General features: G+C 38.3%; 3 protein-coding genes across 5 annotated transcripts; all 3 read left to right on the top strand.

The window, feature by feature from the left end:
- Window positions 1-5,273: 5,273 nt before the first annotated feature.
- rbm24a (RNA binding motif protein 24a) lies at window positions 5,274-13,326 on the top strand. 2 transcript variants are annotated; one of them, XM_034058392.3, is made up of 4 exons: window positions 5,274-5,764; window positions 7,069-7,123; window positions 10,042-10,087; window positions 11,054-13,326. In XM_034058392.3, the coding sequence occupies exons 1-4, from the start codon at window positions 5,597-5,599 to the stop codon at window positions 11,397-11,399; spliced, it is 615 nt and encodes a 204-aa protein (XP_033914283.1). In that variant the 5' UTR covers window positions 5,274-5,596; the 3' UTR covers window positions 11,400-13,326. The 2 variants fall into 2 exon arrangements, with proteins under 2 accessions (XP_033914283.1, XP_033914282.1); XM_034058391.3 differs by lacking the exon at window positions 10,042-10,087 and adding an exon at window positions 6,557-6,680 and having other exon boundaries at window positions 5,286-5,764.
- A 10,467-nt stretch (window positions 13,327-23,793) lies between these two features.
- On the top strand, window positions 23,794-100,684 carry cap2 (cyclase associated actin cytoskeleton regulatory protein 2). Its single transcript, XM_034058594.3, has 13 exons — window positions 23,794-24,216; window positions 37,783-37,916; window positions 43,316-43,416; window positions 62,004-62,081; window positions 81,619-81,762; window positions 83,606-83,691; window positions 85,681-85,786; window positions 93,669-93,843; window positions 94,601-94,776; window positions 96,447-96,570; window positions 97,048-97,130; window positions 97,590-97,730; window positions 98,993-100,684. Exons 2-13 carry the CDS (start codon window positions 37,793-37,795, stop codon window positions 99,074-99,076), a joined length of 1,422 nt encoding a protein of 473 aa, XP_033914485.2. The 5' UTR covers window positions 23,794-24,216; window positions 37,783-37,792; the 3' UTR covers window positions 99,077-100,684.
- A 10,830-nt stretch (window positions 100,685-111,514) lies between these two features.
- LOC117394843 (protein FAM8A1-like) lies at window positions 111,515-120,426 on the top strand. Of its 2 annotated transcripts, XM_059012760.1 has the most exons (6): window positions 111,515-111,611; window positions 112,029-112,459; window positions 113,130-113,250; window positions 113,593-113,716; window positions 114,297-114,436; window positions 117,578-120,426. In XM_059012760.1, exons 2-6 carry the CDS (start codon window positions 112,042-112,044, stop codon window positions 117,720-117,722), a joined length of 948 nt encoding a protein of 315 aa, XP_058868743.1. In that variant the 5' UTR covers window positions 111,515-111,611; window positions 112,029-112,041; the 3' UTR covers window positions 117,723-120,426. The 2 variants fall into 2 exon arrangements, with proteins under 2 accessions (XP_058868743.1, XP_033849373.2); XM_033993482.3 differs by lacking the exon at window positions 111,515-111,611 and having other exon boundaries at window positions 111,627-112,459.
- Window positions 120,427-123,921: the final 3,495 nt, after the last annotated feature.

The raw sequence follows: 123,921 nt of genomic DNA on the forward strand, positions 1-123,921 counted from the left end.
GTTTGGGGTACTACTGCACTGGACTAATTGCATTTTGCATATATTTTAGGAGGGTGCAATTATCTATTCAGTGATAAAATGTTTAGTTTACAAAGAGTCTTAATGGGATAAAACTACCTTAAACGACGTACCTCTAGTCATTCTAAAATCAATAGTTTATTCTAATGTTATATGGAAGATAGGTTAATCTAGATCCCAGCCATGGTTTCAAATAGAACAGGACCAATTCATGCAACTCCTGAAGACAACACACAATTCAAATGTCCATGTTATAGCACTATGCCTCATTCCAGGGATCATTGTTCTAAACGCACAACAAACATGAAACGTACAGCTAAGGGATTGTGAGAACCAAACACGTTATTGGATATGCACCTGCGAAACAGCACTATACAACTCAGCATGTGACCAACATTTTTTACTTTCTGTATCATGCTGATGTGTCCAAAATTCTTTTTCATAAATACAGGCTATTTAATTAGTATTCGCGGTGTCATTTAGAAGTTTGGACAGATCAATCGGAGTTCAGCTGGTCTGGAATTGGGCATGTCTGGACACGACACATTGTAAGATGAATATCATTTTAATAACTTTTGGCCTCAGTTTTATTGATTTATTTATGTATTTATTTGACAGGGACAATGTACAATTTTTGACATTTTTGACATCTCCTCAAACATAAAGCAATTATTCCCTCCAAACAAATACATAGTTATAATAATAAAAAGAAAACAGCTAAAATGTATAGTACCAAAATAATTACCCTCCCACCCCTGATTTTAATAATCGCAGTACAACAATTTGCCAAAATATACTGATGTACCACAGTTAATAAAATACTAAAGTGCCAAAATAGTACAATTAGTGATCACAGATTTGGTTTTGTTTTAACCATTCTTGTAGTTTATAAGTAAAATATTTAAATTCATGAGTACCTTTAATGTAGTCTGGTAAAGAATTCCAGAAACTTACAGATAACAGCTGCCCCTGGTAATTCTGTTATTAGAATCTGAACAGAGTTTTATAAATTCAGTTAACGAGGAAGGGGCAAGCTCATGTAAAGATTTAAAAAACTGAACTCCATAAGAATAATATATATATATATATAATTATCAAAACTTAGCAAATTATATTTTTTGAGAATTCTGCAATGGTGGATTCTGACTGTTTTTCTTTTATCTAAAATTTTTAAGCTTTGTTTATAAAGGTAGTAAATTGGCTGAATGATAGATTTCCCAGCTTGTGACCAAGTGGTTATACAGTATGATAAGTGGCATAAAATCATAGAATGCTAATATAATTTAGCAGCATCAGTGGATAGAGTATTTCTAATATACCTAAATTTGACTGATTAAATCTCACAGTTTTGATCACTTTTTTTTTTTTTTTTTTTTTTTTTTAAATTTAGTCGTTGCCAATTATTCTTTTTACTATTTTCTCCCCAATTTGGAATGGCCAATTATTTTTAGGCTCAGCTCACTGCTACCACCCCTGCGCTGACTCGGGAGGGCGAAGACGAACACACGCTGTCCTCTGAAGCGTGTGCCATTAGCCGACCGCTTTTTTTCACGCTGCGGACTCACCATGCAGCCACCCAAGAGCTACAGCGTCGGAGGACAACGCAGCTCTCAGGCTGCTTACAGGCAAGCCCGCAGGTGCCCGGCCAGACTACAGGGGACGCTGGTGCGCGGTGAGCCGAGGACACCCTGGCCGACCTAACCCTCCCTCCCCCCAGGTGGCGCTCGGCCAATTGAGCGCCGCCCCCTGGAAGCTCCTGTCCTCGGTCAGCAAGGGAATAGTCCGGACTAGAACTTGCGACGTCCAGACTATAGGGCATATCCTGCACTCCATGCGGAGCGCCTTTACTGGATGCGCCACTCGGGAGCCCCTTGATCACTTTTTAATATGTTTTTTGAATGTTAATTGGTGATCCATTATTATTCCTAAGTATTTAAAATAGAGAAAACATCCACAGAAAAAGGATAGCTGTTTTTTTTTTAAATGTAGTACTAGAGGCGCAAAACAATTACATCCCAAAAGTAGACAAATCTAAATCAAAAACAAAATGGCCAAAATGGTTTAATAGATCAATTAAAAAAAATATTCAGGGAAAAAAGGCACTTTACAGAGCATTTAAAAGGGACTAAAAACAAAGTCCACAGAAAGAGTACTTGGAACTGCAAACACAAGTCAAAAAGGAAGTTAGAAAGGCCAAGAGAGAGATAGAAATCAATATTGCTAAGGGGGCTAAAACCAATTCCAAAATGTTTTTCCAATATTATAACAGCAAGAGAACATTCAAAGAGGAGGTTAAATATCTAAGAGACACAAATGGCAAAATCATAGATGAAGAAAAAAAATAGCCAATATATATTATATGATTACTTTTCACAGGTTTTTACAAAGGAGGACACGGACAACATGCCCCACATGTCGACCTGTTCCTATCCAGTTTTAAATAACTTTAGCATAACAGAGGCAGAAGTGTTAAAGAGACTAGGAGCTCTTAAAATAAACAAATCCCCTGGGCCGGATGAAATCCTCCCAATAGTACTCAAAGAAATGAAAGAAGTTATTTACAAACCGCTAAACAAGATCATGCAACAGTCTCTTGACACAGGGGTTGTACCGACAGACTGGAAAATTGCAAACATAATACCGATCCACAAAAAGGGAGACAAAACCTTACCAGGTAACTACAGACCAATAAGCCTGACTTTTATTATATGTAGACTTATGGAAACTATAATAAGATCTAAAATGGAAAATTACCTATATGGTAACAATATCCTGGGAGATAGTCAGCATGGTTTTAGGAAAGGGAGATCGTGTCTAACTAACCTGCTTGATTTTTCTGAGGATGCAACATCGACAATGGATAATTGCAAAGCATACGACATGGTTTATTTAGATTTCCAGAAAGCTTTTGACAAATTCCTGCATAAAAGATTAATTCTCAAACTGAATGCAGTAGGGATTCAAGGAAATGCATGCACATGGATTAGGGAGTGGTTAACATGTAGAAAACAGAAAGTACTGATTAGAGGAGAAACCTCAAAATGGAGCGAGGTAACCAGTGGTGTACCACAGGGATCAGTATTAGGTCCTCTGCTATTCCTAATCTACATTAATGATTTAGATTCTGGTATAGTAAGCAAACTTGTTAAATTTGCAGACAACACAAAAATAGGAGGAGTGGCAAACACTGTTGCAGCAGCAAAGGTCATTCAAAATGATCTAGACAGCATTCAGAACTGGGCAGACACATGGCAAATGACATTTAATAGAGAAAAATGTAAAGTACTGCACGCAGGCAATAGAAATGTGCATTATAAATATCATATTGGGGATACTGAAATTGAAGAAGGGAACTATGAAAAAGACCTAGGAGTTTATGTTGACTCAGAAATGTCTTCATCTAGACAATGTGGGGAAGCTATAAAAAAAAGGCCAACAAGATGCTCGGATATATTGTGAGAAGTGTTGAATTTAAATCAAGGGAAGTAATGTTAAAACTTTGCAATGCATTAGTAAGACCTCACCTAGAATATTGTGTTCAGTTCTGGTCACCTCGTTACAAAAATATTGCTGCTCTAGAAAGAGTGCAAAGAAGAGCAACCAGAATTATCCCAGGTTTAAAAGGCATGTCGTATGCGGACAGGCTAAAAGAATTGAATCTATTCAGTCTTGGAACAAAGAAGACTACGCGTTGTTCTGATTCAAACATTCAGAATCCTAAAAGGTATTGACAATGTCGACCCAGGGGACTTTTTTGAACTGAAAAAAGAAACAAAGACCAGGGGTCACAAATGGAGATTAGATAAAGGGGCATTCAGAACAGAAAATAGGAGGCACTTTTTTACAAAAAGAATTGTGAGGGTATGGAACCAACTCCCCAGTAATGTTGTTGAAGCTGACACCCTGGGATCCTTCAAGAAGCTGCTTGATGAGATTCTGGGATCAATAAGCTACTAACAACCAAACGAGCAAGATGGGCTGAATGGCCTCCTCTCGTTTGTAAACTTTCTTATGTTCTTATGAAACTATATTATCCCATTTAATTAAAATATAAAACATGATTTTTTGTTGAATTTTGTTTGACAGAAAAACACATTCTCACACTCTCAATGTTAGTCAGGAGTAATTCAGCCAATCTGTCACCTCTGTCATAACATTTGTTATCTTATAAGCAGCCTCTTGACTAGTTTTGGCAGAGACATAAACAACTGTATCATCAACGTACATCTGGAGGTCAACTCCAGGACAAGCACCCGGTAGCTCATTGATACACAGACTGAATAATAATGGCCCAAATACAAAACCCTGGGGATCCCCGCTGTGCAATTCCTAAAGGGAGATTTAATATTACTAACTCTAACATCCAACACTTTCTATCCAACAAATAAGACTCAAATCATTTCAATGCCTTAGAAATTTTTGTTTTGATCATTTAGAAAGTAGAATGTCATGATTAACTGTGTCAAATGCTTTCTTTGGCTCTGGCATTGACATCCCTGGTGGTCATGCCTTTCTAAAGCAGGTCTCGCTCAGTCATAATTGCTCAAGTGTCTAACTTCTAGGCTATCAGTGAATGACATGTATCATTATGTATATCATCCGTGCTGATATCTATTTATTGTGCAAATTTGTACACTACAGATGCAGGGATTCCTTGTTTAATCAAAGAAAATGTCACTGTAAAATGTTCTTTTCAATGTTAATAATTCCCTCTAATGTTTAAAAGTAAAAGCTTACTAAAATAAAACAAAACAAAATAAAATGTTACCTTAGCGACTCCACTAAGAAGTTGTAACTGACACACCGGCCTAACTGGTGCCTATTTAACTTACATTGTATACAGTATAAAGTTACTGCATTTCTAAGCCCTGGTGATTTGGACTTGTAGAAAAATGTCTACAAGTCAGCACAAAGAGGTTGTAAGTATATTGAAAGGATGTAACAAAAAATAGTGTGTTGCAAAAAGTGTTTATACCAGTTAATTATGAAAATTGATTTCTTTAGATTCCGTTTTAAAAATTTTTTTTTTTTTTAAATGTGTTTATGCAACAAACAATGTGTGTCAAGTTTTTTTATGACCCGAAAGTAGCTCATCATATATACGTTTAATATTTCACTGAGTAGTGTGATGGAAAAAAAAAAAAACTACATGCCCTATCTATTATTAAAAAGTTGCCATGAAGTGTTGCCAGTGGGAGCTTTATCAAAGCAAGCGGTGACCTACCAAACAAAGAACTAACCTCACATTTGCCCGCAACAGCAGCTGTCTGCTGAAGTGTGTTGTGGGTGGGGAGGAATTTGGCAGAAATCCCTCCTCCGTTCTAAACGGGGTGGAGTTTGTGTAGAGTACATTAGAGGCATGGGTTTGTGAACTGAGTTAGTTGCAAAAGAAACAAGCAGAAGGTGAAATATTTTCATTTGTTTGGACAATCCATTTTTCCCCAGTGTTGAAACTACATCTACCTCGATTTTTTGGCTGTGTTTGCAACTGTTTTGTAATAATTATAATTTAACTTAAGTACAAATTTGCACTATTTCCCCCCTCCCGTCAACTGTTTTGCACTAGTATTTGGTGAAGATGCACACTACCCAGAAGGATACCACCTACACGAAGATTTTTGTTGGGGGTCTGCCCTACCATACCACAGATTCGAGTCTCAGGAAATACTTTGAAGTGTTCGGTGAAATAGAAGAAGCTGTGGTGATTACTGACAGACAGACTGGGAAATCCAGAGGCTATGGATTCGTAAGTATTTACAATGAATATTAGTAGCTTTTTTTTTTTTTTTTTTTTTACAATCGCTTATACAAACAAAAAAAAAAAAAACTAAGCTGCATGGACTGAAATGCGAAAGCAGGGTCATTTTATGTGCGGAGATCGCAAAATAAGTTTTCGACTATTTGAGGCCAAATAAACTATTAAAGAAGTTAAAAGTAAAAAGCTAAAGACAGTAAAAACCCCAAACAAACGCGGCGAAGAGGTGGCTTTGTAAACCGCGACATAATGAAGGATCGAAAGTACACAACCCCTGTATATGCGTAAATAAAATGGAAACATATTTAGGTTGGAATACATACATAAACAACTATATTAAGGTCATTAATTTGAATAAAATAGCACAAATAAATAAAAAGAGAAGCTGAACATCAGAAAGGGGTAGTCGGTAACAAGGTAAAGATACGAGTCCATGCCAACGTAGTTGTCAACAATGCGGAGGGGTACAGTACTTGTCTGTCTTGTTTTTGTGCAATATCATGTCTTGGGGACTTTATAAACAGGTTTGTTTTTTTTTCTAGAAAAAAATGGATTGTTGGCAAAATTAATTTTAATTTAAAAAGTGCACTTGAGTTGCATTAAAATAAGGAATAGTTGTTGTTGTTCTTTACCGAAACCAAAGACTGTTGTGCGTTGATATACTGCAGAGACAAAATAAAACCATCTTGCCGCTTTTTTGACTCGACTGTAAACCTCAGGCATTACAATGTGTATGTATTGCTCTAGCGAACTTGGTTCTAATAAAATGTTTGTATTTTTGAGGTCACCATGGCTGACAGGGCAGCTGCAGAAAGGGCCTGTAAGGATCCCAATCCCATCATAGATGGCAGGAAAGCCAATGTAAACCTTGCGTACCTGGGAGCAAAGCCGAGAGTAATGCAACCAGGTGAGGGGAACAAAAAAAAAAAGAAAAAATAGTTTTTTGTTTGACAACCGGGGGAGTAAGATTACACTACAATGACCCTGACTCCATGGTTTGCTTTGCAATAACATAATATCTTTGAACAGGTGCATTAGTAATGAGTATAGAAATACTGTCATTTTTAGAGCAGGTATAGCTTCTGTTTGTGATTTCTGTACCTAGACAGGTGAACGTTTTGAATTTTTACATTGCATGCAAAAGTCGACTTGCATGTTTCACAGTGACTGTAATCCTGTAAGGGGGAATGTGTTGGTTATTGAACTGTTTTCACATTGCTTACAAATGCCATTGCAATTAATTTATATAAATGGCCTACTGTAGTTAATTGGGTTCTGGTACCTTTCATCATCAGGTTTTGCCTTCGGAGTTCAGCAAATCCACCCTGCATTCATACAGAGGCCTTATGGGTATGTCATTCTCCTTGAAACTAAATACACTCAATGTGCAGCTTTATTAATAATATTATGTAGTTCTGTACAGTATATCATGTAGTTCTGTCTGTGGAAACACATCGCTGTACTACTATTAACCCTTAGGTATTTTCTATTTTCCTTCCAGATAACTTCATTTTTTTTTCCAATGTTGTATTTTGAGTTTAAAAAAAGGCTACAAAAGAAGCAAAGACATGTTTTGATCGAGTCAAGTGTGTTTTTAGTACCTACCAGTCTGCTAAAAATAAGAACCTAGTCACTGTCTATCAAACAAGGTGTGTTGTATACAAGACCTCTGTGTCCCTTTTTTTATTTTTTTATTTTTTCCCTCCCCCTAAGCTTGACTCAATTTTATTTATTTCTTTCTGATCTGACAGGGTCGTTTACAGTAAGCTAACTGGTGTCATGAGAAGGATATGATGATATGAGGTGGAATAGTTCTGTTCTGAGTTGAGCAGAGCTTAAACTGTAACCAGTAGACTCAAACACACACAAACAAGCTAAAATGGTGATTAACAATGCATGTATGTTAATTTTGTTGTTTTAAATAGTCAATAGAGCTGTGTGTGCTTTTTTTATTTATTTTTTATTTTTTACCGTAATGAAGTGGTGTTGATAGCTAAACTGTGTGCTTTTATTTAATGAAAAAAAAGCTGTAGTGAGGATTTGGTGTTTTTCCTTGTGTTGAGGAGTGTTGACTTTGCCATGGGGAGCAAAGGGTCTTTCATGCTTTCATGCTGTAGCCTGTGGTTTTCTTTTTTTTTTGTTAACAAAATACATTTTTGTTGGAGTGAGTGCGTGCAACATTTCTGTGTGAATTTTATGACAAATCAACTCGTTGCTTGCATGTTGCGGTTTTCTCTTTCCATTTGTTGGTGTTGGTTTTGTTTCTTTCAATTAACTACATGCTTCCAACTCTCTACCTCCTTAGAAGGGCTGTTTCCCTTCACAAGCCTCACTGTATTATTTTGTTTAACTGCTTAAGTATGCTTCTTTAAATCCCTGTATGGTAGACTTTTAAGAACACAATGCTGCAGTGAAGAGATAGCTCTGTTGTTTATCAGGCACGGTTATGAGGTGTAAAACCGCTAGAATAGGCCGTCAATTCCAGCACCCCAGCTGTGTTCAGTCCCACACTGATGTTTAGCCTTAAATATACAACCAACTTTTCTGTACCGAATACTGCAGTCCAGCAGACCAATTTGACAACTGTTAGTCTAGATTTGGAGCAGGATTACTGTAATTGAGGAAATGGGGAACTGCAAATATTACTGAACAAGGCAGTCAGGAACAAATACAATATATACTATCGGGGGAAGGCTGTTAACACCTAATTTAGGTTTTAAAAATGTAGTTTTGCCTCCCACCTCAAGCTCGTTTGGCAAATGATAGCTTTTGACAAAAGCCTTGGTAAATAATGTATGAGACTTTTATCCAGGTGGAAAATAACAGGTGGGCTCAAAGCCTTTTTAAAATGTCAGAATCATTATTTCATTGTGCTCTGGAGTCCATTCAACCCATTAAAAAAAAAAACTGCAAACAAAAAACGCATCTACAACTGAGCCCTAAAGACTGTGCACCTGTTTAGGCTAGCCTGGTCTGAATTAGTTTTGCAGACTCTTCAGGCAAAATCGGGTTTATATTCTGTGACTGTTGAAGTGTAATTTACTTCAGTGACGTTGCTGACTATTTTATCATCGCACCTAACAAACAAGTTCCAGTGCCTGATTTGTATACTTCCTTGTCTTGCTTCTCTACTTATTGGTCCACAAAGAGACAGTATATAATATGCCATGTTTTAAAAGTACTAGAAAAACAGCCACAGCCCGCAGCTGTTCCGAAAACAAAGGAACAGACAAAGAACAAGATGTGAACACGAGGGGTTTAAAAGACGGCACAGAAGGGGTTAATGACAGACAGAATTCTGACACTTACAGACCTTATCTTGTGGAGGGGAACTTGTTCCCTTTGACCTTATACAGCCATTGGATGACACGGCAACAAAAATAGCCCTGCTGCAGCCCTTGCTGTCAATCAGTGGGTGTGTAAAGAAAAGATGCCAGGGAGTGCACTGAGTTCCAGTGTAAGTTAGGCTGACAGATAAGGTTGCACACCCCGACACCTGTTCCTCAAGCTCCCAGAGGTTGAACACAGTCTGTCCCCATTTTTTTTTTTTTTTAATTTTCAATTCTTTTAATTTAATTTCTTTTTTAACCACCTCAAAGAGGGCGGGGTAAATCGGGACACCTGCATCCATCCATCTTACACTCCCGATCAGTGAATACAATACCGTCTAAACCAATATAAATCCAACATTTTATACTTTTGTTTAAAAACAAAATGCTGCAAAGCAGTATTTTTGTTGGCCAATAAATGTTTTTAGGGTAACTTTTTTTGTTTTACAGATTAGCAACATGTACCGCAGAGTAAGACAATAATTTTAAAAAGCACCAAAATAGAATATACATTGTTCCTGACTCTTTTAATGTAATTTTTTTTAATGTTTTATATATACAAGAACTGTATACCTCTTTTGCAAGTACAGTAATGTGTTTTTTTTTTCCTATTGAATAGAACATTAGAATAATAACACAAAAAAATCAATCAACATGATTATGTACTGTTGCTATTTTGGGATTTGTAATATGTTTTAGTAGAATTTCCAGTTGAAGTAAATAACAATAAAATAAAAAAAAATACTTACTTGCTTTTAAACCTGATACAAGAAGTTGAAGAACACCACAAATACATGCACTTTAATAAGACAGAAGTGTATCATGCAATTCACAGGTGTACGTATGTTTCCTCGAGTCTAGCATGCTTTGACTTATTAGACTTTGTATTCTCCCTATTTGTCTACTGAAGTCTCTCTTTAACCCTCTTTTGCATGTAAGCTGAGACAAGCAATCGAGACACAGAGGGCCTGCAATATAAACCTAGGTTTGACCGGAATGTCCTTGTGACCTTTTAGTGGGGTGTGATGCACACATACTGAGATTCACTGCTGTGTTTTTAATAGCATTTGTGTAGCTGCCACAGGAGCCACTTTAAACAAACACGAGTGAGAGCTGCACTGGAGTTTTTTTTTTTTTTTAAAGAGTGATTCTGCTGTGTTTATGACACTTGTGGACTTTGTTTTGAAATCCTTTTGTCGCCTGCCTTTTTTATTTTTATTATAATTTTTTTTAATAAGGGTGACTGGGGTTGTGGAGATTTGATTATATAATTGAGTGCTGAGTCTGCATAGCAAACTAAATAGGGTTGCCATAATAGACTTTGAATAACTTGGAAAAAATCTGCAGTATCAATGATGGTTCAAAGTCTATTTTTGTATTTGCAATCAGTGGCATTATTATTTATTTATGATGTCAGTACGAAATAGGTAGTTTTTAAAAACAGTATCATTCTAAATAAGTGGAGCCATACTTTTTATGTCGGTCTAGTTCCCAAAAGCTTATTTTTCTTGTTTTCGAGACTTCATAACAGTGTAGAGGAGAGCGAGCCATTTCTGAAAATGGTCCATCTATCAAAATGGCTAATGCCAAAGTTCTTTCATCCCTCAGTTTTAATGCAGCATGCATTGCAACAAGAAAAATGCGACCTGAAATATCTGCAGCATGAAATGCTAATAAAATGCAGCCCACTTTTTTTTTTCTTTCTTTTCTCTATAAGGACTCTAAGTAAAATATGAAGAGGCAATGTCCAGTTGTTTTACTATTTCATAGTCCCCTATTGTGGCAACCCTATGTCCCTAATAACAACTAGATGGAGTTTTCTTGGTGTTTTTTTTGTTTTGTTTTGTTTTTTTTTTTGTATTGAATGGAGCATTTGAAACATTTTGGTGTTTTTTTTATTAATTTTTTAATTTTTTTCCTCACTGCTAACGCATGTTGTTCTGCCCCACAGGATCCCAGCTCACTATGTCTATCCTCAGGCATTTATGCAGCCGGGAGTCATGATCCCACATGTGCAGCAAACTGCAGCCACAGCAGCAGCCACCTCTCCGTACATCGACTACACTGGAGCCGCATACGCACAGTATTCCGCAGCCGCCACTGCTGCAGCCGCCGCAGCTTATGAACAGTACCCCTATGCAGCTTCCCCGGCCGCAGCAGGCTATGTCACTGCTGCCGGCTACGGCTACGCGGTCCAGCAGCCTCTCGCCGCCACTGCCCCTGGCTCAGCTGCAGCAGCGGCCGCAGCCTTCGGCCAGTACCAGCCTCAGCAGCTGCAGACAGACCGCATGCAATAACAGAACATTGGATGAGACAGGAAAACAAAATAATGATACAGAATTATAAATATTATATTCCATGGCCTTACAACTTGCAGTGATGATAAAGCAAAACTGTATGAAATAACAGCTGACTGTTATTTTTTGTTTATTTTATTATTTAAAGAGAAAAAGCGGTGTTTAAAAGCAAAATATCTTAATCCCACTGTCTTTTTTATAAATACAGTAATGATCTAGAATTGTTATGACTGTTAGAAGTCTCACCATGTTATACATGTATACATAATGAGACTGGAGGCCCTGTGTCTTTAAAAAAAAAAAAAATGAGGGCTTTTAAGTACAGTCTACACAAGTGCATCTACCTTTTCTGGTTATCAGGGAAATGCAGTATTTTCCAGCACTTAACAACTCTGTTTTCAAAAGTGCAAATCAGGGAATGATAGAAGTAAGGAAAAAAACAAAAAACTGTAGCTGTGTCAGAACTACCTTTCAACTTCCAAATGCTGAATATCCTTTCTGACTTTCACTTTGACCTATGCAAAGGTTTATTATTATAATTATTATTATTATTATTATTATTATTATTATTATTATTATTATTTTCTTTGAGGGCAAAAACAATATTTTGATATCTTTTAAGGGCATCGAACAATTTAAGGCACACAGCCATTCAGATATATATATATATTTTTTTTTAAATGGACAGGCACCAAAGTTGTTTTCTTTCCTCATCTCTGCATGAGTGCAACTCTGGATCCGGTGATGCGGGGAAAAATGGGTGCAACAGCTGTCTGGACAATCAGTAGCACAGACAGCTCTGGAAAGAACGCATCACTTGTGCTTGTTTGATGAGCTATCGCATTTTTAATCCCTCTCCCCGTCCTTTTGGGAAACTTTAACTGCTGGTGTCAGCTATTCCAATTCTGAAATAGGATCAGCCCTTGACGACATCAGACCTTCTCTTTCTATTTATTGCACCTGTCCATGGCTCTGAATGAAATACAGGGAAAATGTGAAACTTAACCCTTTAAAACCTGCTATTTTGGTCAACATGAACAGCAGACACCTTTTGCATGTTTTGTATATTTTCTTGTAATGATTGGTACAACAACGCGATTGAAATGAATGTCTACCTGCCAATATGAAATATCTTATGCAAATCGTGCTTTGTTCAAAAAAGCAACACTGTAGTTTTAAGGGTTTAATATTAATATGTGGCTCTTACTGTGCCTTATAATATTTGTAATGCTATTTAAGAAAAAGAAAATATTTATTTTGAAAGTTTGACTTGCGCACTAAAGAAGGGAACTTTAGGTGCGGTATTGTATACATTTAATATTATGTATTCATCTCATGACATATAAGTTATTAAGTAGGTTTTAGTTATAGAATATTAATGAACATATTCAACCAAAAATGTTGACTAGGGTTTATTTAAGATATGATACAAATCTGTATGTGCACTGTATAATGATATATTTTAGAATATGACATTAAATATTTACTGGTTTAATGCCTTTTCTATGAAAGATATTTTAAATGCAGGCCTGTTACCTAGAAAATACTCCTTAGAAATGTTAAGCTATGATAATTACGTTTGCTAGGAAGGAGAAAAAGGCAAAAGCTGCTTGTATATTAGAATGTATTGTCCTGTAAAGCTTTAATACTTGTGCTTTTAATTGTTGAGATCTTCATCAAATGGACTATTTTACACTGTTGGGAATTTTTTTTACTTGAACAATTTCTTACAAGGGAAAACATGACAAAAAAATAAGCTTTTTAAGGAAACTTTTCAACGTCACTGGATTATGTAAAGTATTTGGGGGGAAAAGCCAGTGTTATACAATTTAAATGCAACAGTCCTGTTGGTATTAAATTTATGATTTCAGATCTTATATACTATTTACACTTACTTAGAAAATTTAATAAAAAAATATAATACAAACCCAGATATTGTTGTATTTATTCAGAAAAAAATGACATAAATAACAGCTATTTTCTCTCCCTGAAATGCATGCAAAGTGAAAAAATACGGCATTTAAACACTAACAGGACAATAACAGTCAATTGAACCCAGTATCCAAATAAAAGCTATCATTTGCTTTTCTGTACAAAGGCCAACAACTGTATGTCCTTAAACCATATGAATTAGATCCAGATAAATGTTTGGGCTGCACTTGTAAAATAACTTACCACAGTCAGATTACAATTGCCCTCATCTAAAACCAAATGTTATATTTCTTTCATGGCATCGGGGATGGTTCCTCTGGCTCCTGCTGCTATTTCATTTCATACAATGTAAGCTTTTGATCTGCTGTGAACTGCGAGACAGTTGACCCAACGCAGACAGTTATCAGCTATGTACCCTATATACAGCTGTGTTCAGCTGTGTACCCGTACAGTCCAGTCTGCATTACTATCAAAGTCGTTTTGGTAGTTGAAAATCTCACTCTTGCATCCTACATACAGTCCAGATGGTGATTTACTTAACTTCTTTTTAGAATAAAATCACTGAAATTCAGATTTCTGGAATTCTTGCCCCCCTGCATAAAGAAGAACGGCTGATCTGTTTATTTTTAATATATAAATTAAACCATAAATCTACTGTAAATGTTACTGCAGAAAAGACAACAAACCAAAGCAAGACAAATTAATGTATGTAACCTTTACTGAGTCTTAAATTACCTACAACATTTCACCATATTAATTGATACAGATTTCAGTTGTTGCATATACATACATGTACTGCATTATTTGTCTATTTCGATGCTTCACTCATGCATTTGTTCTGGATAAATGAACTAATAATGCATGCTTTTTAATTTCCTAACAAAAACATCAGGTTTAAAAAATAAATAAATAAATAAATTGTCCCTTGAAGGTATCTACACAGCCAGTTTTATATTCAAGTGACAGCTAACAAGCAGTCTGTCGCCAGTGGTACAAGAATGATCTTTTTTACTTCTGCTTGGAGAAGCCTTTATTATTCCATTTCTGTTTTTAAACCCTGAACCCTTGTTTGAACCTAACAAGGCAGATTTACTGTGTACCCTATAGCAGTTATCACTAACAGTAAATACATTTGTTGGGAGGTTGAAATCAGCAGTCCTTGCTTAAGTAAGACAGAATGTGTGTGTATGAAAGGCAATCAGAAAGCATGAAGGAATGTGCTTTAAATGCACTATTAAAAATGATTTCCTTAATTAGCCTTAATGGAGAAAGTAACTTACATTTTGTTTTAAAGCTCTGCAGGCAGAAGACACTGCCAACGTAAATGCCATTAAAGGTCATCTTTCCAGCATGTTTCATCTTGCAATTGTTAGCACACAAAACACAAAACAGATCCCCTCAAACACACATACACAGAAGCCTTGATAACTTCCTGAAAACCATCTAAAAGAGTGTGAAAATGCACATGCATTACTAAAACCAACTGTTTTTAGCAGGTTGGGTTTCAAAACCATTTCTTGAACAGAACTGTTCAGTTTCCCATGTTACATGCTGTTTTTGAGTTAAGAATCTACTGGAATGGGGAACAGGCCTCCAAAATACGTTTATACTGATGTATGTGGGAAAGGAGGACTGACATGGGAAGTTCATGAGGATTCTAGATACTGCAGTACTTTTGTCCTAAAATCGTCATAGTGAGCTTTACTTTTTTTCTTTACAAAATGCTGCCACATTGTGCAAAAATTTATTTTTTCAAACGTTTGCAAAAAAAAAATAAAAAAAAAATCTCAGAAGAGGAAAGCCATGCTGTTTTAAAAATATATTTGATATCTCAATGTCAATTTCTGAAAGTATGAATACAATGAATTAAGAGTCAGCCAGAAGGTCAAAGCTCAGCATATAAGGTTCAGCAACTTTGGTTTTTTTAATATGTCTTTCCATTCAAAGCACTTGTATGGATTTTGACATAGAGATGATTCACATTGCTAATACTAATAGTTATTTGAAGTAGGATTCAAAGGCTGCAAGGGGTCAATATGAAGGTAAAAGGTCAAACAAATACGTAAAAAAATGAATTTTGTGTAAATTATGAACATATTATACTATGTTAGATGGACCAACTCATTCCATTCATAATTAAGCAGTCAGTCATTCTGCAACTGAATTAATAACATATTCGTTAATTAGTGATGAAACCAATGATCCTGGTGAGCCTAGTCATATGAACCAGACCAGGAGAGAAAATAACCTTAATGGGTGCAAACCAAGGGTTAAGTGGCCTCTGAGAAAATGACTTGAACTCATATTTACTGGTCTTGCTCGGCTATTGATTAGTTCATTTACGTTAAGGTTATTAGAGTTTTTAAGAACTAAAACAAGGGGAGAATATTAATAACCCAGTGCCTTCTAATGAATAAGAAATGCCAAACAGCAGGTGACTGAGACGTGCTGTCCTATTTCTGCCTGTGTAACAGAATACGCTCAGCTGAGCTGTCTTGCTCCATGACACAGCATTCCAAACTTTCCACATTACATCAGACATTGAGTGTGACCAGACAGATTACCAATACCCAGGAATATTTTTAAATTACTGACTGCATGACAAGTACAGCATTTGTATGCAGAGCTATCAAACTACTTCTTTGTGAATCCCAGTTGGGCTGCTATATAACAGTGGTGGCAGCAGGAGCAGCTCGACAGTCAGAATTGATTAAAGGGGCAATACAATTCTAATCTCTCCTGCTAGAATTGAATGGAAGACAGTGTTTAAGCACAATTAATTAAATTGCATAAATAGAAGCTAAATAGATTACATGCGGATGGTAAAGGCTAGGTGGAGTAAACATGTCCTATTTAGCAGGATCATCTCCTAAAACACAATAATCTCTGTTATCTCTTTAAACAATGATAGAAAAATCCAGAATGTGAGTGGGAAAAAATCTTTCTAGGAAAAGCTGGGTACCCTCTTTCATTGATTCAGGGGTGGCCTAGATAATGATATGGGTTGACACAGACTGATAAGATTAAATTAGCCTGATAACAATAAATGCCCCTATCAGGGAAACACTACTGAAAGTTGGAATGGTCTGGCCCCCTGGGTATTGAAATAGCATTATGTCACAGGGTGAAGTGTCCAAATTCTAGAAAGGGGGGGGGGGGGGGGGTTGACCTAGAAGTTTACTTGTTTATTTATTCTGTGTTATGAATTGTAACAGCTAATTATCCCCAATACTATTCATTTTAAGTGGTGAAAAATCTGTAATGTTTATTTTAACTACATAAAATAATAATTCACCATTGTTACGAAAAATAAAATGTCCTTGAACAATAAAAACATACAGGCCAAATTAAGTTGAACATATAAATACAAATATTTAAAAAGTGCACATTCATTATTTATTATTATTTATTTATTTGGCAGACGCCTTAATCCAAGGAGACTTACAGGTGTTACAGGGCAGTACCGGGTTGTAATGCAAGATTAATATTTAAATACTGTGTAGTTTACAGTAAGTGCAAATAATACTACTAAAATACAATATGAACTACGATGCAACAAGTAAGGTTACATCTACAATTATATATTAGCAGTGCAATAGTGCATTAGCTGAGGGTCCAGTAACATGGTGCGTAGGTCAGGCAAGTCTGCACAGAGGAGGGGTAGATCAAGAGCTCTACAAGTGCAGTCTAACCAGGTAGGTTTTGAGGAGGTGGCTGAAGGCAGTGAGAGACGGAGCAGTCCTGAAGTTCTCCAGTAGCTAGTTCCACCACAGAGGGGCCAAGGAAGAGAAGGAGCAGGCATGGGAAGATGAAACGTGGAGGTAAGGGATAAGCAGTCAGCCAGTAGAGGAGGAGCGGAGAGGGTGAGAGGGGGTGTAGGGAGACACGAGGGATTGGAGACAGGAGGGGGCAGTGTGGTGAAGAGAGCAGTAGACAAGAACAACGGTCTTGAATTGAATGCAAGCAGAGATAGGTAGCCAGTGGAGGGTGTGAAGCAGAGGGGTAGCACGAGAATAGTGAGGTTGGGAGAATACAAGATGAGCAGCAGAATTTTGAATGAGCTGAAGGGGGGAGACTAGCAAGGAGAGTTACAGTAGTCCAATCTGTAGAGTACAAAAGATTGGACCAGGAGTTGGGTGGAATAACTAGTGAGAAAAGCAGGGATTCGGTAGATGATGCTAAGAAAGAAGCAGGAAGTATATGCCAGGGAAGAGATGTGCTGAGAGGAGAGGGAGGGGTAAAAAATAAAGCCTAGGTTTTTAACAAAAGGAGATGGAGAGAGAGTGATAGAGTCAAGGGATACTGAGATGGAAAGGTCAGAGGAGGGAGAGGAAGCAGAAGGAAAGTAGAGGTCAGATTTAGAGAGGTTGTTTGAGGTGATGAGAATGTGTCCAAGTTGAGATGGCCGAGAGGCATTCTGAGACGCGGGAGGAGATGTGGGAGGGAAAGGAGAGGAAGATTGGGACATCATCAGAGTAAAGGTGTAGAGTGTAGAGTGAGAAGATGAGGGGTCCCAGGACAGACACTTTGAGGTACACCTGTAGGTGAGGAGAAGAAAGAGCCATGCCAGCAAACCTAGAAGGAACGGTTAGAGAGATAGGAAGAAAACCAGGCAAGAGCAGTGCCTCAGACCCCCTGGTCAAAGAGAGAGAAGAGGAGAATAGCATGGTCAACAGTGTCAAGGCAGAGGAGAGGTCAAGGAGAATTAGAATGGAGGAGAGGAAGGCAGCCTGAGCAGAGCGGAGAGAGAGTTACAGGGCAGTTCTTGTGGAGTGTGCAGGACAAGAACCTGGATTGAAGAGGGTGGACAGCTTGCTCGAGAGTTTTAGAGAGGAACAGGAGGAGACAGGGCGATAGAGGAAGGGTCAAGAGGTTTCTTAAAAATGGGGGTCATGGAAGCATTTTTGAAGGCTGAGGGAAAGGAGCTGGAGAACAGAAAGATGTTAATGAGGGAGGAGATAAAAGGAAGAAGAGTGGGAGCAATGGATTGAAAGAAGCGAATAGGAGGAGGATCCAGGCACAAGTAGTTGGCTTGGAATTCAGGGGTAAGGAGCAAAGAGTCATATTTTTAATTTCAACTTTTACAAACAACAAGGCCCAAACAATTTAAAAGGCCAGATTAAAAAAAGCAAAAACCTACACGATAAAGTATTATTCTACACAAGCTCAAACAGCTGTTTGCAGGAAAGTCTTGGAAAACTCAGCAATCTACAATAAAAATAAAAACAAACCTACACAATAACATTTAATACACAGTTCATTTTTAGGACTGAATTCCTAATATGTTTTTAGTTTAGGTGCACAGCTTGAAAAGGTGTTCAGTGGAAACTGTCTCAGACAAGATTGGGATTTGATTTTTCCAGTGGCCGTTGCAACTGCCAATATAAGCCAATTAGATATATTGCTTGGTGGGATTTATACATTCAAAATCTTTGGTTCAAAATCTTACTACTAATGAAACCTGTGGTGTTTTCCTGTGGTATTTTCCTCACCACTCCTAATAAATATTTTAGGTAATTACACAGCTGCAGGTATGTCCTGAAGTCAGTTTTGAGAAGATATACTTTTTTTTTATTATTTCAATGTGTCAAAGTTTCCTTCGTTGTATATGTCTTTAATTTAATGTGTACCCCTTGTTTGCCAACTTCCCCAGTTCACAATTTTACCACAATTTTAATGCATTCCTGTTGACTCTTTGAGCAATACATGCGTCTGTGCCCAGACTAAGGTTGTATGAGGTAGGACAGGATTAGAACGCATCTGCTCTGTCTGCAATCAACTGATAAAAGGGTTTTTAAATCTTTGCTTCCATATTTACCCAGTCTGGTCTTTCATTCTCTTTCAGTCTCAGAAGCTATGTGGGTAAAAGAAATGACAAAATTAAGTTTGGCATTTCAAGGCCCCCAATATTGACTGATCCCCCAGATTGAAAGAGTCTACCGTTTTTTCCAGCCGAGGGTTAATCAGAATTCCCAAGTACTTTAGTTTATCTTTTAAATATTTCAATTTCCATTTAGCAAAAAGGAAATTGGGGCAATATGTGGATACTGGTAGGACTTTTGACTTACCTAGCTATCACAGAGAACGATTCCACCAGGCCCAGCTGTGATGTAACTGACCTCTGGGGGTCAGAGACCAGCATCAATACATCATCCGGTATGCAGTAGCATTATTTTGTATTCCTGACAAAGAGGGCCAAATCCACCCAGTGTGATGGAGATACCTCCATTCAACCCTGTCGATTGCCTTTTCTGCATCCAAAGACATTGCTGTTACTGGAACATCTAAGTCTCTCACCCTCCATGCCAAAAGTGCTAGCCTTCACAAACTGTCTGAATTAATTAACCCATGACAAAGCCTACTTGGTCTTATTTAACTAACATATGAACATTTTTATTGCATTTTATAGCATTGACCTTGGTTACAATTTTATAATCTACATTTAGCAGAGAGATGACCTGTAGTTTCCACATTCTTTAATGTCTCTTCGAGGTTTTGATTTACATGTTATAATTACATTATTCATGCTGGTGGGTAACATAAATCTATCCCATGCTTCATTGTAAATCTCACACAGGACCGAGGTAAGAATGTCTCGGAACCGCTTGTAAAATGGCAGAACATCTTCCCCAGGCACCTTCGCTGATGACATTGATTTTATTTTTATTGTCTCTGCAAATGTAGAACAAATCTTTTTTTTTCATACAGAAATCTTTCTGTATGTAACTGTCCTGTCTCATCTGTAATTTCTGGAATAATGGCTTCATTGTATAGCGCATATTAAGCTTTTTTTATAAAAAATGGAATTTGTCTCAAATTTAGCTTTTGTGATTTTTTTTTTTTCTGCAGTAGGACTGCTTCTGTGTGTTGTCTCTAAAGCCTTAATTTCACTTTCAAGTTTATTTATCTTCTCTATATCTTAAATTTAAATGTACGTGTGGAAGTCATTTTAATCAGTACACCCTTTATATATACACTGCTGTGCAAAAGTCTTACACATTCAGGAGTTACAATATATATCGATGTTATGAGCATCAACAATTTACTCAAAGCCTCACTACTGTTTTCCACTATTGATTCTATGGTAGTATAACCCCCCACACACACCAAAATGTCTAAGACTTTTGCACAGCAGTATGTGTGTGTGTGTGTGTGTGTGTATATATATATATATATATATATATATATATATACACACACACACACACACACATATATATATATATATATATATATATATATATATATATATACTTCACATACCACTGTTGAACCTTTATTTATTTTAAAAAAGGATTCAATCTATTCTAAAGTTTGTCTGTTAGTGCTAAATCAAGCCATATACTAATATTTAAATCGCCATTTCTGTGATTGTTCTGACTTCCTTCCCACATTCTAGATGACACTGTGGGCTGAGGAATAGAATGTATCATCCCTTTGTGTGGGATGCATTAATCGCCATATATCTGTCAGGCCCAGCTGTCTACTCACTTCTGCCATAGACTTGCTATTAATGGGATTCTTAGTATTCCCTGGTGCTGATTTATCCAGAAACAAGTCTTGAGGCTGGTTAAAATCTACCCCTATAACTACATTTCATCAAATTACTGTAAAAACCTAATTTCTGCTTTTTTATGTTTAAGGCAGGTTAGTACTTTTTTCCTTTTAATATATGTATTAAGACTGTTAAATTCCAGGTTACTATTTTAATTGTACTGCATAACATTTCTGTCTTAAATTTAAATAGATTGTACGTCTCCTGTGGGCAGTTCACCAGAGCACAACATATAGAATGAGCAGCTCTGAAATATAGAAGGAGCAAGACCATGTGCCATCCAGCACTGGTTTTAATTAAAATACAAACTGATCTGAACAAGCTGCAGCCTACTCATAAGTCCATTAGACAGGCCAATGAAAAGAGCATCAGCATCAGCATCAGCCAAAGTCAAGCACAGTCTAATTTTTGCTATATTTCTAACATAAGAGTGATGCTCTAATAATATTGCAAACATGACCAGTAAAGGTAAACTCTGTATGGGGTATATTGAGTTTTCACCATAGTATAAAGGACAACTTTATGAACCTTCTTAGGTTACACAGATGACCTCTCTCCCCTAATTTCTGAACACCCCCTAGTGTAAATATTTTAGTTTGTATTCTGGTTTGGCAAGCTCTCTGGCTTAAGCAACCCATATTGATGCCGTCCAACAGGAATTACTTTACCTTGGTCCTTGATGGGTTGGACATGTTACATTCATCATGAATAAATAAATTATGCCACTTTCCCATAGACAGGAATGGACAATTTAAATGGGAACACCCTATAATCTTTTTACATTAAAATATATCAATAGTATGATCAAAAAAAGCAAAGATCAATGAAATAATCATATTTCCATAGGCAGGTGTACAAAAAAAAGATGGTTTTGGCAGATAAAATGACAAATCTAAAAATATGTGCATGGATACCTGCATTCTGTATTTTTTTTTCCTGCCCTCTAATACTTTTCATGCATTTTTCATTATTTTTTTTCATTTTCCTATAGACAATGATGGAAAATAAAATGCTCTATTTTGAAAACAACCATGATATTTTTGCTTATTTTTTACAGTAATGAAAAATGAAATATCCTCACAATAAAATATAGACATTTCCATGGATATCAAAACTGTAGCAAACTACCTTAAACTCAAAAGACATACCCAGAGCACTGTTTGGTACTGCAGTCAAGTAGGACAGGTTTGTTAGTTGCGTTTAGATGTGCATGCTATACAGTGGCTAAATCTCATTATGCAGGGTCTTGTTCAATTTATTCACTTTCATTAATCTGAAAAGCATAAATGTCTTTATTTTTTGCTCTGTGAAGTTTTTTTTTCTTAAGTAAAAATGTGTGTTTATTTTTTAGTCCTGAGTTTTAATGTCAGAGATTTTCTTAAAGTAACCACGCTTTTAAAATCAGGCATAATTCTGACCAGTATATTGGCTACGTGCAAATATGGTATTAAAAGGTAAAGTTCACTTACTGGTGACTATTGTCTACTGTGTTTCAGGAACCCATGTTTCAGGAAACAAAAACATTTTGGGTGCCTAACATTTACAAAAATAAAAGAACCAAACTGTGCAAAACTGTGCTGGAACCCAAGCCTCCTGAAGAAATCTACAGTTTAACCTGCTGGGCTAATTAGCCCCCTTGTAGCTGTTTAACAAAACATGTTGGAAACACTGTAGGGATACACTTAAAGTATGTGGGTGGGCGACACAGCAGGATCCTTCACCAGCCTTTCATTCTGGAAACCTGGGTTCCAAACTGGTTCAGGTCACCTGTGACTGTAGCTAGTGCTATTGCTCCTCACATTTCTAATACCAAAAGGGGGAAAACAAGTTTTATATGAAGCATAGTTTACACAACTAAGGGTTAAAATTACCAAACAAACTGGCAGTTCATCCCAAACTTGCATAACTCATGGCATGTTTTTATATCTGGATAATTTCATAATTAATTTCAGAGGGATAGGAAATATAAGCAAGACTTACAAATGCACAAACTATGTTGACAAAATCTTACCATGGCAAATCTCACTGTCACTCAGGTTTTTAGGGGTGTATTTGGTTGAAAATCTGTACCATTTCAATTGCCCATCAATACAAAGCAGTATACAAGTGACACGGATATATATGATGGAAACTTTAACTTCAGTACAAAAATAAGATATTCACTATGGATTTTTCACTTTATTACTATAGGCCATATTTTCAGAAATGAACTCGTTCCATTAAAAGTAAAACAACTTCGACAGTACATTTAATTTTTAGCTGTCACTTTTAGGCAAAAAGGCAAAAGATGTTCAGGTGATAAAAGCCTCACAAGCATTCATAGAAACAAACATTCAAAACATCTAAACAACAAATGTAAAACGGTCTGTTTCACATCTGCTTTATTTACTTTCACATTTAAGACTCCAACAAGATGGCAAAGGGTTAGAGAGACTCAAGAGACTGTAGCTGTGGGTTTAAGCGCTGGGGTGCGCATTTATTAAACAAAACCAAAAACACTACTCACAGAGCAAAATAAAAAGGTTAAACAAAAACAAAACAATACTTATGGCCAGCTGGGCATCCACCTTCACAAGCTAAAAACAAAATTATACACAACCCAGCAAGACTCACTGACACCTCACTCTTTACCCAATATACTCTCAAATAAAATATTTTCTCCCCTTATATCCCATGTGGCTGGAGCCTAATTAATCATCAATTATTCAATATTCAATAAAGGTTCCAGCCACATTCTCACATGTCTGGCAGGTATAGGAATTAACCCCGTCCCTGCCAAACACCACCAACACACAAGCCAAACATTATTTACAAGCAGGGCTCTGCCCTGCCACAACGACATTAGCTTGATTATGTATAGATCTTCTGATTTCCGGTTTTAACTGATAACAACCGATAAAACTGCTGCAGTAGGCTACTAAGAAGTAACAGAATGTATCTATTCATTGTATTATCGCAGACAGTCGGACACATTTAAGTTGTCGCTTGCAACATCAGCACCAGCAAAACAAGTAACTGCTCTTCACAGAATCTTAACTTCTTAAGTCATCTTTGCTCCACATTAGCCTGCAAGCGCACTCACTTTCCTAATTTGGAGCCGCTTGCGGAAGCAGCGCAGTGGTGCAAGTAAGCGAACAGGGAGCTGTCCATCGGGCTTTTCTATCGCTTTCTCAGGTTCACCAATGTTGCTTTATTTGGAAATCCCGGAAGCTGCGGGTCTTCTGTTTCATTGACTGACAGGAGTAGCGAGCAAGCTGCAGCACTCCTTTACCAACGCTGGGACCAGTGTACTGGAAAAAAACAGGGCAAACAATAGAGAAACAAATCCAGGTAATTCTTTTTCACAGTTACTTTGTAATGCATCGCGCTACGGTAACGGGCGCCCACATTAATGATTTAAAATGAGGCGTGTCTGTGAAAGGTATTAAAAAAAAATGCAGGTTTATTTCTAAGAGGACATCTTGCTGTTTAGCAGGAAACACTGGAAGTAGCGCACGGAAGTGGGAGAAATAATTTATCATAGTGCTACATTATGATTTGTTTTGTAACGGTATTTCATACGCTGCGACATTAAACGGCCTTATGTGTTTATGGTATGCGCATATTATTGCCGACATTTAATTTTGTATAATTATAAATAAAAGTGAGTTTAATACTCTTCCAAAGGGTCAGATAATTAAAGAAAAATGAGATGCATAGCTAAAATGCTTACATGGATGTATGGATATAAAAAATACTGTAAATATAATTAGTGTTGAATTTGTTATCGGAAGCAACGACATACTTGGACAGTTGTACGTTTTTTTTTTTTACAAGATGCTGTTTTTCACTTATTTCAACACAAAGCAATATGTTATTAATACGATTATGTTGGTGTTGCAATAAGAACATGGGCTAAACTGGTGCAGTAGTGTACTGTGTAATGTAGCCTTCAGTATCTGGTGCATAAACGCTTTGCAGAAAAAGAAACGGTGGACACAGTGTCTCATCTTTTTTTTTTTTTATAATCGAAGCTTTATATGTGCTTCATAAAAGGGCAACGGTTATTCAAGTAAATCGTTTTTATCCTTTCATTGGCATAACATAGTTATCCATTGTCTCCTTTAGGAGGTTCCAGACATTCCAACATAGAATGATGTGTAGAATAGTATTTATTTCCACTTACATTTTAGTATTTGAATGTACAGGATCCACCTTATTGGAAATCAATTTGATCAAGCAAGTCATTTTGTTATTGATAGCAGGTATATGCACATGAAGATAATCCATTGAATATACATATGGTCTCAGTCTCCTGACAAACTAAAGTAACACATATTATTATTATTATTTATTTATTTCTTAGCAGACGCCCTTATCCAGGGCGACTTACAATCATAAGCAAATACATTTCAAAGTATCACAGTACAAGTAATAATACAATTAAGAGCAAGATAAATACAATGACTTTGGTTCAAGCAAGTACAAGTGTGACAAAATACAATTCAATAATACAGCAGATAAGTGTCAGTGATAGTTACATCAGGATATGATTAAATACAAAATACTACAGATTAAACACTTGGCAGATTACAGTACTCTGAAGTACAGGATTAAATGCAGTAAAATAGGGGGCAGATAAGAGCAAGTAAAGCGCATTTAAGGAAGGGTGATAAGTGTCCCAGGGGAAAACAGGGAGTTCTACAGGTGCTGTCTGAAGAGGTGAGTCTTAAGGAGGCGCCGGAATGTGGTCAGGGACTGGGCAGTCCTGACATCTGTAGGAAGGTCATTCCACCACTGCGGAGCGAGGGTGGAGAAGGAGCGGGCTCTGGAGGCAAGGGAGCATAGAGGAGGTAGAGCCAGTCTTCTAGTGCAGGCGGAGCGGAGAGGTCGAGTGGGGGTGTAGGGAGAGATGAGGGTCTGGAGGTAGCTGGGTGCAGTCTGGTCAAGGCATCTGTAGGCTAGTACAAGAGTCTTGAACTGGATTCGAGCGGTGATCGGGAGCCAGTGGAGTGAGCGGAGTAGTGGAGTTCCGTGGGCGAAGCGAGGCAGAGAGAACACCAGGCGGGCAGCAGAGTTCTGGATGAGCTGGAGCGGACGGGTGGCGGACGCAGGGAGGCCAGCCAGGAGGGAGTTGCAGTAGTCTAGGCGGGAGAGTACCAGGGCCTGGACCAGGAGCTGGGTAGCGTAGTTTGTGAGGAAGGGTCGGATTCTTCGGATGTTGCTCAGGAGGAATCGGCAAGTGCGTTCCAGAGTGGAGATGTGCTGGGAATAAGAGAGGCAGGGGTCCAGGGTGACTCCAAGGTTCTTAGTGGAGGAAGAGGGAGAGAGTGTGGTAGATTCCAGAGGAACAGAGATAGAGAGATCAGAGGAGGGGAAGGAGGAGGAGGGAAAGAAAAGGAGGTCAGATTTAGAGAGGTTGAGTTTGAGGTGATGCGAGTGCATCCAGGAGGAAATAGCAGACAGACAGGTAGAGATACGGGAGGGGATGGTGGAGTCAGAGGTGGGGAAGGAGAGGAAAATCTGAGCATCATCAGCATAGAAATGGTATGAGAAACCATAGGATGCGATGAGGGGGCCCAGGGAGCGGGTGTAGAGAGAGAACAGGAGAGGACCCAAGACTGACCCTTGGGGGACTCCTGTTAAGAGAGGGCAAGGTGTGAAGGTTGCTCCACGCCAGGTTACCTGGTAAGTGCGGTTGGAGAGGTAGGAGGAGAACCAGGCCAGAGCAGTGCCAGAGATCCCCAGGTCAGCAAGAGATGATAGTAGAACAGAGTGATCAACAGTGTCAAAGGCAGCAGAGAGGTCGAGGAGAATTAGGACAGAGGAGAGCAAGGCAGCTCGGGCAGACTTTAATGAGTTGGTGACAGACAGGAGGGCGGTTTCAGTGGAGTGAGCAGAGCGGAAGCCAGATTGGAGAGGGTCGAGCAGAGAGTGGTTGGACAGGAAAGCAGAGAGCTGGCGGTGTACAGTCCGCTCGAGGGTTTTGGAGAGGAAGGGTAGGAGGGAGACAGGACGGTAGCTCTGGAGGGAGGTGGGGTCGAGGGTAGGTTTTTTGAGGAGGGGAGTGATAGAGGCTTTTTTGAAGGCAGAGGGAAAGAGACCAGAAAGGAGAGAGGTGTTGAGAAGGGAGGAGATGAAGGGAAGTAGAGCAGGAGCAGCAGCTTGAAAGAGGTGAGTGGGGAGGGGGTCCAGGGCACACGTGGTGGGTTTGTGACCCTGGAGCAGGGAGGAGAGGTCAGAGTCTGAGAGGGGTGAGAAGGTGGAGAAGGAGGGCGAGTTAGTAGGGGATGTAGTGGGTGTAGGGGTTGGAGCAGGAGGGGGTGCGGGGGAGGGAGAGGTGTTAAAGAGTTTGCGGATATCTGAGTATTACATAGTATTAAAAGGGTGCTTTTTAAGTGATCAATTTTTGTATTATTTGATGCACTCTCAAATCATCTATTTTCTGATATTTAGATTAACTTGACTCTGCGCTCTCAGTCACACCTGAGGACAATAGATATGAGGACTGGCCTGTTAAGGCACTGATACCAGTCTGAAACAATTGTGTCTGGAATATGTCAGGTACTTGGAGGGCAAAAGACCAATCAGGTTCAGCTGTTCCTTAGTTAACTGAGCTCTTTGTTCACTATCCATGAATCGTAGGGTTAGTTCAGCTGGACCATTCAGATAAATGTAGTTGTTTAAAAATTAGATCAAAGGGTATTGTCTTCCAGGTAAGGTTGCAGATGGCCATACTTGTGTATAACGCCTGGCATGTTTTAAATTCCATCCTTTGATTAGTTTTGTGGAAGTGGTCTTACTGAGAGCTGTAGGGGGTTTCTTGCTGGCTGAAATAGCCTGCGACTCAGCCTCTCTGGTATTTTGCACTTCATATAGAATTCTCTAGCCAGATTATGATAGCTCTTGTCTTGTCTTTAATGATAAATGTATTCATGAAAAGCAGTCCATGTGCAATATAATCCCTCTGGCAACAAGAACATGCTAATTGTTTATGTAATTTACATATGAGGTAAGGTTATGAGAGGTCTGAGAATTCCACATCATATAATATACATATTTATCATTGTGAACATTGACAAGAACAACAGGGCGTGGCCACAGTTTTAGGAAGTTGGTTCCTAAAAGGGTGGACACAGCTCCAGTACTAGTCCAGTTTTTTCCTGCGTCAGTTTTTGGGTTATTGTTTGTATTGGCTGACACATTTCAAATGCAATCTCAAGTTTATATAAGGATATCCTAAGGCTATATTCTGTTTATACCACATATATATATTTTTAAAATAAACAGAAATCAAATTTGTAAATTTTTTTATATTAAATCATGTAGTTCAGTGATTACACCGTGTAACAATTTTTTTTTTTTTTTTGTTCCTGGGTAGTAAGTGTTATTTCCTAATTGCTTATGCCTCAAAAGTATAGAAAATGGCTATTATTCCCCACAAACTTTGCTTTTGTGACCAGGACAGTGATATTTTGAAATCTACCTATTTCCAATGAGAAAACGGGCGAATTTGTGTCTTTTCGTTCACATAAAGTCAGAAAAAAACATATGAATCCAAATTAACATGTATTTACACTAAAGTAATACAAAAACGACTACAAAAGATTTAGAAGTGAGTAGTTTTTCGAGATTTACGATTATACTGTAAATCACTTTCACGAATCAGCCCCCAAATGTAGTCTCCCATCATGTTCTCGTTATACTGTCCTTCACTGACGGCTCATCCAGGAGCCTCAAAGCCGTGCTGCTCCATAATGGTAACAAGTACCCGTCTCTTCCCCTGGCTCACTCGGTGCACCTCAAAGAGGATTACAACAGCATCAAGACCTTGCTGGATGCCTAGAAGTATGATGAGTACGGCTGGGACCCCCGGAAGGTGCTGATGCCACCACTGCACATCAAATTGGGCCTTATGAAACAATTTGTCCGAGCTCTAGATAAGGAGTCGGCAGCCTTCAAGTACCTTCAAGACTTCTTCCCTAAGCTGTCTGAGGCAAAGGTCAAAGCCGGTGTCTTCGTCGGACCACAGATAAAGAAGATCCTGGAGTGCAATGAATTCCCCAAGAAGCTCACTAGTAAGGAGAAAGCGGCTTGGAACAGCTTTGTCGTAGTGGTTCGGGGCTTCCTGGGCAATCACAAGGCCGAAAACTATGTGGAGCTGGTTGAGACTCTGGTGAAGAACTACGGCACAATGGGCTGTAGGATGTCCCTCAAAGTCCATACCCTTGATGCTCATCTTGATAAATTCAAGGAGAACATGGGAGCGTACTCGGAGGAGCAAGGCGAGCGCTTCCACCAGGATATACTGGACTTTGAACGCCGCTACCAAGGACAGTATAACGAGAACATGATGGGAGACTACATTTGGGGGCTGATTCGTGAAAGTGATTTACAGTATAATCGTAAATCTCGAAAAACTACTCGCTTCTAAATCTTTTGTAGTCATTTTTGTATTACTTTAGTATAATTTGGATTCATATGTTGTTTTTTCTGACTTTATGTGAACGAAAAGACACAAATTCGCCCGTTTTCTCATTGGAAATAGGTAAATTTCAAAATATCACTGTCCTGGTCACAAAAGCAAAGTTTGTGGGGATTAATAGCCATTTTCTATACTTTTGAGGCATAAGCAATTAGGAAATAACACTTACTACCCAGGAACAAAAATTGTGTTACATAGTGTTATTTTACCTGGCAGATCTCAACTTTCGTTTTCAATTGATTATGCTGTCTTGTATAAAATCAATAAGAATTTTTCATTTAGATAGAACCTTGAGATCGGTCTGCCAATTTCAGCAGTACACATACAATGGAAGCAAAGACACACTCGAGTTTACCCTGGTTCGCCAAGTTTATTAATATGCTGTACTATACCTTGCTATTCTTTGCAATGCTTACCTGTGTTTTTTCATACTTTCACTATGCTTTATTACACTTTGTTATGCTTTTACTTTGGGAAATGTTTATAAGGGATCGGCAACTTCGGTTTAGAAAGATCATTCAGTATTCTGTTTATACCACAAGTATAGTTTAAAAATAAATCAATTAATTCAGGGATTGTTTTACCTGCCTGGTCTTTACTTTCATTTAACAGACAGGCCATAAACAGGCTTCAAAGCAGATTCATTTTGAACCCTGTTTATGGCCTCTTCTCAACTGTCTTTTTAGATAGAACTTTGAGCCTGTCAATTTCAGCAGCACACCACTGGATTAGTATGGAAGCAAAGACACATTCTTTTTGTGTCATAATATACTTTACACACCATTTGTCATAAATAATGAACTTGTTGTTTACAAAATAATGTTTACTAATGTTTGTATAACAGGGATGGGTGAGCATTTATTTTTAAAAAAAATTGAGCGCCTGGTTTTTTGGGATAAAATGGGCCTCTGAGATGCCTCCGACCCCTGCCAACAAACAACGTATGTTCAAGTATTTAATATCTGTCTCAAGACTAAATAGCTATTTATAATTAGTTGACACTGTCATACGTTGCAAGCATTTTGTTTTCTGAATATGTTGTAAAAATAACATGATGATTCATGTTTTATATGGGGGCAGATTAAATCCTAAAGGAGGTAGGAACAAAAAGTGAAGTAGCAGCCACCGAGTCACGCTATCTCTTATGTTATCATTAATGGCCCTCGGCACATTTGTGTTCTAAGAAGTGTTACCAGATGCACAGAGAATAGATTCTGTTTACCATGTAAGGTGCTCTATGACTGGGAGGCCATTGACAACCCCCTTGCCTTTATTTCACCGCCAACTGCAATTATTATTATTATTATTTATTTCTTAGCAGACGCCCTCCCAGGGCGACTTACAATTGTTACATGATATCACATTATTTTTACATACAATTACCCATTTATACAGTTGGGTTTTTGCTGGAGCTATTTTAGGTAAAGTACCTTGCTCAAGGGTACAGCAGCAGTGTCCCCTACCAGGGATTGAACCCACAACCCTCCGGTCAAGAGTCCAGAGCCCTAACCACTACTCCACACTGCTGCCCAATTCTGGTCAATAACAGAGACATCCATTACTTGAAAACTTACAGAAATCTGGGCTGACAATATGGTTAATTTCAGATCTGATTTGATCACTTTTCTGACAAATACACCTCTTTCTAAAATAGAACAAAACTGTATATTTCACAGTAAAAGTCTGGCAATTCATAGAAGCCTATCCAGCAGCTTCAGAGTTAATTATCCTCGTCACATGGGAAGAAGCCAGCTGAGGAGCTGGGATGATGTAAGCTTCAGGGAGCCCTACTTTATGGTGGCACTGAGGTTTTTTTCTTTATGCTTTGAGTGTGCATGTGAGATGCACCAATGTAGGAATAAGCCAATGATTTATATCAGCCTCACTGTGGGAATTAGCCTAGCTGATGGCCATATACAGGGCGTGGACACTTTTTAGTAACTACTAGCAATTGTCCCATAATGAGGCTTGATATACAGTCCAAAGAAGATGAACTATGGAGGCTGTGTGGTCCAGTGGTTAAAGAAAAGGGCTTGTAACTAGGAGGTGCCCGGTTCAAATCCCAGCTCAGCCACTGACTCATTGTGTGACCATGAGCAAGTCACTTAACCTCCTTGTGCTCCGTCTATCGGGTGAGACGTAATTGTAAGTGACTCTGCAGCTGATGCATAGTTCACACACCTTAGTCTCTGTAAGTCGCATTAGATAAAGGCGTCTGCTAAATAAACAAATAATAATAATAATATGTGACGTGTTTGTCTGACCGTAAAATAGATGGAATGAAATGTATTGCTTTGAAATTGACATGTAATGGATGCCCAGCTAGTTAGAATAACTGTACCACTGTATTGCACATCTTTACAGAGGTTATAGTTTATAAAATAAGTTCATAAAATCATACCTGTATTTTACTGTCAGGTCTTACAAGCTCATCATTTCCATGCCTTACTTTCATTCTGTTGTACTTCCTAGGTCATTACACCCTTCAATGACCTTCTATCCTGTCAATAACAAAGTAGCTACCCCCTGCATTACCATGCTTTAACTCCAACGACATTGCTGAGGTGAAATGATCAAGGACACATTGGGATATGCTTTAGCAAGAGAGTTATCATCTCTTAAGTAGAAATCCTGCCTTTCAATAAGAGGCGTGCTGTTCAGACATTGGTAGAGATGTGTATTGATTGACAGCTGTATTAGCACTTGACTTTAAACCAGACTTAGAAAATTATGCCAACTAAACTGAAGGCAGCAGATAGTGTTTGTCTGCTTGACAAATACGAATACGTTAGCTCGCAAGTGGGGACAAGTTTTGTTTATTGGTGGTTGCATGGAAAATAACTTCTGAGCTCAATTGCATAATGTATTCATAACTGTTAGAAAGCCACACTAGTCAAGCACCAGGTCGGGAGCCTGGAGTTTGAACAGTCATACATTTTCCCTCACCTATAGCTGCATGAGCAGCTAAAAACTACAGGATTGCCATTCACAGCCATGGTTTCAAAGCGCAGTGGTTGTGCATTGCTTAGGTACTGTTGTATGAATAGGGTATTAGTCATGCTGTGATAACTGCAATCAGTTCAGAGTCGATTTAGCAGGCCTCTGGTGTAGGGTTGGACGATGATGACATTTTCAGCTATCGAGTATCGTCTGTAAATTATCACAATAATCGTGATTGTCGGCCGAATAAATTACATATTTAAAATTCTTGTAATTTATCAAATTTATACTTTAGCAGCATGACAACCACCAGTCTTGCATCTTACATTTCACTGAGTTTAGAAGAAAAAAAAAAACTAGACAGTATAAGCGCCAAATCTGAATTTCTGTTGGGTGCCCAGAACAAACGTGAGTATAAAAATACACCTATTGTAATTTGTATATTAATAAATTATGTAGTTTTCCTATAAAATAATACATATATTTTTCTTATTTAAACAATGATGTTAATTTGAGAATGTTTACTTTCATAAAAGAAAGTGCCACCAAATGTATTAATATAACCCAACAAAACTGCTAACGTTAACCTGGAAACATTTGTTTTCTTTATTTGTGTGGCGAATCTGCCATTAAGAGAATCAAACTATGTTTTTTTTTTTTATTATGAACTTACTGAGTTTTGCACATCGCTGCTTGTATGCAGACAGTTGAATAAAATAAACCGCCTATCCTTCCATTAAAAGGTAACTCTCTTCTATTTATGCAGCTATCCTTTTTTACAATAGCAATGCCATGGGAACATATACATATATATATATATATATATATATACAGTACTGTGCAAAAGTTTTAGGCAGGTGTGAAAAAATGCTGTAAAGTAAGAATGCTTTCAAAAATAGACATGTTAATAGTTTATATTTATCAATTAACAAAATGCAAAGTGAGTGAACAGAAGAAAAATCTACATCAAATCAATATTTGGTGTGACCACCCTTTGCCTTCAAAACAGCATCAATTCTTCTAGGTACACTTGCACACAGTTTTTGAAGGAACTCGGCAGGTAGGTTGGCCCAAAATATCTTGGAGAACTAACCACAGTTCTTCTGTGGATCTAGGCAGCCTCAGTTGCTTCTCTCTCTTCATGTAATCCCAGACAGACTCGATGATGTTGAGATCAGGGCTCTGTGGGGGCCATACCATCACTTCCAGGACTCCTTGTTGTTCTTTACACTGAAGATAGTTCTTAATGACTTTCGCTGTATGTTTGGGGTCGTTGTCATGCTGCAGAATAAATTTGGGGCCAATCAGATGCCTCCCTGATGGTATTGCATGATGGATAAGTATCTGCCTGTACTTCTCAGCAAGGAACCTCCACCATGCTTCACTGTTGCCTGCAGACACTCATTTGTGTACCGCTCTCCAGCCCTTCGGCAAACAAACTGCCTTCTGCTACAGCCAAATATTTCAAATTTTGACTCATCAGTCCAGAGCACCTGCTGCCATTTTTCTGCACCCCAGTTCCTGTGTTTTCGTGCATAGTTGAGTCGCTTGGCCTTGTTTCCACGTCGGAGGTATGGCTTTTTGGCCGCAAGTCTTCCATGAAGGCCACTTCTGACCAGAATTCTCTGGACAGTAGATGGGTGTACCAGGGTCCCACTGTTTTCTGAAAAATTCTGAGCTGATGGCACTGCTGGACATCTTCCGATTGCGAAGGGAAGTAAGCATGATGTGTCTTTCATCTGCTGCAGTAAGTTTCCTTGGCCGACCACTGCGTCTACGGTCCTCAACGTTGCCCGTTTCTTTGTGCTTCTTCAAAAGAGCTTGGACAGCACATCTGGAAACCCCTGTCTGCCTTGAAATTTCTGCCTGGGAGAGACCTTGCTGATGCAGTATAACTACCTTGTGTCTTGTTGCTGTGCTCAGTCTTGCCATGGTGTATGACTTTTGACAGTAAACTGTCTTCAGCAACCTCACCTTGTTAGCTGAGTTTGGCTGTTCCTCACCCAGTTTTATTCCTCCTACACAGCTGTTTCTGTTTCAGTTAATGATTGTGTTACAACCTACATATTGAATTGATGATCATTAGCACCTGTTTGGTATAATTGTTTAATCCAACACCTGACTATACGCCTACAAAACCCCTGACTTTGTGCAAGTGTACCTAGAAGAATTGATGCTGTTTTGAAGGCAAAGGGTGGTCACACCAAATATGGATTTGATTTAGATTTTTCTTCTGTTCACTCACTTTGCATTTAGTTAATTGATAAATATAATCTATTAACATGTCTATTTTTGAAAGCATTCTTACTTTACAGCATTTTTTCACACCTGCCTAAAACTTTTGCACAGTACTGTATATATATATATATATATATATATATATATATATATATATATACACACACACACACACAAGGGTTCTGAGCACCCGCTTATTTTTCCCCATGCTGTGCATAGGCTGCAGTATAGTACTCATCTATTTACTGTAGTTTAAAATAAAGAAGCAACAGAAGCAACACAGTTGTTCAGGCTATATTACACGTGTGCCATATGGTTGTGTTTTTTATTTATTTATTTATTTTGTTTCAATTTACGTTTTATTTTACAAACAACAATATTTGTGTTTTTATGTTATAAAACCAGTCATGCTTTGCCAGTGTACAAATTATTATCAAAATGAAACCATGACGTAAAGTTAAAAGCATATTGTTTAAAATCAATACTTAACTTCCCAATGTACGCAGTGCTCACACAGATCATGTTTTACGCCTCACGCAGACACTTCAGTGCCACTGAATGCAGAGCCGCTTCCTGCTTCATTGGGTCACGGACGATAATTATGATTATCGACAATAATTTTTCAAAGCGATAACATTATCGCTGCAAAAAAATGATCGTGCTCATCGATATTATCAATTTATTGTTCCTACCCTACGCTGGTGGCTCAGATTGCCCCTGACACCTAGTCTATTCAGTAATGTACCTGAAAACCAGGACTAACCCAGTTTAACCCACACCTCCTGTGTTACATCACCATGGAAGGCATAAAGACAGTGCTGTGACAGGAGTTTCTAAGTCTTTGTCCAACCCCTGAACGTTGTGGTACAGAAATTTCTGGGCAGTATGTTTCGCTCCAGAATGCCTTGATAGTCTTGAGATTTCATTGTGCCCTGCACAGATTCAAGGCACCCTGTGCCAGGCGCAGCAAAGCAGCCCCAAAACATAACCGAGCCTCCTCCATGTTTCACTGTAGGTATGGCGTTCTTTTCTTTGAAAGCTTCATTTTTTCGTCTGTGAACATAGAGCTGATGTGACTTGCCAAAAAGCTCCAGTTTTGACTCATCTGTCCAAAGGACATTCTCCCAGAAGGATTGTGGCTTGTCAATATGCATTTTAGCAAATTCCAGTCTGGCTTTTTTATGTTTTTCTGTCAAAAGTGGAGTCCTCCTGGGTCTTCTTCCATTGAGCCCACTTTCGCTCAAAAAGCGACGGCTGGTGCGATCAGAAACTGACGTACCTTCACCTTGGAGTTCAGCTTGTATCTCTGTGGCAGTTATCCTTGGTTGTTTTTCTACCATTCGCACTATCCTTCTGTTCAATCTGGGGTCGATTTTCCTCTTGCGGCTGCGCCCAGGGAGGTTGGCTACAGTTCCATGGACCTTAAACTTCTTAATAATATTTGCAACTGTTGTCACAGGAACATCAAGCTGCTTGGAGATGGTCTTGTAGCCTTTACCTTTACCATGCTTGTCTATTATTTTCTTTCTGATCTCCTCAGACAACTCTCTCCTTTCTCTGGTCCACGTTCAGTGTGGTGCACACAATGATACCAAACAGCACAGTGACTACTTTTCTCCATTTAAATAGGCTGAATGACTGATTACAAGATTGGAGACATGTGTGATACTAATTAAAGAAACTAATTAGTTTGAAATATCACTATAATCCAATTATTTATTATCTTTTCTAAGGGGTACCAACAAATGTGTCCAGGCCATTTTAGAATATCTTTGTAGAATAAGCAATAATTCATCTCTTTTCACAGCTTCTTTGCTTTATTCTATGACATACCAAAGGCATGCAAGTATACATGATAAAATAGCTTTTAATTTCATCACTTTTCAGGAGGAATGAAGCATTATTTCAATGAGCTGTAAGGGTACCAACAAATTTGAGCATGTCTGTAGTTATATATAGAGAGTATTAGGTACAACACTGTATTTTCTCTCTCTGTAGTTGGATCAAAATAATACAACAACACATGCAGCAATTGTGAAACTGAAGTAGGCCGGCATGAACAAAACTAGGTGTCAACTGGAAATGCAAAAAATAAAATGAATATTTGAACAAGGTCACCTTTTAGTGTCCAGTCTGTTTTTTCCATCTGCTTTTTATTCACCCAACACCATGCATTGCCAGTGAGATATATGGTGAGATTAATAAGGTCTGAACAGACTATACTAGAAGAAATTTGTTATAGAATCTAAAGTGACTGAAACGACACTCTTCTTTTAAGGTTATGTAAAGTTTATGTGACTGAAGTCTGGTGTCTGTTTTAAGATTGCATCAAGGACATGTATCAGTGAGTTGTGATACTTCCTGTACATGTTTTATTATATAGTGGTGTATGTCAAAAAGCTATATGTACTGTCATTACTTGTAATTCACCTTATGCTTCATGAATGATGAATACATTTTATTTGTTGCTGGGAAATACATGCTCCTGTCATTTAAGTTTTTTGTTTTTAACACAATATTCCATAATTAATCGGAAATGTATTACACATCATACAAATGATCCCACCGGAATCATAACATGTGACCTTGAATAAAAGACTGTATTACACATGGAGGTAAACTAGTTTGATGCTGCATCAATACCAAGGTAACTGCCAATAAACTACCCCCCAAGCTTCACGGATCTGTACATTTGTATTTCAGTGAGTTATTGTGAGTGGAGGTGCTCAAGCATTTATTTATTTATTTATTTATTTTTTTAAGAAAATAGAATATCCAAAAATAGACATTTTAGCAACTCTAAGCTAGCCTGCATCACAGCATTCAGTCTAAACACCCACCCCATTCAAATGCGCTTGGACGCAGCTTGAAGATGTGGATCACTCCCACTTAGGTGATGCAATGCAAATGACAACTGCAGTGAGGCCTGTAATGTCCATCCATAACTTTAAACATTCAGTCATAAAAAAGTAATCCTTTTTTGTTTGTTTGTTTGTTTCAGTGTCATCATTATGTACCACCTCAATAGAAAGGTTGCGGTGAAAATGTTGGTTTCTGATTCATTGCAGGCCTACTTACTGGGAGTTAACTGTATATTAAAATACTGTTACAACGTGTTTTTTTTTTTTACTGTAGTGCATTTCGTTCTGTTTCATGCTGCTGTTTGTGTTTGTGTACGTGTGTGAGAGAGTTACAATTTGATGTTTCACTTTGATGGAAAATGTACTGAATTTTGTCTCCGATCTTTGTTGCAGTGTAGCCAGCATGGCAGAGATTGAGAGCTTGGTGGAACGCCTCGAAATGGCTGTAGTGCGACTTGAGACAGTATCTTCTAAATTACATGAGTCAGCACTGCCAGGTGGTGATATAGTGAATGGGGTAAATGAAGGTACAGTATACAATAAATGTGTTTGTTCTCTTTGGCATGTTGCTTGCGTTAGGCATTTTTTGGTTTGACCATGCTTACATTTTAAGCTTTTCACTGTGGTGACCCCGAACCCCAAACCCTGAACCCTGAACCCTGGTTCATTAAGCTATCCCTATAGACAAGTTATTATACAGGTAAGTGGAAGTAATTTTGTCACAACACCTTTGACACCTTGACCTCTGACCTGGATTATGGATGCCATATTGGAATCATGTGGCTTTTTGGTATGCGATATGCTTTGAGATACTGGGGTCTGTACTATTGATCTTAACTGTGGCGAATAGAAATCCTGCCACTGTTTAGATATTTGAAATGTGGGGATTTGTATTTTATTGTCCTTTTTACTAATTGCAAAAATAGTAGAAGTACAACGTTAGAAAGATGAAAGCACACCACATATTGTACTATGTGTTGGACTTACAGTATTGACAATGTTATGGTTAAGAAAACACCTCTTGATTACAAACAAATTGTAAGTGTAAGATCCCTTAGTAGAAAAATATTTGCATTTGTAGACTTTTATAGTAAATTATATATAAATTATAATTAAATATACCATCAATGTAATGCTTTCTAAGTTTGACCAGGTATTTAGAAATAAATTAATTGCAAAAAAAATACGGTAAGATAACGTTAGTGACACAAACCCACAAAACTAGGGACATTTGGATAAAGTTTTTACAATAGAGCAATCTCAAGAGACATTTCTACCTAGGCAAATCATAATACATTTTTGGTCTCACGATATTTTTTCTACTGAATTCCCCAAATTAACTCACTTGCTTATTCAGTATCACAAACTGTGCATGCTGTGCTCAGTGCCAGAACATTAAGCTCTAGGAAAGTGGGAAGTGAAGTCGGTTTTTATTAATTTCATTTTTCTGTGCTTATTTTCAGCTGTTTTCGAGTTACATGTAAATTGTTTTTTTTATATACTGTATGAAATTATTGTTTTCAGTTACTTTCCTTTTTTTTTGTCACACTATGTATAGTAACTTGACAGTACTTGCACACTTCAGTTGTAGCTTCATTTTTTCCTTTGTTGTCTTCTACAATGAAATTATGATCACAGGCATATTCTGTTTTGGATTTCACGAGCGTGTAAATACCCCCTATCGAACTGTCCTCAGTTTCTTGTAATCTCATTTTAAATCTTGCAAGTGTGTTACAATCCTCAGTAGTTAGGGTGGGTTTCAGTATTCAGAACAAATCAATGTGAGATACAAGTCAGGAAGGAGGGACATTGCCCACTGCACTGGAAAAGTGTTTTTTTTTTGGTGGGGGGGGGTTTATTTATTTAAGTTTTTTTGCATCTGGTGTTTTATCTGTTTTTATCGGTTAAAACCAAAAACAGAAGCCCTATGTATATACTTTGAACTGTACTTTGTGGCAGTTTATGGAATTCAAATAACTGATACTTTAAAAAGGATAATTTAGCACTAAATTACCCAGCAAGAACATGGACATGGATATTACTGACATTCTTACTGGTCAGTTTAAAGACCCTATGAAAGCTGTTTTGTCTGCTAATGCATCCTGTGACATAGTGAAAATGCGTTTCTTAATTTACAGACTGTTGGCAGATTTGTCTGCTTCCAGATGATTTTGTAGCAGTATTTTGACAGAATATTTGTCTTATTATAACCACCCTCTACTGACACACAGACACACACACACGCACACACACACACACACATAATCTGTTAAATTGGGTAGCCTTTACTGACAAAGGGTTCATTGGCAAAATGTTGGATTGAATTTGATTCCTTGCATCTTTAAGCAGCTGGTTTCATAAAACAATAAGCAGTACTCAGAAGCCTCTGTTGCTCCCATCTGCCCCCAGTGAAGTCATTGAGTGCCAAAGCCAGATGTCACACAGCTCCACTCGTCTCAATCTGAATGCTGTGTCTTTTCTGCATCTGAACAGCTGGCAGTAAACCAAAAATATTTAACATGCATTGATGCAGTGTTTATACAGCCAACACTACAGCTCTTCTGTTAATCCTTAAGAAATTAGATCTACAGTACTAGGGCCTTTCTGTATGCATTGTTTGCTAATCTGAATTGTATATAGTTAAATCAAACATCAAGCTATGAAATGACATTTACCCTTTTGACACTAATAACTTTTCGATACAAAAACAATGAACTGGAAAAAAAAAAAATCATACACAACTAACATGACTTTTACCTTCAAGATTTTAACATGCTGTGGAAGGGTGGTGGGTAATTCACTGACTCAGAGACAGGCAGGTGTATTTGGAGCCACCACACAGGTGCCCAGTTTTATTTTCGTTTTAATGGTGTAGTTTTCTTTAGCCCGCAGATGGCGCTGTGTGTCCGTGGTCTGCTTACCAACGATGGTAAACAGAACCACGGAGAATACCAGAAGTCTGGTGAACCAGTTATCGGGCAGTAGCACTCGCAGGTGCTTCAAACAAAAACAATGAAAACAGAAGGCGAAAGAAAAAGAGAAAATAAAACACATTAATAAACCTACAAAGAAAAAGGTGCTGCCCTTGGCAACGATATCCCGGTCGCCGCTACCCGCACGACCCGGATCTCCGTCCTACTCTCCCGGCTCGCTATGCTTGCCTATTCAATACTTGGGGTTCTGCCCAAATGTTCCCCACTCTCCCTTTTTCTCTCTATCAGGAAGCTTCTTTCTCTCCGCTGATCCTCGCTCCCGACCAGCACTTTCCGCACATCCAGCGCGTCTAAAAAGGCAGACCTGAGGAAACAGCAGAGCATTATCTTATAAGGCCAACAATCTCCCCAAGACCCACCTCCCAGCCATTCAGAGAGAGGGAAAGTCCACACACCCACTCTCCCACCTCCCCGTGTCACGGCCATGACTGACAGGCGGTTGTTGGATGACTGCCGCCCCCCTCCTGCAGCACTGTGAACACGCCAGCAGAGTCAGCACAGATCTCTCCCCTATCACACATACATTTGTACAAACTGATTTTCCTTGAACAATCAAAAGCCTTCTTTCTTTATTCTAAGATTCTGCTGGTCAAGTTTGGTCATGGGTAAGGCTGTATTTTTTCACACTTATCACAGATTTCACAATTTATGTGAAATGTGCCCATTGCCGTGAAATACCATATTCCTTTGAATTTAAGACTCCCTCAAATTTAAGATGCAGCCCAAATTTCTCAAAAAATACAAAATCAAATAAAGATGCATTTACAAAGATGCATTAACTCATATAAGAAAATGACATATGGAGGCAGTTTGCAGCCATCTGCTGTCACATTACAATTATGCGCTACTTCTAATTTTCAGTTGTAATTACTTGCACATGTTTTTCTCCCTTTTTGTGAACTGGTATTGCTTCGCAAGTAGCAAAATACGAGGGTCTGATTAGAACTGAGCCTAACAATGTAACGCTGCTGCTGTGGTAAACAGGAAGGGTTGCCTGGAGCTGAGCTGATCTGGAGGTCCTGATTGGCTGGTGGGAGTGCCCAGGGGGTTTACACCTGCTTAACGCAGCAGAGCCAGTTCGAGGCTTCTGCACCACGGCCACAGCTACATAGGCGGGCCCTGAACGAAAGCTGGATTTGTTCACATCGTGGAGGAGAGCGGCCGCTCCGCAGGATAACTACTAGGAACCCTTCAACTGCCAGTCAGTCACGTTGCTGTTTGTGTACTCAGGCAGTCACATCTTGTGTTGGCAATTTTAAAACACATATCACTATACTGTACTCGAATTTAAGACGCAGAATTCCCACTGCTGAAAGAATAGTGTAAATATACATTTATCACTTAAAAATAAATACAGCAAACATTTGCCTTATTGACACACTACCTGCTAAACACTGCATTGATTTAGGAACCTGGCAGCCGGTTTAGTTTGCTTCCACCTGGTAAATTATTGAACACACTGCATAGAGTTGCACGATTTCTTTACAATGTCTTCAACAAAAAAGACACCAGGTGCATCAAAGATCAGAAATATAGCTGCTAAAAATCGATCTGTTCAGTACAAGAATTATTATAATTTTTTTTACATATATTTGTTTTTATTTTGTTTGATATTTCACTGGTAATGAAAATAGAATCTCTCTAAAAGGTGGGCATATATTAAATATTCTACAATATTTAGCATTTACTGCTTTTCAAGTAAGCATTTAAATATTTAAGAACATTTGCTGTATAGTAACTCGAGACAATTATCAATTTTGAATGTGACCGCTATTTTTTCTGCATTAATAAATATTAGGTTTAATTGTGAAATGTCTTGAAGTACCTATTTTTAGACTGTGAAATAAGCATTTTTATACAGTGAAAATAATACAGCCCTAATTATAGCTATCTTACAAGTAAACTGAACTCTTTCATGTCAGTAATTTTACAAACATGCCATCACCAGTGTCTCATACCTTAGACTTCATATTACTAAACGTGTTGATTACCTTAAGATTGACATTGAAGTGTCATGGCTATAGAGTAAAAACTATTGGCTGTTGTATATTATCTGCAATTTTCTCATTCAAGTCCCATTACTGATGATAAGTCAAAAATAACCCTTTCACTGACCCATTGTTTCAACTTCTGGCCAGAACAATGATATAGGCCAGCCACTTTGAGAGAGTTCAATTACATTTGGTACACAGTTGTGTTCTACGATTCTCTCAAAGTTTAATTACTGGTGGTATCTAGTAATAATTAACCATTTCAGTGCCACATTGTTTTAACGTCTGGCCATATCAAAGATACAGATCTTTCACATAATTATGTTTACAAATCATAGATATGCAATTCTCCTTGCATAATGCCCCCAACACTTCTAATTTTTGTTATAATTGTAAAAACATAATAAATGTGTCAATCAATTATATAGGAAATAATGTACACCCAACTATACAAAAAACAATGCTGCAGTAAAGGACAGAATTATTTTTAAACTGAAGTAATTTTAAGTTTTTTGTATTTGTACTTCCAATATTTTTTTCCTAAGACACAAATATAAATCCAAAGGCTTATGTTTGTTTGTCAATTTCTGTAAAATAATTTGATTTTGAAAATTGAATGTCAGAAAACTAAACGTTTACAGTGTGATAAGAACAATAAGAATGGTAAAATGCCCAATTCATAGAAAGTTAAATGTCACCCTGTATTATATCCTCATAATACCACAACATAAAAACCTATGCCTAGAATTATTATTATATATATTACATTGATGCTTGAATTGAAAAGAAATACAAAACCCGAGGGAGGAAATATAGAGTAGATATAAGAAGATATAATACCAATAACAAGCAAGCTAACAGTCCACTTATTCTCCAGTGTTTTTGTTCATTTATAAAGTGACATTGTGTTGAGCACATTTAAAAAGTCCTGTCTGTTCACAGATCTTTCTCCTTGTTTGGAAGACTATGATGCGTTGCTGAGCGTTGCTGTGGCTGAGTATCTAAAGAACAGCAAGGCTATCGGTGAAGACGTGGAGAAACATGTGAGTACTCTGCTGGATAGCACTGTCTTGTCTCAGTAAGAGAGAGATTTCATGAGAAAAACAGGATGTTCTTGCTTAATGCCTTTGTTTTCCCTGTGTCTAGAGCATGGACAATGCAGACTAATGTGAAGCACATTTATTCATTCAATATCTTTCCCCATGCCCTACATATTGAAAAAGCTTTCCAAGGTGTATTTGGTCATTTTGAAAGGAAGGGTTACATTTAGGGTTATATTTCATAGATTATCCTGACAAATTCCTTTTTTAAAAGAGCATTGCACAAATGTCCTTCCATATTAAATAGTGGTATCATCCGAAATACTCACAATACATCCACACTCGTGGTATAAATATCATCCGTCTGCATTGTGGAGCTCAGAAGGAGTACAATATATGCCTCTGACAGCAGGTTTGTGTAATAGTTCACCTTTTACACGAGGTTGTGTAATTCGGCATTCTGACCGTTGGCGAAGTGAGAGGCTGATTGCCAGAAATCTTGGACTATCGAATGGGAGTGTGCATAACATTATTGTGACGTCTCGTCAGGGAGAGTCTGACTGCTGCATGACATCAGCCTGGCCACCCATCAGCAGTCACAAACTGCACCCCCTGCTCACTTATGTAGATGTCCAGCGCAGAAAGCACTAGGTCCGGCAGATGATGGACAGAGCTCTACAGTTTTTTTAGGACCGTTCTGATCTCAGATGAGTCCCACTTAAACAATTCAATTCAAATAGACACATTTGGGAAGCAGGGCTGGGGAGGAATTGTGGAACGATTGCTTAATGGCAATGGTAAAACATGCTGGCTGCAACTTCATGGTCTGGGGTGAGATTTGGTTCAGTGGAAAGACCGATGTTCATCGAGGGATGTCTCAATTCGGCACATTACGTTGGTATGCTTCAGGACCATCTCATACGTTTGTTCCACAAAGGGATTTAGCAGTTTACATCGCACCATCTGCAAGGAAGACGGCATCACATGCCATATGTCCAGACCCATCTCTACCTTCCAGAGACAAGAAGGGCTGCAGCTTCTTCCCTGGACTCCTCAGAGTCCCCATATGAACCTTATCAAAGATGTCTGGGAACACCTTGATAGACAATTGTGGAAAACTCGACCACTACCTCCCAGTGACAATGAATTGCAGTCAAAATGTATCAAACTCTGGCAAATATTGGACCAGAGTTCGGGCCCTGCATGATGTAAAAAGCCTAGCTACCAGATACTGATCTGTTTGTTTCTGCTCATTTTTGTGCTTATGTTGTGTTGCAGTTTGGTATGATAAATGTCACCTCTGTTTGAAGACTGCTTATTTTAATATGGCAGGGCACTTAATAGTACTAGGATGTTTGTCATATTATCATACAACATTGATAGATTGATTGAGTCAAAATCATCCAATTCCGTTGTTACTGTACATGCAAAAGCAACCAGTGATATTCACTGTAGGCACACACTTGACCATGAAATAGTATAGTGTTTAAAGCAGTAATTTTGGTGAGACAAGTATGCTAATGCATCTGGTGTAAAATGGCAAAACCAGGACAGGGGGCAACAACACCAAAAACACTTTAGAATAGTGGTACAAAACCAGTAAGGCTGTTTTAGGGGTATGTAACAGTTAATTTGTGGAGATTGTCAGGTTTTACATGGACAGCAACTGGAGAGTCCAACAAAAGCAACACTGATGCTTTTCATCTGCGCACATGTGCCCCATTTGTTTTAGAGGGTGAACTGTCTGCAGCTGCTATCCCATTCACATGCAAAGCAACTAAATTTAGTTCAGTAAACACCTGTTGTAAAGAAATCATTATTATTTTGGGTGGGTCAACTGAAACTGGAGATATGCAAGGGTTTTTTTAACCACCTTTAGTGTACTTTAGCTGGAATGGTCAAAATGGCTTATTCTTATGTGAGTTTAAGAGCACAGGCACAGTTCATTCCTGTTTTGTTTTTTTATATGAAGTATAAACAGATTGTGTCCTGACTCAAACTGAAATAAGAATTTAATGTTTTTTTAGACCCCACCAAGACACAATGTGAACTAAAATAAGTGCCAGAAATGCATTTTTTATTATCAGTTTTTGCCATGCTCACTTCAGGTCCAAATTTGTAGCCCCAAGCCCTCTGCACACCTATTAATTTTGATGTTGATATCCCAAAGGAAAACGACTGGACTTTGTGTGGCAAAACAGGAGACTCAATGGAAAGGCTAGGTTAGGCTAGAGCATCATTTTTGTTTACATAAACAACTCTTCCAGTTTAATACATTCTTCTTATTATAAATAGGAATTGTATTATTGTATTAGTTTAATTTATTTACTTTGTGCCCACAGGGCCAGCACAGGTACATCTCAATAGTGCAGCACTAGTACAAAGATATACCTAAGTATACCAAACTCAATAATAAACAATACAACAATTATTATATATCCAAGTAATATCAATAACATACAATACACAAATATATAAAAAATAAATAAATATATATTGCTACTGCAGCCCTAAATCAGCTCAGGTGCAAATGATTTGTTTGAAAGGTCACAAAATTAGTGAAATTAGTGAAGGTTTCAGCCTGTGTGTACTCAAAGTGGTTTAACATGTAGATAATTTTCCTCCGGTATATAAAGACTTTCAAGCTGCAACTCACATAGTGGTCCAACAAAGCAACCATGAAGACCAAGGAGCTTTCGAAACAAGTCAGGGATAAAGTGGTAGAGAGGCACAGAGCAGGAGATGGGTACAAGAAAATTTCAAAGGCGCTGATTATCCCTCTCAGCACAGTGGTCCATCATTAAGAAGTGGAAGATGCATCATACCACCCAGATACTACCCAGTTCAGGTCGCCCTCCCAAACTGTGCGCCGGGCAAGCAGGAAACTGTTCGGGATGTCACTCTGAAGCCAACAATGACCTTGAGGAGATCTGCAAAGTTCTGTGTCTGAGATGGGAGTCAGTGTTCACACATCAACAATAAGCCGGTCCCTACACAAAACTGGCCTGTATGGACGGGTGGCAAGAAATAAGCTGTTACTCAAAAAGCCTCATCTTAAAGCACGTATGGAGTTTGCGAAAAAGCATGTAGATGATACTGCAGATATGTGGAAAAAGGTTTTGTGGTCAGATGAGACAAAAATTGAACTTTTCGGTCTAAATTCCAAGTGTTACGTTTGGCGCAAGCCCAACACTGCACATCACCCAGTCAACACCACCCCAACTATCAAGCATGGTGGTGGCAGCATCATGTTATGGGGATGCTTCTCTTCAGCAGGGACTGGGAAGCTTGTCAGGATACAGGGGAGAATGGATGGTGCAAAGTACAGGCGAATCCTTGAGGAAAACCTGTTGGTAAACCAAGACCCTGAAACTGGGGAGGAAATTGACATTTCAGCAGGACAATGACCCGAAGCACAACCCCAAAGCCACACTGGAGTGGTTGAACAAGAAGAGAGTTAATGTTCTTGAGTGGCCCAGTCAAAGTCCTGACTTGAATCCAATCAAAAATTTATGGCAAGACTTGAAGTTTGCAGTCCATCAACGATCCTCAACAAACTTATCAGAACTGGAGCAATTTTCCTGTGAAGAATGGTCACAAATTTCACCATCCTACTGTGCAAAGCTAGTAGAGACATATCCAAAAAGACTCATAGCAGTAATTGCTGCAAAAGGTGCTTCTACCAAGTACTGACTTAAGGGGCTGAATACTTATGCAACCAGTAAATTTCATTTTGTATATTTTCTTTGCAAGTTTTGCTGACATTTAACCTCCTCCTCATATAACAATGTTCAGTTTAACCACTACAGCTTTGAATAAAAAAAGTTGGTTTGAAAAACTGCACACATTATTTGTAATTCAAATAAAACAAGTTTACCTCAAATGTAGATAACGCTGAATGTTGAACAGAGAGGCCTGACAATGACTAAATGGAATGCGGCATACGACATGCCTTTTAAACCCGGGATAATTCTGGTTGCTCTTCTTTGCACTCTTTCTACAGCAGCAATTTACTTTTTGTAACGAGGTGACCAGAACTGAACACAATATTCTAGATGAGTCAACATAATACTGGTACATTGCCATCTGGGCTAGTAGCTGAGTGACTCTTACTTTTAAATAATATGTCCATAACCTGGACTGGGGAGCAGTGTATATCCTCTAATAAAGATTTTGGCAGGGGTGGTCCAGAATCAAACGGAGTAGCAACTGGATTAAATCAAGAAGCAAAAAACCTAATGAAAAGATCGTCTGTGTCAGTTGGAGTGTCTGTGAGACTTGCCCGTTTGACATACAACAAGGCGCTGTCCCCTTTCCAAAACTGGCCTTTATACATAAACAATTATTCTCGTTTAATACATTCTTCTTCTTATAAATAGGAATTGTATTATTGTATTGTAGGCTTACTTCTGCAGTCAGACGTCTGGATACTTAAATGAGATTCTAAATCTCAGAATGCAAAACTTTTATTTAAAATTTATAAATATATGAAGTTTTAAAGGGTTTCTGTTCCTCTAATCTGTTGACTTTAACAGGGGGCTTATTTATAGTAACATCAAAAGTAAGATGAAGTACATGCAGGCACATAATCTAAACTCAATTTAAGGAAAGAGGTGTGTTTTTTTTTTTTTTTAACAAAGAAAAAAAAGAAAATATTTTGAATGGCTCCAACAAGGTCAGCTAAAAAAAAATGAAAAAATCCCATTGTTATCCTGACCTATTTTCTGGGCAGTGTAAACCAGCTGGTCAGCAAATCTACATTCTAAAAAGTGGAGTGCACAGAAACTAAATAATTAAAGAATGAAATAAACAAACACCAATGAATGCTATTTTAGTGTAAAACTGAACAAGATAGTGAGACACTGCAGATTTAAGCGTTCAGTGTGAGAACAAGTTTGAGTTACCCAAGTCAAGCTAGTACCGTATGTGGAAATACCATCCACATTTTCCAATTAAATATCCTAAAATGTGTATTCTATGCAATTGTCTATTGCTATTTCTGCTTTAGTCATTTTATACCAGGCCTACTAACTAATGCCTTTCAGGGGGGGCTGCTATTTCTGTATCTATTCAGAGCAAGAACCTGTTAACTCCTATTACAACACAGTCTCTTAAAAAAGTAGGTCTTGATGGCTTCAATTGTTACAGGTTAGTTTTTATAAGCCATGTATTTCCCATTCCAAATGTTCCTTTACTTTGCATGCACTGCTAGAAAGGCCTTCATGTTTGATAGGTGTGGTCATTTGTTTTTACAAACTATCAGTTGGCTTGTTTCATCTGTTTGGAACAGTGTGGCTCCCACAAGCCACATGCCCCTCTAAGTTGCTATAGCGATCGAAACTGAAGAATAGCTGTTTTTCAAATCCAGCAGTTTTCTAATTGCAGTCAGCAAAAAAGCAAACAATGAGCTCAGGATCTGACTATTCAGTTGGTCGCTTGGTGAAAGCAGGCCAAACTGATTAGCTTAGAAAACAGCATAAAACAAAAACCATAGTCAAGCACAAAGTAAAGCTGAACCTCACTTTGTGAACGTGATCACAGGTAATCCCTCAACTCAAGCAAAAAAGTTAGTTGTTCTGTAACTGTTAAAAAAAAGATAAATCCTTAATGGTTTTCTTCTGTCACTGTTTTTATTTTAATTCTTTCTAACTTTCAAACAGCATACAAAAATAATATGTATACTGTGTATTTAATGCACCTATAATCACCTATCTGTTCTATTGTCATTTCATGAAATCAATTTTTAAGCACTTTGAAGACCTGGGTAACCTAATTTCGGGTATGACTGACTTCTGTTAGTTAATACTGTATTAACCCGGCCCTAAAACTAGTAAATCTCCCTTATCGGACTCTTTTTTTGACCGTATAGTTTTTGTATTTAGTATAAGGGGATTATAATACATTTTGCCAGAAAAAAAAAAAAAAAAACTTTTTAGAGAAGCTGTGGTTTGGATCATTAAAATTGACCCATTTTTCTTTTAATCAGTAAATGTATCTTTTTTTGTGAGTCACAACAAAGAGCTTTTTTAGTATAATACCTTAATTTTTGGACTGATTAAAGGAGTGCTAACCAATGCTTTAAAGCCCATGTCCTTGCCTCTTTTTAGCTTTGGAGGGGGAAATAGTAGAGGTGGTCAAATTTATCATAAGTTATTGAGAGTATCAGATTGTGGGGATATACTGTATGTAGATGTCTGTCTAGCCGTTTATCCATCTGTCTCTATGTCACACTTACATTTCTGCATATATCCAGAGAATCACTTATTAAATTGAGATTAAACATTTCATTGCTAATTTTTATTCTATACATACAACTTTTTCATCATACTGCTAGCACTTATTTTAAATTTACAGCCGTGGCGAGGAGTGTATGTTACCGACATATTTGTTAACAGTATCAACTGATCCCCTATTTATTGTGATAAGAATCCTTTGGTTCTTTACAATGCTACAGAGAAGCTGCTGCATCCTGGTACCTTTTGCTGTAAAGCACATGGTCTGACTGCAGTTAGACCATTGGAGTGAGATTGAACTACAACAGGTGCAGTGATTAGGTTCCAGTTACACTATTTTATTATTATTATTATTATTATTATTATTATTTATCTCTTAGCAGACACCCTTATCCAGGGCAACTGACAATTGTTACAAGATATCACATTATTTTTACATACAATTACCCTTTTATACAGTTGGGTTTTTACTGGAGCAATCTAGGTAAAGTACCTTGCTCAAGGGTACAGCAGCAGTGTCCCCCCACCTGGGATTGAACCCACGACCCTCAGGTCAAGAGTCCAGAGCCCTAACCACTACTCCACACTGCCCGTGCACTATAACTACAGGATTTGACATTATCAAATGCATTATGGAAAATTCACTAACTTTTTTTTTTTCCTCTCAATTTACTGTGGGGTGTAGCGAACAGTGTAAAGATACTATATAAAAAGAGCTTTATAGTAAAATTTGAGTTTTATTTAAACGTTCATTAGAGGCAATTCACCAGCAAATGAGCAACTCAAGGTTACACAAAGCCCAGAGGCTGTTACACACAGTGTCATTTCCAGGTAAGAATGAATGCATTTTGGACATTTGTTAACTTGTATTTTCTTATACTTTTTATGGTTACGTGTTTGAAGTTATGGATGAACGATACGTTTAATACAGCATAGTTTATGCAGGTATGTGACAGTCTGGCTCGCAGTGGTGACGTCACGGACCAGGAAGTAGAAACCAAAACAGTGGATGGGCGGTTGAAGCTGAGTGCTGGTGCACTCAGCGTATTTAATAAACAAACCAAAAACAAAAGATTTAACAAAACACCAAAACACAAAACAAAAGGGCACGAGGGCCAAACGAATGAACAAACAAACAAGTAAGTGATGTGCTGGGAAATCCAGCACGTCTTAGCAATTGTTTTTCTAAATATGGCTTTCGCTCTCCGCTCTCCCGTACTCTCCTCTACACTCTCAACCCCGAGTGCAGAGTGCTGCTGGTTTATATACTCTGGCCGAGGGATTAACTAGTTGGTAATTATCTTATTATCCCTCGGCCAGAGTCTGCACGCGTTTGGTAAGGATGCATGACTGTCAGCTAGTTAAATAATCAGTAGCTGATCAGCCATGCATCCTCACGGGGTTTTTAAATATAATAACAAAAGACGCGGCGCTTTTACCCGCGCCGCAAACAAAAATACAAATAATAATAAATAGGGGCGGGACACTCCGCCACACATGCCCCCCCTTGTGCGCAGCACACATGGCCTTTTCGGCCACCTCCCCCCTTAGTCCCCAAAGTCCCGGTCAGCAGTCCCGGCGCAGGAACAGGGGCAGCAACGGGCCAAAGGTGGCGGCCACGGTGGGATGTCCTCCTCCCACCCAAACAGCCGTAGTGTTCCAATGGCCCGCGCACCGGCCAGCTCCTCTGGCCAAAAAATTTTTGGGGGTGGTCTCCAGACCTGCCCCCCCTTCTTCATGGCCGACAGCTCCCCTCCGTGGGGCTCTGGCCACCCTTTCTCCTGCAGCGAAATTGCTGCGGGGGAAGCTGGTCTCCTGACCTCCCCCCCCTTCTTCATGGCTGACAGCTGCCCTTCACGGGGCTCCAGCCACAGTATTTCCTGCCGCGAAAGTGCGGCTGGGGGAGCTGGTCTCCTGACCTCCCCCCCCTTTTCCATGGCTGGCAGCTCCCCTTCGTGGGGCTCTGACCACATGATCTCCGGCCGCGAAAGTGCGGCTGGGGGAGCTGGTCTCCTGACCTCCCCCCCTTTCTTCATGGCCGGCAGCTCCCCTCCGTGGGGCTCCGACCACAGTGTAGTGACCCCAGGCGAAGCAGGATCCCTGGCGACCCCAGGCAAAGCAGGATCCCTGGCGACCCCAGGCAAAGCAGGATCCCTGGCGACCCCAGGCGAAGCAGGATCCCTGGCGACCCCAGGCGAAGCAGGATCCCTGGCGACCCCAGGCGAAGCAGGATCCCTGGCGACCCCAGGCGAAGCAGGATCCCTGGCGACCCCAGGCGATGTGGAACAGGCAGCCCCAGGCGATGCGAGGCAGGCATCCCTGGGTGGTGCGAGGCAGGGCAGGAGCAGTCCTTCCCATGACGGTGGATGTGGAACCAGCAGGTATTCACCCTCTGCTGGTGGAGGTGGGAGGGGAAAGCAGTCCTCCCACAGCGGCTGAGGCGGAACCAGCAGGTATTCATCCTCTGCTGGTGGAGGTGGGAGGGGCAAGCAGTCCTCCCACGACGGTTGAGGCAGAACCAGCAGGCATTCATCCTCTGCTGGTGGAGGTGGGAGGGGCAAGCAGTCCTCCCACGACGGTGGAGGCGGAACCAGCAGGCATTCACCCTCTGCTGGTGGAGGTGGGAGGGGCAAGCAGTCCTCCCACGACGGTGGATGTGGAACCAGCAGGCATTCACCCTCTGCTGGTGGAGGTGGCGGAGGCAGAGGCAGCTCTTGCTGCTCTGCTCCTGGTGATGGTGGAGACAGAAGCAGCTCCTGCTGCCCTGCTCCTGGTGGTGGTGGAGACAGAGGCAGCTCCTGCTGCTCTGCTCCTGGTGGTGGTGGAGGCAGAGGCGATGGGGCGGATGCTGGCCACTCAGAGGGAGGCTGTGGCGGTGCTGGCTCCCTCTGCTGTGGCGGCTGGGCTGGTGTGTGCCGTGCTCCCTTCAGCAGCATAAATAGAGGCTGCTGGGGAACACCAGCATCCTGCCCTTCTCCCCCCCAGAAAAATTCAGGGGGTTGAGCCTGTAACTCCTCCCCTTCTGGCTCTTGGGACTGCAGCTTGGGTCCTAAGGCTGTGGAAGCGCAGACTTCCACCTCTTGGGCTATGGACGCACCGACTCCCCCCTCTTTGGGCTGTGGACGCACCGACTCCTCCCTCTTGGGCTGTGGACGCACCGACTCCTCCCTCTTGGGCTGTGGACGCACCGACTCCCCCCTCTTGGGCGTAGGACGTTCGGGCTCCTCCCACTCGGGCGTAGGACGTTCGGGCTCCTCCCACTCGGGCGTAGGACGTTCGGGCTCCTCCCACTCGGGCGTAGGACGTTCGGGCTCCTCCCACTCGGGCGTAGGACGTTCGGGCTCCTCCCACTCGGGCGTAGGACGTTCGGGCTCCTCCCCAGGCTGTGGAGGCGAAACCAGCAGGCATTCTCCCTCTGCTGGTGGAGACAGTAGCGATGGCTCCTCTCCCTCTGATGCTGGAGACGGTAGCGATGGCTCCTCTCCCTCTGATGCTGGAGACGGCAGCGATGGCTCCTCTCCCTCTGATGCTGGAGACGGTAGCGATGGCTCCTCTCCCTCTGACGCTGGAGACGGTAGCGATGGCTCCTCTCCCTCTGACGCTGGAGACGGCAGCGATGGCTCCTCTCCCTCTGGCGCTGGAGACGGCAGCGATGGCTCCTCTCCCTCTGGCGCTGGAGACGGCAGCGATGGCTCCTCTCCCTCTGGCGCTGGAGACGGCAGCGATGGCTCCTCTCCCTCTGGCGCTGGAGACGGCAGCGATGGCTCCTCTCCCTCTGGCGCTGGAGACGGCAGCGATGGCTCCTCTCCCTCTGGCGCTGGAGACGGCAGCGATGGCTCCTCTCCCTCTGGCGCTGGAGACGGCAGCGATGGCTCCTCTCCCTCTGATGCTGGAGATGGCAGCAGCAGAGTCTCTCCCATATCCGCAGCCAGGTAGTTGAACACCATGGCTGCGATGTCTGGGAGGGAAGCTGGGTGGTGTTGCTGTTCCCAGGCCTCCCAGCGCTCCCCATCTCTTGCCCACAGGAGGTTGATCACTGCAGGGAGGGCTTCCTCATAATCCCTCCCCGGCTCCACCAGCCAGTCCCAGACTCCCTCAGAGGAGAGTGCATTCGTCCTCTTTGGAGGATGCAGGTCCTCCCTCACTGGACGCTCTGGCTCCTCTTTCTCCTGCCATGGAGGGGGTTGGTCTGGTGCCACGTGCCCAACCTCACCAACCGCGAAGCACCACTCCTCACCCTTCAGGCAGGTGAGGCAGATATCCAGTGTGGCAAGGTAAGGCTGATGTTGCTGCGCCTCCTGCTGCTGTTGTTGCTGCTGCTGCTGCTTTCTCCTCCGGCTACTTTTCCCCATTTTTAATTTGAAAAAAAAAACACGAACAAACAAAAAAAAACGCACTTTTCAATCCTGGTCCGGCTGTTGGAGGCGTTGTTTGTCCCACGCAGGACACCATATGTGACAGTCTGGCTCGCAGTGGTGACGTCACGGACCAGGAAGTAGAAACCAAAACAGTGGATGGGCGGTTGAAGCTGAGTGCTGGTGCACTCAGCGTATTTAATAAACAAACCAAAAACAAAAGATTTAACAAAACACCAAAACACAAAACAAAAGGGCACGAGGGCCAAACGAATGAACAAACAAACAAGTAAGTGATGTGCTGGGAAATCCAGCACGTCTTAGCAATTGTTTTTCTAAATATGGCTTTCGCTCTCCGCTCTCCCGTACTCTCCTCTACACTCTCAACCCCGAGTGCAGAGTGCTGCTGGTTTATATACTCTGGCCGAGGGATTAACTAGTTGGTAATTATCTTATTATCCCTCGGCCAGAGTCTGCACGCGTTTGGTAAGGATGCATGACTGTCAGCTAGTTAAATAATCAGTAGCTGATCAGCCATGCATCCTCACGGGGTTTTTAAATATAATAACAAAAGACGCGGCGCTTTTACCCGCGCCGCAAACAAAAATACAAATAATAATAAATAGGGGCGGGACACTCCGCCACAAGGTACTACAGATAGTGCTAGCTAACTTATGTTTAAATGGTAGTCTAATACAAATAATAATGTGACATTAATAAAGGCATTCATGTTTTGTGAATAGGAAAGGGCTAGATTCTCAAAGCATCATTAGCATTATTTTTGTCTGATGGGGGAGAAAACACCATTTACAATTCTACAATGAATAAGAAACCACTCAAGACTACTCACAAGCCTCGGCATCAAATGTCTAAGATGTATTTTTTTCTGGTTTGGTAACATTATTGGGTGTGTTATTACTTCGCAAAAATATAATAGTAATGACGCAGTGGAGTAAATAGCTTTGAGAATCTTGCTGTAAAGGATTAAAAGTAAAGTCTCAAATAATATCCGTTTTAAGGAATAACAGCATTGTGAATTGCAGCATTTGCAAACGCGAAAATTAAGACCGAGCCCTTTGTCTTTTCAACTGAAGAAATAAATCTTACTTGAGATTGGGTTTGAGCGCGGTTTTGCTTCGTTAGTTCAGTTTTTTGTTTTTTATTGGGGGGGGGGGGGGGCGGTCAAGGCCCCACCAGGTTTTCAAGCCACGAGTCATCACTGAATGCAACCTCTGTGTGTCTCTCCAGTCTCTCACAGCCACACCCCTATTACAGTGGTCATTTACTTTTTTGTCACCATGTTTTTGCAGTTTCACATAAAACTCCTCTTCTTGCTGTTTGTTTGAACAGCACCCTTTGTAAACTAAAATAATTGGTGATTCACAGGTCATAGCTATTCTTTTCTTCTTCTATGGGTTGTATGTACGTATGTCACTCTTCACATTTTACCATATATATTCCTGTTACAAGGTGTGGGGCTGCAGAAACAAAACACAAAAGCGTCAAGTTTTTTAATTCAAATATAAGAAACTGTTATTTATTGTGGACACACAGTGCAGTATAAACAGAGAGGCGATAAACACGGTGAAGGCTGGTGCTTTTGTGAAAAAGGCCACTCTCCACAAGTATGGTCCTTTATCCTTTCTAATGTCGAACAGGCTCCTCATTTTGTGTGTAAAACACAAGGCCGGGTGCACACACAGTACACAATCATCACAGCACCCTTTTTCACCCTCCACCTGTTGCCTCTTTATGTCCTCACTTTTCTAACAACAGCTGCAAGACAACACACTCCCCTTTGTACCCAGAGCTCCACCCATATAATCAACCAAACCTCAATCCCTTGGAGCACAGGTGTTTTTAATGATGGCTGACGAGAGTTGCAGAGACCTGAGCACTTATGCTGCCTTCCTTCACCAAGGTGACAGACATCACGGCCCTACAGATCCCGGGGAAGGAGAACTCATTGCTCATATCGGAAGGCCGAATTTCAGATCAGACCCTCGTCAACCCATCACAATTCCATATGGTATTAACATTACTTATCACAAGTTATTGAGAATGGCAGATTCTGGGAAATAAGGAACTTTTGTCTGTCCCTACACTTGTCCAGATGTATGTCACACTTACATTTTTCTATATATCTGTAGGTCTGCATACTCAATAAACATGAAACTTGGTATAAATCTTATTTAGCTGAAGTTATCAGATTCTGGGAATATAGGGGCTGTCTGTATGTCACACTTATGCATATATCTGGAGAACCGCTTATCAAATTGTGAATAAATATTTAATTGCTATTATACTGATAGCTGTAATTTTGAATTTATAGCCGTGGCAGGGCATGTTGATTACTGACAAACTTGTTCATTTAGTTTCATGCTGCATCACCCCATTATAACATATATTGATGATTTGGCTAGATGGTTAAGGGATTTTTTTAAATGCAATTATCAAAATTTTGGAATATTGTTTAGAAGTTAAAAACAGCAGAACCTGTCATTTTAGGTTTTTTAGCTTTTGTTAATTAAAGAACACACAATGTCGCTCACCTTTAAAGATCAATGTATGTATTTTTAGCCGACTTGTACTTCTTTGAAACATCATTAAAACCTATTAATTGTGTAAGAGTTTGCTGAGGGTTTTCTCCTTGATGTCAAGGTGATTTTATACAGTTAAAACACCACCTGTGTGGTTGGGGAAGAGAAAAGGAAGATCTACAAACAAAAGGATGTCAGTCCTATCTCACACTCCTTTTGTGTGACTCTTTTTCCGTACAAATCAGAATAAACTGTTGAAATCTTGCTTTGTTTGTGATTGCCATGACCAAGCATGAAGCCACCTTGAAGTTAAAAAAGTGGTTTAAGATGCTTGTGGCAAAGTGGTTTGTAGTGTGCAGGTGTAGAGGTGATGCAGCGCTCCAACAATAACACACAGACAGCGTTCACGGTGCAAACAGTTCTTTTATTTTTCTTTTTCCTGGTTTTGCATTGTTCAATAATAGCACTGGCAACTACACAGCAATGTGTAGTTTACACAGCGAAATAATACTGGGTTTCAATCCTGAAACAATAATACACAAAGGCAATGTCCAGGGACGGCTCTGCGTCCTTTTGCGGTGTCCTGTGCTGGTGGTGAATACACAGTGATTAGTGACTTGGTGCAGTAGTTTTAATCCAGGTCTTAATGCTGGCTTGACAGCGACAGCTCCCGGGTGTTTAGCCGCCTAATAATTACAAATAAACAGTTATAAACACAAACAAAATACAACACTCATGGTTATCTTATCTCCATACTCATTTTACAGGTCGGTCCGTAACCATAACAAAGGAACAGATTGCTTGGCCACATCCCCTGAAATACCCTCAGTCACGCCCCCTTTGATGGCGTGTCCAATCACGTATCCTCCAATCCGTGACTGACACATCACCTACTGCATTAAGGCGATGACTTCTGGTATTGTGGCTCTGCCCCTTTCCTGGATGACCGACTTCCAACTGACCCTGTAATAAACTGTCAAACCATCCAGTCTGGGGCACAATGTTCCCTTTACACATCGCCCTCACAGGTCGGGAGGGAGATTGTTGACTAGGATGCATTCGCTCTCTGTCACAAGATGCATGAAAGATGTTAAATCTAAAAAATTACAATATGCTACACCTACATTTGACAGTTGAGGGCTTAAAGTCATTTATTTTTGTGTTCATTACCTCAATATCTCTGCCCATTTGTGACCAGGATGGCTTCATGGTGACAGGGCTTCATCAGACCAGGAAATAGACAGACACAGTACTGCGAGTGAAGCGCTGGTGTGCATATGTATTATAAAATAGACAGTCTGAACATAAAACACTTTTCCAAAGTAAACGGCACAGTGGCCAAAACAGACAGACAAAACAAAGCCAGCATGAGTAGCAATTGTTATATTTCTCTAAAAATGCACATCTCGCTTTCTCGTTCCACCTCTGAACACCCAACCATGATGAGTGGCTGATCAGGTCTTTTATACAGCTGTGCCGGGGCTCGGTTGCTTGTTAATAATGCAATCGAGCCCAGGCTCATTCTGCGCGTGAAGTGATTTGGCAGGGAAGACCGTTAACTCTTCCCTGCCGACCTTAAACACCCGTGCACAACAAACATTCATTTTAAATAATAACAACAGAAACACGAAATAATCAAAATAATCAAAATACGCACAGGGGCGGGGTGTACCCCAAACTTATTTAAAGTTATACACTTCACTGATCAAGGGCAGGCTTTTAGTTAACATTGTTCTCTGGAAGAGGAAAGCCAGTTAATTTAATTCTTCCTATTCACCATCTCTTGTCAGGTAGAATTTACAAGTGAAATGAAAGACCCCTCTCTTTTTATACTGTATGGATTAATTAATAGTACAGTATATTGAGAGATTTGCATACACTTTTCCCAGCAGATGTTCCATATTCATGTGTACATCTGAACATAAAACACTTTTCCAAAGTAAACGGCACAGTGGCCAAAACAGACAGACAAAACAAAGCCAGCATGAGTAGCAATTGTTATATTTCTCTAAAAATGCACATCTCACTTTCTCGTTCCACCTCTGAACAGAGAGATTTGCATACACTTTTCCCAGCAGATGTTCCATATTCATGTGTACATCTTGCAAATATAATGAAAGGTATTTGTATATCCCATGCTGACATACGTAAGCAATAAGGCATGACAGGGTGTGTGAGCCAAGTGGCTTCAACTGCCCGGTGCTTGGTGATATTAAAGTATATCACACACCCTGAAGTGCCTTATTGCGCTTGTAAAATGGGTTAACTAACTAATTCAAAAAAAGTTTTTTTTTTATTACATATCCTTCCGCCTAAAACTGAGCTAAGAAAAAATAGTTCAATATACAGTAACTTTAAAAAAAAAAAAAAAGAAAAATGCATTAATTTTAAAAAATAAATAAATAAAAGCAATTTATAGATGTTGAATTGAACATTGCCATTGAAAGTGCAGTTTTCTGTATTTCATTATTTATACTTCTTGTAATTCTTGGTTTGTTCATTAGATTTTAAAGTAAGTAAAATATTACTGCCCACTTTCATCATGACACAGCACACATTATTCTGCCTTTAGTCACTCAGACCCTTCTTCACAAGATCTTCGAAAGTATCAGGTGACAGTGCTATTATTTATTTATTTATTTATTTATTTATTTATTTTAAATCATCCTTTGTTTTCCATGAAAGTGACAGGGATGTCCATACCCATACCAGATTAGCGATACCGCTTCACAGTGGAAAGAAAGACTATATGCATTATGGAATACCCGGTCACTTATCAAACTGACTTTGTGGTTTATGGCTGGACAACGTGGAGAACTACTGAATGCAGGGCACAGCAGAAGAGATGATACCGTCGTACCTGGAATAATGTATGAGGAGAGAAAGGAGTCTGTAAAACCAGAGAAAAGAAAAAGCATCTCATAGTCACTGATGCATCCACTACCACTATCATATGAACTTACTTACTGTATATTCAGAATACAGTCAATAACTCAATTGACAGATTGACAGTGGTGTAGTGCCTTCCCAGGTAAAGGAAATGCTAAAAGTGAAAAAGCTCATGTGGAAATCCAAAGTGAGAGGGGAAGAGGATATTGCTGCACTCCCTCACCCCTAAACCCTACACCAGCTACCGATGAGCTTATGTATACAACAAATCAACATTACACATGAAAAAAAAAGCTTTGCTGAAGCCGTTTTTGTTTTGTTTTTTTTGTTTTTTTTTGCAGTAACATTTATGCTGATCTTGATGCATGCCAGTCCTATAACATTACATTGACTGCCTGGGTACCAAAGCAGACTAATAATCTCATTTGAAAACCAGTGGAAAGCTGTTACTTAAAATAAGTCAAACGCTGCTATCTTGAGATTTACAGTATCAACAAATCCTTTAAATTGTTACTTAATTGCGAGATTAAAGTGTTACTGAACAGGTTATGGGGTTTACAACGAAACACAATGCGATACGTAGCTGTTGTCTATGTTGTACTTATTCTTGCAAAAATCTTTCTCACACGATTGTTTTGATATTTTTATTCACTTATCCTTGGTCAGTTATTTTTGTTTGACGTCAGGCTGAGCATCAGGTCGTCCACTGAGAACGTTGTGAGCCTCACAACATCTGCTGCTTGCATCTATTTAGAAACATGCCACCGGCTCCCAACTCACAGTATAAAAAAGGACATGACCAAGGATATATGAGCAAACTTTTTGAAAAATAATTAGAAAATGACAAAAATGAACTTAATTGTTACAACACACCTGTTTGACAAATATATATATATATATATATATATATATATATATATATATATATATATATATATATATATATATATATAATATATATATATATATATATATACTAAGTTATTGCCCTTTTTTAACTATATAACAGGATAATCATGACCACACTCCATTTCCAGCCATGCTTTTTTTGGTTAGGTACTTACAACATGCCTTAGTATTTATGCCTCTTAAAATGACCAACCAAAGCATGAAATTATAAACTTTCATAAGTCTACTGATCTACACTTAACAAGGATTTACCATGCTGTTACAATATAGGTTAATAAAACTCATACTTACTGTAAACTTACCATGAACCTTTAAAGTATCCCTGATCCTATCTACAGCATTAACACTATCTCAACATTATAATAAGGAAGACTTGTCGAAAATATTCCCAGAACCACTTATATTATGGAACAAACTCTTTTAAATCATGAATTTCTTTGAACCATAATTTCTTGAGTCAAATTATCTTTCTTTGCTTGTATGATAATAAACAGCCCAATGCAATGCCAGGTCCTTTTATGGGAAAATAAAGCCTTGTTGAGAAAATCCAGGAGTATGCTTGTCCTTATAAGGAACTGCATTGAACTGATTTTTTTTTTCAGATGTATGTTTCCATATGACAATGCTAAAGACAGCTCAGTCTGTAGTTGCCAGTGTTGGTTGAGGTACTGTACTGTAAAAGCATTTGTTTACCATGTGACATTACTATGAAATATGATTGGCTGTATTGAGTTTTTTGCTGTCATATTGCCAGCAAAATAGAACAGATTCCTAAACTGGTCAAAACATTGCCGGCTTGTCGCCAGTATGTTGACCAGCCTGGTCACACAAGTCTCCCTTTTGTTGTCATCAGAAAAAGTTGCTTGTGTGACCAGGCCTTTAGTTAGCACTTCTTTAACAGGTCGTTAGGCGCATAGTATAAGCATGGGAAAAGCATGGTCAACTGTAAAAGTGTTGTGCAAATGTACCTTGGTGAACTTGTATAATAGACTGGTTTGGGTTGGTGTTTTTTATGTTCTCAATCTCAGATAAGCATCAAACATTAATCTGGAGGACCCTGTGATGACTATAAGACATATCATTCATGTTACTGTGCAGTATGCATGATCTTGTAACATTTTCTTTCTTTATTTTAAATTCTTCAATATCAAGTCATTGTCTGGATATATGATTGGGGCAGCCAAAATATATATTTTTTTCTGAGAACTGTTTATTCCTCTTTTAGTTATTTATGGTACAGACATAATGTATCTCTAATCAACTGGGAAGAAACTACATGACCATTCTGGCAAAAGTGATACATTTAATCTAACATGGGCCTCAGTTAAATATCTTGTGACCATCCCTGGGATTGATAGGAAATATAGTTAAAATATTTTAATAAATATAGTAGGAGGTCCTCGGATGCAAATAGGGCGTGGGGAGTCGACAATAAAGTCAAACTTTTACTTAACAATAACAATCCGTTTTATATAGTTATTATATTTAATCAATTACATTAGTAATTACATTCAACTTGGTATTCTGTAATACTGTTTTCTACTTATGTATTGTTTGATTAAATAAATAAATACAAATAAGGGAACATATTGACAGAGTGTGCTGGGTGATAGAATTAAATTTATTTCAGATTCAAATTGGATGGTATTCTCCTCTTATTTCAGGCTGAAATGGTCAATGCTGCTTTGCTGGCACAGAGGGGTTTTGTGAAGTTAGCATCTACACACCAGCAGCCACCTGAGGTGAGTGATCGTTTATTTACATTTAAATAACAGCCGAAGCTGCAGACCATACCTTCCTTTTGTTTACACTTCCAGGAGTTATTATGCAAATTGCAGAGTACAGGGCCTAGTCATTGACAATGTCTTTCTAATTAATCACTGGGGTTCTCATTTACATCAAGGTCAACAAACAGAGCTGACTCCATTATAAAATATCATGTTTGGTTGCTTTTCTTTAATGGCTGTTACTTTAAATCTAGAAGCTCCTACTTCTGAATTTGTATTGGGTATAGCTAAAACAAGGATTCATGGCTTAGAATTCAACCTCCTGGTATGTTTTATAAAGTGTGCAGGCTATAGAAAGGAAGCATGATGATGTCTAGATAGAAGGTGCAACCAATGCTTTAAAATCAATCACTTTTAGCACTTTCTGTTTTTACTTGAATTGTGGTTCATTTTACTTCCTGGTACCTTATCATCGCCTGTGAAGCATTTAAGTTGCTTGGTCAGGCTTCATGGTCCCATCTTCACTCTGGTAATCCATTTAGGGCAGCAGTGTGGAGTAGTGGTTAGGGCTCTGGACTCTTGACCGGAGGGTTGTGGGTCCAATTCCAGGAGGGGGACACTGCTGCTATACCCTTTAGCAAGGTACTTTACCTAGATTGCTCCAGTAAAAACTCAACTGTATAAATGGGTAGTTGTATGTAAAAAAGAATGTAATTGTATGTAAAAAATAATGTGATATCTTGTAAATATTGTAAGTCGCCCTGGATAAGGACGTCTGCTAAGAAATAAAAAATAATAATAATAATAATAATTTAGGTCAACACCTAGTGTTGTGAATAGGGTCCAATGTTGCTAATGTTAATAGGGATAAGAACATTTTAAAGCCTGATTTGCACTTTATTAGAAAACAATTCAGTGCCATCAGCCAATCAGCTTCCAGCTTTAGGGGGCTTCTATCAGATGATAGATGCCCACTGCTACAATCAATCCGCACAAGTACCGGCTTTTTCATTTTGACTTTCCATAATGAAAACTCAGTTCACATTGCAAATACTGATAACCACATGTATTGTACTATCCACTGGATCATCCAATCAGTGCTCTGCCTCAAAACCAGCCAATCAATTTTGTACCTGCCACTGCTGCATCAGCTAATCCACAGTCAGCTGGACTAGAGCGCAGCATTTTTCAACAACAAACAGAGACTTGGAAAAATCAGCAGTATTGCTCCAATCTGGCAGATAAACTATAGGCAACTCTGACAAGTAAAAAGTTATTAGTTTTTTTTTCTCTCAATATGTATGCCATCCTTATTTTTTTTTAATTATAAATGTCTGGACTATTTTCCTCAAACTTTGCTCAGCGGAAGGGTACCCGACGAATCACTACAAGTTCAAGGTAAATCTAGGTTTTAAAATGTTGTTTTAAAGAAAATAAGAACAATGGTTATCTAATCACGCCCTCTCAATAAAGGCTCTACTTTTGTTTGCCCCCTCACCTTCGACTCGTGATGAACTACCACACGGTAGAGCCTCCATCGACAGGCACTGTCGCTTAAATAATACTGCATTCCTTAAATATACTGATATCACATCAACGATGCACTGAAAACATCTTTTGGTGTAACGTTTCACCTGGAGTTCTTCTGTTTTTGAGTGGGCATTTTTGTTCACATCAAAACTAGTGAATACATGTTTTACATCTACAAAAAAAAATAAAAAATCTGCATGCTGAGCACATGACTGACACCCAAGCCAGCAGTCTGTAATGTATTACCCTGTAATGTAATCTGTGTGCTCTATGAAGGACTTGTTTATTTTACTAAATGAAGTGTCAAAGAAATACAGTGATGACAACAAATATGAATAAATAGAACGCTGCACAAGCTACGAGTTACCCATCAGAGAGTTTGAAGTCATGAAGAGGCATATTGTAGCTAAAAAGAAGCCAATGATAGGATTGCAAATTTGGGAAAGAGCTATAGAGAAGGTATAAGCATCATGCCTAATGTGTTTAAATTAAATGTTTGTCAAAGTTTAAATTAAATACAATGCCCGACAGACAGACTATAACCATTTGTTTCAGTCATGTATCGTGGTACAGTAAGTGTTTGGTGGGAATATCATTGCATACACTGTACATGTGGCAATAATAAAAAAAATAGTAAAACTACATTTGTATGGTGAAGCCTGGGCCAATTTGAATAATAAAACATCTGCATGGATTTTTACTGACCCTAGGGTTCGATTTTTTTAATGAAAACACATAGGTAATTGTGGAAGAAACAAGCCTGGAGTAATGGAAAATGTTTGCAGTGATTTATTTTTCTGATTTTAGGTTTTAACCAACACAGTTAAACTCCCCCACCCCAAAACAAAAACAAATGAAATTGTTTACCTTATAAACATTGAAAGAAAACCAGAAACTACAATTTTGACCCTTCTCAGGATGACTCAACACATCAAACTAGAGTCATTTTGGGTAATGTCAGAAAGATACAATCTACAAAAAGCCTGATAATTTAAAAACAAAACAAACACAGAAAAAACAGAATAAAAAAAATACAGAAAACAGCACTTAATTACATACTACTCCTTTTAAAGTTGTTGTTTTGAGCCATTAAAATGCTTAGAGGCCAGAAAATTGTGGAGTGAATTTTGACTTCACTTATGTGATAATTCTTTGTTTTCTGTTACAGCCATACACCTTTGGTTTAGATCACAGAGTTATTGTAACTATGGTACTGTTCACGAGAGCGAAAATTGTAAAGGAGTACTTGAGGTGAAACCTCCAGACAGAAGGGGTACAGTTTTATAAAAAGGTTGAAAACCACTGCTCTAGTGTGTTGCTGTTTTCTTGTCCAATACTGGCTGTTCAAATTATTTTATGTACACATAGGGGAGCTTTTAGTTGGTATGTCTTTCCACAAACAACACATGATGCTGTTTAACTGTGAATACACTGCTGTCACTGCTTCCAGCACAACAACAACTGCAGGCTTTATTATAAATGCTGCCTACAAAACAACCCTTGCTGGCAGTTTCCTGTTGAGGCCCAGGATCTAGTCACATGTCACCAGCCTCATCAACAGACTTCTGGCAGCTGGAACTGAATATTTGGGAGGTGATAAAAGTTTGTATCGGAGGGTTTTCAAAGTAGGTATTGAACACCACGTATCAGTATAGTAAATTTATGTAGTAACAAGTTATCCTGGCAGGCAACCTACATGCATACAGACACGATTACAACAAGAAGACATTGCAAGTTACACATGCTCACGTATGTAACAACTTGCTCATAAATGTAACAAAGCTGTCTATTCATTTCTGTTTATTTCTTCACAAGCATACTGTGCACATTATAGATCCTGATTGAGAATCGTTGGCTTACAGAAAGATTTTGATGTGGCAACATAAATTTCATCCATCCTTGAAATCTGCTTGATACTACCAATTTACAGGCCAATCAGACATACATCTGCTACAAACTTGCAACCATAAGAGGATAGTACAGACACATCCACAGAACTGTTATGGTTTAAGAAGCAAAACTAAAACAAAAGTGCACTTATTTTACAAATGGTGTTTTTGTTAAATATGTTTTTCTTAATCATCAATAGAACTAAACAGCAAATGTTTTGGCATTGTATGCAGCGTTAGCATTAAATATTTGCAATAAATATATATTTTTGTTATTTGGCATATTATAAGGATAGCTTCAAATGTTATGTTAAGTTAAATCCACAAATTACTATGAGTTCCTGCGACAAGAATTCTGTCCACCATAACTGGTGATAAACAGAAACAATACGAAAAAGATATGTTCTGTAATAATGTTTTTTAAGTCTTTTAATATCCCAATTGTACAGTTTGAAAAAGCTGTGACTAATATCCTGGACAAGTTCCCGTACAGGTCAACAATGTTGCTATTCAGAAGTGATCAGCCCCCCCAAAATCCCTATAAATGAGATTTTTATATTAGGGGATCTGTCTTGTTTATCACTCAGTGTCCCTCATAAACAGAAAACATTAGTAACAGTAATAAAATCTTCACTGACATTTTTAATAACAGTAAGTCTGTACAGGCTAGGGAAATGGCACATTGCCCCCTCTGATTGTACCATGTATTTGGATTTTGTCGTTATTTTTTCTTTGACCTTAAGTATTTCACACAATGTGGAATGCTGTAATAGTTTCCTGCAATCTATTCAACATTAAAGCAAAATTCCTCTCAAGATTTAACAGAACAGACTAATTTATGAAGTGAGAGCTAATAAAAAGCTTTACAATGAAGAATTACTGATTAGAAAATCACTTTGATAGTACAGTTCTCCTAAAGATTCTTAATATAGCCAGAAGTGGCTTTTGTTTACACTAGTCTTAAAAGGATTATTTCTGGCGAAGGAAATCCTGATCAACATGACTAAACACAATGATTATCTTGCTCCAGTGAATGCCTCTTTGATTACCCATGCCAGAAATGCAGAGACTGGGATCTAAATGGCAACGTACAAGGATGCAGTGATAATTACTCTGTGTGTTTTTTTAATATGCTTGCTAAACTTCAGTAAGTGTATGTGAACAACATAACAGTATTAAAGTGATCATTTTATTTGACACGGTTTGTATCTTTAACTTATGACCAAAACAAAAATACAACTCATACAACATTGGCTCTTTCAGGTGAGGTATAATCTTGTAAGATGTCCTAGCAAATGTTAAAAAGGAAGCAGGTTTAAAATACATACGTGATTTGTGAGGTCGGTGGACAGGAAATGTAACCCTTATATGTGTCAAAAAAAAAAAAACTCTTTCACTATAATTTTTTCTATACTTATTTGTTAGCAGACAACATTTTACAGAGCAGCGTCTGAGACTTAAGATATAATGCAGACAGATGCTGTCTAGCCGCTACTGTTTCAGATGTTCGGTCTGAAATGTTCTCATTGTACACAAATATTTCTATCATATCGGTATGTTCATGCAATTTGTTTGTGAAATCCTTACACATAGGATTTGATTAGAACAAAAGCTGTAAAAGTTTTGGTTTTTTTTACACCATGGCACAGCAGAGAGTTAGCGTTCCAAATACAGTAATAACAAAAAGGTTTATGAAGGTGACAAAGTAGTCGCTAAAGAACTAGAGTGCAATATACAGGGCAAAGCTAAGCTGGCCTCATGTGTAAACAGAAACAAGCACCACTAAAAGCACTTTGACTGTCTTCACATGCTCACAGATTTCATTTGAACCTTTTAAGGATCAGACCTCTTGCGCTTGCTTTGCGAAGGCCTTGTTTGGTTGTGTGACTGTGCTTCCTGATTTCAAAGAAGTCATGTGTGCCAAATCCTCCTGCTGTTTACTAATCCGTAGAGCATGAGGAGATCAGTGGTCGTAAATTGTACATCTGTAATATTACAGTACACAGTATTAGAGCCAGCTCTGAACGTATCACTCTGTTTAGCTTTGAGGTCTGCGGCACTCGTGTGATCAGAGGAAAAGGTGACCTTTTTTGTGAGCCAAGCGTGACCTCATGGCATACGAGGCAAATGACAGCTATTAATTTTTGATAAAAATACTTATTTACTGCCTCAGAATCAAAAAAAGCCTCTAGCAATGAAAAATCCCAGTTTATCCCCCTTTACGGTTGAATTGGAAATAATGAGAATATGAAGCCTTCATTTACAAGCTTCTTTCATCAGATGTTTTGTATGGACTGCACGCCCTTTACATGCTAAAAGAAAAGGATTGGCAGGTCTTTTTTGTACATCCTCAAAGCGATTGTTAACAGAGGTTACCGCTTCAGAAAGCAAATGAACATATGGCATTTTTATTGTAAGGTGTACTATCTGTTATAGGACAGTGAATGTGTGTGTGTGGCGGAGAAGATAACAGGCCAAGGCTTGTTTACACATTGCATGTGCTGTTATAATGCATAGACAGATTTTTAGAATTTAACAAAGCAATTCCACTTTAAGGAAAAGGTTCTATCTATATCTAGTCAGTTATGAGCAGTGCAGAGTCAGGCACTTCATAGGCAAATAATCTGAACATTCAACTTCATTGACATGAATGGACTTGTAGTACAGAAATATTTATCACAAATTTTTGGTCAAATTTGAGCTTTGCTCTCATGGTGTGTAACGTCATCATAACCTACAGATGTATAACCAGTCTTATTTTGTTTCTTAAATTACTGTGGTTACAAAGCTTAAAGGTTCATGTCATACGATAACTGCTCAAATGCGGCATTGTGAATGTGGCATTTGTCAGCGAATTTCAATTCTGTTCATTTTTAAATTGGATGAGCGTGGGTTATAGACGAGAGTAATAGAAATGACCCTGACTTATGAAAACAATTGTGATTTGGTTTAAAAAGAAATTTGCAGTTATAGGTTGCACACAACAAGCCATAAAAACAATCTTGTAATAAGTAGAGGTGTCCACGAAAGTAGTTTACCTTTAAACTTCTGAAAGGGCATTAGTTTTAAGTATTCTGATAGCTGGTACAATTATTAATCAAGATCATAGCATTTTAAGAGGATTAATCTGAGCAGTTTAGTGACAGGTGGTGTGTATTCACAAGAACTTTAACTTAAAGGTGTAGAGCCCCATGTGTTTTTTAAAATAAAGGGTTTACACATTTAGGATCATGTAACAGGGCGATGTTACATACGTGGGTTGTGACTGAATAATACTGAGGCACACAGAGCATTGGGTGTTGACACAAGCACGCAGAAAAATAAAGGTTTGCCACACAAGGCGAGCACTTGTCCCACTAAAAGGAACGTCTCACTCCAGGGACCATACTATACTACGCAAACCCTCTCTAACCTGTTTGGTATCAACATCCCCTAAACTGACCTACTTCTGGGCTCCCGGAGTCCCGGCCTTCCCACGGCGACTCCTGCCTCTTCAAACGGCCTTGGCTGGGCAATGCCTTCACAAGCTCCGTCTTGGAGTAGAAGTGTTTCATGTAGTAGTTCTCTCCATGGAGCAGACACTCTCCTCCTCGATGTCAACACAGCAAGCTATGTGTAGCATGACAGTGCAGTTGCCTCGAGCTGTGGCGTAGATGCTTTTTGAGCTCCACGCAGCCTTCTCTCTCTGCTCGGATGAAATCTAGGAGGATGTGCACCATAGTTATGTACTCTTCCCAGAACTGAAACAGCTCTGACTTACTGCTACACTCTTTCTTGAACATCTGCTGCAGCCGCATAACTGAATTTAGCTTGCTTGTAAAATTGTTGACTGCAACACGTTGGGAAGCAAATGTGCCGTCTCTGAATGCCGTTAATGCTTCGTCATACTACTGACCAGTGACCTGATCCCCAACGGCTTCTTGGACATCTTGTTGATCACAGCATTTGCAGAATGACTGCCAGGACAACCACTCCATTACCTGCATGACCAACTTGTGAGCATGGATGCCTCGGTTATATACATTTCCTTTTAGAAGACTGGCAGCAGTGTTTTCTGTATAAACACCCGATTCAACCAGAAGATCTTCCATCCAAGAAAACTCTAACATCTTGCCTATGACACATAAGAATGTGTAGGTTATGCATGCCTCCTAGACGCAGAACCATGTGTGGCCTTGCAGTACATTTCCTCATCCAGTGTCAGCACTTCGTTCTTCTGACTTAGAAGCTTCATCATCTTTTTCACAGTGCACAAAACTGTATAAACCGAAAATGATCATTTTAAATGCAGTAAGTTGAGTAATAAACTGACTCCATTGTGATTTAGCAGTTGGTTCAAACAATTTCATAACAATACTGGACTGTAAATAAATATAAAACTAAAGAGAATTCAGAAATAGGAAAACAGGGTTTTTGTGCTGGGCTGTTTTTTGGATAATAATAATAATAATAATAATAATAATAATAATAATAATAATAATAATAATAATAATAATAGCATCAGTACATAAACAAACTTAAATGAGATGGATGCAGTAAATGTAGCAATTAAATATGCAATTAAAACCAAGATTAACTGAGATTATTATATATATATATATATATATATATATATATATATATATATATATATATATATATATATATATATATACCATTTTACATTTGATTTTAAACAAACTTACTAATGGTTTAAAAAAAAAAGAGGTCCCAGTGGTGTGTGCGCTGACTCAGTCGTGTCTTCAGAACTTTGGAAATTGTATTTGTTGCTTCTAAAGTTCTATGGAAGTCTGTGCCACTGCTTATATACAGCATGGCATTTTCTCTCTGTTTACGTGTATTTTCTAGTGTGAAATATTGAATATCATTAACCAATATTTTTAATGATAAAATTTAGCAATCTGAGTTGAAGTCAAGATTTGGCACAAGTTACATTTGAAGGATACAAGAATTTCTGTTAGAACACAGATATAAATAGTTATTCTAGTATAACTTCTACCTATGAAAATATTGAAAAACATGATGTGTAATATAAAAGATGGGGCACAAAAGCTTTCCATAGATGTATAACTTGCAAGGGTTTGAGACAATCAGAATTCTGCACCGCAGGTTGACATTGTCATGGAATGTTCGAAAACCCATACACGTTTTTGTCAAAAAAAGGACATTTTTGACACCCTGCCAAAAACCGAACAGTAAGGTAGTGATCAAATATTTTTGGTAAAAAACTGACACATAGTCTGAGGAATATGATGAACCTTCTTAAACACTTCTAGCTCAGGTGGAACACATTCTTGAGCCATTTGAACTCAAAAAGTCCAAAACCAGCTCAAAATATGACTCTATGTGCCCTTTGACCTCTGATAATGTCACATGATCATATTACCCCACACTGTACATATTCAGTAAAAACACAGGTCTTGTTCAATACAATGATACCACTCTTGTGTTAATCCAATGTGTAAAACATTAGATACTTCTATTTGTCTTAACACCACACCTAATTTTTTAAAATATTATTTTCAGGTAAATTACATTTATTTATTTTACCACATTGCCAATGACGTACCCACCCTAGAAGGATGTATTAGGACCTTGTCTGTCCCAAAAACACAGAAGAAATTATCTCTACTGTAGGGTTGAGGTTCATCACCAAATTTGGTACTCATATGAAAAAAAACTGGAAAAACAAATCAACCAGCAATAAACTCTTCAGAGCTTCAGATAGTGTCTTGCCTGCTTGTAACCTGCTTGTAAAAAAACAACTACAAAAAAAATCCAAATAGACCCCTTTATGTTTGTGTTTACACTGCAGTTTTAATGTTCCCTGCTTTATCTCTCTGTTAGATTGGGAGTATAGGTCGAAAAGGTTCAATTTATTCAGAGTTCAGAGAACAAAATGGCCCAATCTAAAAATCGCAACCAGGATTCTTGTACTTATCCGGTCAGGTTGAAGGAGAAGGGTAATCCCCTTTGTAGCTCAGCCAAGACACTCAGTTTGCCAAAAGCTACAGTGGAATGTGTGGTCTGGATGTACAACAGTTTGGATCGGTCCAAGGTTCAGTATGGGAGGCCTGTAACATTAATAATTTTGAAAGCTGCTTAGACCAAAGCTGTAACTATGACAAAGGAAATGTAAAATACCTAGCAGGCAGATTTGTCAGTGCCCATTGTCTGTCATTGTTGTTTTAACAAGTGTTTAATTTTTTTGTTCATATGTTAAACAAAAGACAGTCTGAATTTTGTCAAACTTATGGTGACAAGCCAAACTATTTAAGAATTATTAAGACTTTTTATTGAGAAACAACTCAAAATATTATAAAAAAAAAAAAAAAAACTAAACAAATGGAATACAGTACTTGCCGGAAACCATATGTTGCTACAATTTGGTTCTTGTGTTAAGAAACTATACAAGGAAACAGAAAATGTGATTGTGATTGGATTATAATATATGTGAAACCATAGCATAACCATCAGCAGATAACACCATGATCACCAATGGCAACGTAATGAATTGGAACATATAATACACTAGTGCAGGTACTGCGGTTATGCAATATGTGTTGCTTTGTGATACAATTGTTACAGCAGTGGTACCATTTAGGTTCATTCTAACATTGCTCCTTAGCACATAACCACTGAAGAGCCATATTATAAAGTGAGAGCTATGGCATGAGAGTTGTGGCTCAAACCTCTCAGCTCACATTGCTCAGTTTCTAACTTAATGTCTGGGGGAAAGATTAGCCACTAGGTCACAGAAAAGGTCCCCGAGACACATTTAGGTCACAAGGAGCGTGATAAGAGGAGTGAACAGGCTGTTGTGGAAGGTCTGTGTGTGTTTGGAAAATAATTGACTTTGTACTTTTAAAACACAGGTTTATATACCTGGTCTGTTCCATTTACCAACAAGTGCACGGCCAAATGCAAATTTTGTGAAACAAATTAAACATTATAAAACTAGCAAGGAATCACAAAAATAATAATTTACCTGCTCCTAGCTGCAACACAGTTTTTTTTTAATTTTAATATTATTAAAAAGGTTTTATTGCTTTCAGAAAACATGCCCTTGTCCCTCAACTGATTGCTAAAGAAGGGCCTGGCATTTCATATATTTAACATTAACAAAGACTCAAATGGACCTCATTTTGTCATTGGAAGTGTCCACTAATCATGCTATGGTGAACCCTATTAGTACAAAAACCCAGTACAGGAATATCAATTTTCTTAAGTAATAAAATGGCATAATGAATTCAGTACATGCCAAACAAAGGGCACTCATTAAAAGACTGTAACACGAGTACACTGAAAAAATTAAAATAAAAGTTAGAGTGATGTAATCTTTGTCTGCTCATGAATGCAGCTTAGAGCTCTGGGGTCATGGTAGAATCCAAACAGGAAAGCAATGATTAGCTTATCCAAATGCATGCAGCAGTAGAAAGGCAAAAGAAGATGATAGATTATCTCTCAGTGAAAGGGGGGGAAAGTGTCTGTCTAGACTGTTTGCTTTGCTAATACAAAGCTGTGAATGACTGAGCACTGAGCGAGTTTCTGTTAACACAGGGTAGCTTTATAGACTACCGTGACAGAGGCTTGGAGACTGGGAGGATTTACCAGTTCCTGTTCCCCCTGCGCTCCCCATCTAAAGCGACACGTACTGTCATTTTGTTGGTTAATGAGATCTTTTTTAGTCAGTCTACAGAAACCGAAAATTGGATCACATTGGTTTTATGAAATAGTTTAGTATGGAAATGTGTCTTTCAGAAAGGGAATGTTTGCAAGAAAATGGTTTTCAAGTATTTTTAGTTTTTTTTTTTTTTTTGTAGTAGTCGTAGTAGTAGTATATTTAAAAATAGAATGGCATACGTATGGGATAAGCTGCCACCTCACCATCCCTATAAGAGAGATGTCATATATTGCAGTTTGGGCGAGAGGTTCTGTCGACTCAAACTGCAAAATAATTTCAGTTTTAATAAGAGACACCCTCCCGTTCACATACACTATTGCCAACTGTTTGTCCAAGATAGTCACCAGAATCCAGTAGAACAGATAACAGCCCATACATGTATAGGCATATAGCTTGACAGTATGTGCTAAGACTCACTTTGACCTTGTGCAACAAAAGTCAATTATAGGAGTCTCTCTGAATAGGTACATTGAGAACGACGTTCAGTGGAAACATTTGTCAAATAATGTTTTTGTACCTTTACTACATATTCTACCATTGTGTGTTAAATAGTTATGGATGGAAGTCTAAATTGAGTTTTTTGTAATAAGATTCGTATCACCAACTGGTTCAAATGACAATACTACTGAATTACCTCATGGCAGTCCACTGTTGGTGCACACTAAACAGACTACCCATTCAGAAATTAGATTCTCCAGAACCCACTTACACTCAAGGCCAGTTTTTGAAGCCCAATACATTGCTCAGTATTTGTATAACCATTCTACTGCATATAATAAAGTTGTTCGAAATCTTTAATTGACAACCCTAACTATACAATATGACACGGATTGAAAACTATGGGATAATGAGTTAATCTGTCAAATAAAAAAGTCGTGACATTTAATTAAATAATCAGAAAAATTGTGCACAACTATTATTTTAATTGTATTTTTTTATTTTTTTTATTAAAAACTGTCCAAAAAAGTACTTGCAACTCTGCATCCTCAGTAATTATGACATTCATTTCTGAGCTTGGCAGTAAGGCGTTAGATATACAAATGTGGAGTTCAATGCAGGTTTTTAAACCAAATTGTGGGAAGGCCTTGCAATAAGATGTCACCATTACTTTCTAATTCAAATTATTCAGAGCTGTTGGTCATATAAGAATCTAACAAACAGCTAAATGCTTTCTTATAAATTGAAAACCAACCACATTAAATAAGATAATAGAATGGAATATAAAAAATACATAGTGGGCCCATAAGCACTTTGGTGTCGTACGAGTTTACAAAGTGACTGTTCTATAGAATAATGTTCAACATTGAGGCATTTTTCCATATTTGTTTCTTTAGGTACATGTGAATTATTTCTCATTTTAGGCAGAAGAAGCTCTTTCCACCAACTATGTAAGACATAATTATGTTGTATTAAGCAGTGGCAGTACACAAATGAGCAACAATGAGCGAGGTGAAAATCCACTTGGCATGCCAGCCCTGTAACAACTAAAATAAATGACTTCTTCCCCCTCCAGAGCCTAGTGTCTCTTACTTTTTATGGTCATGTTCTATATATATGTGTGCAATGGCACAGTCACATAACCAGGATTAGTGTTTATGTGGTTACAACGGCAACAGCTGCTGGCCATAGGAATCGGCCTGCTTAATTTCATTCTCTGCTTGTTCTCCTAACATTCAGTCAGCGGTACAGCATGGTGCCTAATTGCGGCGCACATTTCCCTGGCAAATGCTGCAGCTGTGTTTCTCGTGGTAATTATCTCTCACTAACAGCCATGTGCTGGATGGGAACAGATCTAATTTATCTGTTGCCTATTGTTTTGCATATCCTTCGGTTCTGTAGGACTAGTCCATTTATATGCTGATTTAACCAAGGATATCTGTACAAGTTTAAGTCATTATCCAGTGGATTGTAGGCAAGACATGAATTATAATGAAGCCAGAAATGTCAACTTTTTTCTGCCAACCTCCAGATCTCTGTTTTAGAAACCACAGCTCTACACAAATGTTACATTTATACGTAACCAAGTTAAGGATTATTTTAAGATATTTCTATTGGAGATGCAATTCCTTAACTAAGAATAAGACATTTTGAGAAAGAGTGCATCAAGATCTAACCAGTAAATGTATATTTATTACATTTTAAGAGACAGTAAATAATTACAAATATAATAATCTAATCTAATTTCACTGTGCTTAAAAAATTATAGTATCACAAAGTACAGTGAACATTGTGGTAAGGTTTCATACCAAACTATATATACACACACTGCTGTGCAAAAGTCTTAGACATGTTGCATTTTTCAACTCTGATGCATTATGAGCATCAACAATTTACTCAAAGCCTCCACTAGTGTTTTCTACTAATATAACAACCTTGACTTGCATAAAGTAGGAAAAACAGAGTGATATAGCTCGCATCACTCGATTTTCAAGGTGTGGTAACCAAAGCATAATCAACAAGTACAGAGAAACATCATCTGTAATTGACAAACCCAGGACTGGAAGATCCAAAACGCTGTCTAACAAGGATGAGCAATACTTAAAGATAATATCCTTAAGGAATAGAAAGAAGACAAGCTTTGAATTGACAAAAGAACTGGCAGACGGCACAGGTGTTATTGTCCATTAAATCAACAGTACGAAGGTCACTCTTGAAATCAGGGCTTAAAGGATGTGTTGCAATAAGAATACCTCTGTTAAGAAAGGGGAACAATACTAAAAGGCTAAACTATGCACAATAACACAGAAATTGGACTATGGAACAATGGTCAAAGGTGCTTTGGACTATTGATGGATGGACAACGACACCTGTGCCTTCTGCCTGTTGTCAATTGAACGCTTGTCTTCTTTCTCAGCAGTGCAGTCAGTAGCAGCACTTACCCAGATACTTTTCGTGATGTCACAGCGATTGATTAAAAATCAGATTGCAAATTATAACCTCTTATTGTCTCCGCCAATCAGGTTTGAGGTAGAGCAGTAATTATACTACAGGTCTTTAGATTTGTTAACTCTCTTTGAAACAGCCACATACATTTCAAGCAACCTAACCTATCCAGACCAAAATAAAACCTAAAAAAGATTTTAAAAATGTTTTCATAAACAGATAAGTATTTGTTTGGTTTATAATCGCATTGATATCGAAGCCAAGGGATGTTAAACAGCATAGGTCTGCGGGTTTTGGACCAAATTTCAACACCCTGGAGTGTCTCCCCCACCTCTCCCAAAGTTAATTGGTTGGCAAGTTAATCATAGAATGGTTCTAAAAGTTCCAAGCTGTGCTGGTATGGTGACATATCTGCAAAGGTTGGAACACTTGTTAACCAATGAGATTGCTCCCTTTATTCTTGCCATTTTATAACTGTTGATAATTGACCTGATATTTTGTTAACTGCCCTCCCCGTGCTCTATTATCTAGCAGGTAATGAGCACTGTGTTGGACATTAAGGCATAATAATATTGCTTTAACAAATTACACTTAATTATCAAAAATAGGAACAATTTGCAACCCATTTAAAATATATCTTTAAGTACTTGAAAAAGCAGTAAAAGACACATCGCCCCATTGTTGGACTGCATGTGTTTCTAATATTTGTTATACATTATACAGTTTACAAAGTTTATACTTATGCACAGAGCATAGTAACAACAAGCTGCAGTGTACAATTAAGAGCCAGTACACCATTCTGCCAGGCATCTGTTTGTAGTAAGTTATCTTGGTGTCAGAAAGTAATAAAACCTATTTTATTTTCTCCAACTGAAAATACACTTGCATTTCAACTGATTAGTAAGAACATCTGTGGGCATTTTTTACACGACTCTTAACAACTGTGCACCTTCTTAAATGACAGGACATTTCTGAAAGGCAATGGCATGCCTTTTGACAAGGCATTGGTTCGGTTTCTCTGACTTAAACTAAAGGGTTCAGGGTTGAATCAGTATAAAACCAGCACTACCCTTATAAAAGTTTATCACAGTATATTTGCGTAGTAATTTAGTTTTTCCCAATTGTTATACTATGCATTTACCATAGTTTACCATATGATTTAAGGTGTTTTACTATATTGTTATTAATAAGTAATTTAACAGACACTTTTATCCAAAGCGACTTACAGAGACTAGGTGGTGAACTATGCATCAACAACTGCTGAAGAGTCACTGACAATAGAACCTCGGTTTTACGTCTAATCCGAAGGACGGAGCACAAGGAGGTTAAGTGACTTGCACAGGGTCACACACAGTTAGTCAGTGGCTGAGCGGGGATTAGAACTGGGGACCGCCTGGTATCAAGCCCTTTTCTTTAACCACTGGATTAGCAAGCCTGTCTGAGCTTTATGATGCTTATGTATGCTTTACTATGATGTTTCTATGGTTTATTAAATCGTTTTATTCCTCTTAGAAATTAGCCTTTGTACTTGCTAAAATTGTAATTCTTAAAGTAGATAAAAGCAGAGTTGAACTAAACTAGAAAGCACAAGTTCACTCAAACTGATCTTAAACAGTGGCACTTGTTTTGATTTTTTTCAAGATTTATTTGTCCTTGCGTTAAAGGCAAAATGCTTTACCAGCTTAGATTCAGAAACACATAAAACAAATTATAAACTTAAAGACCACCAGTGGTGGGTAGGTGCAGTAAGTCTACACAGAGTCCTGGATTTAAGCGCAACACAAGAATATTTGTTATTGGTGACTGTGGCAAAGTGCCCCGCCCCTGTGTGCATTTGTGTGTTCTGTGTATGTGTGCGTATGTTAATGTTGGTGTATAGATTGGTACACGGGATATAAACGGGTCTGTGTTTCACGTGTGTTTAAAGTGTATAATTATATTTAGGCACGAGGATGGCACATCACTTCACGTGCAGATAAAATGTGTATAATGTGTGGCACGGGGTTGCACGTAATGAATTCACGTGCTGGGATTCAAGTGAGTAATTAATTAGTAATTGAATCCCAGCACAACAGTATATATAGATGCACGTTTTAGTCACTTGTGGTTAGGTGTTCGGTGAGTGGAGAACGGGATTGGAGACGGAGGTAACTGTGTATCGTAAAAGTGAATAGTAGTGAAATCTGCTCACCGTGTTTGTTTGTCTGTGTAGTCCGTTTTGTTTGTCTTTTTATTTTGGCGTGTAGTGCCGTGTCCTGTGTTTTTGTTGTGTTTAAAACCTTTTATTTTCTGTTTATTAAATGCTGAGCGCGATCACACGCCCAGCTTATACCAAACCACATCTCTCTGTTTATTTATTTCCTGCATCCGATCTGACGCCACCCACTCCGGCCGTCTTTGTGACAGTGACACACACTTATTTACAATGTTCACAACACTATTTAGACTACCACGGCGTCTCTTGCCGCTCCGTCTTGTCTGCTCGGTTTTCCCTTCCAGGTCCCAGAATCGTTCCCCTGCAGCACTCCGAACCTCCTTGGTTCTCCACTCCTAGCAACTTTTAAGGGAAGTCAAGTGGCAATTGTAAGGCACCCATGGTTTGTTTACTTTTGGCTCCGCTCCACCTCGCTCCCGCACCAAACTCTCCCGACTGACCAACCCACTCAGCTGCTAAAACCTCAGTCTTAACTAGCATGAAACTCAGTATACCTGTATACCCGACCTCACTCTATGCCTATTGTATGCACCATCTTGGTGAGGTCACACCCGTCGGTCAGTCTAGCTCCTCCGTCTGTTGAGAGGCCAGTTTTTCCACCCTCCATCTTCCTTCACCCTGGTACACATACCCCTCCACAGAGTGGCACCATAGTGACATGCATCTCCCTACCATGCAACTTACCCGGCCGATGTTCAGCCTGAAAGAGTAGGGTTGCATAGAGAGGTACCAACGAGTCACTTGGGCATTGGTGTCCTTCATTGTGTTTAACCACCTGAGAGGGGCGTGGTTTGTCACCAGGGTGAAGGTTCGTCCCAGAAGATAGTAGCGAAGGGCATGCATCACCCACTTAATTTGCCAGGAACTCCTTTTCTATCACTGAATAGTTCCACTCCCAGTCTAGCAGTTTCCTGCTGATGTATATAACGGGATGCTCCATCCCCTCTATCGCCTGGGACAGCACCACCCCCAGGCCGACTTCCGAAGCATTCGTCTGTAAGATGAAAGGCTCAGGAAACACTGGACTTATTAAGGCAAGGGACTAAAAAACATGCTAAAAAAGGGTCTCAGACACTTTTTTAGCATATCAAAGGCATATCAAAGGCATACCTTTTCTGGGACATGTTTCTTGGTTAAGTCAGTGAGGGAAAATGCTATGGAGGCAAAGTCTGTAATGAACAGTCTATAATAACTTGTTAGTCCCAACACTGACCTAACTGACAAATATATGTTAGCCTTTCTTGCTAAATTGGGAAATAGTTCTTCTGCAAATTCGGTCAAAGAAATTGCACTACCATTTTCTTTTGCACATAGTTGCTATCCCTCCATTTTTGATTTATAGTAAGCATCAAACTCTGAAATACAACCTAATGGGAGGGGTTCTTTATCCAAACTACAAACATGTTGTGGGTCTAAAATCCTTACTGCCTTCAGAAACTTGTGAGCTGGTTAAATAAAACATAGTTTTATTCTGCCTTGATCAGAGTTGTAGTAATTCGTCAATTTTACAAAAACTGTGTGGAAAGTTTTAACAACACACTGTTTGTTTATTCTGCCATATGTGCTGTGCAACTGTTATGCCACTGCTCGGCATGTATTTATTAATTCTGCAACTTTATTGTACATTTAATGAATTCTAACATTACAGCTTTCAAAATAAGTTATACCCATCAGTGTGCACCACACCAGGTGGATATTGCTGTGTGCGATCTCTCATATAAATGTTTTTTAAGTTTGTTGGTGCATCTATTTATTCTAAAACAGCAAGTATCGAGAGAAGCTTTTTCTTTAAACGCATCAATTTCTAGAATGGCAATAATTGTCCCTTGTAATTAGGGGGTATTTTCTAATTAGCCAGAATGTAATGGGTGGTTGATTACTTAATTATTCTTTTGATCAGTTTAGCTGGAGTGGCTACACGGACATCTTGAGATTTAGGACTGAATTGCAGGTTAGTCATGTCGTTCTAATTCTCCTGTGAATTTCACAGGGCCCTATTCATGACCAATTACACATTTAAATGACTTGTGAAATTCACAGTATTTTATAATACAGTACTTTGGGAAATGTGCATCTACTTGGTTATAATTGTCTGGATCTCTCAAGCTACATGGCTTTATGATACCAAACAAGTCATATGCGTATATTTTATTATTATAATTTTATTATTTGTTTATTTAGCAGACGCCTTTATCCAAGGCGACTTACAGAGACTAAGGTGTGTGAACTATGCATCAGCTGCAGAGTCACTTACAACTACGTCTCACCCGAAAGACAGAGCACAAGGAGGTTAAGTGACTTGCTCACGGTCACACAACGAGTCAGTGGCTGAGGTGGGATTTGAACTGGGGACCTCCTGGTTACAAGCCCTTTACTTTAACCACTGGACCACACAGCCTCCACCATATTTCATTCATAGATTTCTTGCTGGTCTTTTTTTCTGCAAGTGGCATATACAAAGCTGCAGTCAATATCTAAGCTGAGAATGTATTTTCATACCATTCATATGCATGTGGCTTACAAACAGAGAGAGAAATATGCTTTGAGTTTCCTTATAAGGCTAATGCAGATTGCATTATAACATGCTGGTACATACTGTAGAAGTATCAGTTTTTTCAAAGAGCTTGGGGTGGGATTTGGAAACCTGGATGGAAAATGGCCATTGCCAGAAAGCATGAAACCCTTCCAAGAAATGCAAGGCTATTTCCCATGAGGAAAGAAAGCTCCTGGTGGAACAAATTGCATCTAATTGTGCAGTTTTATTTGGTACTAGGCAGTGCCCTGAAAGGGGAAACTCTACCTAAATTAGGATAAGTTTTCAGTACTTGGCAAGATTAAAGAAAATATAAAACGCTTGGAGAAGTAAAATAACGCTGATATATTTACTATCCCAAACCAGTTATCTATGAATGTTCATAAAATGCACTGCTAATTATTTTAGAAACTAGCATGTGATACTAAATATAGTCAGGGATCAGCAGGAACAATCCATCTATACCATGCAGAAAAGAGATAACTAGAACTTCTTGTTAGTAATGTAAACAAATATATTTTGATTTTTTTTATTCTAATACCAGCAATAAACAAAAATATGTATATTTGTATCTTTATTTAAATAATTAAAATAAAAAATAATTTTAACTTGTTTCTTGCTGAGTTTTTTCTATTAGGTTCTTATTTTATTATTTTATTATTTTATTTTTCTTGCTGAGTGTGTTCAATGCCTTGTGTCAGCATTTTCACTTTGACAAGGCCTGCTTAATGGGTGTTATTTTAAAAAGCAGATGAACCTGTGCGTGGTCTGCACAAATCATTCACTTTAATATTTTTTTTTTTTCTTTAAACTTGCAGGCAGATCTGGCGGCACTCCTAAGACCAATTTCAGTGAAGATCCAGGAAATCCAGAACTTCAGGGAGAAAAACCGTGGAAGTAAGATGTTCAACCACCTGTCAGCCGTCAGTGAGAGTATTCCTGCCCTCGGATGGATAGCTGTGGTAGGATTCATCTCTTATTAAAATATATATATATATATTATATATATATATATATATATATATATATATATATATACACACAGTACTGTGCAAAAGTTTTAGGCAGGTGTGAAAAAATGCTGTAAAGTAAGAATGCTTTCAAAAATAGACATGTTAATAGATTATATTTATCAATTAACTAAATGCAAAGTGAGTGAACAGAAGAAAAATCTAAATCAAATCCATATTTGGTGTGACCACCCTTTGCCTTCAAAACAGCATCAATTCTTCTAGGTACACTTGCACAAAGTCAGGGGTTTTGTAGGCATATAGTCATGTGTATGATTAAACAATTATACCAAACAGGTGCTAATGATCATCAATTCAATATGTAGGTTGAAACACACTCATTAACTGAAACAGAAACAGCTGTGTAGGAGGAATAAAACTGGGTGAGGAACAGCCAAACTCAGCTAACAAGGTGAGGTTGCTGAAGACAGTTTACTGTCAAAAGTCATACACCATGGCAAGACTGAGCACAGCAACAAAACACAAGGTAGTTATACTGCATCAGCAAGGTCTCTCCCAGGCAGAAATTTCAAGGCAGACAGGGGTTTCCAGATGTGCTGTCCAAGCTCTTTTGAAGAAGCACAAAGAAACGGGCAACGTTGAGGACCGTAGACGCAGTGGTCGGCCAAGGAAACTTACTGCAGCAGATGAAAGACACATCATGCTTACTTCCCTTCGCAATCGGAAGATGTCCAGCAGTGCCATCAGCTCAGAATTTTTCAGAAAACAGTGGGACCCTGGTACACCCATCTACTGTCCAGAGAAGTCTGGTCAGAAGTGGCCTTCATGGAAGACTTGCGGCCAAAAAGCCATACCTCCGACGTGGAAACAAGGCCAAGCGACTCAACTATGCACGAAAACACAGGAACTGGGGTGCAGAAAAATGGCAGCAGGTGCTCTGGACTGATGAGTCAAAATTAGAAATATTTGGCTGTAGCAGAAGGCAGTTTGTTTGCCGAAGGGCTGGAGAGCGGTACACAAATGAGTGTCTGCAGGCAACAGTGAAGCATGGTGGAGGTTCCTTGCAAGTTTGGGGCTGCATTTCTGCAAATGGAGTTGGGGGTTTGGTCAGAATTAATGGTCTCCTCAATGCTGAGAAGTACAGGCAGATACTTATCCATCATGCAATACCATCAGGGAGGCATCTGATTGGCCCCAAATTTATTCTGCAGCATGACAACGACCCCAAACATACAGCGAAAGTCATTAAGAACTATCTTCAGCGTAAAGAAGAACAAGGAGTCCTGGAAGTGATGGTATGGCCCCCATAGAGCCCTGATCTCAACATCATCAAGTCTGTCTGGGATTACACGAAGAGAGAGAAGCAACTGAGGCTGCCTAAATCCACAGAAGAACTGTGGTTAGTTCTCCAAGATGTTTGGGCCAACCTACCTGCCGAGTTCCTTCAAAAACTATGTGCAAGTGTACCTAGAAGAATTGATGCTGTTTTGAAGGCAAAGGGTGGTCACACCAAATATTGATTTGATGTAGATTTTTCTTCTGTTCTCTCACTTTGCATTTTGTTAATTGATAAATATAAACTATTAACATGTCTATTTTTGAAAGCATTCTTACTTTACTGCATTTTTTCACACCTGCCTAAAACTTTTGCACAGTACTGTATATATATATATATATATATATATATATATATATATATATATATATATATATATATTGTTTGCAAGTGCATGTAGGTAAGTATTTTTTTTTGGTTTGTTTTACATTTAACCAATATGTGTTTTTTTTTTGGCTCCCCTCTTGTTTACCCTATTCGGTTCCCTAATTGCCTCAGGCACCCAAGCCAGGTCCTTATGTCAAGGAGATGAACGACGCGGCCACCTTTTATACTAACCGGGTCTTAAAGGATTACAAAGACAAGTGAGTCTTTTTTTTTTTATTGAAGTTTAAGAATTAAATCTTAGGCTTGCCAGATGAGATGAGACAGAAAACCTGAATGAAAGCATATGTTTTACATTTAAATCCTGAATAATAAGAATTCAATTGAATAAATGTTTTTAACTGGTTTATGATGGTGGCAGGATTTGTGTAGTTTCCACACTGAGATATATATATATATATATATATTAATGCATTCAGGAGTATTGATTATATTGTCTTAATATTTGTACACAACAAGACAAAACTCTGTTAATTAATTAATTAATTAATTAATTAATTAATTACAGGCCAAACATGATTTAGGGCCTGGTTTTCATGTTTTGTTTTTTTTTAAATCTGTGAAACATGTTACAGAAACCCTTACCAAAGACAATGCAGTGGTTCTGGACTAAGGGGAAATGTCACACAAGGGCGTGGACCATTGCTGGAATGGTTCCACAGTAATACGATTATAACAAACCAATAGTATCGTGCTATGAACCAAGGCACAGTGGTACAATAATTCATTGCTGTACTATCAGAGGATATCAGTAACATTGTGCCACAAATCGGTTGTGTTGCTATTGTTAGTTTGTTTAAGGTCCTGTCAGGGGATCTTCAGGTTCAAACAGTACACTGTTATAACAGTAGCATCCCGATGATAGTTTTTGAACTTTTCTAGTTAAATATTGATCAGTTATAATCAATGTTGCTTCAAGAAGTCCTACGTGCACATGCATATTGTACCTAGTTTCTTGCTGGTTTAGTAAAATGTACTATTCTGGGTGAGAAAAAGCTTCCCCACCCCCAAATGTGATCTAGGTAAAAGGTTTTGGTTTGCTGTGCTACTTGTCTTGGAGGCATTGCATTGATCACTGAAGTCATTTAGTGAAGAGATAATTATGCAGCGCAAATTAATTTGGGTTAATAAGAGGTAGAATAAGAGGTAGATAACAAGCATGTAATAAAGTATATACTGCAGGCTTCTGGTATGCTTGTTAGGGATTCTGACAGAAGGATTATCATAACTTCATCATGCAGAACTTAATTAGACCCACCTGTTAAATCAATTCAGTGTGCAAAAAGATGGAATTAGTGCCTTCCCGGAATTCAAAAGTTTTTTTTTTCTAAAAGCAGATCGTATTCAGGTTAATTAACATCAAGCCTCACCACGCAGTCTCAAATTTGCACCAGTTTCTCGCAGCATTGCATAGCTACAGTAACCATTTTATAATTATGCAGTTTGCAATACCAACCATCAATTGTCTTGACTCCATCCTCTGTGACCCAGAGGTCTCTTGGTGTTGTCCTATATACCCCTCTCTCAACATAGCCCTATGCATAGAAGTTCATTGGGGCCATTAAGGGGTGGCCAATTTCCAAAAAAAAACGTGTTGTCCAAGGGACAAAATGCTAGAGAAATCTACTTGTCCTTCTTAAAAATCTACTTGTCCTTCTTAAAACTACTTGCCCCCTCCCCATCGCACAAAACACACACTAAAAAAGTAGAATATAACTTGTAGGATTTTGGCCTCATTTAACAGTGAACACAATCAATCAATTAGTGATTAATGGGTGGATGTACCATGTAGCTTGAGTGGTTCACTAAATTCTTCAAGATACACAAAAGGTTCCCTGTGACCCCACCTCACCTCAACAAATTTATAACATACTTTAAGGAAATGTTCCTTTCAGTGCAGTTTGGAACACATTTGCTAGTAAATGATAATAATAATAATAAATGTAAGTAACATACTAAGAGTAGTACTACTATAATAAGCAACACTTGGGAGTTATTCAAATATAAAAATAACTTCTGCCTGTTTTTTCCACTCTTTCTTTATAAGCTGGATTCATGATGTACAGGTGTTTTAGTTTGTTGCATCACAGACACACAGTCATTGCCAACTATTACTGCTGCTTTGTGGAATTCTGATTTTCTTGACGTTCTTTCAGTTTTGTAATATATACGTTTTTATCTTGATACAGTGACAAGCGGCATGTGGACTGGGTGAGGTCATACCTGCAAATCTGGACAGAGTTGCAGGCCTACATCAAAAAGCACCACACCACTGGACTTGTCTGGAGTAAGAGCGTGAGTACCTGCTCTTGAGCAGACTGCACTGCATGTGCATAACAAGGGTGGGGTTCCAGTGGTTTGGACAAACCCCTGTTCCCGGTCCAACCCCTTGTTATGTAATGTTAACACCAGAAATCTCAGACCATCTGTGTGGTTATAAAACTGCATCCCCATGTTCACTGTGTAACCTGCACATGTTCTATAGTTTAGTAAATAATGCCGAGTGCATTCTTCCCTTTAAGCAGCTTCACTTGAACATTTGAGCTTCCCAGCCTCACTAGCAGTCTCACGTGAATTGGCTGTGTTACTGTAGTTTCCCAGCCTCACTAGCAGTCTCATGTGAATTGGCTGTGTTACTGTAGTTTCCCAGCCTCACTAGCAGTCTCACGTGAATTTGCTGTGTTACTGTAGCTTCCCAGCCTCACTAGCAGTCTCACATGATTTGGCTGTGTTACTGTAGCTTCCCAGCCTCACTAGCAGTCTCACGTGAATTTGCTGTGTTACTGTAGCTTCCCAGCCTCACTAGCAGTCTCACGTGACTTTGATGTGTTACTGTAACTCAGCAATTAAAAAAAAAGATTGTGCAATGGCCACGCTCCAAAATGGACGCAATTCATTTAAGCTCTGGGAACGTACTTATAAACAAATGTTGAGATAAATATCCCAAGATGTTGAACTGCAACAATCTGGAAGTTGTTAAAATTATTAAAAATAGTAGTAGGCCAGGGGCTCCCGAGAGGCGCATCCGGTAAAGGCACTCCGCGTGGAGTGCAGGATGCGTCCTATAGCCTGGAGCTCGCCAGTTCGAGTCCAGGCTATTCCACTGCTGACCGTGGATGGGAGTTCCCAGGGAGCGGCTCACAATTGGCCAATAATTGGCGATTCCAAATTAAAAAAAATAAAAATAGTGTTCCCTTTGCAACATATTTAAAGTTTGTTAGAATGTGATGTTTTACACATGTACTGCAGTTGCTAAGGAGTTTACAGTCACTTAGTTTGACATTTCTTCATAGTGTCTTCTGTCGCTCGTCAATAAATGCATGTTTTTTCACAGTGTTACAGGACATCCTACAAAGTTTACAAGAAACGCATTAGGGCAGCAGTGTGGAGTAGTGGTTAGGGCTCTGGACTCTTGACCAGAGGGTCGTGGGTTCAATCCCCAGTGGGGGACACTGCTGCTGTACCCTTGAGCAAGGTACTTTACCTAGATTGCTCCAGTAAAAACCCAACTGTATAAATGGGTAATTGTATGTAAAAATAATGTGATATCTTGTAACTCTGAAGCCGTTAAAATAACAGTATATAATAACACATAATTTAAAAACAAAACAGCGGGTGTATTTAGTGAAGATCATAAAAAGTCATTGTTTTCTTTCTATTGTCATCTAATCAAAACACGTTAAATGTACAAAAAGCCAGATTAGGAGAAATAGATCAGCTATTACCATTTAAACATGTGATATACACATAATCAGAATTGTTAAACAATCCATAAGATTGTGTATTTTATTTTTGAATGGCACTAACACACAACCTAATAAATTACTCTGCTGGTAACTTGCTGAGCACACTGATACAGTTTTGTTCTCATTTCAATATTTATCATACAGTAGAAGTCACTGGATTTATCTATTATAATGATTTTTATGTAAATGATTGGGGCCATCGTTGGTATTTTTAAACAGCAAACAGCTATTGTGTCTAAGGGGTATCACGTGCTTGCTATCTAGAAAAGGCAAGTATTCAAGTACAGTCACAAGCATGTAAGAATTATGTTCTCTCATGTTGCTACATCCAATATAAAACAAACCATCAACCCCTTTGCCATCAGACCAACATTCTATACTCAAGCAGCCCACAGTCTAAATCTGTTTTTCAAAGATAAAGGCAGCACTTACATTAAATTTCTACAAAAATACCCTATGATGGTTCCATTAAAGGTGAAATGACCTCTGTAGTAAATGTTTAATTTTTGGTCGTCACTTACAAGCAGAATTACCATCTTATAGACCATTGTCCTTTATTGAGAATGTATGCATTTTTAAAAGAACTAAATTATGAGATTATTTTCTGTATACTCTGTATGTCAGTGCTTGATATGAGATGCTTGCATACCAGTGTACCTGTATAAAGCACTTTAAATAAATAATATAAATAAATACAAGGTGGAACCGGAGATAAAGTAGACCATTTCAGCCAACACAAGCTGCTAAACCAGAAGTATTCAGTGGTTGGCAGTAGCCGGTAAAGACACAGGCAGCTGCTCAAGCCCTATCCTGCCCTAGCCAGCAGTCACCATCAAGCAGTGGTGTTTCAGGAGCCGAACGGGAGGTGGGGAGTTAGGCCATGAAACTGAATGAAACTTTGCATCAGGTAAATGTTTTCGATAATGTCTCTGTTGCATTACATACCGGTACAGTAGTCTCCAGCTAAATTAACACAGCACCCATACGCACGTTAAAAAAAAATGCAGCAGCAGCTCTAGATTAATTAAGAATACATGTACAGGAGCAATATTCAACACACACACACAAAATTATTTCACAGGATGGTGAAGCAACTCACCAGAATGGGAAACACCAAATTGCTAAGCGTGTGTCTGATTCAGGCTTTTTTTTTCAAGAGCTTGAACAATTTTGAACACTGGGCAGCAGTGTGGAGTAGTGGTTAGGGCTCTGGACTCTTGACCGGAGGGTTGTGGGTTCAATCCCCAGTGGGGGACACTGCTGTTGTATGCTTGAGCAAGGTACTTTACCTAGATTGCTCCAGTAAAAACCCAACTGTAAAAATGGGTAATTGTATGTAAAATAATGTGATATCTGTATAATGTGAAATAATGTATAATGTGATATCTTGTAACAATTGTAAGTCGCCCTGGATAAGGGCGTCTGCTAAGAAATAAATAATAATACTAATAATAATAATAATAATTTCCAGCTTTTTGTAGCAAGAGAAACAGCGGCGCATTTCGTCATTTGTTTACGAGCCATTTTGTAGCAGTGAGGTGCACTCGTGGAAATCAGAATAGACAACGAGGCAATGATAAATTGAAAGATTGAATAAACCAATCAGTGTTCCTCAAGACACTCTCACAATGACAAGTCAGTTTTGAAAAGATTGAATAAACTATTTTAATTTAAGTTTGATGATGAGTTATCAGGTTACAGAACAGTACTGTTATCAGTTGTGAATGAATTGCTGTCTGTGCCAAAAAGCTGTTCGCATTTCATCTGGTTGAAGAGAGTTCATCAGGAGACCTTCACTCTTATGTGTTTTAACATTGTAATGGCAGCTGCATGGGTACAGCTGTTTTTGCCAGTGCTGGATGTTTGACATATGTTCAGGAGGGTTTCTGGTGTCACTAAACTAAACTGCACTGCTTGTGTTAAACAGTCTGTGAACAGCTGGACACCATTCAATGTGTTGCAAAAGGGTTGAGCCCTTACCATTCTTTAACATGTGATATGTGGAAGGAAAGGTTAACTTTTGGATTTTAAAGAAAATTGTGATTTTCAAAATGTTATTTTTGGAGGCTTGCCAATACAGCCCCCCAAACCCACACCCCCACCCCCCAAACCCCACACCCCCAACCCCACACCCACCTATCCAGTGGTTTGAACAAATTCTTTAAATATAGAGCTAGAATTTGCCCTGAAGTTATTTCTCCCCCAACCCTATGAATTAGATTTGAGCTGAATCTTCCTTAAGGAAGAGGTTTCTATAAATAAGGAATTAGTTGACCTTTTACCACTGTCAAAGTCTCACCTTGGGGTCTATTCAGTTGGTCTAAACTGCAGAAACTGATCTATGTACCGGAATGTATATTTGTGTGCCATGGTTATGAATAAATCAAACATATAATAGTGCATGTCTGCCTCTTTAGTGAAGTGCTGTCTATAAACAAACATTAAAAACAGCAGGGAGAGTCTTTGGCTATTTCAAGGATGGCATTATTAAGATCTGCTACAATTAAATGGACCTCATTATGTAAAATAACTTGATCAATATACTGTATTTTCCCTAAGAGAGCCGTTGCCACAATCTTTGAATAAATTACTACAGTTTGAGATCAGAGGAGATTATAGCCAGTAAAGTACATCAATAACTGTATTTAACTTTTTAAGCTACAGTATTACTACCCACAAAAGTCAGAGATGCCATAAACTGCCTGAGAGACACACAGTTTCCCATCACTGTTGCATGACAACCAAGCAACGTCTCACGGACCATAGCTAAACTATATAAATAAACACATTCGTCACATTTATAGATCACAGATACTATGGTCTTGAAAGCAAAACACATTATGCAAAAATGTATTTTGATCCAAATATTATTGGAATAAAAACAAGGGCAGCTATTTCAAGATTTAATTACTTCAACATGTTCTTCCTGATGTCATAGTGCATCAGCGTGATCCAACCCACGTCAGTAACTGAGGCCTTGCATGTTGAGAGTGACCCATCTCATTTTGGACCCTGAAACACCTGATAATGCAGTTGAAGCACAAGCAGAGATTCCCAGAAAGAAGTCATTTAAAGGTCTGTCCCTGTGTGTTCTCACAAACCCTAGAATGCGAGATGCACCAGAAAGTACGATTTACAGAATTATTTTCTTAGCTTTGTGAACTTTAACCACAGCTTTGATAAATTAGGAAAGTATAACAAATGAAAGTCATACAAGTCACTATTTCAATAAACCATGCACAGGATATATTACACAGGAACCAGTTTACTAGATTCTGCCTCTACAATAAAAACGCAGCACATAAAACAGAGTAATATGTCAGTTTCATCTGTTTGTGTCCCTGCCACTAGTCAGCAGCCCTTCAGCAACCTTATGTTCACTAGATTCAATCCCAGGGTGGTCCTTAACTTTTAAAAAACAGCAGATGACAAGCTCCTGTGATTTTTGTTTTATTTTGCATTTTCGTTGTGACACTTAGCAAAGTATGCATTTTGTCGTATGTACTAAGAGAAAATATGTTGATGAAAAGAGCTGCAATATACTAATTTAAATATTTGTTGTGCCTTCTTAGCAAGATCTCTATTGCGAGAGTCGTGCAACATTGTTCAAATAAATAGCGGGAATTGAGTTGTGGTTTGCTGCAGCAGAGGGTGCCCGAAGGATAACGTCTGTACATACAATGGTTCAAGAATCATAACAACATTGTTTTTGTTAGGAGGTGTCGGGTTTTAAAAAATACAATAAAATTGCACACACATACATGTATAGTGCTCAATGTATTTTAGATGTATAAATCATTGCGCTGAAATAACATGTGGTTTGGGTAGGCTACACATTACGTTATGTAAAAATATTAATCTGTGCAGTAGGCCTATACAGTATACAGTACAGTAGTAAAATCAAATGAACACCTAGTGCACTTTGTGTGAATTTAGTAATTGTTACAGCTGTGTATAATGGTATTTAAAACAGGATTAATTTATCCGACTTTTTACATATCCACCCTTACTCTGGTCCCACTGCAATCGGATACGCAACAGATTACTGTATATAGTTTGCATCAAGGGACAAAAAGCCTTGACACTGTACAGTTCTAAATAGCTCTTGAGAATCAATATAGTTTTTTTTTTTACTTACTGTATATGTTTATTTGGTATGCTGTATAACAATTTCACAATGCTTGGGAATCATTTCTGTAAAAAATGTCAGATTAGATAACAAGGTTAACACAGGTTTGGAGTCTAATGCAATGTGATACCTTGTGCTGTATAAATGATAGGGCTTCTGCTCCAGCGGACATTGTGAAGAAATATTCCCTGCTGAGAAGAGCACGGTTATAGAGCCTTACCTCCAAATAGCAGTGAGATCTGCAAGTCAGCTGTTCCAAAGTAGAAGATTTATGTCATCATTAAACTGGTGTTGTAAAGACAGGTGGTTTTGAGATACTCCAGTCAATGATACTTTTTACAAAAAAAAATACCTGAACAAAAGGCTTTTCTCACTACATCACCCACCTACTCAGAAAGAAAAGAGGGACTTATCTAGATGTGCTTCATTTTTATTGTGATTATTTTATAAGGATGTAGGCATGAGGTTTAATGTTTTGCCAAGTATGGTGAGTTTAGAATAATAATTTTAAAATAATAAACTGTACAAATTACTAAGTAAATGTATTAGCATACTTAATGTTCCCTATTCTGAAGCAGGTGCAGAGACAAAAAACGGCAAACTGTACAATTACTCTGACCCATGCCTTTCTGCAACCAATTGGTTTCTCGTTATTTTAATACAGTTAGAATTGGCTTGTTAGAAAATTGTTAAAATTTTTTTGGTTAAATTAAACCCCAGAACCCCATATCAGAAACAGCAGACGTAAATATACTTTAAATTCAGTTTGATGCACACAAATTACTTTTGGAAGATAAAGTTATACAGAGGTTTGCTTAATGTTAAGAATAAAGGACCAACAAGCGATTAAATGTGGTCCATTAACAGTGAAAAAGTAGGTATGCATTGAAAGCTTTTGTTTAACTTTTAGCAGCAGCTGACACAATACATGGCCTACACATTGGGGGAGAAAGGTATAACAGGCTGGGGAATTATGAGCAGCAGCTGCAACAGGAGCCACAAAGCAGCTGAAGTAATCATGAAAAGCAGCCTGTTATAAAGACAGAAGCAGTGGTGGCACTAGTCGCCTCGGTTGAGACGACACTGCACTCTGCACTTGCAGGACTTACTCTGGCCGTCAACCAGAAAAATCCTATTCATCTTACAATACAGCCCTCATCACTTCTCTTACTGCAGTCAGTCACATCTTTGTTTCATTGTTCATCATTTACATTTTTAAATCTGGAATTATCCATTTTAATAACCTGCAGTGCATCCCCCCAGCAACTGGAACACGAGTTTGCACATGTTCTGGTACACACTCACTAAATCAGCTGTATTATTTCCACTTCTATCCAACTCATATCTGCATACAATTTCAGAAGGCCTGGCTAGAACCCAGTAAGTTCCAGTCATGGATTCTCAGTCCACAGGTACCACTGGTAACCAAACCCTAAGTGCATGATTTTAACTATTCGTTGTGTTAACTTTACCTTGCATTCATTAGTGTAATAAATATTCAGAGCTAGTATGTGTACTATAGTAATCCTTGAAAAAAAAAAAATTCTTGTTTAAACATTTGTAAAATAATTGTATACGTTACTATTACTGTATAACTTGACCTTGTCCTTTAGGATTATGCATTGTATTACCATGTGAAAATGCAGAACCCTGGGGCATTTGCTGAGTATATTCAGTGTTTTGCATGCTTGTCTCAGTGGATAAAACTTTTAAGAATGGAAGTACTGTACAAAGGATTGTGTGAAGACTCATACGCCCCCTAGTGGCAGAGCTTTAACATTTACTTCACATCAACATTCTTGTTTTAACAAGTTTTAAAGGTAATTTTACATCAATTATAAAAGTATTTGTATTGTTTCTGAACATATTACAAACAACCCCCCACCCCACCCTACACCACCATATACTGTATTTTCAACTGCAGTGTTATTTGTCGTATAAACAGAAAAAGTCATGACAATATTAAGGCACTGCAGTGTCCAATTAAAATCCTATTGTTACAACATTTCAATTGCACATTATATTTAATCATATATAGTCCATATTTCAGAGCACTATGCATAAATAAAACCTCAATCAATATGAAATAAAGAAATGGTGCCACTTCTGGGCCACTGGGCAATCGATCACCTGAAGTCCCCAAATATGTTACATTAGTTTCACACTTTTCTATTACTAAAGTCACGAAATCGTGCTTCAAATCGCTACTTCAGCTGTTGTGTAAGCTATAGATGCTTCTTGTTTTGGGAATGATACTAACCGTAATGCATCCTATCATCAAGATATTTTGTTTCCATTTCAGGGCCCTTTTGCTTCAGTATCACTGATGCCTCCCCCTGCTGATGGTCCCAGTCCCCCTCCACCTCCCCCTCCAGGACCTCCTCCCATCTTTGAGGCCGACCCCCCCAAAAACAACTCATCGACGATGCACTCGGCTCTGTTTGCGGAGCTCAACCAAGGGGAAGCCATTACCAGAGGCAAGGATGGAAAATACTGTATCAAGATAAATGTGTGATTCCACATGAGAGAAGTCAAAATCTAATAAATTACTCACTATTGGTATTGTTTGTCACTTTCCACAGAAGGTTGATTTAAAAAAAAAAAACATATGCAGTCAGTGTTGTTGTATGAGATTTGTAATTGGAATCTGCAGTGGGACCCTGGTACCACGGTAAGCATGGTTACTGCTATCGCAGTGCACTGCAAAATATGAGAAAAAAACAAACAGATTCTGAAAAAGACAATTTGTGCCACCGAAAGTGACAAAACAGCTGACCAAGAGTGGAGTTCAATCCCTTAGTTATCCCTTATTATGATATAGATAGAAAGAGCAGGTTAGCAGTTTTATGAGTTTTAGGCAGTAGTATTAAAATGCACCCTCATTTATACTTGATCCATTCTTCTGAAAGCAGGTTGTGCTGCTAAAAGCATACATTGTAGCATCTACATGTCCCTAATAATTTATTAAATGTTCAATGCTGTTTAATTCTCTATTTGTATGTCCTGTATGATTCTTTTTGTCATTTCTGCTAAGATCATTAGTTGCCATGCTTACAGCCTATTCCAGGAAAAAGCAATTTATTGCTAAGATTGTTAGTAAGACAAATAGTGATCTAATAAACAATATTAAACACATAAGTAATAAAATCTTATGAATATATAGATATACAGTATTCCTTTACGTAGTCGTTATAATACTAATAATAATAGTGATCATTTCTGTTTGTTCCTTAGGGCTCAGACACGTCTTGGATGGTCAAAAGACTCACAAGAACCCTGAGCTGCGATCTCAAGGTGGTGTGGCCCGCCAGTCTCCCACAAAGAGCCACACTCCCAGCCCCACCTCCCCCAAAGCACCTCCACAAAGTCACTCCCCAGTGCTGGAGCTGGAGGGCAAGAAGTGGAGAGTGGTACGTGTGTTACCAGTGATAACAAATTCACTTTCAACCTTAATATCTCCCTGTCACGCAATCCTAAATGCATGATACAGATGTATCAAGCAAGCTGGAGTTGTCCTGTGTGGTATGGCATAAATCTAAAAAATGTGTCAATTTATTTATTTAATTTTTATTTTATTTTTTTATAAATTTAGTCGTTGCCAATTATTTTTATTATTTTCTCCCAATTTAGAATTACCAATTATTTTTTAAGCTCAGCTCACTGCTACCACCCCTGCGCTGACTCGGGAGGGCGAAGACGAACACACACTGTCCTCCAAAGCGAGTGCCATCAGCCGACTGCTTTTTTTTTTTCACTGCGGACTCACCATGCAGCCACCCAAGAGCTACAGCGTCGGAGGACAACGCAGCTCTCGGGCAGCTTACAGGCGAGCCCACAGGCGCCCAGCCAGACTACAGGGGTTGTTGGTGCGCGCGGTGATCCAAGGACACCTAGGCCGACCTAACCCTCCCTCCCCCCGGTGCGACGCTCGGCCAGTTGTGCACCGCCCCCTGGGAGCTCCCGTCCACGGTCGGCTGTGGAATTGCCTGGACTTGAACTATAGACTATAGAGCGCATCCTGCACTCCACGCGGAGCACCTTTACTGGATGCGCCACTCGGAAGCCCCAAAATGCGTCAATTTAGTTTAAAACCCGTTATTCTATCCTGCCCCCACGAATCTGGCATCATGTAACTTGAGGTACTGAAGTATTTATACCCAAGAAAGCTTTACAGAATGTGTTACCTACAACTTGCTTTATTGTTGCATTTAGTCCTATGGTTCTCTATCCAATTAAAGCAAATTTCTTGTAAAATGTGAATTTTGAAGCATCGACTGAATAGGTGCGAAAGTTTGAATATTTTTTTATTGGACTGTCCAGGTGTTGTTGTTATTATTATTATTATTATTATTATTATTATTATTATTATTATTATTATTATTATTATTATTATTATTATTAATAATATTTATTTATTTATTTATTTATTTATTTATTTATTTATTAGCAGACAGCCTTATCCAGGGTGACTTACAGTTGTTAGAAAATATCACATTACAAAATATCACATTACAGATAAGAGAAGTTGCAAAATACAATAAAGTCAATAGTAAATAAGAGCAAAATTACATAAGAAAATATAAATACAGTAAATAAATACGTTTGAGAGCGATTTTGACTAACAGTAGTTAAACTTCTAGTGAAAATATTTGCTTATAAGATTAAGAGCAAGTAGTAAGTACAATAAATGGATAAGAACAATTTCAAATAACAGCAATTACAAAAAACGTGAATAAGGTTACCTTTAGGAGTAAAATCAAGTACAAGATACAGAAAATATAATTATAATTGAGAGCAGTAGTAGGATACAGCAAAGATACATATCGATCTTCCTTGTCCTAGGCCTTCCCTTCTGGAACTTGTTTGCATGTTAAGAATTAGTACACAATATGTTTATAATAGCTAGTGCAGAAGGCACTTTGAAATTGCGAAGATAAATTAACTTTAACCTGAATAAATACATTTTAACCGGAATTCAATGCGCACATCTTGTTAGAATTTTCCAGCTCTTCTTTTTGAATTCCATTAAAGAAAATGATTGTTCAGAATCATGTAGAGTTCTCTCTTTTTATATATAAAGGAATACCAGGATCATGCTAACAGCCTTGTGATCTCTGAGACTGAGCTGAAACATGTGGTCTACGCCTTCAAGTGCAGTAACTCAACATTGCAGATAAAAGGCAAAATCAATTCCATTATAGTTGGTGAGTGTGGTTTTTATTGCAGTGTACAAAAATGACAACAATATAAAGCTTTTTTTTTATGTACAAAATCTATATATGCGGAATTACTGAAAATTAAAGGAGCTGCAATAAGGAAAAGCAGTCTTTACAAGTTGTATCCAGGGAGAGTAAAGACTCCAACATCATACCTGAAACATGACTAAGCAACGTGGCTCTATTAAAAACTGTGAACTTTTCAGGCTAGTGTTGAAGATGATTAATCATCTTCTTCACAAGTTTTGATTTATTGAGTAAAAGAAACACACCAAAATTAAAACTCAGTGAATAAGTCTCAAGTTATTTTCTGTGAAGGGCATATACTATATATATATATATATATATATATATATATATATATATATATATATATATATATATATATATATATATACGTGATTTGCAGATAGAATAGCCTTTACTTCCTACTATATATATACATAGTTTATTTTTATTTTTCAGACAATTGTAAAAAGCTTGGCCTGGTGTTTGACAATGTGGTTGGCATTGTGGAAGTCATCAATTCCAGAGACGTTCAAATCCAGGTAAAAAAAAAAAAAAAAAATCAGTATTTACCCCCGTTTTCTTTTAACTCATTAAAACAAAAGCTTTGAGAACTATGCATTTTCAACAGGAAAAACTGCTATTTATTCGGTCATTTGTAAGAAACTTTAAACACTTCTATTTTAGGGCAGTACTTCCATTTTAGTTTTACATAAATACTTTATTGTTTTAAGCAGGGTCCAATGATCCAATGAACAATTACAAATATATAAATAAAAGCCCAAGCTGACAAGCTGCAATATGTTCATTCATTTTGTCCATTTTGTCCATTTTGTGGTTTATCAAGAATGACCAAATAACTTGCTCATAGGTTATAAAAGAGCCCTAACCCTAGCCCTATTTAGGATTTTAGTAAAACCTCATCAGTAGCAACTAGTATCAAATACAACGCTTTCATCAAGCTGCTCCTTTTAGCACTGATGTGCAGTGTTCTGTTTCAGGTAATGGGGAAAGTGCCAACCATTTCAGTCAACAAAACTGAAGGCTGTCACATATACCTCAGTGAAGAGTCTTTAGACTGTGAAATTGTGAGTGCCAAGACTTCAGAAGTGAACATTTTGGTTCCACAGGATGGTGATTACGTAAGTTCAGTTTTATACTTTATTATACTTTATTTTATTATTTAATGCCCTGGATTTATTTGTGATTACATCAGTATCCATTTTAATTAAATACACACATGCTCTGTGAACCCTTACCAGATTACCAGGGATGTTAATATTACTTTGAAAAAGTAATATACAGTAGACTCTGTCTTAGCTGAAGTGTTCTTTCAGACACATTATGAATCAATAAATAAATATGTATTACTTGTCATGACGCACGTGCATCAACAAATGGAATTAACAGAATAAGTAAGAGAAAAGCAATAGGCAAGTGTATGTTAATAAACTATAATAATAAAGCAACAGACAAACTAACTTTAATAAGCTAACTGTCAAACTAAATTAACACAGCACCCTAACACACGTTAAAAAATGCAGCAGCAGCTCTAGATTATTTATGAATACCTGTACAGGTGCAAAGTTCCTGTTCCTTTAGGTGGAGCAATTACAATGGGAAAAATCTGTTTCACCACAAGGGTGTTCCCATAGGCGAAGTGTTCTCTTAGGAGGTGTTCCTATACGTGGAGACTACTGTACTGCTGATTTACTTGATCCAAAGAGTAATATGTTACATATTACTTTCTTATATAAGCAATATATTACTGATTACTTATTACTTTTATATTACTTTTGTCATAATAGTAATAATATGAATAAAACATAATAATAGATAACACAAACAGCATGAATCATTTTGCATGTTTTACAATGAGTTTAGTGGCCAGTGTCTTAGATTTAATGCTAGTAAGGTTGACAAAATACTTAAGTTATTTGCACTTGTGTGCTTCTGACAACTGTAGATGCTGCAAGACTGAAGAGACTGAAAAGTAATCAGATTAAATAATATTACTTTTTTTTTTAAGTAATGCCTTATTGTAATAGGTTACCCAGAAAGGTAATCTGATTACAAGTAACTTATTACTGTAACTAGTTACTTCAACAACACTGGAGATGACCTTCTTTGGAAATGCTGGGGCACTACAATGGTAGAATGGTACCACAGTGGTAGCATTTTCATATTTTGACATCACAAGCGTATGAACCAATACAGAGTTAGAATCTACTGCAGTGCCATGGTATAAACTAGCACTTATCAGTGCTGGGGTCTGTTAATATGTTTTTGCTAGTTTCTAATTCCCTCTGAGTATGTAATTCCCAAATTCCATTTTACTGTATATCTAATTTCCTTTGTATATTGTCAAATTGAAAAAAAAAAACTGATTCTCTTTTTTTAACAGAAAGAATTCCCTGTTCCTGAACAGTACAAGACACTATGGGATGGGTCAAAATTGGTCACAGAACCTACCGAGATGGCTGGCTAAATTCACAATGTATTATTGCAACACAAATGTTTTAAATGTTCATATGAAAATCTAAACGGTAAGATACATAACTCCAGGATACCGTTGCTAAGTAGTTCTGTGTATTAGAAGTCTGGTTTCAATGATTCCTTGGTTTCCTATCATTTAAGTGTATTTTTTATTATATATGAACAAACTATTGCATTTATGGCTCAGTCATGGATGTCACAGTAATCATTAAATGGCACAGGATACACTCAAGTGTATCTGATAAGATGTGTTTTAAGACTCTTTAAATGAAGATACAGTACATTTTAAAAGATAGTTTGACAAAATAATCACACTTAAGGCTCAGTAGATGCAATTTAATAAGATATTTCAAGATGTTGTAGAGGACTGATAAGTAGGGCTGATTTATGTTGTAATTCAGCATTAAAGAAATTAAAAAGAGCATTCCAACAAAGTGTATTACACATGACAATTAATTAGTGGGGGGGCGGGGGCCTGGCACCTATGCATAGTAGTTTCATATTGGGGCCCGAAAAATCTTAAATCAAGACTAAAACTAATTACCCTCTTTTGCTACTGAAAGGGAAAGATCGAGGAAATGTTTTCTGTTGAAAGAGAGTAGGGCATCAGTGGTAACTGTGTCCCGATAAGGTTGTATGTAAGCAATGTGTCCAATATGGATATTATGCCTTGTGTAAAGCAAGTTGTCTTGGAACAGCAGAAACAGTTGAAATGGTACCCTTGCACAACAGAAAGGTAGTCACTTGTTTCGGTTTTATAACTGAATAAACCTGTTCTAGGTAGCTCACAATATAAAATGTGAAGATTAGTTTTGTATACTGTGTTCTTATGGAGGAAATAATGGTTAACACATTATTTTCATTTACAATACTTCTCCAATGAAAATCATTTTAATATTAGTCTTGCATAGATACGTGCCATACCATTGTGTTGTATTGAGCATTTTACCACCATGTCTATAGCATTGTTTATGTTCCACTAATAAGTTACACTAGACACACACACACACACACACACACACACACACACACACACACACACACAGTGTAAAATCTGTTTTCCCTTACATTGCCTTGCCAGTGTTTAAACTGCTACATTGCAGTGTAGTTTATTAGAGATCAGAACAAATATACTTTAATAAATCCTCCAGCTTGTGTCAGATGCTTCTCGTGTATTTGGTCTAATATTACAGAAAAGGCAGACGTCATGTACTGCAAGTTACAGTCTGTAACCTTTGTTAAAAAATATATATATATTAATAATAATTCATTTTTTCTTTCAATCTGTTGAATCACTGGTTACCATATTTACTGTAGTTCGATGTATAGTTATATAAGACTTCTATTGTATGTCTTAAGTACATTGTATATACAAACTGCAATATGCTTTAAATCACAGCTCTTTATCTAGTGATTGCAAACTTCTGCTAGCATAGTGTTACCGGTTGTGTATATGCATTAATCTACCATGCACTGTAACAGGTAAAACGTATCTGGTGATGTAAAAGCACTGCATACTCCAGTATAGACTGACAGCATATGAACTTCTAACAAAATATTGTGACCAGATTTTCAAATAAAACCAAGTCATGATTAAATATCCAATGTGTTTGTGTATAAAATGTGTCTTTGCTTTTAAAGAATAAAGATTTGTTTTCACAATTCTCTCAATCACGCAAGTACAATGTAAACTGCAACCAACATACAATTGCAATATGAAACCAAGTGGCCTTTTGATCTTGTCATTCCCCAATCAGTAATAGCTCATTCTAAATGATGTCTGCCTAAAAAACAACAACAGTACCCATCAAGGGGGAAAAAAGAACATAACCTTCATCCAAGGTTTTTACATGAAATCCAGTTGGTCTTCATATGAAAAAATGCCTTTTCCTATGCAACTGGGGATAATTATGTTCTTGTGAAGTATTGTATTGCACTATTGGAAATATGCATACTGTACATGAAAAAAATGTCACACGTGGAGTTATATCCATGATAATATAGTAGTTGATTTATATTTAGAAATACTAAACAAAACGTTTCAATTAACAGCCTTTTTCAGTGCTAAAAGGATTTTTGATTTATATCTTCAGTCGCTGTGTGCACACTTGTACCACGTTAAGTGTCCTATCTGTGAATCTATTTTATAATGCATATATGTTTTTTTCAAAGTTATGGCAGGGTAACTTCTCAAACTCCACAGAGTTCACACAAACAGTTTGAACATTTCTAAAAATGTAATATACAATGTGTAACCGAAGGAGATATACAGGGTGATGTGGACTCAACAACCAAATGGTAAAGCAGGAAGGATCTCTTTATGGTCACATTAAGAGGAATGTGCATTCAGTATCCAGATTTTGCACATATGAAACATTAACCCTGCAGAGGTGTTTAAAATTAAAATTAGGGAAAATGTAGGAGAATTTAGAAGGTAAAGAGAAGAGAAAAAAATAATGGCGAGGATAGTAGGTTTTGTAATTTATTATTCATGTGAGAATCAAATAATTGGAAAATCTTTAGGTGTGCATTATAAGTAATTATTGCAATGCAGTTCATATTAAAGTTTATTGTGCCTATTGGGGGTAATACATTGTTAAAAAGGTACTTGTGGCTCGTCTCTCTAAAACAATATAAACACAAGCCTTAAAAGACACATCAATAAAGCAAAGAATCGAGCCAACGGCTTCAGAGACAAAATACAAGGTGCTGCAGGCTTGCATTTCTTTTGTCCAACAGATGGCAGTATTGTCCCTTTTTTGTACTCTGCGTGTCTTTTTTTATGAAAGACTACATGGGCCATTCTGAAACTAAAACAAGAGAAGTCACATGTAGCCGTTCATGTGTACTGTATCTTTTCTGAGATATGAAAAATACTTATCTTTTGCAACATGCAGTACAACACAGAACATAGGTTATCCACAAGCATCAGCTATTTTAATAAATACAGCAGCAACACAACGCCAGGCAGAACAGCTCGAACAATATCAATTGATTGCTGATATTATACACCAGATTCCTGGATGGACACAGATTTTCTGAAGGGAGTTGTATAAAGCAACTTGAGTGAGAGTTATAGAGTCGGAAATAAGACTCCCACTACATAGCACTGAGCCATTCCAGGATTTACTAAAGTCCACCTGAGCTTTACTTTCTCTATATGAAAACCAAAATGGCTATGTAATGTTATCATCCATGGTTTATTAACTACTATAAAACTTAATTGTGAATTAAAACCTACGACATAGATTTTCATTGATATTTGTATCTAATATTGTGTAAACTAAATAATTAATGTATTTTCTGCATAAACACTAATATATTACTTTGCCTAAACTGGAAAAAGGACTTCATTTTCAACCGACAAAGTTTATTTTTGAAAATGCAAGTATTTAAAGTATTATTTAATTAAAGTATTATAGATTTTCTTGTTGTTACTGCATCTTGTACAGCGCTTTGTGAGGGTGGTCCACTATGAAAGGCACTATATGAAATAAAGATTATTTGTTTATTTAGCAGACGCCTTTATCCAAGGCGACTTACAGAGACCTAGGGTGTGTGAACTATGCATCAGCTGCAGTCACTTACAATTACGTCTCACCCGAAAGACGGTGCACAAGGAGGTTAAGTGACTTGCTCATGGTCACACAATGAGTCAGTGGCTGAGCTGGGATTTGAAATGGGGACCTCCTGGTTACAAGCCCGTTTCTTTAACCACTGGACCACACAGCCTCCTGTGTGGTCAAAGATTGATTTATTGATTGATTGATACTAGACCTTTTTGATGAAAGGCTCAAAATGAATCACTACTTTAACACATCAAAAAAAGGCCTAAATTCATCCCTTCACCATCTCCTCACGTCCGCTCAAGATTACAGGTCGGCTGCCCTCGCTCCTCCTCATGACCTTCCGCGGCAAAATCAGATCACCTTTCAGGATTTCATTCTGTCTTACTTGATCACACAAAATACATTCAAAACATCTCCCTGGGTAGCCTCAAAGCTTTTCTTGCTGGCATTCAATACCACTATCGCCTATTATATATTGTCCTCTTCCTCTCTCATCTGTCCCGGTTGTTTGCCTTCTCCTCAGGTGGATGGCAAATAGTTCCCCTCCTCCTGTCTCTATCACTACCCGATATTCTCTTTCACCTTATCTCAGTCCTCCGCCAAGGTTGTTTCTCACCTTTCAACGATCTAGTCATGGAATCCCTTTGTCTTTCTGCCTTCTTCAGTTTCCTCTGCTGTTCTGAGTCTGTCGTCCCTTCTTCCTCCAATTTTCATTCCCGCGACCTCTTTCCCATCCTCAATTCTCACTATCTCCTCTTTCTACGCATCTCCAAAACTGATCAGCTCTGCCAGGGTCAATTTGTATAGCTCTGTAAACTCAATTTGTGTAGCTCTACTCTTTCCCCTTATTCACCTTTCTCTGCTGCTGTCTCCAGTCACAACCCCTGCAAACCTTCTGATCCGATTTTTCAAGAATGCTAGCCGTGTGGCGTCATAACAAAAAACTAGTTTTCTACTCATCTTTTCCATCTCCCTTCTAAAGCTAGTCTGCCCCTCCTACTCTATACCCTTATTCGTTCTGTATCGGTGCCACAACCTCAGCAGCCAAAAGTGATGTTAACCAACACTTTAAAAAAAATGGACACTGGTCTTTCACCGTAGTGGAGTCTTACATTGGTTCTTTTCTGCCTGATATCTATTTGGTCCAACACTATTGTTAGCATGCCCAGAGTGGGGGCCATAAAATGAACCTCTATTTCTTTCCTTTGCATTGGTGGCACAGTTGCGGGGAGCTGGGGTCCTCTTTTGGGGGCAAGTGAAGCTCACTTTCCACTCTCAGAGGCCCAGTGGTGCTGGCCTCATTTTCCATGAGCCAGACGGGACCTCTGGCCAAATCTATCCTAACTCTTTCAGTTTCTTGGTTTCTCCCACTCTAGGTTCCCATTTGGGGAAGTAAAGGTTGCTTCCCAGCCTTGGAGACCGATTGGTTCGTTCTCACCTCAACAAAAGGTCGGCTCTCATGCAGCCCATGGAAACTGTAGTCACAAGCACCTAGCTCCTATTTCAATTCCTGAGATTCTTACTCCACGCAACCCTTGCTCCTGTTACGTGAATTATGGTGTTGACCTTTACAGAAGTTCAAATTGATCTACAGTTAAGATTAAGATGGACTAATCAAAATTTCACTGGTTGCCTACGAGGGCTTGAGAGGAGGCGAAATTGGGAGTGAGATATTAAGAATGAGACCAGATGAGGATTTCTCCGGTTGCTTAGGAGGCTTGAGAGGGGTGAGACATTTGAGAGTTTAAGAGTGAGACGAGTTTGAGGGATGGCGAGATTGAGGGCTGGAGTTTGGGAATGGTGCTTAGTAACATTGAGGTTAGATACTGATAGCAGGATGAGATAGGGGGGACGAAGAGTTTTCCCTTCTCGTCGGGTCAGGCAGCATCCTCTGGCTGCTGGGCGACGTAGAGAGGGAGACATGAGAAGAGCAAAGGATTAGATATAAACACTTTCCGCCGGGTCAGAAAGCATCCTCCGACTGCTGGGTGACGTAAAAGTGAGAGAGAGAGCAAAGTTTAGACATATAACATACAACAAACTGACTCTCGCTCCCGACAGGTCAGGCAGCATCCTCTGGCTGCTGGGCGTTTAGTGGAGCAAGAGACAGGAAGGGGACGAACAGGACAAAAGGACAGATCCTTCGCAACTCAGTGCAGCATCCTCAGGCAGCTAAGCTGGCAGCTGGGCGGCGTGGAGAGCTTAGGAAAAAGTGTCTCGGGTCCGTTTAGGAGAGACGAAAACAGAGAAACCCCCCCCCCCCCTCGGTCGGGGCCCGCTCGGCAGGTGGAGGCTCAGCCTACTGCATGAGGGGGCTGAAATGGTCCTGGACCTGAAATAGAAGAGAGGAGATGGGACAGCAAGGTTGAGGCCTGGAAGGCTTAGCGCATAAGCAGCAGAAGAATAGGATGTGGCCGGGGGTCCCCTCAGGCCGGCGAGGAACAGCCGGGCGGCAGTGGTTGAGACGAGAGGCCGACCCGGACAGCCGGGGGAGTGAGACTCACTTCCCCCCCTGAGGGAGCCCTGTGCGGACAGTGCGATATGGAAAGGAGCAGAGGTGGGGAGGAGGAGGAGGAACAAAAAACAACACAGACAAGGAAGCGGAAATAGTGCTGGGTTAAAGTAGAAAAAGAGAGCGAGATAGACAGGAGGGGCAGCAAATAACACATACGTGGAGCAGCGCTGGCCATGCCCTAATAATTGACGTGGCGAGCGCTGCATTGTGCGATTGGCTGGAAATACTAAATGAGGCTGAACTGGGATCAGCTTCCACCCGGAAAAGATCGCGGACGCTACCGGGCAGGATGAAACGGAGGGAAGGTAAGACAGGCTAATGAAAAGGAAATAGGATAAGAAGAAAAAAGGAGCGCAAAGTGGGAGAGAGCCCTCTACGGCATCCCCCGAATTACGCCTAAAGGCTAACATAAAAATTGATTTTACCACCTGTGCAACCTCAAAGATTCGTTTACCTGGATTTTGATACAGCTGTCTTGTTGTGTAACTACAGTCAGTTGGTGTTACCCTGAACACAGCTTTCATCTTTCAGTATCCTTTATCAATGAATTCAACTTGAATCCTTTACAGTAGGTGAGAATACTTGTGATATGTATCGACATAGTTTTCTTCCTACTGTTTCCGTGAAATAATTATAATAATATAAAATAATAATCTTTATTTTAATATAGCGCCTTTCACCATAAACATTGCCACAAAGTGCTTCACATGAATAAAAACATTGACAAATAAAACAATGCAAGAAAAGCAAGAAAAACAAAAGAATCACATAGAACAGTAAAACAAGGCAGAGAATAAAAGGAACATCATTTAGCATAAAAACGCTACATTATAAAAGTGTGTTTGTAATCTTGTTTTAAAAGCAGTGACACTTTGTGCTTCCCTTACAGAGCTAGGCAGATCATTGCAGAATGTTGGAGCCCTATAGCTGAATGCTCTTTTTTTTTAAAGGTATACCCTTATTGTTGTCAAGTTTTTTATTCAAGATAATTGCTCATTATAGCCATGAAGAGAAGTCCTGTAAATAAAAGATTCCACAAACAGTAAAAATTACAGTGTCTCAGTATAAAATGTCACCAAATGTTTTTTGAAACTGCTCCTTCAGCAATTCAAAACAGCAGGTCACAATAGCCAGGCAAATATGTTTGTGACCAGGATGTAACAGTATGTAGCCTACTGAATAGTATAGAACAAGAAATAGCAATTAATAGTTTCATGAAAATTGGATGAATAGAATGGGAATGCTGTCTTCTGATTGGTTGCTGTAGAGGGCATTAATGGCCAGGAAATGCCCTCAGAATGTCCACACAACCATCACCGATAAAGTACAGTAAGGTATCAATCCGCCAAAAATAACATCTAGTATAACTGTCAACTGTAGGAACCACAACAAACCCATGAAATACTGGCTATAACAGGTCACAAAAAATGACTGGTTCCATCTCTATCCAACAAACGAGAATGATCTTCACATCTTTCCAATGTCTTAACTCCTGCAATTACTGATGTCCACCAGCCGGCAAATCAGCAGCAAGCCTTCCAACAAACTGCAACTGCAAACCTGCAAAGGCACATGCAAAAACCGAACCAAACCAAAAACTGGATTTAGATTTTTTAATGTTTGCGTTGTTTGTTAAGAAAAAATAGTTCCCTTCTGTTCACAGGAGGAATTATACCTTTGAAGAACCGCTGCAACAGCACAGGACGAGCACCGCAGGACAAATAAAAAAAATAAAATAAAAGGTTATAAATCTTAATGTTATTGCTGTTAAAACCATAAAGACGGTTTATAATAGCAATAATGACCTCCCGGCAGGGCATTTCCTGGCTGTTAATAACAACCTCCACTGTATGCTGATTAAATCAGCTAGCGGGAGACAATAATGGGACATGAGAATACTATGAGAATAACTGTTCTAGAAACTGACCACTTTAACCTTTACTTTACTTGTTATATTCTGTGTTAAGCTAAGCTTTGTGTTATGGATTGTAATGGCTAATTTAGATCACAATTATTTCCCCAGTTATAAAGTCAGCAAATCTGAAAAAGTTAACATTCATATTTTTGTATTTAACTTTTAATGCTTATTAATTAGGTGTTTCATTAAATGAGTGCTGTACCTGACTGTAGAGGAGGGTGGGCAGGGCTTGGTGGATGGGTGTAGCAGGGTTTCAGTGTTTAGACTCCAGTCTCTGCAAAGGCTGCTGTTTATGTACTGCAAGGGGAAAAAGCATAGAGTGCAGCTGGCTAATTTCCTCTTGGGTCAGGCCAAACTGACAATACTAAAGAGCTAGAAGAACTGGGAGAGAGGGGTGCTGACAGGAGATGCGGTGCTGGTGTTTAAGGTGCTGGTGTTGTCTCAAATCACCTATTATAGACTGGTGCACCAACTGGATTTGTTTCAGAGGGTTGGGGAATAGAGGATGTGCTGTGCTTAATTGAGGAGGAACAGTTATGTATGAACCTGTGAATAATCTAAATGTGAGAAGGTGAATGTGTGCACAATAAAATGTATTTTAAATAAATAAATACATATTTAAAAAGAAAATCAATGTGTGTGTGTGTGTGTGTGTGTATATATATATATATATATATATATATATATATATATATATTGTGTAATATAGCGGGTTGTGAGAGACGGCAGGGAGGGGGTTAAAACCTCCCTGCAAAGAAAAAAAAAAAAAAAACATGTGAAAATGCACCTTTTTACTTTGCAGGGAGGTTTTAACCCCCTCCCTGCCGTCTCTCACAACCCGCTATATTACAATATATATATATTCTAATTGTATTTGGTTGTCTTGAAAATACTGAAAATTGTCTTGAATTTGTAAATGGCATTTTTCCGATGTGTGTTTTTGTAATAGTGAATAATATTTTGTTTAGAAAGTTATTTTAAAAATTAATTTCCACTTCTTACATAAAGCAGCTTTTTTTAAATAAAAATTTTAATTACATTTTTAAATAACATTATTAGTTTTTCCAGCGAGTGTGTGTATATATATATAGTATCAGACAAGAAAGGTGTACAGTCTTAACTCGTTTAATAACAAGGAACAGGGAGAATTTGAACTGAGCACATGTATGTACAGTGTATATATATATATATATATATATATATATATATATATATATATATATATATATATATATATATATATATACAGTACTGTGCAAAAGTTTTAGGCAGGTGTGAAAAAATGCTGTAAAGTAAGAATGCTTTCAAAAATAGTTGATATAGTTTATAATAGTTTATATTTATCAATTAACAAAATGCAAAGTGAGTGAACAGAAGAAAAATCTACATCAAATCAATATTTGGTGTGACCACCCTTTGCCTTCAAAACAGCATCAATTCTTCTAGGTACACTTGCACACAGTTTTTGAAGGAACTCGGCAGGTAGGTTGGCCCAAACATGTTGGAGAACTAACCACAGTTCTTCTGTGGATTTAGGCAGCCTCAGTTGCTTCTCTCTCTTCATGTAATCCCAGACAGACTCGATGATGTTGAGATCAGGGCTCTGTGGGGGCCATACCATCATCTTCCAGGACTCCTTGTTCTTCTTTACGCTGAAGATAGTTCTTGATGACTTTCGCTGTATGTTTGGGGTCGTTGTCATGCTGCAGAATAAATTTGGGGCCAATCAGATGCCTCCCTGATGGTATTGCATGATGGATAAGTATCTGCCTGTACTTCTCAGCATTGAGGAGACCATTAATTCTGACCAAATCCCCAACTTCATTTGCAGAAATGCAGCCCCAAACTTGCAAGGAACCTCCACCATGCTTCACTGTTGCCTGCAGATACTCATTCGTGTACTGCTCTCCAGCCCTTCGGCGAACAAACTGCCTTCTGCTACAGCCAAATATTTCAAATTTTGACTCATCAGTCCAGAGCACCTGCTGCCATTTTTCTGCACCCCAGTTCCTGTGTTTTCATGCATAGTTGAGTCGCTTAGCCTTGTTTCCACGTCGGAGGTATGGCTTTTTGGCCGCAAGTCTTCCATGAAGGCCACTTCTGACCAGACTTCTCCGGACAGTAGATGGGTGTACCAGGGTCCCACTGTTTTCTGCCAATTCTGAGCTGATGGCACTGCTGAACATCTTCCGATTGCGAAGGGAAGTAAGCATGATGTGTCTTTCATCTGCTGCAGTAAGTTTCCTTGGCCGACCACTGCGTCTACGGTCCTCAATGTTGCCCGTTTCTTTGTGCTTCTTCAAAAGAGCTTGCACAGCACATCTGGAAACCCCTGTCTGCCTTGAAATTTCTGCCTGGGAGAGACCTTGCTGATGCAGTATAAATACCTTGTGTCTTGTCGCTGTGCTCAGTCTTGCCATGGTGTATGACTTTTGACAGTAAACTGTCTTCAGCAACCTCACCTTGTTAGCTGAGTTTGGCTGTTCTTCACCCAGTTTTATTCCTCCTACACAGCTGTTTCTGTTTCAGTTAATGATTGTGTTTCAACCTACATATTGAATTGATGATCATTAGCACCTGTTTGGTGTAATTGTTTAATCATACACCTGACTATATGCCTACAAAATCCCTGACTTTGTGCAAGTGTACCTAGAAGAATTGATGCTGTTTTGATGGCAAAGGGTGGTCACATATGGATTTGATTTAGATTTTTCTTCTGTTCACTCACTTTGCATTTAGTTAATTGATAAATATAATCTGTTAAAATGTCTATTTGTGAAAGCACTCTTACTTTACAGCATTTTTTCACACCTGCCTAAAACTTTTGCACAGTACTGTGTATATATATATATATATATATATATATATATATATATATATATATATATATATATATATATATATATATAATGGTGTCGGTAGGCTTGATGTGCTGCTCTCAAGCAATGCATCTTCAGAATTTGAAAATCAACCTCGTTGCCAGTATTACGTTTTTCCAGCGAGTGTGTATATTGTGACAGAGACAGAATGATTCTTGGTGATAAATCTCCCTCCTGACCTGTGAGGGTGCTGAGTTAACAGAGTGCCCTGGACTGGATGGCCTGACAATTAATTCCCAGGGTTAGGCGGAAGTTGTCCATCTAGAAAGGGGGCGGAGCTCCGGTACACTAAATCATTGAATCAAGGAAACGATGTGGCAGCAGCGGATTGGAGGAGCGGTTGCAATCGTTAACCAAGGGGTCATGATTGACGGTATAAAAGGGGACGTAGCAAACTGATCTGTTCCTTTCTATGGTTAATGCTGAATCGGAAGGAAAACCCGTATTGTTATCTTGGGTGTTTTATTTGTTTTTGTTGTGTCTAAAGAATTACTTGTTTATTGTTATTAGATGGCTAACACGATCCACAGCTGTCACCAAACGCCAGCACTCACCCGGACAACACTGCATCATTATTCACGATTAACTGTATTTGCACCATGAGCACTATAGCACTCACTTTGGACTTGTGATTGTGTTTGTGTTACGTATGAGTGTTTAAAATATCGGGACTATTATTTTGGGACCAACCCGTGGATTAAACAGAGCAATACACAACACTGTATTGCCTGTTATCATTATTGTTTAACTTAGTACTATGAAGTATAAAACTTAGTACGCTTGCTTGTGCTATGTTTTAACATGAAGACAGAGCCTTTATTCTCTGAAATGATGTCTAAAAACTAGTGAAGTGAAAAGTGAAGCCTTTTGAAGCATTTGGTTCAATAAGGTTCGCTTGCCGAGTCACAGAACTATCCTTAATAAAATTGACAATTGCACTATGTAATGAAATACTGTATTTGCATTTAGCCAATATGCTGACTGAACTGCAGTGAATCCTATCTGACGTTCCTGGGACAGATTCCTGTGTATCAACCCCAATGCTTTCACTATCAATAGCTCCTTCTATTGGGGCAAGCAAATTCGGCATAAACTATGGAATTAAGCTGTATATCATGGGACAAAGGATGGTCAGACGCTCTGCTCAATTGCTGTTGGCATTGCTCGACAAAATAAAGTTTCTGCTCTGTCGAGTAATTCTGTGCACGACCGCCAGCCGTGACTTCTTTGGTATGAATACCATGAATATTACCCCTTTATATACTTGGATGACTCTATTTCATATCTGATTACATTTACAACTTTGATCAATTCTTGCTCTGATTTAATGGCCTTTGTTTATTAGATTATGCGGATAAATAAATACGTTTTGTATATACCACGCAAAACCATTACGCTAATTAAAATTGATCATCTTCATGTTTTACATATATATGTTTTTATTTATTTATTTTTGCAGAAAAAATGCAAATGATTAATCACATAAATCCTTCGAACTATAACAAACCGGAATCAATTTGGAATCCTCTGCTGCGTATTAAACCTGAGGATCAGCTGATCCCCCAACTCGTTTGTACACTGAATTGGAACTAACTTAATCCGCAGCTGGCGGTGATCCTGTACCGTAGTGTCCCAAAGTATGCATGGTACGTACTAACACTAAATGTTCGTTGCAATTGAATCAAATATTTTTTTTACGTATTTACGATACCCTAAAACGTCACGGAGTTGTGGACTGTACCATAATTTATTAGGAAAGCGGGGGTGTTTGTAATGGCGATATGGTAATATTGTAAAGTATTGGGTGACTACGGTACTTACTTGTAGGATATTAAACGGTTATAATAAAGATGTACATAGAAAAATTATAGTTTATACTTTATAATTAAAGATTACACAAATGCGTCCTTGTTCACGACTTGGAAACGCCATCCCGGAATTGCCTGTGTGTGTTGTTGTTGTGTAATACTTGCTGTCATGATGGCGGATTTGGGAGGAGGTTTAGATAAGTTATCTGCGTCAAACTCTATGGATAAAACCAATATAATTGCTCCAAAACTCAGGACTGGGACAGACATGGCCGCCACAAAAACAAGGAACCCTGGTCATAATTCGGAAAGTAAAAAAGGCCCGGACAGTCATGCGACCGCCTCGGAATACTGCGGGAAGGTACAGGAGTGGATGTGGCAGTACTACGGATATATGAACTGGCAAAACTGGATGGCGATGTCTATTTCCCCCTTTCCTCCTTGTTATTCTTCGTACCCAGCAGCAACCCAGAACGGGGCCACGCCAGCTTGGCAAGTTGGTCAATCTGTCCAGGATGTTCGGGTTTGGTATAATAATAATATCAATCAGTTCCCCTTTCCTGTCCCACCTTATTTTGTGCCTCCCCCGGTTGCAGTCGCCGGTTCTCAGGGACAGGTAGCTGCTGGAACAACCCCTATGTCTGCAAGACCAGTGCAGCAGCTGCATGGAAATGTACAGCAAGCAGGTACCGTATGAGAAAGACTCACAGTTGTATTGTCAAAATGGAAAATGTACTTTCACTTACCCCGTCCACCATTTTTAATGGAACTACCGGTAGTGTCTATGCCGGAAGAACAGCATGTTTTCTGTGATTAAAATGTTTAAACCAGCTACGTTATATATGTATGGCGATGTACTTCAACTTTGAAGAATTGAAGAGGCTAGTTGTCAGTGCATTCTCGTAAAAGTCAGTTCCAGATGACAATAAACGCATTGCTGGTTTATTTCAGCAGTGTATAGGTGGTTGCCCCAGCAGGTGTATGGGCATTCAATGCACTGCATCTCACAAACAAGTGTCAAAAACAAGTGTATGAATGTTACTACAAAAGGGCACAACAATGTATATACAGTCATATAACAACATGCCATGATGAGAAAATATTTTGAATCATTATTGTCTCTGGGCCTGATTTTCCACTGTGGGCAAATTGTCCATGGATTGGATAATCCATTCGATGTTTGTTTATCAATAACACAAAGCAAATAACCAAAGTCACACAGTACACTATCATTCATAATCGTACTTGTCCAAGTTATGACCTCGCAGATGCACAAAAAAATCTGTGTCCAGAAGTAATAACTTAAGTCCAGAACCCTTCAATTGCCAACCTGACGCGTATTTGTTTGTGTTTCAGGTCGCGAATATACAATTCCTTCACCATTACACAGATTCCTAGCTGAAATAGTAGACTTCTTCATCCTTTTCTTCATAAAGGCGTCCATTGTTTTAAGTATCATGCACTTCAGTGGAATGAAGTAAGTGAGACAAAATATTAACAGTTTACATATCATATGCATAACAACTTAGAAATATGTACACACACACACACACAAAAGTTTTTTAAACTTTAAAAAGTAGGAGATGGTGCTGACACTTGTGAATTTGAATGATGACTGTCTTTTCCTTACAACATTCTGGGTGAAATTAGGTTAAACCCTAATTTTAAAAATTAAATTCAGGTGGTAGAAACCTAAAATCTGCATGTATAAAACAAAAACAAAAAGGTTTGTAGGTAAACATACTGTATGCTTACCTACAAACATTGCCTCCTTTAGTGATCGCATGTCTTGTGTGTGTTTCTTTTTCTTTATTTGTAGGGACATTTCCAAGTTTGCCATGAATTACATTGTTGAGGAAATCGATGAAGACACTTCCATGGAAGAGTTGCAGAAAATGATGATTGTAGCTCTGGTCTACAGGGTGTTAGTTTGCTTTTATGAGGTGAAATTATATTGGAAGTGAGACTGACTAAACACCTTTTTTCAAGAGTTAAAAACTTTGCACTGCAAGCTGATAAAAAAAAATCAATAACAACCCTACATGGCCAGCTTGTCAGTCCATAACAACTTGTTGAAAGAATAGTACAGATTGAGATTTGTAGTATCATTCATATGTCATAATTATCAAATGAAAAGTTGATAAGTCTAATGATAGAGATCTATAATAAAACAAAGCCTTCTATTAAGCCAGATTTATTTTCACTCCTACCATTAGCTGGCCCCATGCATTAACCTTTTTTTCCCTGTTGGTCTCAATGTATCCCATATATATATTTTTTTGAATACATCACCAATTACAAAGTTTTTTTTTCCATAAAAATAAAACATACAAGATGAGATTGTAGGTTCTGGTCCTCCAGTGAAACAAGTATAAAAGAATGTTGCACAAAAAAGAGAAATTATTCACCATATTCTGGACATATTTAATATAAGGCTTATTCAAACTGGTGTTTTGTATTTGTAGTTTATAGTATTTCACATTTTGAGTGCAGTATAATTCATGAAAATATTTTTCCCTTTAGATAATTTGCATCTGGGGAGCAGGCGGAGCCACTCCAGGCAAGTTTCTGCTTGGCCTTCGGGTTGTCACTTGTGACACGTCGGTGCTTGTCCGACAGGACCGGGTGATTGTGATGCCTGCATCAAATGTCAGCCTGTCAGCGTAAGTATAAGGAGATGATGCTACATAGTAATATACACCATACATGCCAACAGTCCCTATATGGTCGGGACAGTCCTGATTTCCTAGCAAATGTCCCACATCCCGATGCATAGGAAGAAAGTCCTGATATTTACACATAGAAAAGAAAAAAATGTATTCTGCACAGTAGAGTTAGTGAAAATCACACGCTGTGCTGTTCGTGCGGCTGACACATCTGATCACTAACTTACTGGTATACAAAGGTAAGAACGCTTCATTGTGTCTATGTTTACTGTCATGCTGGTCGTGCGGTGTTGAGTTGAGGGGATACGTCTATTATTATATGATAGAGTGTTTTTTGCGTTTAATATATGATGCGTATAATACCCCAATGGGGACGAGCGTCCCGCTGAACAGTTTCCAAATGTTGGCAAGTATGTATTCACGAACAAGGTTGGCCACAATAGCCAGTAACCAATGTGCATAATCTTGTAGACTTATTAACTGCCTTGTTGAAATATTAGTTCATCTCTAACTATAAACTGAGTCATAGGCGAAACTATAAGAAATAAATATCCACATTTCTTTGAAAGATTTTTCAGTGTTCTCATTGCTTTTTTCTTGTGTATATGTAATATTATGCATCCATAATATTAAACCCTCAAAACAGTATTAAATTCTGAGGTAAAACTGACAACATTTCTTTTTAGCGCCTTGAAGAAAATATTTTTTATTGAAAAATACATTTGTCAAAATGTTTGTTTACAAAATGCCCTATTTTTGAAGTGTATAAAGATTAACATTATTTTAACAGTATCAGCAAGAAATTGAAAGGTGTTTGCCTAACTATTAGATCTTTTAGAAGCCAGCGGGTGTTTTTTGAGGGGTGTTCTGGGATAATGGCAGGTTATAGAAATCTGTGATTATGCCTGTTTTGTACCCCCTCCATTATAAAGCAGCATACGTATTTTCAGATTAATTCAAACAGGTGTTCAAAAGTTGTAAAACATAAAAAGTATGTTGTGCATACAGCTTGTACTCTACTCGTAACAGTACTTGAATGGCACTTATTGCAAGTTCCGTCATGCTAGTTTATGCAATTGCAATATGTTTTTTTTCCCTCAGTTTCTTGTAGTTGTACCTCACGCTGATGTATTGTTACTCTGGCAGTTAATGTATAGTATTTATCTGGCATCTGTTTTTTTTTTTTATTTTGTTTGTTTTTGGCATGGCTCTATGCTGAAATATAGGCCCTTTAAGTTTGTCCAGTCAGTCTGTTTTTTAAAGTTGTTGTTGTATGCATTTATATATTACGCACCACGTGTTTTATAGCAGTTTGCTACTTGTGTTATCATGTGTGTTGTTTTTTTTTACTGATAATATTCACGTTCACATTACCAAGATCGAATTAATACCAGAGAAGGATTAACAAGCCTGTATTCTGAATTGTCATAGTGTTTGTTTTGTTTAGGTGAGATCATTCATTTGCATTTTTCTATAAGTTATATCCTTCATTCTTAGGTCTATCAAAATTGACAGGTTTATTGGAAATTAATTCATGTTTATTTGTTGCATTTTATACCAGTTAGGAATTTGGATTCAACTGAGCTGAATATGTGCCAAATTATCTTAAAGTACAACTTGTCCTAATTCAACGATGGAAATAAGACCCTTTTAATGCGTAGCAGTGTGATCTCTTCCATTTTGTCCAGATTGTTTGTCGAATTCAGCTCGGACCAATGCCTATGCCTTGGTGCCAAAAATAGTTCTAAGAAATCCAAACTGTGTGAGTATGTGTAGAAGAAGGAGGAGGAGAGGGCTGCTTCTGCTTTATAGTTTGGTGGAAGAAAATGTAATAGTAATATTTCAGCTACACAATAAAGAAGGTAATTAAATTGGAAAATGTATTTTTTATAACCTTTAAAGCAGTGATGCTCAATAGGCCACCCTTAAGGATATGCAAACATTTCCAGTGCAAGGCTATAGATACACGGCTGCATTCTGGTACCCTTGCTGGAGGCCTGACCTTTAGATCTAACTGCAACAGTTTTGTTTTGTCTTGTCACATTCCCGTTTCAATGTATCTCCATAGGTCAAAATGTTGGGGACTTGCTATATACATACAGGTACATATTTATTAAACCCTTGCTAGATTGACGCTCGCATCCCAAATAGCTAATGCTGGGTCACATGACCAACAAATTCACTAGTACTTTTTGTAATTATAGACCAACAACTTACTTTTTTGATCGTAAAAATATTAACAAAACAAGATCCAAAAAGCAGCAATACATGAGGAGAAAGGAAAGTATGATAACTATTTTTTATCAGTTTTGCTTGGCAAGTTATAGAACTGCGTCATGTAAGGGTGGGAGTAAAAACCAGGCTAGTGATACATGGGAACCGCTTCATGATTTTTGATTATATAATATGTAGTCCAAGGGATGCTTTTGCTTTTTTGTTTTCCATTTATATTTCCAAAAAAAAAAAAAAGATAAAATAATTCTAAATGAATATCGGATTTCAGTCACCAATCAGTTTACACAGATCAATTTGTCTAGTTACGGATAAAGTTATATTATTTATTTAGATATATTAATAGTATTTGATCAAAAGTAAACTCCGTTATTACAACTAAAGGATGAGCTGTTGCAAGGAGTGGACAGTTTGCACACGCTGGGGAATTAAAACGAGAGATGTATAGGATAATAATCTGTTAAATACAGTATAAGAATGAGCAATTTTGCCAAGTCTTATATACCTGATAATTCATGTACGTCTCAGTTTTACTGTTCCCATCCTACTCACTACTGCATATGCGCAAATACTTTTCCGAAAAATGCAATTCATGTATACAATTCAGTTTATCTGAATTGTAATTGGATTATCTATTCCAAGTCATGGAAACACAGAATAGTGTCATTTTCAGAAAAAAAAATTCTGATTCAGTTTTCTGAAAATCTCGTGTAACCATACTGAGTGATAATGTTGCTAGTGCTAATAAAGCGTTACACAATTGATTTGAAATCCTTAGTTAGCAGCCCTTAAGTAAATGCAAAAGACGGAGACAGGATATACATTTGTATAATAGTAAACACTCTGTCAAGGATTACCCACAAATGAATGGTCTTAAGTAAAACCTATTATTTTCTTTGATCTTAGGTCTACGGTGCGAGCGCTGAACAAAAACTTCTCCATTGCCTTCTTCTTTCCTGCTTTCATCACGCTACTGTTTTTCCAGCACAACCGAACAGTCTACGACATTGTGGCTGGGACGATCGTGGTGAAACGAAATGGGGCCAGATGATGAGATATGGATCCAGCCATTAAGCTAGTGAGGTTTATGGTACCCCCACCAAATTTGAAATTCAGTATGGACAGCAACCTGTAGGAGGAGAAGAGGAAGGTCCTGGAAAAAAAAGATGCTGAAAACTAACAAAAAACAAAAGAAAATAAATTAGAGTAACAGAGATGACATCCTTTTGAGACTGAAGAGCTTTTGATGCTAATTTAGATGCAGTGCCTAAATGTGGAATAATGTTGCTGCTGCTCCTTCAGAATCTGCTCTTTCTCAATTTATTTCAAGAAAGACATAAAATTGTATTTCACATGTTAATCTTTACTGCCTTTAATATGATTAAATTGCATACAAGATATACAATCGCACTTCCCTGTTTCCATCAGTTTAATTTGTGATGGGCAAAACAGGTGGTTGTCAGGTTCTTTTGTATCCAGTATGACACAAATTCATATTTTCCAAAGAACATTCTCAAGAACTTGCTTGCTGCAGTTTGCCATACCTAAGTTCCCTTTTGAGAAACTTGAGGTTGTAAATGGTCACGTATACATCCAGAACAATTGAAACACCTAACAGACTTGTCACATTGAATTAGTCGCTCTCGCAGCCCTTGGGGCAGTTGTATGCCTGGTTTCTAGCTTATTGTTTAAAGCTTGTATGTGTACAGTTTCAGCCTGTAATCGAAATAGGTAAAACCAAAGTGCAAGCAGTTGGAAGGAACATTTTCAAACCAGCCATAAGACTGAAGTTGGTTTCAAAGATCTTCAAATTCTGAGCCATCAGTGTTGCATGTAGTCTTCCCTTTTAAGAACAGACTTTTAATGAAATACATGTCTGTGATTGCTGTTGCGCAATAAGAATGGATATGATCAGAACATGACAATACAAGGCAAGGGAAATTTAGCTTAAGAATAGAATTGCACCAAATTGTTATTCATTTAGATACAAGTTTTAGTGTTGTATATTTTTAAATATTAGAATATCTTTAATGACAAGGCAGCTTGTTTAAATTTTTGATTGTGGTTTGGGTTTGTCTAAAACTACTCTGTTTTGATTACAAGTTGGTATTTGAATAGAAATTTCTTGTGTGATTTATTCATTGTCGATTTTAAAGAATTGTTCTTAGTAAACACATCTAATCTGACTTAAATTAATTATAACAAAGTTATATCCTACAATAAAGAACAGTTCTATTTGCAAACACCTAAAGTAAAGTTGTCTTTGTGATATTGTAGCGATTTGATATTGCAGCGATTTCCTAAAACATTTCAGCAATATTTTTTCATTTATTATAATTAAATTTACAGAATTGAATTATAATATATACACTGTTGCATTCTTTTTAGTACCGATCATGTTATATTTTTTGATGGTCTTTTGATTTCAGTAACAAACACCCAAATCACGTTTTTGAACAATTGAAGCTTATTATGTTTGCCATTACCCAAAAGAGACATCAGCTACTACACTGCTTTCATTAATATATATATATATATATATATATATATATATATATATATATATATATATATATATATATATTACATATATATATAAAAGGAATCTTATATGCAAAAATGACCTGTTTTACAAACATACAAAATAGCTTTGTACAAACCTTTTGATAATTGCTGCAATGATTTGTCACATAGACACGGTAGAGCTACAGGGCTAGGTTAGTTTCAGCATTGCATTGTATTGTACAGTATATGCAAACCTCATACATTTAGCTTTTGAAGCATAACAGGACTGAACACCAGTCAGGGTCATTTGTAAAGCTTTAAAAAAACAAAAAACTCAGCCATTCAATGTTAGAATTTCAGTTTAGTGATTTTTTTTTCTTCTTAGGTTGATTAAAAATGAACTAAACTAAACTTTAGATTTGAACATTGATCAAATGTCATTATGACTTTGTCATAGTACATGTAAAAGATGAACCTTGACTTGCTTCAGTTAATTTAACAAAGTGGGAAAGCTGCAGTCTTGTAGTAAACATAATATGACCAAACATTTGCAGTTAACACAATGAGGTATATTCAATGCAGCTAAACCGTGGGAGAGTTAAATACTAAATTAGGATCAAACCTGTAATTGGACTTTTAAAACAAACATACATTTAAGAGGCTCATGCACACTGTTACAGATGTTGGTTTTCTCAAAACTCATTCTTTTAATGATTTAAACAACTGCAGTATTTAGATTCATCACCGTTCAGATCAATTTAATAAACTCCAATATGTAGTCCAAAAACAAAAACCTGGTCATCTTTGTTATGTAATTTATTTTAACAGTTCATATTGACTTTTCTTTTTATTATTTTAAAACAGCATAAAGCTAAGACATGGGAATGGTTTATACAAGAACTGCTTTAAATACAGAGTACATCAACCACCTAGCATTCATGTATTTTGTATTCAATTTTAGAAGTAAACTATTTCCAAGTTCTGGATTTGAGGTGGACATTTTGTGTGTATATGTATGTGTGCGTATATAATTTTTTTTTCAGGAATAAAAACTCAGACCAGCAGCACAATGTTTATATTGGACAGCCTATACAGTATGATGGTATTCAAACTGCATGCATTGCAATAATCAACAAATGTGTTTTTGAATCTTGTATGAAAATACAGTATTACTTACAGTATTAATATGTTTTAGATTTAAATTTGAGTTGATGGTATTTTATGAAATATTAAAGCATATGTTAACACTGTGACTGTCTTTTTTATTTACTGGTACTCAATTAGTTGGAGATTCCAACAATTAAAGGTTTGAAACAGAAGTATGTTATTATTTATTGCAATTAAAGTTGAATTTAAATCCACAACCCCCAATGCAGCTTTTCTGTGTTTCAGTTAAAAAGTGCTAGCCTTTCAAAGTTTAACTTCAATTTTTGTATGTGATTCTGAACTCACCTGAGAAGGGCAACTTCTTGTAGGGACTATTGTATTTAGGGAACCTTACATGGAACAATACGCGATACGTTAACACATCGGGTCACCTGAACATAATGTGAAGTATAATTAAACCAAGATATTATAAAAGAAATGTCATGCTAGCTGGAGAGGATATGTTTGAAGAAACCATAGAAGCAGCAACTAGGGATGGGACGGTATAACATTTCCATGGTAAAAATATGAATGAATCATGCAAGTTATAAAATTAAGCAAATACAACACAGTTGCATCAAACATGGATTGTATTCATGGTTTGCAGTTTGTGTTTGAATTTTTTTTCTTTTTAAACAGAGAACCCTATCTCCCAAACCAAGAAATTCTTAGTCTTAATTCTCTATACTATATTTTAGAGAGTGCAAATAAATACTGTATTATGTTAACCTGTGTTAACATTCTATGTGCTCAACTTTTGTGTAGTAATATACTGTAGAGTTTATTATTTGTCATGTAAAGAAAAATGTTTTATCTGTTGTTTAGCAGAAACAACTATATACAGTTATCCTTTGCGTGTCCGACTGCGGTGGGACCAGAGTAAAGACGGATATGTAAAAAATTAAGCCTGTTTTAAAATACCATTATACACAGCTGTAACAATTGCTAAATACACACAATTACTGTTTTGAGATTCAGCTTTTATTAGGGTGCTCCCCTAAATCCCTTGTTTAGAAAGATACAGGGTATTAATGCTTGTGACAGAGTAGCCATCTGCCGTGTGGGTGCGTGCATTCGCTGCTGAGTGACAGGCAGGAGATCGAGACGGAGGTTGAAGTTGATACACCCCGCAGGCGAACAGGATTTATTTACATAACACACTGGACAGCTCACGTGACACTACCAGCAATGGTAGCGCACAGTGTACATACAACAGTGTATGAAAACTCTGGTAGGATCAACAATCTGAAATAATCTCACTCCTGGCTCTGGTTTCATTGGAGTTCTCCACTTCAGCACATTTCATCTGTAGCTGCTGCGTTGTGGTAGTGTTCTGCAGGAGCTGACAAAGGCTACCTGGTGCCAAGCTTTCCTTTTCACATGTGCTACCTTCAGCAGCATTCTCTGTTCCTGTGGGTACTTTTTGCTGGGGCAATTTAACAGTAGCAGCAGTGACTACCGTCTCATTTGCTGTAATGACAGTTGTGTCCTCTATATTTTTAAAGAAGCTGTCCTTGAATCTGGGGTTTAGGAAACAAGCAATGTCAATCAGTTTTTTGATGTTGTATCTTGAGTACCTTGCAATCAGATCATCCTTTATGGCAGCCTTCATGTGCTTGACCAACTCACTGTCATTGGTCTCTTCTGTGAGCAAATCATTTGTCAGATGATGAAGGACTGGCTTCAGTGCTGATACACTGACACAGCTTTCAGTAGCTAGAGAATCTATAAAGGTGTTTAACAGTCCAATAACTTTACAGACATTTTCTAGTGTGGCAATATCTGTGTGTCTAGGCATTAAATGCCAAGCACTTCTATCACATGCCAGGGCAGCACACACAGCCTGTTGTTCAATGAACCAAGAAACCATGGAATAAGTTGAACCCCACCTGGTAACTACATCATGGATTAGGGTGTGTTGAAGGACATTTAGATCAGCCTGCTTTTTGACTAGCTCCCTTCTCCTTTTCCAGCTGAACAAGATGTCAACAAGCAATCACAGCAGTTTCTACTTTATTTTTAAGGCCTTTCCCATGGCCAGATTCAGATTGTGGCCAAAGCAGTTAAACCACACTGCAGACTCTAAAGGCTTTTTTCATGTTTGTCAGTGGTTATGCCAGCAAGGTTGCAGATGTTCAGGTTCCATTCAGAAAGGAGCTCTTGAATATTGCCTGCGGTGTGGTCCTGGGGGATGAAAACTGTTTCCAGACAGTATGTTTTTTTTTTTAAGAATCACAATGTTAAAAAGTTACAAGAACTCCCTGAAGTTGTGCATTATATGTTATACTGCCACAGTATGTTATATTATGAAAATTGTGCTGCAGGCCTTTTAAAACAGGCATCAGATTCATTTGTTATACTGTAGATAAATTCTACCATACAAAAATAAAAACATAAAGTACACTGTTTATTTGCTGGTAAACAGATTTAGGAGATATTGCTTATCAAACAGGTCCTGCAAAAAAATTGCAGTATTACTGCCATAGGACAAAACCAAGAGGTGGGGTCCAAACCAAGAGGCAGATCCCACGTCTGAAAGATACTGCTCCGGCATTTTGTAAGGTGTCAATAACCCTATCAGACAGACACAGATGGCTCAATGCAGCCCTTCAGGGCCCAGACCCAGAGCTACAGGTTTGATATGCCATAAGCTCCCTTGTGCCTGACTCAGGGGCCACATAAAGGTTTAAAACCAGAGTCTCCTGGGTCAGCAGTGGGAAAGCATAGAACAGTTGCCTCGGCCACTGGTTTGCCAAAGCATCTACCACCAGCGTGTCCCCGCCTCCTATTATGGAGAGCCAGAGGGGACAGTGGGTTGATTCCTGCGAGGCAAAGAGATCTATCTCTGCTCTCCAGAACCTCTCCCAATGAGGCTCTCCACCTGTGGGTGAAGCCTCCATTCTGAATCACTGGGGACTCCCCTTGAGAGGAGGTCCGCCACCCAGTTTATCACCCCGGGCAGATGTACTGCCTGCAGTGAGAGGAGATTCTCGTGTGCCCAGATCAAAAGCTTAAGGGCCACAAGATGCAGACTGGGCGATTTGAGGCTGCCTTGGTGGTTGATGTCAGCCAGCTGTTGTGTTGCCTGCATGGACAAGCACATGCCTCCCTCAAACTTTCTGCAACAAATGCTGCAATGGTAATTAAACTGCCTGCAGTTCCAAAACATTTATGCGTAGACCCTGCCAAGGATGGTCGCAAAAAAAACAGAATTAACTAACAGCCTTCCCAATGGTGATGTTAAAATAACTGGTCACCAAAACGGCATCACGATACTGTGGCTGTAATTGCAAGCAACAAGCCAAAGCAAGTATCTGAGCCCAGCAGCACTCTTAATGCACGTGTGCAGAGCACCACATTACAGACAGGCCTGCGCGTGGTATCTATAAAACACAGAACACTGAAAATGTAAGTAATTATAAATTGCATAAATAATATACGTCTTTGGTGCTAATTAGCAAAAACGAGAACAAAAATAAAGGTACAGCTGGAACTATGTAGCCAGGGGGTGGGGGGAGAGAGCAAAGTCAGCCGACTTATTTTGCTGTGTCCCTGGGAAGGAGCTAATCAAGCCGTTGGCTTCACGCAGGGCACAAGCG

Source organism: Acipenser ruthenus, chromosome 3 (assembly GCF_902713425.1).
Source record: "Acipenser ruthenus chromosome 3, fAciRut3.2 maternal haplotype, whole genome shotgun sequence".
NCBI lineage: Eukaryota > Metazoa > Chordata > Actinopteri > Acipenseriformes > Acipenseridae > Acipenser > Acipenser ruthenus.

What these genes read in the sequence shown, in the direction of transcription:
- rbm24a (XM_034058391.3), top strand. Translation starts at nt 5,597, where the DNA reads ATGCACACTACCCAGAAGGATACCACCTACACGAAGATTTTTGTTGGG. An exon ending in AATCCAGAGGCTATGGATTC is followed by an intron (nt 5,765 to 6,556) that starts GTAAGTATTTAC and finishes TGTATTTTTGAG; the next exon opens with GTCACCATGGCTGACAGGGC. An exon ending in TTCATACAGAGGCCTTATGG is followed by an intron (nt 7,124 to 11,053) that starts GTATGTCATTCT and finishes TCTGCCCCACAG; the next exon opens with GATCCCAGCTCACTATGTCT.
- cap2 (XM_034058594.3), top strand. Translation starts at nt 37,793, where the DNA reads ATGGCAGAGATTGAGAGCTTGGTGGAACGCCTCGAAATGGCTGTAGTG. An exon ending in CCCTCGGATGGATAGCTGTG is followed by an intron (nt 81,763 to 83,605) that starts GTAGGATTCATC and finishes TAATTGCCTCAG; the next exon opens with GCACCCAAGCCAGGTCCTTA. An exon ending in AGGGGAAGCCATTACCAGAG is followed by an intron (nt 93,844 to 94,600) that starts GCAAGGATGGAA and finishes TTTGTTCCTTAG; the next exon opens with GGCTCAGACACGTCTTGGAT.
- LOC117394843 (XM_033993482.3), top strand. Translation starts at nt 111,943, where the DNA reads ATGATGGCGGATTTGGGAGGAGGTTTAGATAAGTTATCTGCGTCAAAC. An exon ending in ATGCACTTCAGTGGAATGAA is followed by an intron (nt 113,251 to 113,592) that starts GTAAGTGAGACA and finishes CTTTATTTGTAG; the next exon opens with GGACATTTCCAAGTTTGCCA. An exon ending in TCAAATGTCAGCCTGTCAGC is followed by an intron (nt 114,437 to 117,577) that starts GTAAGTATAAGG and finishes CTTTGATCTTAG; the next exon opens with GTCTACGGTGCGAGCGCTGA.